The sequence below is a fragment of the Amphibalanus amphitrite genome, unplaced genomic scaffold, assembly GCF_019059575.1.
Source record: "Amphibalanus amphitrite isolate SeventyFive unplaced genomic scaffold, NRLGWU_Aamphi_draft 000330F_arrow, whole genome shotgun sequence".
NCBI classification, from domain to species: Eukaryota; Metazoa; Arthropoda; class Thecostraca; order Balanomorpha; family Balanidae; genus Amphibalanus; species Amphibalanus amphitrite.
This window is the reverse complement of record NW_024881825.1, coordinates 1-120,648: the sequence shown is the minus strand read 5'-3', so window position 1 is coordinate 120,648 and position 120,648 is coordinate 1. Positions and strand designations below refer to the sequence as shown.

Here is a 120,648-nt window from a genome sequence, read left to right as displayed (position 1 = left end):
CGGTACTTGCTTCCTTTGTTCTGTCATTTTAGTGCACGGTCATCAATGTCCGTCATATCAATGCAGTTTGTAAATGTGACGGCTTCAATCAGCGCTGTCAGTGCCCCGTGATGAAGGTGACAGCTGTCTGTCGCCTGCTATGTCCTGATTAAGGACGTTTTCACGTAACCCGGGCACACTGCTCGACCCGTGAGTCCGTGACCCGCCCTGTCCGGTCACACTGCCCGCCCCGTGACCCGCCCTGTCCGGTCACACTGCCCGCCCCGCGGGACCGCCCTGCCCGGTAGCGGCCCGCTAATGGGACCACACAGCCGCCGCCCGCTCGGTGGTGAGTTAGGAGCCTGTGGTAGACCATTACCGGCCGGCGCCGCTGCCATCCCCCGGGTGGACGGGGAGGATCGCTTCATTAGCCGCTGCCCTCCGCCGCCCGGTGTGATTAGTACGGCGGCGCCGACCCACTCCCCGGCGTGACCCGTCTCCAGTGCCAGCACCTCCAGTACCTCTCCGTCACTGGAGAGGCGGCACACAGAGCCGCGGCCCGCCCAGCCGCCTCGTTACGGAGACGACACGCGCTGTGAGCCGGTCACGGGACCTCGTCGTTAGGCGTCGGGGCGTCCTCTGCGCCGGCGATGACTGATGTGGCCATTACTGGGGCGCCGGCGGCGGGGCAATCCATTCACGCCCGATCGACCCGCGCGGCTGCAGCGACACCTCCGGTCAGCGGGTCAGCGGGGCGGGTGCGGGGGCAGGGGTGGGCCGCTCATCACCGCCGCCGGCCGTGGGCGTGTTTTTCCCGTGGCTCGGGTTGGTGCGGTGGTGGATGGCCGCCGTCACTGCGCGTGTTCCTGCACCTGTGACGGTCCGGCTCCGGTGGGGACGCTGCGGGCACTGCTGAGACGGTCTCGGGGCTGTGTGACACGCCCTGGACCACGGTCGGAGCGCTGGTGGATGCCGGTCGGTGGCTACGTCAGTAGTTACCTGCCTGAAGTAATCGGTGGAAGGTCGGAGTCGTATGCGGCCCACAGCGCGGGGTGCCACGAGACGCGACTGTATGGTATGGATTAGCCGCCCGTTCGTGGTGGGTAGGAATCGTCATATGCGAGAGCGGCTGGGAGCCACTCGCTTATCAGGCCCGCCACGGTTTCGTTCATTTGTCGATGTTGGGTGCCGATGCTCCCTTGTAGTCATGGCCTTGGCTAGCTATGCTTTCTTGCCACTTAGTCACTATCCATTCAGCCTCCGAGCCTGGCGCTGCCCCGAGTCATCCCGAGCGGGACGCCTGCAGCCCGTCTCTGCTAGCCGGGAGTGCCAGTGACGCCTGTCTGTGTCAGCGGGGGTGCCAGTGACGCGTTGCCACGCACTCTGAAGCGGCGCCGGCCGGCCGGTCCGCCGTCGGCCCTAAAAACGATGACGGGCCGCGACACGGGGCCGCCGATGGCGCTGAAGAAGCGGCCCATCGCGCCGGCTGATGTGCCGAAACCCCGTTGCGCCATTACGGTGCCGGGTTTTTGCCGCCGCGCAGTTAGCGCAGGGCAAATGGCCACGTGAATACTCTCTGCCGGCTGATTGATCGTGTTATTGGACGGGGTGGATGCGGTCACGAGGCGTCACCGAGTCAGTATCGGCGGCGGGCGTGTCTGGCGATGGTTTATAGCGCACATTTGTCCGGCTGTCCGCTGGCGTAATGAACATCACACAGGGAGAATCAGGTACTCACGCTGTGGCAATTAGGCAACTGGGTCCTCTATTCATTACGCCGGGTGTGACCCGGCACCCATTCTCAGTTTAGTTACACGGTTTGGTTACATAGGCATTAGCTGTGACAGGTGAGTCAAATTGCCCGATTATCATATCTGCTGCATAGTGTAGGCTCCGCCTATTGTCAAACGATGAGCTCATCGTGAGCATGCAGTAATGGGGTCTGTAACCAATGTCGCTAACACGTCTGCAAATGCTACATACAATGCACTGTCATGGGCCATGGGCCAACCGTTATACGGGCATCTGACGAGTCCCCAGCCCCATCTGATTTGTCGCTACTCGTCGCACCCTGGCTAACAGCGCCTTGTGTCACCCGCTGCTCCAAAGGGCCCGCGCGGGCCGTCTCCCGTCCGCAGGACCAGCTCTGCAGAGTTTTCTGAGGGGAACATCCCGGCGCCTCCGTGAGAGACTGCCTGCTATACCCCCGGAAACTAGTGAACACGGCAGTTGGCCTGTTAACACGTTAGCTCCGGCTGGGAACCCGCGCGGAGATCGTTTCTGGGGTGGCGGACGGCGAGTGGGCGGGCGGCCGGCTGTCTCTCTGAATGACGAACTAACTGACTGGCAGAGGGGAAGGCTGTGTCGGCTCTGACCCATGGTCACGGTGGGATCCCTCCCGGGCCGCGGACCAGTGAGAGTCGCCAGCCACTGGGCTGGGCTGGGCTGTGTCTGAGCTGGATGGCGTGAGAGGCTGACGATCTGACGGCGCCTGACTGTCTGCGGTGTCGGACTGCCGTGCTGTGGCTGATACCCTGTGGTGTCAGCTGCCGTGCTGTGGCTGTGGTATCAGCTGCCGTCCTTTCGCTGACACTAACGGTGTCTGACGGGCGCGCCGCTGGCCGCTGATGAAGCTGACGGATCGGGTGTGACAGCCGATGGCAGCTGCTGATTGCCGCCGACAAAAACTGACGGCCGCCGCTTCAGGCGCCGATCAGCGCATACGTCCCCACTGGCAGCAGAGGCTTGCGCGCCCTGGGGCGGGCGTACAGGAGCGGCAGTGGCCGAGCGCCCTCGGAGCCGGCGCGCCGCCACGGTCGTTTGCGCGCATCATTTGTATCAGGGGCGGAACAATCGGCGCCGTTCCGAGCATCAGTTCCGGCGGTCCGGCCGGGCTGTCGTCGCGCGGCTCCCGGGCGGGCGGCTTTAGGCTGCTGGCGGCGGAGGGACTGAGGGCGGCTCGTTCCCGGCGCGTTGGAGGGGTACGCCGCCCGCGCGGACCGCCCCCTTGTTACCGACTGCCGACGGAGACGGAGCGGCCCGCCGCGACCCCGGGTCGGTGGCAGTGGCACACGGACGGAGACGGAGCGGCGGATCGCGCAGCGAGAGACGCGTGGCTCGCGGCGCCGCGCAGGTTGCCGTGTGACCCGGCGGCCTGCGCTGCGCCGCCCGGTGTGGGAAGGTCGCCATCCTCCGCCGCCCGGTGTCGGGAGGTCGCCGCGGCCGCCGCGCGTGGGTCGCCACGGTAATGTGTTTGGCGTGGCGTGCAGCGTTGGCTGCGGCGCCGGTGCCGCCCCTTTGTTGACGCGCCGACGTGAGAAAGTGTGAGAGGCGCGGCTGGCGGCGGAGGATGGGGCCGGGGGCTGGGGATGGGGCCGGGGGCGGAGGATGGGCCCGGGGCGGAGGATGGGGCCGGGGGCGGAGGATGGGGCCGGGGGCGGAGGATGCGGCCGCAGCCGCGCTGGGTAACGCACCGGTCGGTTGGGTAAGTCCGACTCGCCCCACTGATGACACGGGTGCTGGCGATTGCCGAGTCAGTAATGGGCTTTTACCCGTTACAGGTGCACCTGCTCCGATATGCACTATACCGAGGTCTATCTGCACTCAGATCTGCATGTGACCGGGCGATCCATCGATAGGCGAGGCATGGGATGCAGAGTTTCGCAGCTTGTTGCGACAATGCAAATGATATATATATACATGAAGCAGTTCATCCGCTGTTTTACAAAGCCTGCTTTCGATTTCAGTCTAGGTGAAATGGAGCGTGGTGGATGTGCATTCGTAATGTGCCGGTGATGCTCCCAACTTGGTGGTCTTGCAACAGCGCGGATCCTGATTAAGATTCTCGGCAGCACCGGAGCACCAGTATGCTCAGCTCGTCCATTTTTAGCCGTTTCGTTGGACGTTACTGCTAATTTTGCGGTGTTTGTAGGCATACAGACCACGACTTTATGCCTCTTTGTCATGACACCTCGACCCCGGAAATAGTGCGAATCCGGAACCTTGAAACACTCCCCCCGTCTTTGTATTCTTTGTGGCCGCTCATCCGTGTTGTAAATTCCTCTGAATAGATGTTCTCCGGCGGATTCAAGAGTCATGTTTATGCACCCTTAAATAGCCCTTCAAACGAGAATGAAGTTCATCTTGTAATCGGAAGACGTTTAGGATTATGTTAATGTCATGCTAAGTGTCCATGTCCTTCCGCTAATTTTACCTTGAATGCAGTCATCGGTGCGTATTTTCCGAGTCTCGGCTTTGCGCCTCTAACAATAAGTCACGGCGAGGTCGCCGGGCCGGGGTCCGCCGCAGTCCATGACTGTGACCTCAGCTGGACCACGCGCCATGACTAATCAGGGGGAGAGAGGTGTAGGCGGGACGCGCACCGCCTCCCCCAGCTCGGCGATGGCGGACCGCCGGCCGGCTGATTGTGGCGGCGCGCTTCCGCCATCGGAGGCTGGCGGCTGTCGCGGTTCCGGACGACAGGACCGGCGGCTGCTCAGTGCTCCCGCCCCTATACACTCACACACGGTCTGGTGGTCCGCCGTCCGAAACGCTAGTGGTGATGACACCCAGGGCCAACCGGCGAGCCAATGAGCCGTGTCTGAGCACCCCGTCCGGTAAGGAGTGTGACACTCCGCCACGCTGTCTGCTAACGCCCTGCGCGACACCTCCAGCACACTGCGGCCTGCGCTCCTGGAGCCGCCTTATTTCTCATCGCTGCTCGGTTTCCGTTGACTGTCGATTGAATTAGTCACTGCCACGGAGCGCGTCGTTTTCCCCTGCATCGCAAGCGGCGCTGGTGGTGGTCATCGTTAAAATCGGATGGCTAAACTAGCGCGATTCAAAGCGAGATCGTGAACGGGGATGGCCGGTTTACGGTCGTAGGCGGCGTTTACAAAGCGGGCCGCCTTCTGGGTGATCCTCCCAGTCGGAGGAGGTCGGGGCCGCCATTGAAGTTGGTCGGGCCATTGCAGGTGGTCGGGGTGGCAGGTAAAGGTAGGTGGTCGGGGTGGCCAGTGGAGGTGGTCGGGTCGACCATTGCAGGTGGTCGGGTCGGCCATTGCAGGTGGTCGGGGTGGCAGGTGAATGTGGTCGGGGTGGCAGGCGGAGGTGGTCGGGGCGGCAGGTGGAGGTGGTCGAGCCGGCGCCGACTGAGCTGTCAGCGCCAGCCGTGGTCTGCCGTGGTCTGCTAAGTGCTAAGGTGCTGGTTCAGACCGGGGTCCGGCCGGTCTGAACCCCGGTCTGCTGTTCTGCCGTCATCAAACCGGCGGTCCAACCCGCGCTCCGTCCGCGGCCGGCGGCGGCGCGCCTGTTGTGTACGCACGCCGCGCGCGTGGGAGATGCACAAACAGAGCTCTCTACGCCGGCCGCCGCTCCCCGCCTGAGACAATGCAGCGAACAATGGGCGGCCGCGCCGGCCGACGCATATGGCTGTTTGTTTTCTGCCGGCGTGCACGGCCCGGCGCCGGGACATCCGTCCGGGGGCGGCCGTTTCGCCAGCGGCCGGCTGGGGAGGTGGGCGGCGGGCCGTACCGACCTTCCGACCCCGACCCCGACCCCGACCCGGGACTGACTGTCCGGGCAGACCGGACCGGACCGGACGGCCGTATCCGGGTGGGAGCCGCCGCCTCCTCCCCGCCCCCGCTCCCCGGCCTCAGATAGCCGACCCTTGTCGATGGAATCCGCAGCCGGATCCCTAATCGAACTATAAACAGAATCCCAGTCGGGCCCTTATTTGGCGGTTTCATCAGGAATCGATGGAGCTCAGCCAGATCCTTACTCAGTAACGGCTCTAGTTCTACGGAGTTATCCGTGGAACTATCAGTCAGAGTCCAGTTTCTCAGTGGAATCCTCAGGGAAGCCCTCAGCGGGGCTGTCGGCCGGCGTCGCGGCGGTGGGTGACGGATGAAATACGTCCCGTACGTCATCATTACGGGCCCGTCCGGCTGTCGGTACTGCGGTGACGCCGGGCCGGGCAGCCCGGCTCACTGTCAGCGCCAATAAGCGGCTGATTTGTGGACCGGCTGAGCCTCAGTGGACCGGCCGGCCGGCCATGGCGGATTAATCGGCCCCTCCGAGTGGCCTGTCGGCTTAGTTGGGGGTCGGCACCGGTCACGGTCACGGGGATAATCCAATACCGACAGCTCTTTGTCCAATGGCAGACATTGCACACCGCGCGGTCCTGGTCTTTGGACTGAGAGAGGCATCGCCGAGATACGCCGCGGTACCGTTAGTCGTCGTTCCAAGAGACGAATGTTATGCTTATCTCCTAGGGCATGCATCCGAAGGGCACGACTTGCCATTCGCTCACCTTTCAATACACCCCGATTTTTCAGATTGAAATCCCGTCGGTTGTCGTGCCGCTAATATTTTGTATGTGTGGATAGACGGATAGGCTAGTGCCACGGCGTGTTGGCGCGGTGCCACACCGTGTTCCAAGGTCTGTCTGTTTGCTGCTGGGACGTGCGCCGTCCACAGTGCCCTCGCCGTTCCGCGGTACACCTGTAATCCTACTGGGAACGGACGGCGGATAATGCCACAGGTCCCAGCAGTATCCATCCGTCACAGCCAGTGACCGCTGTCCTCTCCGCCCTCCGGCAGGCTCTGTGGTCTGCTGTGATTTATAATACCTCTTCGAGCGCTCCTTGATCCTACTCCTCTATAAGTCAGCATTTCTAAGAAGCGAGCTGTATAATCATACTTGAACGAAAATGCTGAAGTGACTGGAATAGGGTTGAACGAATTTTCTACCTAGCAGGCTGGACAAATCTCAGATTGCAGTCGCAGGAAATGAAGCAACACGTTTTCCTAGAGTTCACTTAAATGAGTCCTTTGTGCTGCATGTCTTCCAGTTCTCTTATCTTCTCACGTGGCTGGCAGCTGGCCATCACATTGTGAGGTAAAACACGTGTACCGGGTGATGTATGATCCCGCGGCGGAGTGTGCCGCTGTTGCGTCATCGAGGAATGGGGACACCGAACGGGACCCGCGTCTTTCGCCTGTCATCAGTCAAACTAGCAGCCAAATGTGTCAAACTATGCAGCAACCGCACGAGAACCGCCTGAGTTTACTGTCGATCCAAATAATGGGCTTTCTCACGGACTTATCAACTTCTGTATGCCCTGCCTAACGTTCGTTACTTTGGATCTCTGCCGACGTTCTGGGCCGTCTCGCGGCTGTTCGTGATGGCACCCATGCCTGGAGATGCATCTTCGTTTCAACCGGTCAGCCGGATACCATCGGTCGCAGGCAGACCCCGCTGACGTGAAGGGTGAGGCGGGGTCAGGTCATGTCAGACACGGATCGGCCGGGCCTGGTGCCTCCGTGCCGCTGCCCCAACTCGTGACCCGTGACCTGTGACCCGTGACCCGTGACCTGTGACCTGTGACCGTGACCCTGGAAAAACTGTGGAGTGGGTGCGCCAGGGGTCTCCGCCTGGGGTCTCCGCTGTGGCGCGCAATGGTGTAACATTCCGCGCACACGGGCTGTTTTTATCACGGAATCTACACTTTAAGGCTGGAACAGACTCTTTCTGCGTTCAGGAAATCGCATGCGAGAGCCTATTCAAATACATTGTAATTCTTCTCGCATCAATCGCTTGCGGGAGGTGCGTGCGATTGATGCGAGCGTGCTTCCATGTATTTGAATGTGATTTGAATAGGCTCTCGCATGCGATTTCCTGACTGCGGAAAGAGTCTGTTTCAGGCTTTACTCTGATGCTGCAGTAGTTTTAACCCGGCAGGCGGTGGGCCTACCAGCCACCTTCCGCGCGGTGGGGGGGGGGGGCACTTTTTTGCCCCCCCCGTATCTCCGAAACTACTGGACGGATCCGGAAAATTCAAACGGCGTTCGATAGCCCTGTCAAATTTGTCGAGGGAAACCAAATTTCATTGACCTTGGGGTCACCGATGACGTCACAGGTCAGGTCAAAGATAAAATGTTTCACCGTTCACGGGGCTTCTAGGGAAAGCGCTATAACACCGAGTAAAACGCATTTTGTCGAAAATCAGCGATACGGCGTCAGTTGTCTAGTACATATGTTGCTATTAGAGGTCACTGGTCATACCAGGTCAGGTCACAGGTCAGGTCACCAAAGGTCACCAAGGGTCACCACATGAGCCCAACTTTACTAAGGTTATGCGATGCATGTTTTATGGCCAGTTTTTCATTTCCAACTCAATGGTGTTGGTTATAAGACCATCAGGTACGGTTTGGGTCACTTTCTGGTGGAGGTCAGGTCAAGGTCAGGTCAAAAAAGGTCAAATTTCAAAGTTGATATTTATGCATAAAATGGGTATCGATTCGATGCAGCTCGTCACGGGGAGTCTAATGGTGGTCTTTGTTTTGCGCTACGAGGTCTAGAATTGCTAAAAATTGAGTTTGAAAATTTGACGTCATCAATTTTGAACAGTTTTTTCGCTATAACTTCGCCAAAAAAGAGGTATCGATCTCAAATTTGGTATGTAGATAGAATGCGGTAAGGGCTATCACATATATTCCGGTTTTTTCGAAATTCAAAAAACTTTTTGGATTTTTTGGCTATTATATTCAAAAAATCTATTTTTTGATTTTTGGGGGTCAAAATCCAAAAAATTCGAAAAACCGAAATAGCAGTTTTGTAGCCCTTTTAATTTTACACCTTTTATGTCTGAAACATTTTTCTGTATCTCTAAAGCTGTAGGCCTGACAGCTCTTCCCGCGAAACCTTTTTTGGGTCGAAAATGGCAAAAATGACGTCACTCTGACGTCATTAGCGGCCAACCTATCATAGCCTTTGGAAAAATTTTTGGTCGCCATGTGCGCTAGCTGCTCCCGGGAGGGTACTGAAAGTTTGGTGACGATCGGCGCAGCGGTTCTCGAGATATATCGAAAAAACTAAAGGGGGGGGGCAAAAAATTGCCCCCCCCCCACCGCCTGGAAGGTTAAGTAGCTTTGTGTTCTGCGTATAACATTAGGCGGGCCCGGCTCGCCTAATCCCATTCACTAGGTACTTCCCGAGTCATTTTTCTAAGTTACTTCCCTGACCAATATTTGCGACACCTTGCAAGGAATCGGTAATATCGGTAATATTTTTGCCGTTGTTCTTATACGTATTTTATATTATTTCTTCATGATGGTCTCACATTTCAGGGCTAAGGTGAATGTGCCCTGTTCAGCACCGTAGTCTTTCCTGCACCCCAATCTATTGGTCTGAGAAACTCCCATGGTAGTGGCATTCTGTCCAGCCAGCTCAGGGTCAGCCCCGCTCTCTCGCCGAGATGGGCCGATAGGCACGGACATGGGGGAGTGATCGACTCACACGGCGATTAGGTACTGATCGGTAGGCAGACAGACATGAGAATATTCCTGGGGGAAGACGCCGCGCTATGAGAGCATCCGCAGTCCGCCTGCTCATTAGCGGTGCTTCTGCATTTGACATTTATATGTCGGATTTAGATATCTGAGATACTCTACTCGGACTAACGGTAACACTGGGCGCCGGGAGGGGGATGTCGACGGCGTATTTTTTTCTATATGATGGTTAATATGAGTTATCATGCGTCATTACGTGGAAGGCTGCGAGTTTTTAGTCACTTGTGATGCAATACAGAAGTCTGAAGGTATCTGAGAGCTGGGATGGTAATGGCTTTGATAGCGATAAATGGCCGCTTTTTCTGCGCGTGTGATTGGGCGGGTCGTCTGCCGGGGGCGGCGGCCGCCCTCTGAGGACCACCCATCTGCCGCTCGGTGGCCGCTGGGGCTGCCTCCCGGTCACCGGGGCCCGGTCCCGGTCATTACGGGTCAGTTAATCACCCCCGGGCGGCCCGCCGAGCCCCGACCGAACGGTGGCATCCCGGGACGGCCCGCCGTGGAAAGCACGGCGCACTAGGGGACGGACAGGTGCTGCTGCCACCTGCTGACGGGATGAGGGAACTTAGATCTGCGCTACGGACGGCAGGGGACGCACTTGTACAGTGGGCGGCGCTTGCTGATCATTGTCCGTTGCTCAATGAGCACTGCATTAGTTAGCCTGCTGAGACTGCTTGTTCTGTCAGTGTTATTGAATAACTGGGGATGGTCTACCATTCAACCAGCATGACTTGTCTGCCCATTGCCTTACTCTGTTTTCTAACGTTTCCTTCTCTGGTTTGTTTCAGGTACGTGCCGTGCGCGGCTGGTCAGGTCCATTTGTTTGGCGCCTGTAAGGTAAGCTGACTGATAACAGTTCGCTCAGGGGATTCGTGCTGTCGATCGGGAGTAGATCCACATGTTGACATCACACAAGTGTCGGCCTAGTGTGCCGGCGCTAGGCCCTAGCGCTACTGCCGCACCACCTGGTGGACATTTGTCGAACCTGTGGTGTGGCGCGGGATCGCCAGTCCTCCGAGGTCCGTCAGCTCCCCCTGAGTTATCCGGGTGGCTTTCCACGCAGGTGTGCGGTGTTAGCTGTAGCACGCTACATCTTGAACATTTAACGTAGTATCTTTTCGGCACGGCTCGGTACGGCAGTTCCCCCCCCCCCTCGCAGTCCGGTCACAGGCCTAGCCCTCCATTCACACACCCGTCGCTGCTACCGGGTGACGCACAGCTGAGCGGAGCGCTGCTGCTGCGCTCTCCTCCCCTCTCATTATTCACTACCCCCCCCCCCCGTCACCAGGCCCGCCATCCCCATTCAGCACTTTTCCCCAACTCCCTCAACGAGCACTGTCCGTGAGAATAGCCCGCAGTAGACACATCTGCGAGAAGACGATGCCGGTCACATCAGTACGAACCGCCGAGGCACAGCTGAGTCAACAAGCTACGTCAGAACTGCGGCCGGCGGCGGCGGCGAGCGAGCACGTTAAGGTACTCTGTCACTTGTCACGTACTCTGTCAGGTACCACAACAGCTGCGCCGCGCTGAGTCCCACGGAGGGAATGGCAAAACCAGAAAGATCCTACGGCAAGCAAAAACGCTGTAGTTCCAGAGGTCTTCGCAATGGGCAGCCGTTAAACTCTCATTACGACGCTCGCCTATGGAGACAGCTACCGCAGGATGAGCGATCCGAGCCTCCTCAAATAACGCTGGATCAGTAAGATATGTCAACAGATCATGGAGCAGTGTCAAGGATGGATGCCGGCTGGAGCACACAGCCTCCTTTGTCGGGCACAGCAACCCAGGGTGAGTGAACCTGGCAAAATAGCCGGGTGACCGACCTCACAATGGCCTCATGAGGTAGTTCCAGAGATCTCCGCAGAGGAAGAAGGCGCTGACTTACGGCCACGCCCCGGTACGGTGGGCGGAGCAAGAGTGACGTCACAGGGGCGTTGGCGGCAGACGAAACGGAAGGAAACAAAAGTTTGAATAAAATGAAATTGAAGAATCAAAATTAAAACTCGAAAATCACAAACCTTTCGTGGATTGTTTTATGTCAGCGATTACTAAAATGATAAAGCACTCAACACGAAGACGATTCGACGGCCAAAAATTGCAGGCACAGAGGAGCAAGGTGACTAAACAGGACAGAGGGCGCCATCTTACGGCCCCACCCACCAGAAGAAGGCAGAGGAAGATGACGTCGCAAGGGCGTGGCAGTCACCCCTCCCCCCCCCCAACTATAAAAGGGTGCGCCACCCAACCCGAGGGGGAATCACAGTCGAGCAGCCGAGAGTCACAGTCCACAGCTGGAGCCGGAGACGCCATCTGGGAGCCGCCGTCAGTCCGGGGTCACCCGCGAGAAGCCTCTTCAGTTCGAGTGATCAGAACCGAGGACAGCAGCCGACGCTTGTGACCACACTGAGAAGCGGAAGCGCAGAGAAACTCCAGAATGTGAGTGTTGTTGAAAAGTCTGCTCAATCCCAATCCTTGACCCCCCCCCCCCTCTGCCCGGTTGCCGTGTCGTGACGACTGCCAAACATTTTCGGTTGCCATAAAATGCACTCTCAATTGGAATTGGAAAACTTAAATTACTTTGAACTTATTGGTCCAGACACCCTAGTAGCATATTAGGATCTGAATTTCGAGGTCATATCAGAGTCGCCAGCAAACCGTTATTGTCGGTTGGAGTTCACGATTAGGCCGAGAGCGAGATCCGAAAATTTACATAAGCAGCTCAGTGTCACGAACGCTGAAATTGATGACAGGATGCGTGACAGCGTTGAAATGTCTTTGTCTTCAGTCAAGCTGGCTCGTTCGATTTATTATGGGCGATGGCCAGGTGCGTTTTGAGGTTGAAACGTTTGTGAAATTAAGGGTTTATATTCGTGCTGTACTCACTAAAAGTTGCATTGCGAAATCATTGGTAATATTGCTGTAGGAATTGATTGCGAAGTCGAAATCAATTATAGAACAGGTAAATACGTTTGAAAGGAATGTAATGTTTTAGGGTGGCGACTGATTCATGCGATCGATCTATGAATATGGCTATGAATTATGATTTGCGACAGATACGAATGCTTGAGCGTACGGCGGAATTTTTCCTGTTACTTAGGTGCATAGTTGCGAGCAGTGGTTTGAGGTTGACGGTTTGACACTTTGCGACTTTAGATGGTCACTTTGCGTCATTGAAATTGCGAAATGTCGAGTAATAAGTAGATGTAGAATTGTTTGTGGTTAGAACTAATATGCGACTAACATAGGTACCGATCGTTGTGCTTTTGTAGAATAAATACTAGAAAGGACCATCTTTGTTGGGGAACGATTAAATGGGACAGGAATTAAATTTAAAAAAAAAAAACTTACGTGAAATGGAGCTGATGAGATGTCGAACGGGGAGATATTGCAGCAATATTTTACCAGATTTACACTCACTGACACATCCGGTAAAGCTACCCGGCCAGAAGAGACAACACGCACGAGCACTGTACCGCGAGTGGTGACGCGCCCATAGCGGCGTGACTGACTGACGGTGTCGACGCGGCGCCGGCCGGTGGCCGTGGTAATCGTCGTTCCCGACGCGGGCGTTGAGCCGCCAGAGGGCGTGAGAAGCGGCCACAACAGGGGCAGTGGGTTAGCCGTAATTGGGGCGCGGGCGGTAGGTGAAGGTCACGTATAGGAGCCTGGTTAGTTGTGGAAAGTTGCAACGGGATAAGAACGTAGACAGTTAAATATGACATGCTATATGATATCTAGGACTGCACTTCGTTTGATGCGCATTGTTTACTGCTAATAGGATGATTTAAGTTAGATTCCCTATGAAAGGCTAGGGACCCTATGACAATATTCTAGCACTCTATATAGATAATTTGTTTAGGTAACTAGTAGCCCATCAGAAGCTATCGAACGAGTTTCAAGGAGGCATTTCCGTTTGAGCATTCAGTAACTCACTATGATACGGTGGATCACAACCAGACGGCAGATCGATGCGTGTTAATTGGTTCTAGATCATATGTCTGATTAAATCAAGAGCGGTTCAAGGTCTGCTAGGATTGTATACGAGAACTGATGATAAGGTTCACGCGTGCAGCAGCAATTAGGACTTGAGATTACGATTAGGTTCGGATAAATTATGCGTTTCTGTTATTCGCGTTCTTGCGAGTTAGCGCCAATAATTACTCCAACAATATTGGCACAGGGCATTTTGAGGCACAGACGGCTTGTTTGCCCGTCTCCTATGGCGTAACGTTTACCAGCATGACCGTATGAGACACAGATGCACTTCTCGAAACCCACGTCCAGACCGAAATGATAAGAGGGACACACCGTCACGTACGCAGGGCATGTGCACGTTTTCCGCCAGTGGTACCGGCCACTGTTAATTTTCCCGCTTAGGTAACACTGGGTGAGAAGGCAGTGAGAGGTTTCTACGGCAGGGGGGAAGGGGAAGATTGGCACAGGGTGCAGTGGAGAGTAAGTTACGCCAAAGGCAAGAAGCCGAGGGTCAGGGGTGAATCACCCAAAAGTGCGGATAAGGCGAGCCGTAGTGTCCCGGATAAGTCCTCATACTTATTTCGTAAAGGTACTCTAATCGGTACTGGACAGCCTCAGGGGAGGGAAGAATGTACTCCAGGACACGTAAGGCCTTGAAGAGTAAATCCCATGGTTTAAGGAGAGTTTCTGTGGAGAGTTCCAGGATATGAACGGTGGTCCCTGGGTCGTGAACGGGTGTTACACGCGGACCGGAAGAGGGCATAGGTAATCTCTCCCGGATAGAGAGATAAGTCGGATATAAATCGTGTATGTGTGTACCATAAGTCTATCGGACGTGTAGTGAATCCCATAAATTAGTAGGGTGGATATTTGTGCAATTATTCTGGACGGCCCTGCGATAAGTATCTTTGTCGCCGGTTAGCGGAGCATGCACTGGGTTTCGGAAAGAGACATTTATCTCGCCGGGGAGACCCTGGTTTGTAAGACGCCTAACACTATCGGAGGGAATTTCGGGGGCTACCAATTAAATTTGGGTGAATACATGAAATGTGAACGTATTGCGAGCAAGGATGTGAGAATGATGACGCATGAATCTTAGAGTAAGGCCGATAGGAATTTGGTAGAATTCGGTTACGGCAGTCGAACAAATGATTCTCGAGGGCAACTGGAAACTAGCAACGCTAATACGAATTAAGTGGGCAATTTTCTTAATGGGGAGGCCAGTGATATAGGAATAGGTGACTGGACGAATGATCACATTCAATTTATCAACGTAATTACCACCCATATGTTTGGCAGTGGTCATCGGGACTTCGAATGCCCTGTCCTTCACCTACCCAACTGTGCCGCAAACCCAGCTGATCGGACCCCTCTATCCCTAATCCGAGCAGTGAAGGAGCATCTCGTGCATCATGGTCTATACAATGAACAGAATCATCAAGCCTCTAAATTAAAAAGCATCTTCCATCAGATGTATTTGTACGCAAGGTGGATCTAGACTTACATCTTCTTCAGGTGGAGATCTACATCTCTCCCAGGTGGACGTTATCTCAAGATCCCTATCAGGTGGATCTCATCTAGATCAGGATCTCATCACTATCTGGATCCCTCCCTATAGCTATCTCAGGATCTCTTCAACGACTCTCAGGTTCCCCTGTATCACAAGCTCTACTAACGAGTTCCTTCCAGCAGCAAATAGCTCTGTTCTTCTACAACCAGTTGAGCGACAGTGGATCGCGGTGTTTGATGAACCGCCAGATGGAGTAATTTTTCTTTATTTTCTTCTTTTTTTTCCTTCATTCCCTTGCTACAAATGGCGCCCAAAACGTGGGGATTTGATAATTCTCAAATTGTGAAGCTGGTAGACTGGCACAAGCCGCCGAACCCGAAGTTGATGAATTGAAAGTCAACCGTATGGAGAAGAGGAAGAAGTCGAAGAATAGAGCAGGTGTTCGAAATACTGGCAGCAGTGGAAATGAGCGTGCTGCAGGGGTCGATATGAAGAAAGAGGATGAGCTAAAGAAAGCTGTGTGAAGATGATGAAGCTTATGATGGTGGCTGATGACAGGAAAGTTGAAGAATTGAGCAGGTGTTCGAAATACTGACAGCAGTGGAAATGAACGTGCTGCAGGGGTCGACGTGAAGGAACTGATGAGAGGAAGCGGTCTTACGAATACTGAAAAGGACATAGAAGAAGCTGTTGAAGATAAGATAAGGAAATGAAGCTGTCTCATGAACAAAGGATCAGACTAATACAGAAGACAGGCCGAAAATGAAACTTGACAATTGTTTGCATCAGCATATCAATTCTTCTACGTTCTGCTGTACAACAAGTCCAAGTCACGGTCAGCTGCTGTATTGCAAAGGAGAGCTCGAACTTTCTAGAGTATTGAGGATAAAAGGACAGCAATATCAAAAGCAGAAGAGGAAGAACAGGCGGAATGCTCGTGTTGTACTGAATCAAAATCAAACACGGTCGTCTTCACAACACAGCCAAGGCGATTATCATGTTGGTGAACGAGGAGAGGGTGCCAGGATGCTGCAAGACCAACTGCCAAACGATCCATTCAGATGGGCTGCTGCAGAGATCACCCACCTGGGCTGCTGCGACGGCTGTCACCTGGTCCGCCGAAAGGTCGCTACCTGAGCTGCCACGGAGGTCACCTGTGCTGCCACGAAGGATGCATTGCCCTCGCGGGCTGCCTCGGAGGTCACTCACCTGAGCGGCCGCGGAAGTCGCCTACCTGAGCTGCCACGGAGGAAGCATTGGTCCCGCGTGCTGCCTCGGGGGGTCACTCACCTGATCGGCCGTGGAAGTCGCCTACCTGAGCTGCCACGGAGGAAGCATTGGTCCCGCGTGCTGCCTCGGGGGGTCACTCAACTGAGCTGCCGCGGAAGTCGCCTACCTGAGCTGCCACGGGGGATGCATTGCCATCGCGTGCTGCCTCGGGGGTCACTCACCTGAGCTGCCGCGGAAGTCGCCTACCTGAGCTACCACGGAGGCTGTCACCGGGTCTGCCACGAGGGTCACCTACCTGGGCTGCCACGGAAGTCGCCTACCTGAGCTACAACGGAGGCTGTCACGGGTCTGCCACGATGGTCACCCAACCGGGCTGCCACGGGGATGCATTGCCCTCGCGTGCTGCCTCGGGGGTCACCCACCTGAGCTGCCATGGAGGTCGCTCACCTGAGCTGCCACGGAGCCTGCCACCCGGGCGGCCACGGAGGTCGCGGCAGGGCCGGCCATGGAGGTCGCCTACCCGGACTGCCACGGAGGTGTCGTCCACCTGGGCTGCCACGTAGGCTGCCCACGCGGGCCGCCGTGCAAGCTGCCCACCCGGGCTGCCATGGAGGCCGCCACCCGGGCCGCCATGAAGGCTGCCCACCCGGGCTGCCATGGAGGCTGCCACCCGAACTGCTGTGGAGGCCGCCCACCTGGGCTGCCGCAGAGGTCTTCACCCTCCTAAGAAGCCGCTTACCGGACGACAACCGACGACATCGGGCTAACCAAAGTGGTTGGTGCCCGTGACCCGGATCTGGTGAACGACAAACTGAGGTGGGGACGAGGAACAACAGGTGCGTGTGTGTACTGTACTAGGTATACGATGTCATGCTGTGGGCGTTGCGGAAGTTCACATGATTGTGTAAATTTAGATGAGTAAGGGGTGTGACTTTTTTGTATGAGTTGCGAGGACGCAACTAGGGTTGTTTGGACTGAAGATGTAGCACGCTACATCTTGAACATTTAACGTAGTATCTTTTCGGCACGGCTCGGTACGGCAGTTCCCCCCCCCCCCCCTCGCAGTCCGGTCACAGGCCTAGCCCTCCATTCACACACCCGTCGCTGCTACCGGGTGACGCACAGCTGAGCGGAGCGCTGCTGCTGCGCTCTCCTCCCCTCTCATTATTCACTACCCCCCCCCCCCCCGTCACCAGGCCCGCCATCCCCATTCAGCACTTTTCCCCAACTCCCTCAACGAGCACTGTCCGTGAGAATAGCCCGCAGTAGACACATCTGCGAGAAGACGATGCCGGTCACATCAGTACGAACCGCCGAGGCACAGCTGAGTCAACAAGCTACGTCAGAACTGCGGCCGGCGGCGGCGGCGAGCGAGCACGTTAAGGTACTCTGTCACTTGTCACGTACTCTGTCAGGTACCACAACAGCTGCGCCGCGCTGAGTCCCACGGAGGGAATGGCAAAACCAGAAAGATCCTACGGCAAGCAAAAACGCTGTAGTTCCAGAGGTCTTCGCAATGGGCAGCCGTTAAACTCTCATTACGACGCTCGCCTATGGAGACAGCTACCGCAGGATGAGCGATCCGAGCCTCCTCAAATAACGCTGGATCAGTAAGATATGTCAACAGATCATGGAGCAGTGTCAAGGATGGATGCCGGCTGGAGCACACAGCCTCCTTTGTCGGGCACAGCAACCCAGGGTGAGTGAACCTGGCAAAATAGCCGGGTGACCGACCTCACAATGGCCTCATGAGGTAGTTCCAGAGATCTCCGCAGAGGAAGAAGGCGCTGACTTACGGCCACGCCCCGGTACGGTGGGCGGAGCAAGAGTGACGTCACAGGGGCGTTGGCGGCAGACGAAACGGAAGGAAACAAAAGTTTGAATAAAATGAAATTGAAGAATCAAAATTAAAACTCGAAAATCACAAACCTTTCGTGGATTGTTTTATGTCAGCGATTACTAAAATGATAAAGCACTCAACACGAAGACGATTCGACGGCCAAAAATTGCAGGCACAGAGGAGCAAGGTGACTAAACAGGACAGAGGGCGCCATCTTACGGCCCCACCCACCAGAAGAAGGCAGAGGAAGATGACGTCGCAAGGGCGTGGCAGTCACCCCTCCCCCCCCCCAACTATAAAAGGGTGCGCCACCCAACCAGAGGGGGAATCACAGTCGAGCAGCCGAGAGTCACAGTCCACAGCTGGAGCCGGAGACGCCATCTGGGAGCCGCCGTCAGTCCGGGGTCACCCGCGAGAAGCCTCTTCAGTTCGAGTGATCAGAACCGAGGACAGCAGCCGACGCTTGTGACCACACTGAGAAGCGGAAGCGCAGAGAAACTCCAGAATGTGAGTGTTGTTGAAAAGTCTGCTCAATCCCAATCCTTGACCCCCCCCCCCCCCCTCTGCCCGGTTGCCGTGTCGTGACGACTGCCAAACATTTTCGGTTGCCATAAAATGCACTCTCAATTGGAATTGGAAAACTTAAATTACTTTGAACTTATTGGTCCAGACACCCTAGTAGCATATTAGGATCTGAATTTCGAGGTCATATCAGAGTCGCCAGCAAACCGTTATTGTCGGTTGGAGTTCACGATTAGGCCGAGAGCGAGATCCGAAAATTTACATAAGCAGCTCAGTGTCACGAACGCTGAAATTGATGACAGGATGCGTGACAGCGTTGAAATGTCTTTGTCTTCAGTCAAGCTGGCTCGTTCGATTTATTATGGGCGATGGCCAGGTGCGTTTTGAGGTTGAAACGTTTGTGAAATTAAGGGTTTATATTCGTGCTGTACTCACTAAAAGTTGCATTGCGAAATCATTGGTAATATTGCTGTAGGAATTGATTGCGAAGTCGAAATCAATTATAGAACAGGTAAATACGTTTGAAAGGAATGTAATGTTTTAGGGTGGCGACTGATTCATGCGATCGATCTATGAATATGGCTATGAATTATGATTTGCGACAGATACGAATGCTTGAGCGTACGGCGGAATTTTTCCTGTTACTTAGGTGCATAGTTGCGAGCAGTGGTTTGAGGTTGACGGTTTGACACTTTGCGACTTTAGATGGTCACTTTGCGTCATTGAAATTGCGAAATGTCGAGTAATAAGTAGATGTAGAATTGTTTGTGGTTAGAACTAATATGCGACTAACATAGGTACCGATCGTTGTGCTTTTGTAGAATAAATACTAGAAAGGACCATCTTTGTTGGGGAACGATTAAATGGGACAGGAATTAAATTTAAAAAAAAACTTACGTGAAATGGAGCTGATGAGATGTCGAACGGGGAGATATTGCAGCAATATTTTACCAGATTTACACTCACTGACACATCCGGTAAAGCTACCCGGCCAGAAGAGACAACACGCACGAGCACTGTACCGCGAGTGGTGACGCGCCCATAGCGGCGTGACTGACTGACGGTGTCGACGCGGCGCCGGCCGGTGGCCGTGGTAATCGTCGTTCCCGACGCGGGCGTTGAGCCGCCAGAGGGCGTGAGAAGCGGCCACAACAGGGGCAGTGGGTTAGCCGTAATTGGGGCGCGGGCGGTAGGTGAAGGTCACGTATAGGAGCCTGGTTAGTTGTGGAAAGTTGCAACGGGATAAGAACGTAGACAGTTAAATATGACATGCTATATGATATCTAGGACTGCACTTCGTTTGATGCGCATTGTTTACTGCTAATAGGATGATTTAAGTTAGATTCCCTATGAAAGGCTAGGGACCCTATGACAATATTCTAGCACTCTATATAGATAATTTGTTTAGGTAACTAGTAGCCCATCAGAAGCTATCGAACGAGTTTCAAGGAGGCATTTCCGTTTGAGCATTCAGTAACTCACTATGATACGGTGGATCACAACCAGACGGCAGATCGATGCGTGTTAATTGGTTCTAGATCATATGTCTGATTAAATCAAGAGCGGTTCAAGGTCTGCTAGGATTGTATACGAGAACTGATGATAAGGTTCACGCGTGCAGCAGCAATTAGGACTTGAGATTACGATTAGGTTCGGATAAATTATGCGTTTCTGTTATTCGCGTTCTTGCGAGTTAGCGCCAATAATTACTCCAACAATATTGGCACAGGGCATTTTGAGGCACAGACGGCTTGTTTGCCCGTCTCCTATGGCGTAACGTTTACCAGCATGACCGTATGAGACACAGATGCACTTCTCGAAACCCACGTCCAGACCGAAATGATAAGAGGGACACACCGTCACGTACGCAGGGCATGTGCACGTTTTCCGCCAGTGGTACCGGCCACTGTTAATTTTCCCGCTTAGGTAACACTGGGTGAGAAGGCAGTGAGAGGTTTCTACGGCAGGGGGGAAGGGGAAGATTGGCACAGGGTGCAGTGGAGAGTAAGTTACGCCAAAGGCAAGAAGCCGAGGGTCAGGGGTGAATCACCCAAAAGTGCGGATAAGGCGAGCCGTAGTGTCCCGGATAAGTCCTCATACTTATTTCGTAAAGGTACTCTAATCGGTACTGGACAGCCTCAGGGGAGGGAAGAATGTACTCCAGGACACGTAAGGCCTTGAAGAGTAAATCCCATGGTTTAAGGAGAGTTTCTGTGGAGAGTTCCAGGATATGAACGGTGGTCCCTGGGTCGTGAACGGGTGTTACACGCGGACCGGAAGAGGGCATAGGTAATCTCTCCCGGATAGAGAGATAAGTCGGATATAAATCGTGTATGTGTGTACCATAAGTCTATCGGACGTGTAGTGAATCCCATAAATTAGTAGGGTGGATATTTGTGCAATTATTCTGGACGGCCCTGCGATAAGTATCTTTGTCGCCGGTTAGCGGAGCATGCACTGGGTTTCGGAAAGAGACATTTATCTCGCCGGGGAGACCCTGGTTTGTAAGACGCCTAACACTATCGGAGGGAATTTCGGGGGCTACCAATTAAATTTGGGTGAATACATGAAATGTGAACGTATTGCGAGCAAGGATGTGAGAATGATGACGCATGAATCTTAGAGTAAGGCCGATAGGAATTTGGTAGAATTCGGTTACGGCAGTCGAACAAATGATTCTCGAGGGCAACTGGAAACTAGCAACGCTAATACGAATTAAGTGGGCAATTTTCTTAATGGGGAGGCCAGTGATATAGGAATAGGTGACTGGACGAATGATCACATTCAATTTATCAACGTAATTACCACCCATATGTTTGGCAGTGGTCATCGGGACTTCGAATGCCCTGTCCTTCACCTACCCAACTGTGCCGCAAACCCAGCTGATCGGACCCCTCTATCCCTAATCCGAGCAGTGAAGGAGCATCTCGTGCATCATGGTCTATACAATGAACAGAATCATCAAGCCTCTAAATTAAAAAGCATCTTCCATCAGATGTATTTGTACGCAAGGTGGATCTAGACTTACATCTTCTTCAGGTGGAGATCTACATCTCTCCCAGGTGGACGTTATCTCAAGATCCCTATCAGGTGGATCTCATCTAGATCAGGATCTCATCACTATCTGGATCCCTCCCTATAGCTATCTCAGGATCTCTTCAACGACTCTCAGGTTCCCCTGTATCACAAGCTCTACTAACGAGTTCCTTCCAGCAGCGAATTATTCTCCGTCTTCTTGTACAACCAGCTGAACGACAGAGGACCGCGGTGCAACGACAACCGCAAAGATGCATAAGCAGTTTCTTCCCTTCTAATTCCCCTCGCTACATTAGCCAGAGATAAAACATGAAAATCACAGCTCAACCCCAGGCCCGGCACCGCAGCAGCTCTGGGGAAACACCGCACCTAGCCCTGGCTGTGTCTATCGAGGTCGGATCAGCTCGGCAGGCTGCCCTCAGTTGTAGGCAAGCTTGTCCTCGACGGTACTTTGCCTTGTAAACAGTGTCTCTGTTGTAAGCTCATGGCTGTATTTTATCCGTCATCCGGCCAGCGACGGGCGCTCGGATCGTGATCAGTGCCTTGGACTGCTGGAATTCATTGCGGGCGGTTCGGCGGCCGGCCATCTACGAACGTGTCACACTGTCACACATCATGTCACTTCCCTGACTGGCGGTCACTCCAACAGACCATTGATGAAGACAGCTACAATAGCTCCAGTAGTTAGCGTATGGACACCTTATTGCATTGGGGTGACTGAGCGCCTGGATGGCTTGTCTCCATCCTTAATGCAATGTGACTTCGCAAGCAGCCAGAGGTAGCATCAGCCTACTAAAGCCTCGCATCCCACTATCCTGAAATGATCCAAATAAACTGACAGGGCATAACCCACAAAACAAACAACACAAAACAAGTATTTTGCCAAACACTTAAATGTTACCAGTGATTACGCTCATGAACGTGATCCTGATAAATAATATCTATATCATCCATGTATATGACATCCATGCTGCACGGTGTAGCTAGTATGTTGTGTCGGCTCATGTTCTCACTCTTATATCATAGCCGTTGCATTATAAGTTCCTATATTATACAACATTTGGTGACATTTTACATATCGAACGTTTTTGCCGATTTGTTTCTCTACGTCAACTGCCAAATTTGCTATTTGATACGTTGGCGGATGCGGGGACGGCTATGAAGGAGCAGTGACGTTTTCCGATGACTCAGTCACCGCGACTCCTCTCCCGGCCTGGAGGGATGGACGGATTCTGGTGATTTCTGCTGGCATTGGTACGTCAGCTGATGTGATGCGGCGCTAATGCCTCGGCCGCAGGTGGGACCGCAGAGGATCGCCGGGTCCGCCGCGGGCGGGGGGGGGGGGGGGGGGGGGCTCGGTGGAGCGCGGTCACCACGGGGTGGGCCGGGTGGGGTTCTCTCCCCAATATCGGTGTCCAAAGGACATTAGTCTTCTCAGTATCCACCTCCGACCTTAAGTTTCCCGCTATCTCCGAGCCGAACTCCCTCCCAGTTTCCCTTAGTTTTTTTTTCAGAGCTATCCCACCCCCTCTCTGAACCCGTCTCCCTCCCAGGCTCCGAGCCCGTGCAGTGCCTAACTGTAGTCTCCCTAAGCTTCCTAAGCTAGTCGCCGGCCTTCGGCGCCCGGTGCCGGGATGTAAATCCGCGGCAGCTTTGTCGGCTTTTATGGCCATGTTGCGGGAAATCTCATCCCCCGGTGGGCGGAGAGGCTGGGGGGGGGGAGGAGGGGGAGGGGATGACGTCAGGTAGCTGGACTTCGACGGGTCCTTGAGGGCCCGGCGCTCCTGTCCAGTGTTTTCTTTTGATTTTGTGTGTCGTGTAAACACGGCCGTGGTCAGGTCAGCAAAGGCCAACATCGCTGGCCGTAACGGTTTGTGCGGGACGGGTATTTAGTCCCATCGAGACATTACCACAAAACAAACATTGGCACATTAAAAAGGTTTGTGAGTCGCTCCGTACAATCCACCATCATATCTGCGCCGGGTAACCTTTCGAGCACATCTTTAAGAAATAAGACATATACCTGTCCGTGGTAGCCGGATAGCCACATAGCGTCACAAATGACATCATTTTGGTGGATGTAACATTTGTTACTTTGATACTATTTATGTCAAAGTTATCCAAATCCAGTCGTTTCGGCTCTTTGGAACGTAGTCAGTCTACTTATTGACCAATCTTTGCAGCTCATTGAAGTCGCAGCTACATTACACCTTGTTACACCGGTTGGTCTGATGCAGCGCCTACTCGTAAGTCACGGTCCGTCAGTTCGTCCCGCGCCGTGCAAACAAAGCCTGTTGTCGGCCATGACCGCGGCGGCCCGTGTCACCTGTGTCCCCACTGATAGCTGAGCCGTGCCACGGCGGCCCGTGTCACCTGCGTCCCCTCTGGTGGCTGAGCCGTGTCGCCTGCGTCCCGTGTCACCTGCGTCCCCTCTGGTGGCTGAGCCGTACTGTGTCACCTGCGTCCCCTCTGGTGGCTGAGCCGTGCCGTGTCACCTGCGTCCCCTCTCGTGGCCGTACCGTGTCACCTGTGTCCCCTCTGGTGGCTGAGCCGTGCCGTGTCACCTGCGTCCCCTCTGGTGGCTGAGCCGTACCGCGGCGGCCCGTGTCACCTTTGTCCCCTCTGGTGGCTCAGCCGTACTGTCACCTGCGTGCCCTCTGGTGGCTGACCCGTACCGCATCGGCTTGTGCCCATCTGTGGGTCGTTCCGTGCCACGGTGGCGGGATGATGGTGTCCCAGCCCGTCGGTAGGGCATGGACACGTGATCAGAGGACTCCAGTCCTCCGGGAGGGGTGCCGGGAGCCCGCCGCCGCTACCGTTGGCTGGAGTGGTCATCCCTCCGTCCGGCGACGGGCTGGTCAGTCTGTCAGTGCAGTCCGGCCGTGAGTGTCTTGGCACTCGCCGCGCAGTGACGCGGGTCAAGGCTTCGGCTGCTGGGGCTCGGACAGGTGTTCTACGTAAGAAGCCTGTAGCCAGGTGTTGTACAAATGAAGTGCATGATAATATCTACTCGTATGTGTTTAGCTACAGATATTTGAGTTCTCAGATCAGCATTGTGAGCGGTCTTGCCATAATGCGGGCTGGTCAGTCTGTCAGTCCGCAGTTCTGATTACACCCGATGTCATTTATTGCGTACCGCGTTGCACCTCCTACTCTCACTTAGGCCCCCGTTGCCCGCGCCACTATCACCAAGCGTTCGCCTCAGTTGGCTGTCAGCGGCCGAAACCACTCGCGTCGGCTCGTTTGTAGGGTAGGACGGCCCCTAAAAAACGCACCGACGGAGTGATAACGACGAGGTATATGGTCGGGATTAAGGATATGCAGGTTTGACGAATCTCGAAGTCGCATCTATTAAATAGGTGAGGGTGGGTGGGAAACTTCTCGCCCACTCTCTGCTCCACTCGCCGTCCGTCGCAGTCGACGACTGCCGTTCGCGCCTCTCGGCTCTGCTGCCAGCGGCGCGCCCGTTCCTACACTCCCCTTCGCACCACCCCTAGTCAGGGTCTGCCCCGCGTCTGTCGGCGGGGTGATTTATCTGTCTCCGACCCCCGTCTCCCTTTGCTCCGGTCACGTTCAGTGGCGCCCGGGCAGGGTCCTAACCTTCCATAGCCGCGTCGCCGCTATGAGTTGAATACATTCATGAGCTCGTCACCGTAATGGAGACGGCGCGTTCCCGGTCGGCCCTCGCCGGGACAGGCCGCGGCACCCTGGTGCTCAGACACCGCTCATAAAGTCACTGATGTCACACAAAATCGGTATACAAACAGCTCAAATACTCCATACTTCATAGACAAATTGAAGGCACATTAGGAAGGCGCAGGTGACAGTGTTTGCTGTCCCCGTTGTGACAAAAAATATGGTCTACAGGTTTAACTTCTCTGAGACTTGACCATGGCATCCTGTGCTGTGCTTGCCTTTTTCTGTAATCTTTTGTTAGCCAGGTGGATCGTTAAGGACTAGTCACTGCTTAGGGCACCTACACGACCGCACTCACAATTCACGACTCCTGTACACGTGAGCAAACACTGGTGCAAAATAAAATACCGCTCCCGACTGTCCGCAGCTGTGGTATGAGCTGTCTCAGGAGGCGCTCAGTCGTTCTTAGAACCCCGCGCCCTTCCGACCGCGTGCTGAACTCTTAACGACGGTAGAATCGGAGTCGGATCCCGAGTCGACTCGCGTCTTCCGTCCTCACTGTTCGGGGCTGCGTACCGTGCCATGCGCAGTGTGCGCGTCTGGCGACGCTTTGACCCGGTCGCTGCTGAAACGATCACGGTGACGGGGCGCCGCTCAGAGGACCACGGTGAAGGGCCGGCCGTCACCGAGCTGCGGCTCGTCGTCCGTGTGCACGGCCTCCTCCAGGTCGGAGAGCACCTCGTCGGGCACTTCGGCCACGATCTGTGTCTGCGGGCTCACGCGGCCCTCTGTCACCACCCCCAGCTCGGCGGCCACCTGAGCGCCCAGCTGCTCGAAAAACCGCCGGCTGCCGTCGGCGCCGGCCGCCCGCAGCGGCGTCAGCGTGCGCGCGCCGGTCCGCTCCGGCAACGCGCCGGCAGCGGCCGCCGCCGCCCCGGCGTCCGCGCCCGGCAGCTCGAGGCCGAGCGCGGCGCGCTGGGCGCCCAGCCGCTGGCCGGCGCCGGGCAGGTACGACCCGCCACCGCCGCCCGCCTTCTTGTCGGTCGGCAGGTATGAGCCGCTGCCCTTCTTATCGGTGGGCAGGTAGGCGCCGCGGGCCTTCTCCGTCTCGGCCGGGCTGTCGACCCTCTGCGGCAGGTAGGTCTGCTGCCGGCGGGCGCTCAGACTGCTGCCGCGCGTGGGCAGGTAACTGGGCCGCGCCGGGCGCCGCTCAGCCGTCCGGATGGACGCCACCGGACGCAGGCTGCGGCTGCCGTCCGACGGCGCCGAGATGTAGCTGGCGCCACTGTCGCCGCTAGAGGGCTCCGGCTCCGGTTCCGCGCTGGGTTCTGGCTCTGCAGAGGGCTCCGGCTCGGCGCTGGGCTCCGGCTCCGGCTCCGGCTCGGCGCTGGGTTCCGGCTCCGGTTCCGCGCTGGGTTCAGGCTCGGCACTGGGTTCTGGCTCAGGCTCGGCGCTGGGCTCAGGTTCCGGCTCTGCGCTAGGCTCAGGCTCCGGTTCCGCGCTGGGCTCCGGCTCTGCAGAGGGCTCTGGCTCGACGAGGAGCGCCCTGTTCTGAGCGGCGAGCGGGCCGGGCGCCGGACCCCAGGGCAGGAAGCCGTCGGGCGGCGGCAGCACCTGGATGGGCGGGGAGCCGCAGTTGGACAGCTCCGGGTCACCCGGACTGTCCACGAAGTCGGTCGGCCCGTGCGCCTCCAGCGGGTCCGAGACCTCGTCGAGCTGGTTGCGCTGCGGCCGGTCGAAGGCGTAGGTGACGATGGACGACTGGTGACTGAGCGGGTCCGGCTCGGCCACCCGCTGCAGGCTGCGAGAGGCGCTCGCCGGCACCGGCCGCCAGTACATGAAGAAGTCGCTGTCGGGCCTGTCCGAGACAAAGTACGAGTCGGAGCCGCGCGCCGGCCGCGACGAGCGCCGCGACGCGCGCGCGCTGAGGTCGTCGACGGCGTTGGCGGCGTCCTCGGGCGGCCAGCCGGAGACGACGAAGCCCTCGGCGTCGACGAGCAGCAGCTCTCCGTCGAGCACGACGAGCTGGTGTCGGGCGGGCACGGGCGGCACGGCGGGCCGGCGCGGCGCCGCGACCACCGTCCGCTGGCGGGCCGTGCGGCTGCGCGCCGACAGTGGTCCGTCCAGGTGGTTGAGCACGCTGCCGTCGAGCCGCAGCAGGGCGGCCAGGATCGAGGTGCCGTGGTCGTCGGCCGAGACGGCGGCCAGCGCCGCCACCGCCACTGAAACAGACGGACAGACGAACGGACGGTCAGCGCGGGCCACACGGGTCGTCAGCCGGGAGCAGGCGCAGTTCCGGTAGCTGTAGATCGTCGTGGTGTCATTGTTGTCAGGGACCGGGTCTGGTTAAAAAAAGAAAATGGCATGGCGCCCAAGGCTGCGCCGGTGCAACCAAAAACTCCTTAACCGAGTACATATAAACAGGTCTTAAACCTCACATATGGAAGATTTATTGGTGCTAGAATACAGAAAACAACAAAGGGTCTTTTGCATGCGAAAATAAGGACATATGTTGATTGCGGCCAAGGGGGCCGCAAAGGGTAATGCTAATTGCAGTTATGTGTACGTGATACGTGACGCCCGCTCAACAAAAGGTAACAACATTGAAATTAGAAGACTTGTTGCTAGATAATGGCTCATCTGGTCGTCTTTTTTACAAAGCGGAGGTCAGCACCTAAGATTCTCAGCCGTGCCTTAAACGTCGTACCAAAGAAAGAGACCCATTCGCTAAGCGGGTCAATGCCGGAGCACACTTAAACGTGCAATTTGGAGACGGCAGCGCGGCCGTGCGTCGCCCCTCGCGCGGACAACGCGTCAGCCGAGCGGCGTTTCTTTCAGCGCCGTCCGGCGCCGGCGGCGCGGCGGCACTGCGAGAGCTGTTTGTGCGGCCCTAATTTGATGAGCGCGGCGACTTTTTCGGTAATGAACGGTGTCGCCTGCACGGGGGTCATGCAGCCACTCACGGCGGCCGCTGTTGCGCAAGCTGACCGGGGACGGGTCGGACGGTCTGCAGAGGCCGTCACCGCGCGCGGCCCGGTCAGCGAAGAGTGTCTGAGTGTCTCAGACCGTGGTGGCGCGGCCATTTCAACACCTGACCGGGCGCCACATGACCCTGAGACTGTCGGTACGGCGCCGTGTGGTATTTGCCTATAACTTACTGGGGAGGTGAACTGGACGGTACTGGACGTTACTAGGGAGGTGAGCTGGACGGTACTGGACGGTACTGGGGAGGTGAATTGGACGACTGAGGGATGAACTTTAGTTTCTAATTTAACTGACAGGATGGGCTGTACTGACTGGATAAATTGTATTTTCACGATGCAGCTGCCTGGTTGAACTTCACGTCGTTTTCTCGTCTAGACTGATAGGGCAGAGCGAATTAAGCCGACTGGTAAAATGGATAGGCTACCGGGTCGGATGAGCGCACTGGTTTGACCGGCGCGGCGGGGGCGGCCGCGCAGATCGCCGATCGGTCGGCTTCCCTGAACAGAAGCCGAAAACCTCCCGGTATTCCCTCTAGAGGTCATCAGGACAGACCGGCCCGTGTAAACACGCTTGTGTGGGTGGATGGCCGGCATGCACTCACGTTATGCCCAGTTTGGAGAAAACAGGCGCGCTGAATTCGGATTAGTACACTGGCTGAATGGTTGTCGGTTTATCGACTGGGCTATTTGTTACACTCCCAGCCGACCTGTCCACCGCCAAATGGTCTGGTCAGTGGCGAAATTAGCTTTCGCTCGTATGCATGTGGGGGTGCCTAGATCTCGGGCTCGCGAAGAATGGCGCTTCTTGGGACCATGTCAGTAGCAGCCGTATCACTATTCGTATCTCGTTACCATATGATCGGTCGTATTTATGCTGCTGCTCGCAGAATGATGCGCTCACGAAGCCGGCGGCTAGTCCGGTGTGTTTTTGGACATCGAGTGTTCCGAGCGACCCGATCGCTGCACTGACATTCTCTTCCCGCTGGGAGCCGCCGAGTGGTGTGTGCTTTCACCGGTCAGCGCGGCGGCCCGCGGCGAGTAGTTGTGCCGGTCATCGGTCACCGATCACTGGTCATCGGTCATGGGCCGCGCTGGTCATCGGTCATCGGTCACGGACCGCGCTGGTGACGGGACGCCCGGCGGGCCGAGAGGGGCGGTGTTTTTACCACTCGACGCGCGGTGACAGTCACAGGTGGTAAGGATCGATAGGGACAACTGCGGACGACGGGGACGTGACTGAGGGGGCTGTGGGAACAGTCCGGCGGGTCACCGGCTGGCGGGCGCGGGAAATGACCGAGTGGATGCCTCTCTCTCTCTCTCTCTCTCTCTCTCTCTCTCTCTCTCTCTCTCTCTCTCTCTCTCTCTCTCTCTCTCTCTCTCTCTCTCTCTCTCTCTCTCTCTCTCTCTCTCTCTCTCTCTCTCTCTCTCTCTCTCTCTCTCTCTCTCCTCTCTCTCTCTCTCTCTCTCTCTCTCTCTCTCTCTCTCTCTCTCTCTCTCTCTCTCTCTCTCTCTCTCTCTCTCTCTCTCTCTCTCTCTCTCTCTCTCTCTCTCTCTCTCTCTCTCTCTCTCTCTCTCTCTCTCTCTCTCTCTCTCTCTCTCTCTCTCTCTCTCTCTCTCTCTCTCTCTCTCTCTCTCTCTCTCTCTCTCTCTCTCTCTCTCTCTCTCTCTCTCTCTCTCTCTCTCTCTCTCTCTCTCTCTCTCTCTCTCCTCTCTCTCTCTCTCTCTCTCTCTCTCTCTCTCTCTCTCTCTCTCTCTCTCTCTCTCTCTCTCTCTCTCTCTCTCTCTCTCTCTCTCTCTCTCTCTCTCTCTCTCTCTCTCTCTCTCTCTCTCTCTCTCTCTCTCTCTCTCTCTCTCTCTCTCTCTCTCTCCTCTCTCTCTCTCTCTCTCTCTCTCTCTCTCTCTCTCTCTCTCTCTCTCTCTCTCTCTCTCTCTCTCTCTCTCTCTCTCTCTCTCTCTCTCTCTCTCTCTCTCTCTCTCTCTCTCTCTCTCTCTCTCTCTCTCTCTCTCTCTCTCTCTCTCTCTCTCTCTCTCTCTCTCTCTCTCTCTCTCTCTCTCTCTCTCTCTCTCTCTCTCTCTCTCTCTCTCTCTCTCTCTCTCTCTCTCTCTCTCTCTCTCTCTCTCTCTCTCTCTCTCTCTCTCTCTCTCTCTCTCTCTCTCTCTCTCTCTCTCTCTCTCTCTCTCTCTCTCTCTCTCTCTCTCTCTCTCTCTCTCTCTCTCTCTCTCTCTCTCTCTCTCTCTCTCTCTCTCTCTCTCTCTCTCTCTCTCTCTCTCTCTCTCCTGCAGGCTCTGCTGGATGTGGGTCGGGTCAGACCGGTCGTCACGAGCGGCCTGTCCCCCGTGGCTGGCCGGTCGCCGGTCAGGCGGCGGCACGGGATGGTCCGCCGCCCGCGGCAAACTCAGGAGGTGGCTGGCTGGCTCTCAGGTGCCCCGGGCGCCGCTCCCCGCCCGCCGCGCCGTAACCTTGACCCGGAGCCGGCCGTCACACTGACCCGGGGAGCCGGCCGTCACCCTGTCCGTCCGTACACACGGAGCTGACGGGACAGCCGTACGGGGACGGAGCCGGCCGTCACACGGTCTGTCCGTACACACGGAGCTGACGGGACAGCCGCACGGAGACCCGGAGCCTCGCTGTTTTTCTTGTCTATCAGCTCCGCAGTCCGGCGCTGGCCGGGGATCGGCGGAAGGACAGCTGCCAGACACAGTCCGTGAGCGATTGGAGGCTTCTTCGCGGCTCCACATTGACCGATGACGCGCCGGCGGCGCTTCTGGACTCGGTACAGCACGCCAACGGGCTGTTACGCAACACGCCGTTTTTACGCGCACATCTGGATCTCTGCCCTCCGGCGGTGGCCGACCCCTCCGGCTGGTGTTGGACGTTGATCTCCCTCTGGCCGGTTTCGGCCGTGGATCTCCTCCCTCGGGCCGGCGTCGGTCGAGCATTTCTCCTGCCAGTGTGAGCTGTGGATCACCCATCCGGTATGTGTGGGATAAGGATCACTGCACTGGTCACTGATCTGAGCTGACCGGCCGACCAGTCCCGGTAGCGGGCTGAGCGGGCAGACGGCGGACTGTGGCCGTACTCGTGGGAGGTGTGCGTGTCTTGGTGCACGCGCGCCCGAAGCTCATCACCGCCGTGCACGCGTGCACACACGAGCCCGGGGCTTATCACCGCCCACCGCCGCTCACACGCGCTCCGTGCGCATACGGCACCGTCGGGCGGCTCACCCGGTCAGATTAGATGAGGTCCGCCGCACCACCGATTGTATCTGCGAGGCTGCTCATCTAGGAGACCGGTGCCCCATCCTTCACCAATTGGCAGTTTGCACGGCGGTTGAAATGACTAGGCGTTATTCGTCATATCGTCGGACATTATGTCCTTGTAGGGGCTGAGCTACGTGACATACATTCCAGACTCAGGCGTATTTGACGTATCGCTTCCGGTTCAGTAAGCGCCAATGAGGCGATTTTATGCAGAAGGAATTATTATATGTTCGGTAATGTTCTGCGATTATCTCCGCTTGGATTTCTGTGCGGGACGTGCCACCGATGTCACCTCTGTGCTGTTGGTGGTGTCACCCGTCAGCGGTGGGATCACCGGTTTCACCTCTGTGCTATTGGCAGCGGCGGGGTCACCTCTGCCCGTGAAGGGCCTCCTCTACCTCCGCACACAGACCAGCCCCGGGGAGCTCTGTGGCCGACGTTCCCAGGGGCCCCGTGAAACCCACGGTACGGCCACGGCTCCCACGCGCCGCACTCCCGTGACGCAGACACGAGCTTCATTTAGTTATTTTGAATCCGGCAGCGGATGGGAACATGGACGGAAGTTGTTGGTTTTAATGAGTGTTCTGTATGCATTTGCGAACTGCGGATGACGATGCGTTTCTCTACCATGGGTACCTGGTAGGATTCCCTCGCCAGTGGTTACACTTTCCAGGCTGTCTTTTATTTGTTTCCCAGTGTGTCGCGGTGTTAAATTGTTTTTCCCAGCCATGCTGTTAGTAGTGTTATTCACTGTGCACTCCCCCCCCCCTTACCGGTCAGTATGGTGGCCCCTGTATGTCTGGTCTGGTGCCATCCGCACGGGCCAGGTAGTGTTACTTAGGTGCGCCGGTCGGTATGGTGGCCTGATAGGCGTGGTGCCATCCGCACGGGCCAGTCAATCCTGACGGTCGACGCCATAGCACGGCTAATGAAGATAAATAAAGTACCTACTGCAGAAAGATGTGGTTTCAGAGCTTGGCACAACGCTTCAACTTTCGATTATTACATTTTTATAACTCGCACGCTTTTGCGTAATTTTTACATTTTGCTAAAGATGCGTAACAAAAGTTAGCGTGTTTATCGGTCAAAAAGTCGAACATTGTTTCTTCTGCCGCATGGGAAAATCAGCAGATCACTGTCCATTTCAGATAAGCACAATGTTTTGGCCGTTTAGGCGGATCGCAGTTTGTTATGTCACGCAGGCAGCCGGTCGCCCGCTCCCCGGCTGCCGTTGCGGTGATCTGTCGGGTTCCGATGGCCCTGACATTCCCGGGCCGCAGCGCGATTAACATGGACCGACGGGCGGGATGAGCTGACAATTCATTGTACCGTCTGCCGCCGCCATACCGCTGCGTTGTATCCGGCATTGGGCTGTGCGCGACGCCTGATAAGTCACGTTAATATTCAGAGGCAGTGAATGTGACCATGACAGCATCATTAGGGCCTACTTGTCAGATTTAAACATTTTTTCAGCGGTTACAAGGTAATGCTACTCGGCACTCACCCTTACAAAGATTAAGAGATTTATATGATTGAAACGTGTTCTTTTGTACTCAAGATCACAAATTTAGCATGTTTTATTTGCAATTTGATGTTAGTGAGTGTCTGTTAATCAGTTTTCTCCTGTGGGTCGTCTTTTTAGGTATGCTTTTATATAAAGTTTTTTTTTTTAATAATCGGCACGCCGAATAACGTAAAAAACATTCTGTATTACAGCTAGTAGGTAGTAATTCTGCCAGCGCACAAGGTCAGCTTCAAATCAGCTTCGGTTTCAAAACAGGCTAATGCTGAAAAATATTGCCGAGGTCTCGGGCCATGACTCCTTTTCTCCATCGGACCTTGACGGAGACACTAATGCTTGCCTGTTTGCAGACTCGGGCAGGCTACCCAGAGCTGTGTGTTTCGCAATGCCACACGTGGCGAAACCCTGACATGTGGCAGTCTCTGCTACCCTTGGGGACGCCGGGAAACGAGCGGTGGGGGGGGGGGAGGAGAGGCACCTACGGCCCAGGACGGAATCCATTTGCACACATCAGTCTCAGACTTGTTCCAAGAGCCGTGACCTACAGACTTTGAACTTACACGAAACGTAAACGGTGTCAGGCTGGTTTGCGATGTATGATTCATCATCGTATGCTAATGAGGGCCGTCTCGTGGTCTTCCCTAGTCCGTATGATAAGCGTCCGCTGCTGGTGTCCGATTCCACTGGAAGATCCAGGGAGGGGGCATATGGGGCAAATGCCCTCTCCCGCGGGGCCCGAATTCAAAATTTAGTGGTTTTTCGAGGATAAAAAGAAAACAAAACAAAAAGCTTTTATAAGGAAAGGTTTGTTTTCAACGGCACATCAGTGCGTAAGGAATCGAAATCCTGGGAGGTTTTGGAAAGTGGAGAAACTTGTTTGGGGGTTTGCCCGGCAGCATCTACGACCGTCTTTCTGGATCCGCCACTGTCTGATTCAGACATCAATTCAGCATGGACAAACGTGACCTGCGATATTGTCGAGTGACAAGCTTTTTAATGATAAAATATGGGTTTTTACAATGCTGGGATAGTCAGCTTGATTTCACATTTCGAAAATTGCTATATAATTTTAAATTAAATCTAATGAAAAATTATCTGATAATTGGCGAAGACGCTGTCTCTGGGAACGTAGTCAGGAAGCCTGGAACTTCCGATTGATAGCTGTGTGATAATGATTAATTTTGTATCTGCATGTCTTCGGTTTTGCATGGTCAGACAAACGTCACTCTGGTATGAAGAGGCCAGGATGAGGACATACAGCACCTTCCCTCCACCGTGTGGTCGTCATGCAGAGGGCGGTGAGGGCTGGCTGGTCGAACCCGCACCCGCTCTCGGAGGGTCGGCGGGACCCTCGCCCTCCGTCGGGCAATTGGGACCAGACCCAGACCCGCCCTTCTGCTGGGTCTGGGTCTGTCAGACCCAGACCCACCTCCTGTTGGGTCTGGTTCGTCAGATCCCAGACCCGTACCCTCCGTGAGGTCAGTCATAGCCAAACCAGACCCTGGTCCCGCCCCGTCACTCACCGGCGGCGGTGATGAGGGAGCGCATCGCGCCGGAACAGCCGAGTCTGTCTGTGTCCTGCTGTCTCTCCACTGGGTGTAGCGCGCGGCCTGTGTCGGACGCTGCCGATCTGACGCTGCGGTCGGCTCGCTGGGACGCTGCCGGCTGGCTCGGCGGTCCGGGCGCCACTGACCGGCGCAGCTCCTCCTCCTCCGCGGCTCTGAGAGCGGCCCGCTCCCGCCGGCTGACCGCCCGCGCCGGGGCGCATCGGCAGCCGCAGCCGACAGCCGCTGCAGAAAGTAAAAGTGTGCCATCTCGGCGGGCGCCGGCCGCGGCGGCACGGAGTGGCTGCAGTGGACTGGGCGTGCTGCGCGGGTCAGGGGGTGATGAGGTCAGAGGCGGGGGAATCGACGGACAGAAATACAGTATCATCATCTCCGCTTTATCACTGACCCCAATATATTTCCTACGTCACACCCCGTCACCCATTCTGTACATCACTGACCTTTGCTGACCGGTGAGTGCCCGCCCCTCACACACCGTTCATCAATAACTCTGACCCATCACACACTCCGTCCATCGCTGGCCAGGGGTGCCCCATGTTGCTGTCCATGCTCGCTGTTATTGTTTTCAACCTCAATTAAACTGCAGGTGGCCGCTGTTGACAGCGTTTAGGCTCCTGCTGCGGTGCTTCTGATAGTCACATCATTTTGCTGCTGCTCTGCTCATCGCCACTTTCCTCGCCAGTAGCCAGTAATTACTGTTGTGCATGGCTGCTGCCGGAGCCGCTGACCCGTCCCATTGGACGTCTGTGAAAGTGTCCGTCTCTGCCTCCGGCTCGGTCAGAGAGGCTGACTGCTCTGCTGTTCTCGCCCGCACCTCTGTCCCCCACCCAGTGCTGCACCCTGGGGCTGCGGCGCGGGGCCGCGGTGTCCAGGGCCGCTGTGCCAGGTCACGTTACGCCACCGCCAACATCTGGTGGTATGTCCGGAGCGACCGCCGAGCTGACCGCTCAGAGTGGCCCCGGCTGGTGTGCGCTGTGTGAGCCGGTGCAGCTCTGAGGGCCCTGCTCCGCCCCTGTCTTTGTGATAACCCAGTCCGGTGACGCGGCCCGGCCAGGTGGTTCGATGGACGGCACAGGTGGCTGACCGGGACAGGTGGCCGGCCCGCGGCGCTCCCGGCCGGCCCGCGGGGCTCCCGGCCGGCCCGCGGGTGCTCCCGGCGGCCACCCGCGGGACAGCTCTCTGGGTGCCTGAGTGGGCACCGCGCGCCCGTCCGCACCGTAGCGTCTTTCACTGGACTGACCTCCGCACATGCTACTGTTAGCTGGTGTTTAATGGGCATTGGCTATTACATATGTCCACCTACAGCCTTTTCCATGTAACTGCCACTGGAGAATTATTAACCCGCGCCCAGATGGGGTCTGCCGAGCAACGCGGTCTGATGGGGGGGGGGCCATTTTGGCCCCCCCCCTCAGATCTCGAGAACCACGCAACATAGCGACAAGCGGTAAACGGTGTTGGATAGCCCCAACAGGGAACTACCTTGTGACCCAATTTCATTGACCCCGGTCAAACCGATGACGTCACAGGTCAGGTCAAAGGTCGAATTTTCACCGTTTACAGGCATTTCAAGAAATGCGTTGTAAAATCGTGTAAAATGCATTTCATTGAAAATCATCGATGGGGAAATGTTCTTCAAACACATATTTTGCTATTTGAGGTCACTGATACCAGGTCAGGTCACAGAGGTCAGGTCACTGGGGGGTCACAATATGAAAGTGTCGTGTGATACATGTTTTATGGTCCATTTTACATGACAAATGCGATTATGTGGGTCAGACAGACTTTAGGGCCAGCTTAGGTCACGTTTTGGTCAAGGTCAGGTCAAGGTCAGGTTAAGGTCAGGTCAAATTAGGTCAAATTTCAAAGTTGATATTGTTGCATAAAATGGGTATCGATTCGATGCAGCTCGTCACGGGGAGTTCAATGGTGGTCTCCGTTTTGCGCTACGAGGTCTAGAATTGCTAAAAATTGAGTTCAAAAATTTGACGTCATCAATTTTTAACAGTTTTTTCGCTATAACTTGGCCAAAAAAAGAGGTATCGATCTAAAATTTGGTATGTATATCGAAGAGTGCAGGGACTATCACATATATTCCGGTTTTTTTCGAAATTCGAAAAATTTTTGGAATTTTTTTGAGTTTTTCTAAAAAAATCAATTTTTTTAATTTTTGGGGGTCAAAATCCAAAAATTTCAAAAATCCGAGATAGCAGTTTTGTAGCGCCGTCTTTTCTCTACACAACCACATAAAGAACTTTAAAATTGCTTGTGAACTGTAGAATTGGTGAGCGTTTCAAGATGTCATGTTTTTTGCTCATTTTTACTCGAACATGACCTCAGTTTGACCTCAATAACTCCTGACCTGAGGTGACCTGTGACTTGAAATTTTGTGTGAGGGTGTCAAATTGATGTCCGGTAAGGTACCCAAAATTTGGCGGCGCTGCGCGCCGCCGTTTTCTCGCTATTTAAGAAAAACCACAGGGGGGGGCCAAAATGGCCCCCCCCCATCAGGGCGCGGGTTAAGCGTGTCGCGAGCACCTCGGTCTGTGCAGCCTCTTTGTGGCCGTGCGACGGGATGGTGGTGAGCTGGCAGGTCAACCCGAGGGGCAGCACCGTGTCAGAATCGTTCCAGCAGCCTGCTAGGTCAGTGGTCTGCAGAGGTAGATACTGGTCAGCGGCGCCCGCAGGCGCCCCGCGCGGGCTGGGTCGGGGCCGGCCGGTCACAGGGGCGCCCGGGGCACTGGCCGGCTCCCCGCCGCACGAAACCGGCACGGAGGCACCCGGGGTCAGGGTGTGGCCCGAGGGTGTTTGGATGGCGCCCTCCGCATGGGACGGAGATAGGGGCCGGCGCCGACCTGACCGCGACCGGCTCCGACCCCGGCACGTCGATGTGTCTGCTCGGGCCGCGACGGGAGAGCCGTGCGATCAGTGACGCTGAAATGTAGGTCGATAGGACACTGCGGGAGATGTTTCAGATATATGATCGGTGCTGATCTCGTGTTGACGCCTCTCCATCCCAGCACGATCCGAGGTTCGAGCTATGGAGCCTGTGCGTCTGACGGTCCAGTGCCCCAGCCGTGGGGCGCGGGTCCAGCCGACCAGCCGTGACCTTACCGCCAGACCGGTCCCGCCATGTCTGTAAGGACCCCGGCTGTTCAATGTTCATACGATTACGTACAGTAATATCCATATTCGGCGGTGGACAGGCTGCCGGTCTTACATCGCTGGTCGTGCACGCTGATCTCGTGATGATCGAATCTCGTTATCTATCTGGTTGCGGTGAGTGACGTCCGTCGCTCATATTCACTCCCTTTTCCTCGTACAAACTGTAGTGCGGTGCCCTGACAGCGCTGATTTCCCGAGCTGTCGCTGGTGTGGGCCTCTGGAAGATCTCACTCTCAACCCCTTCATCCACCCGTCCCCGTCCCCGTCGATCTTCGCACGTGCCGGCCCCGACTCTGGCTGCTCCCCGTCACATAACTTCCGGCGGTGTGCATTGTTGTCGGTGAGGCCGGTCGTGGCGCACTGCCTATCAGAGGGGCTCGGCAGGCGCCGGTCAGGGTCACCGGGACATAGCCAGACCCGTACAACAGCCGTACGGACGGAGCGCGTACCGGCGCGGCGGCAGCCTCCCGGCGCCGAGTGACAGAACATGAAGTGGCCTTGTCGGCGGCCGAGTCGGCTGTCTCGGTGCGCCGATCGAGTCGTCTCCCTGTCGGATATCCGTGATAGGCCTGTCCGCTGTCAGTGTTCTGTCAGCGGGAGCGTGTGACTGGAGGCAGCGGACGGGACTGTGGCTGATAGGACCGTTTAGTGATGACAGAACTGCAGAGATGCGGCGCGATACCCGATATTGGTCCATTGGCACTTCTGCGCTAATAGCACGGCAGCCGTAACTTCTTAGAACTACAACCCTGATATTTGATACAAATCCGACGCTTACAGAAAAAGCTCGTATCAGAGCCTGCTTTAGTTCATTCCATGCCTCAGATATAAACTGCCAAAGTCGTTTTAGCTTGGAACTTTGATGGCAGTAGCTGCACCTTCCCAGCGAATATTGGCCTTATCTACCCGACCATCAATAGATCACCAAGAGACGTTTACGGGATCGATTGCTGCAACATTCTGGGGGCAAATTGCATACTTGATCAGAACTGTCGACGGCCAATGTGAGGCATCCCATTATTGCCGTCCCGTTAATGCGTATCTCTGTCTTAACGGGCCTTTCCCAGGCGGGGACCTTGGCCTTGGTCGTAGCTGTGGTGATAAAGGGTCGACAATGAGCTGGTAAGCCGCGGATTTGGGCGTGCATGTTCCGCCGGGTCTTCCCAACAATGTGGTTTGTGGATAAGAGACGAGTTAGAAAGGCGTGGGCGGGTACCCCGAAATTCGAACCAGCTCAGGAATGAAGAGTCTAAGATCTTATGCAATCTCGGTGCTGTGTCCGTGATTCCCACTTAACTTAATTTGGATGCCAGACACGTGTTCGGCTGTGCCCTTGAATGTCGTATATCAGTATATCTTGTGTTGACAGTGATAGTAGTTTTATGGTGCTCGTAACAATGAACATGCCAAGTCTCCATCCATATTTTTTAACTCGTCGCACTTTTCCAAACTAGATACTACTTACCTGCCTTGCATCAATTCTGAAATTATTATCCGCGTATGTGGGTCGTGGGACTGGGTCCATGGCTCCGTTTCTCCGCTCCGGTGTCCCGGGTGTTCCGGAACGGAGTCACTATCCGCGTTGTGAGTCTGGCTCCATGGATGGCGCTACTCCGGTATCTCGCAGAAATGGCGCACGTTGCGCAATGCGCACACCTGTTACAACACTTACCGGCTCCCAGAGTGAGTCAGCGTCGTGCGTGTCCGGCCGGTGCGGAGCCGACAGGACCCGTGTGGCTCTCCGCCGCTGTGGAGCCAGTGCGACCCGAGCGGCTCTGCATGACCTCAGGTAGCCCCCGGTCTGTGCGTTGTATGTATTGTTCGCAGACGAAGAACCTGGGATCGGACTTCCGCCAGTTCACACAGACGTCCTGTGTGAACTGGACTGTGCGAACTGGTGTCCTGTTGTGTCCGCTACTCTACACATTGAGCTGCCTCACCGGACCACATGTGATCCGGCGTCACTGACTCCAATTCTAGCCCCTCGATGTTGTCGTTCTCACCATTGGCACCGGTCTGTGTGGAAGTTGCGCTACTCGGAGCTCGTTCTGTCTGAATTTCGGCGGCTGCTGTAACTTCCTTCGCTGTCTGTCTGGTGCTGGTGGTAACTGGTGGTGTCTGGTGTCTTGAGCGGTGCGTGCTTCCATCTCTGAATAGCGCTGAGCCGTGGGACTCTTGCGGGGGCGTCGGCCCCACGACGCTCCCCTCAGCGGATGAATTCTCTGTCCCCGGACTGCAGAGGACATTTGCTCTGGACTGTGGGTCCCGTCTGCCCCGTACTGCAGGAGTCAACTGCCTGGACTGCGGAAGGACATCTGTTATGGACTGCATGACTCATCAGCTCCGGACTGCGGGACTCATCTGCCCCTGATGGCAGGACTCATCAGCCGCGCTGCAGAGGACACCTGCCGGCCCGGTCGGCAGAGGGCTAAGCCAGGGGCGGCCGACGTCCGGCGGCGATCAGTATGCGCGCGACGTCCGTCTGTCGGCGGGACGGGTTGTTTATGTCGCGGTCCAGCGGCGGTCAGGGTCAGTGTGTGAGCCGCCGGCGCTGACCCGTCCTCAGGGGGCAGCGGGTGGACGGTGCGGCTGCCGCACACACCGGGCGGCTGCTCCACACCCCGGGCGGCTGTCCCACACCCCGGGCGGCTGTCACACACCCCGGGCGGTGTCAGGGCGGTGCCGCCTGTCCGGTCAGAGGACGGCCGCCGAGCGCCTCGCCAGCTCTGTCCTCCCTGGAGTCAGCTCTGTCATTTCTGGAGTCTTCTGTGAGCGCCGTGACAGCTCCCTCCTCTTTGGAGTGTTCTTTGAGCGCCGCGGCAGCTCCGTCCTCTGGAGTGTTCGGTGAGCCCCGCTGGCCGTCGGCCAGTCCGCACGCCGTCCTTCGTCTGTGAGTGGCGGCCGTCACACAACATCCGCAGCCTCCTGTCCATCCGCAGCCTTCCGTCCGTCGCGCGCATGTCTGCGGCGCGGCGGCTGTCGGCTTTGAGCGCTCACAATAGACCGGCACAGAGCTGTGCCGCCCGCGGCGCCCCATTGTCTTAGTCGACAGGGTTATTCAATGGCGGTGGGTGGAGCTGCATTAGGGGAGAGTGGGGTAATTTGGCCGCTTTTTTTAGAAAACGATACAACTTAAAAACGACGACACATTTCTGCATTTTCTCAACGCTGGCAGGTGTCGCATTCATTTTACTTTACTGGACAGTGAACTTGAAATGATAGAGTAATTACTTATATTGAAATTGTGACGTATTACAAAGGTCTGCAAGGCGGCCAAATTGCCCCACTAGCAGGGTTATTTGGCCGGGGGTGTGGGGCAATTTGGCCGGTGTTAGTTTGCGGTCGGGATTTTCTGTTATATTGCGAGTCAGCTTCAGATTCAGCAATGACGTGTGTCCTATGACGCATTTGCCGCATTTTGGAGGTTGGCTCAGGGGTCACAGGGGGTCAAAATAGCCAAATTAGCGGCTCTAGATGCGATCACAGTTTTTTACGAATAACTTTTGAAGTAATCAAGCTAGGCCAAAACTTCGGGTACCATCGTAATTCTCTCGTCAGTCCGCATCGAAAGATATATGTGTTGACCTTGAGAAGTCAAGGTGTCACCGACGAAATGAACTGCCCTGTTGTTCTTCTCTTTCGTTTTACATTTGACAGCCACGCGTGATCTATCGCAGTACTGGTCATGCCCCGTGAGCCTGGACCAGCTCTTGTGTTAGTTTCTCGTCTCAAGTTCTAATTGCCTACAATTTGTCACTCGCGCTATCGCTTCACACTTGACGGCTGTTCGTGCTCGCCGCCGCCGTATCGTATAACCGAACGTGCCGCGCGAGCCTGCTCTGGCTCTTCTCACAGGTTTCTCGTTTCATATTCTAATTGCTTTTAGATGTACGACTGATTGTTCTTTGTGCCCGCGGCGGCTCCTCGAGTCGCTGCGGGCAGTCTCCACTTGAACGCCACCGGGTACAGTCCTCGGTGGCGGTGCGCGGCTCCGCCGGCGCCCCGATGTGCGCCGGTGTAGTGAACCCGTGACGGAATCGTGCGCGATTCCGACGGCACCCCCAGCGGGTTGCCAACGTGAACAGTGACGGAGTCGTGCCACCGAGCACGATTCCGAGGGCACCCCCGTTCGTGTGCCCAGTGAACGCCACTGAGCCCAGCTCAGTGGCAGTGCGCGAATTCGCCGGCGCCCCGACGAGCGCCGGCGTATTGCAGTGCAGTGAACGGCTCTGACGGCGCCCCGTCCGCGGCGGCGCCGATGTGTCATCTGAACTCTGAACAGTGAACTTCATCGACAGTGCTCACTGTGTTTTTCTCTGGTCCACCTGTCTACTCTGCGCTCCTCATTTCACCCTCGTCTACCGTTCGTCATCATCTATCGTCCGGATTTCTTCAATACATTCTTCAAAATTCATCGAAGTTTTTCCTCCGCTACAATAAATGTCCCGGCCCCCATCAGAGGCTCGTCAGGGTCGGCGACATTTAATGGTCCTCCGGGCCGGATCAGGCCAGAAGAAATCAGAAGCGGAGGAAACTTCATCGAAAATGGAAAAACAAGAAGGGAGACCGCAAAGTGAAGGCGCTGTCGGCGGAGTTCCTGTGACGATAGAAACTGAAGAAACCATGGAGGTTTCGACGCTGCAGCAGCCGCGCCCTGAGGTGAGTTCCAGTTCGTCAGCATCCCGCGCATCCGCTGAGGCTCAGCTCACGGCGCGAAAAAGGGCTCTGCATGTGAAACAGTTGGAAAAACGACTGGAGATGGAGCGACAGGAAGCGGAGCGAAAGCAGCAACAAGAAGAGAAGTTGAGGCGGCAGCAAGAGGAGTTGAAGCGTCATGAAGATGAAGTGAGAAGACGACGTGAGCTGCAAATCGCAAAAGATGAAATGGAACAAGCTGCACTAGAGGCACAATGGCGACAGCAGATGAATGATCGACGAAACGCCGGCAGAAGGGACGACTTCATGAAAGCTGAACGGGAAGGACAGCGAACGGTTACTACGAGACTCCCGCAGTCCGAAATATCATTCCACTGTCCTCTCCCTCTCCCTGCTAGCCCCGTCCCAGCTAGCCCTCAGATCAGCAGACCATCGTGGATCGACGAGTTACCCAAAGATAGGATACCGGCGTCAGAAAGTGTCCAGAAGTTGAAAGTTACGGACAGCCAGAAAGTGACAACCAGATGGATCTCCATCGCTACTGCCCAGGTACTTGGCATCTCATTCGACAACCAGCTACCCGCTGGGCCAGACCTGCTGAGCTCGGAAAAAGAACTCGCTAGCAACAAGAACCTGAAAGAGGTGACTCAAGAATCCTGCTCGAAAGAAGGACGCCTCCGAAAAGTGAACCCAGGTGAAACAGCTGAGGCAGCAAAATCCCTGCAGCATCCCTCAGCCAGAAAACCGAGCGAAGACCCGGAAATCCAGGTGATCTCCGACTCCGACGCTGCTGCCCAGGTGCTTGGCGCCTCGTGCAACAATCGACCACTCGCTGAGTCAGACATGCGGAAAAGTCAAACTGACGTCCCGCAACGATTCCAGGAAAGGGCTGTGGCCTGCGTAGCGGATATCCAGGAGACGGCTGATCAGAAACAGTTCATCCGACAAGAAAGAACGGCTCAAAACCGCCTCTCGCCTGACCTGAACGACGGACAAAAATCAGACCAGAACGAGAAGGAAGAAAACGTCTTCAAAACCGAATCGTGGCTGGCGTCCGCTGACCTTGTGCCGCAGAAAACAGTCACCGATCATGATGCAGATGCACAAGTCAAACTGAAGACAGAGACCACGAAAGCGCGACACGGCAGTGTCTGTATGGACGACGCCCATCAACCAGAACGAACCGTGTCAGAGGCCGCCAGAGCAGTAAGAAGAGATGGTCCCGATCTGCTCACAAAGGAAAACTTACGGCTCGAAAACCAGATGAACAACACGAGTGAAGTGCAAAGCAGCACACTATATGTGAGACAAGCACACCCCGATGCGGACTACGATGACACCTATCTCCCTGCGGAAGGAGCTCTGGGTGCTGTCTGGGACGAAGAGCGAGACTCGCCGAGTGCCCAGTTCCGAGACAGTAAGAAGCAGACGACCAGACGAGGAGCGCTCAGGAGAACTGCGGTTATCTTCGACCCCGTGAGGATCGCCGCTCCGTATCGGATCACGGTGCAGATCCTCAAGGAGAAACTCTGGATGCTACGACACATCCGGAGCCGATGGAAGAAAGAAAAAAATCCCAAAACCTGGCACATCGAAAGGACTCTGGTCCCTGGTTCGAGAACAGAGCTCCTGCCAGGACCGGACAGACGAGTGCGCGCTGTACGACTCGTCACTGCGAATGGAGCGACCCACACACGGCCGGTCACGTGGTCGCTGTCCTAGAAGAAGCAGCTCAGCTGTAGTGAACGGGTTTGTCGCCACATCATTCCCACATCCTGACAGCTGTACTTCGACCGTACTCCCACTGACCCACTGAGCCTGGCCTATAGACCATTTCTGAAACTTCATCTCGCCCTCCGTCCCGTGGAGCAGACACCAAACTCGCCGAGATTTATGTCTTTTCCCGTGTCCCCCTCTAGCCCGGCTCGCCACATGGACCGCTTTCCCCTCCCCCGTCCGCGCAGCCGGCCATTAGGCACGAGTGACATCTGGAGGTGGGGGAGCTCAGCTGAGTGGCGCGTGCCGCGCTGCCGGTTGACACTGACCTTGAGTACCGAGGGAAACTGAGGCGACGAAGGACCCTGCTGACCTACTGAGAGCAGCGACCGATCAGCTGACTGCTGGAAGGACAGCACATCAGCTATTCTGGAGAACGACAACCGAAACCGGCAACAGCCGTGTGAACACTCGCGTTGCGTTTCTGGTGTAGCCGAACACTGCGCACCGGAGACTGGCGTCAGAAGTGACAAAGTGACGCGACCAGTGGACTAATGTGCAGATGACCAGGGACGAGGTCTAGCGCAATGAACGATTGTGAAGGTGCCGAAAGTGTTTGCATTCGTTATGATTTAGTACTAAGTGATATAGGTAGTGTACCATAAATCTGTATAGGTGCTTGTGTAGTTTAGGAAGAACTCGCGAGAACCTGCGTAGCGAAGTCGTGAATCTCGTGGATGTACAGAATGTTCCGTCGGTGTTCAGTGGTTGTGTGATCTCCCGTCTTAAGTCGATCACAGGGGAGGAGTGTGTCACCGACGAAATGAACTGCCCTGTTGTTCTTCTCTTTCGTTTTACATTTGACAGCCACGCGTGATCTATCGCAGTACTGGTCATGCCCCGTGAGCCTGGACCAGCTCTTGTGTTAGTTTCTCGTCTCAAGTTCTAATTGCCTACAATTTGTCACTCGCGCTATCGCTTCACACTTGACGGCTGTTCGTGCTCGCCGCCGCCGTATCGTATAACCGAACGTGCCGCGCGAGCCTGCTCTGGCTCTTCTCACAGGTTTCTCGTTTCATATTCTAATTGCTTTTAGATGTACGACTGATTGTTCTTTGTGCCCGCGGCGGCTCCTCGAGTCGCTGCGGGCAGTCTCCACTTGAACGCCACCGGGTACAGTCCTCGGTGGCGGTGCGCGGCTCCGCCGGCGCCCCGATGTGCGCCGGTGTAGTGAACCCGTGACGGAATCGTGCGCGATTCCGACGGCACCCCCAGCGGGTTGCCAACGTGAACAGTGACGGAGTCGTGCCACCGAGCACGATTCCGAGGGCACCCCCGTTCGTGTGCCCAGTGAACGCCACTGAGCCCAGCTCAGTGGCAGTGCGCGAATTCGCCGGCGCCCCGACGAGCGCCGGCGTATTGCAGTGCAGTGAACGGCTCTGACGGCGCCCCGTCCGCGGCGGCGCCGATGTGTCATCTGAACTCTGAACAGTGAACTTCATCGACAGTGCTCACTGTGTTTTTCTCTGGTCCACCTGTCTACTCTGCGCTCCTCATTTCACCCTCGTCTACCGTTCGTCATCATCTATCGTCCGGATTTCTTCAATACATTCTTCAAAATTCATCGAAGTTTTTCCTCCGCTACAATAAATGTCCCGGCCCCCATCAGAGGCTCGTCAGGGTCGGCGACACAAGGTCAAAGGTTGACCTCAGGTCACGTTGTATCAGGTCGCTTGACCTCAAGGTCACGTGATTTCAAGGTCATCATGCATATCATTCGATGCGCCTTGGCGAGCTGAACAGGATGAGACCATTTGTGCGGCTGTACCATTTTTATGTAAGGATTTATTAGCAAAAAACCTTTGGTAACCTTTGATGACGTCACATGCTCTTACAGTTGACCAATCGGAAGTAAGGCATCAAAGTAGTCAAAGTTGGTCATGAATCATGTCATTTCTGGTACAATTGACCATGAAAACTCGGCCGTCCCAGCATAGTGACCATGAGCGCACCGGCCAAGTTGCCCCGCTAGTCCCGGCCAAATTACCCCATATTGCCATTCTGAAAATTTTTGTCTATAAAGTCATCGCGGCTTTACGGAATTGATAAAATTGCTCTTGGAACCGCTGAACACCCCCAAGAATGGCGCTATAATGTCTGAATTCGTTTTTAGCCCAAATACTACATGTTATACAACTTTATAAACAGAAGTAAAAGTTACCATTTTCTAATGAAATTAACGTTTTATTAATTTTGAATAAAACTACGAGGGGCAAAGTTTTGACATTTGTCCTCCAGTTATTTCTACCCATGACAAATGAATAGAGACTAGAGTTATTTCACTCACTTTTATTAGACATCGTGCAGGTGGGGGCGGCCAATTTACACCACCGGCCAAATTACCCCACTCTCCCCTACTTGGGATACTGAAAAACTGAAGGCCAGCGCCTGCCGCATGTTTTGAAGGGTCAAGCGAGGCATTGATTCTTTATGCAAGAAAGAAAACACTTTAAGCCAGCTGCTGTTTGTTATAGTGTTTCAACGCTTATTTATCGGGTATGGCCGAGTCCACCGGCGGACCAAAGAGGGCCCCAGCCCTATCAGAGCGTCTGGCCTGGGACGGCTGGGCTGAGCGGGGCCCGCGGCGTCTCGACAGGGACGGCTGGACCGCGGGCCCGGGCCGATCACTGGTTCCTCCCGGGCGACCACTGGCTCCCAGCGTCCGACCCAGCTGCGGCCGTATCCGGCGCGTGGGGTGAAGTAGTGAGGAGTCCCATCAGAGCGCGAGGTCACTCCGGTGGATCGGGCCGGTGCGACGCTGCAGCGGCGTTGGGCAACATGACCTGGGCGTGATGCGGCCATCCGCCGGGGCGCTGCCTTCTAGGGGCTGACGCGCTAAAGACGGCATTCACGGCTCGAATGTGACACGCCGGGGTGTCGTTTGCTTGTGTGGCAGATGTGGACCGGCGGGCGGTGCCGTTTGTTTGGGTGTCAGCGGCGCCGTTGTAGTGTGGTGTGAGTGATGACGCCGGGTGTACCGTGTTGCAGCGGTCCGGTATTGTGATGCGGCCGGTCCGTGGACGGTGTGGGCGGTGTGACCCGGCCGAGGCCAGACACCTGTCACGGCTCTGTGAGCCGCTCTGTGCCGTGTCGGGTCACCCCACCACCCGGTCTGGTGTGTAATGTCGCTCATTGCCGCGTCATTCGGCCAGTAACGCTGCACCACGGGGGCCCGGTCCACCGTGATGACGCTGTGGCATTGATAAACTGATGGAAATCCAGGTCACTCGGAGATGCTATTGTTTGATAAGTTTCTGGAGTGCGATAGTCTTTATTTTGCTATTAGAGCTTTATGAGAACAGCAGCGCCTCTGGTAAGCTTTTGATGCTCGACGTTGAAGTTTTGCTCTTTCTGAGTGATGCCGATCGCTCCATCAGTCCTCAGTTGTGACTTGTCGTGGTCTGAACAGCTGGGGCTGCCCGACCGGACGTGGTTCCAAACTTATTTCCGGCCCTTCAGCTGTTGCATCTCCACCTCTCCCGTACCGCTCCCACTTCCATCAGACAGTGCCAGTCGACCCACGTCCTCCGGGTGGTCCCATTGCAGGCGCTGCTTCGAAATATTGTCTGGCAATCATTTCCACGGAGCAGTTGTGTCGGGATCCGACTGACAAGTGCGTGGACCGCCACTCCTCGGGTTGTCTCCCCATCACGGGTTGATGGTCCTGCAGGGCTGGGATAGAGGTTGAGGCGCCACAAAACCATCCCCGGAAGGCCGGTGGACGCGGGAGGGTGTCCTCCGGGAGTGGGGCGGAGGCGGTGCTTGAGAGGAGCCAGCGCCGCTCCGACCGGCCGGGTCACGTCACCATTCCCGGAAGGCCGGCGGACACGGGAGGGGCGCCGGTGACGACACGGGGCAGTGGCCGTAGGAGGCGTCGTCGGATCACTTTCGCGTCCCCCGCCAGCACACCGGCTGATCAGAGCGGGGGCAGGGAGAGTGGCGGGGGCGGAGAGAGAGCGGCTATCGGAACTGGAGAGTTACTCTTTACCTCAATGTGTGTGTTAAGTGTTCTGGTTTTATGCGAGTCCATCGGACAACTTTATTGTGGGTCAGGACATTTTCATAATTCGGAAAGCGGGTAGCAATCAAAGTACATAAAATCTGAACGTGGCATCCAAACGATCAGGCGTACGTTTTTCGTTAGGCTCGTTTCTTTGGCTGCGAGTCCTGAGATTATGGGTCATTGCTGGGCTCTGATCTCTCTACTTAAAATTTAATCTGTATTGAACAAGTTTTTTATACTCCGGGAGCGGGCGAACCTTTTGTGCGTATAGGTAACGGGCTTCCACCGCCTCCGGACGACCCCCTCCCAGTTACCGCGGCGCACCGTCGCTTTGGCAGGTGATCACGAGCGTCCGCCGCCGTCAGACGCAGCCCGCTGGTCGTGACCGTGGTATTGCCGACCGGGGGCTGCCGGCGGCGGCGCGTCGTGACCCGCGCCTCTGTCCCTGTCGATGGCCGGGCCGATAGCCGGTCCGTCCCCGTCGGGCGGGTACCGCCGCCGGTCCGTTACACGTCCGAGTCAGTGGTGCACCTGTCTGCCGGGGTATTGAAACAGTTACAGCCGGCGAATAAAGTCACTAACGACCCACCGTGCGTCAGATTGGCGACCAAGGTCTATAAAACTGGTTTGGATGGAAAAGGATTAATATATGTATTGAGCAGGGATGCGGAGCCGTGGAAATTTCAGACGGCTCCGGCTCCGGCTCCGGCTCCGGAGAAAAAAATCGGCTCCGGCTCCGGCTCCGGCTCCGGGTGAAATGTTATGGCGGCTCCGGCTCCGGCTCCGGCTCCGAGTAAAATGGTCCGGCTCCGGCGACTCCGGCTCCGGCGGCTCCGGCTCCGACTCAGTACATCCCCTATGCAATCAATTAAATACGGGTGGAAGCAATGGAAGAAAAATTGGATTGGTTATACGCGTTACTCTTTGCCATGACCGGCTCATGACCGCGTCCCCGCGCAAACGCACCTCGGAGAGAACTGGCAGAACAAAGGACTAGGAAGCGATGGCATTGGAAACGCAGTCGCCGCGAATCGGAGTTCACTGAACCATCGTAAGCTGACACCCGTCTCGGCAGAGACGGTGCTGGGAGTCGCAGTCCACTGCACTGGCTTGAAAACAATGGCCGTCACCTGATGACCGGTCCTCATGTTCTGGGGATGCAGTAGACGTGGGGGGGGGGAGGAGCAGACAGGAAGTTGATTGCGTACTGTGGGATACTGGGGATATTCGGCTTTTTTCATTCACTTGATGGCCCATGACGTAAGTACATACCATATGTTTCACTGCCTTGTACTGTCAAACCGAACTAGGTCAATTATTTTTTTCCTCTTCAAAAAATAAAAAGGAGCCGGAGTCGCCCCCTTTTTTGGCGGCTCCGGCTCCGGCTCCGGCTCCGGTCTATATTGTTTCACGGCTCCGGCTCCGGCTCCGGCTCCGGGCAAAATATGCCGGCTCCGGCGGCTCCGGCTCCGACTCCGGCTCCGGCTCCGCATCCCTGGTATTGAGTCGTCTTAATTTTTGGGGAGTGGGAGGGGGGACAACTGCCGTGTGGGAGGATAACTCATGGCTCCTCTGAAGGCGCCTGTAAGTACCCACTGCGGGCGATGGCTGATTGTCGTGGTAAGCTGAATGATGTGTGGGTTCGAACGGAAGGCTTGACGCAACAAATGTGCGTATTCGCTCTGTTTCGCTATAGCGTGCTGTAAACGTTCTTATAACCGCTTGGTGAGTGTCGTGGCTGAAAGCAATTCAACCATTCTCGACGAATTTTGTTCGCGTTGTGAAACGAAAACACGAGTTCATGGGAGTTTGCTGTGTACTGAATTCCGTTGAATGATGCAAATGAAGCCCCACGTAGCCAATTATTCTTGCGCTGCTGCTGTGGCTGTGACACGACCGTTGTCGCCCCGCTGTGGCCGGTGGCTGGCCGTGTGGGCTGCCGTTGCACCACGGCGCACCGCTGAGTCGTCTGGCGGCGGGCCAGAGCGGGCACTTTCCACGGTCGACCCCCGGCAGCTCGGCTCGTTTCACCACCGAGTGGCGCGCGCCGCCCTCCACGGGATCCCGTCTGGACCCCATCTCCCCATGTCACGGCGCCGTGTGTCCAGTCATCCCGCCGATACTCCGGCGGGGGTCCGGGCCCACACTCGGCGAGGGATCGTGCCTACGCTGGACGAGGGTCCATAGCTACACTCAGCGTGGGTTCGCAACTACACTTAGCGAGGGCACGCGTCCACACTCGGCGAGGGCACTCGCTTACCGGATCGGGCCAGCCAGCCCGCCTGTCCGGAACCGATTGGGGTGCCCCCATGGCCCCTGCCCTGCGGTGTCTTCTGTCCCGCGGACCGGGACCATGCGGTGGTCCCTCATGATGACCGGTGGCTAATGCCGCTCTTGGGTTACCGTTTGCCGTTGATGATGCCCTCTCCAAATTGGAGGCTGTTGTTCTGGGTGGCGTGATGAAGGCTATACAGCCATCTCGAGCATCAAAGCTGCCGTTATCTATTTGCATATGTAAATTAACTTACGTAACAAGTTGCATGCATTTTCATCTGGTCTGAATGACATGCTTCATCCCCACATCGACTGAGGTGTATTGCGCTGCGCCTTGGCGGCTGCTGACTCACGGGGCTATAACTGTGGATCGTGCCGGCTGCTTTGGCGTCTGATGGACTTAGCGAGTGCCGCTGCTCCGCGGACAAGGCCAAAGTTCTGAGCCGGCCGTGGAAGTCGGCGCGCCGAGCTATCGACTGGTGGATCCATGGCGGCCCTGATGGCAGAGTGGTGATCCTGTCTGTGCACTCTGGCCGCGGTCTGATCGATGCGCTGTCGGACGAGTTTTATTCGGCTGTAATGACGCTATTCCCATGCAGTCCACCACAGCCAGTAACGGTGCTCTGACGTTCACGGACCACCCCCATGAGCGGCATTGTGGGCCGATGGACCGAGCGTGTTGCACAAGTGGCACTTCGCGGTCAGCGTGTGTTAGTACAGCGGAGATAATGACGGGGATGCAGAGACGGCCGGTCGTGCCAATACGTGCTGTGTGGTAATCGTTCGGCGTGTAGGATAACAGCTGAAGCCATGTGGCTGGCGCATATGGTGCTCTCTGCACATGTAGCTGGACGAAGGAATCGGTACACAGTCTGTGAAACACTGAACGTGGTCGCCGCGCGGACGATGTCCGTGATGTCCAGGAGTCGGTCTCAGCAGCTCAAATATCAATTGGGAGAGCGTCCGTGTCTTGAGTCGACCCGTGCGGAGGTAGCGAGAGCCTGGTCTCCGAATTTACCGGGGATTTATCGATCGGTCGGTAGAGGTGTTTTTTCCGCTATATTTTACACAATGTCACAGGCACTTACAAGGCAGCTCGTGGGCACAATACACGCGTTAAGGTCGGTAGAGGTTAGGTCCTGCGAAACAGGTAACCAGGTTTACTTAACTTAGCTTTTAATATCTGAAATTGTTCATTGTGAACATTCGTGCCAAGTAAAAAGCTGACATATTATATGGCACATAAACCGCTGTCAGTCTGCAGTCGCACGGTAGCCACGGACGTCGGACCATTTGGGTGCAGCGCCACATTAGATTTCATGGCTCACGCGCTGCGGTAAGTGGCCGGTGCTCGGCTGATAAATAGCCGTATCGAGACTCCCACCGTCATCACTGGCATTGCGTTATGGCCCGGTGTGCAACCTGCGGCGACGGTCGCGTGGCACAGTGACTCGACCGCTTCTCTCCTCCTGTCCTCTGCCCATCTGCTGTCTCCTCTCTCTCTCTCCCTCCCTCTCTCTCTCTCTCTCTCTCTCTCTCTCTCTCTCTCTCTCTCTCTCTCTCTCTCCCCCTCCCTCCCTCCCTCCCTCCCTCACTCACTCTCTCAGCGCAAATATACAATAATGGGTCGGTTATAACCGGAGAGGGTGCTGTAAGTACATAAGCACCTACTGGAGCAGTTGCAGTCACAAGCACAAATTGTTTCGCAATCTGCAATGGCCGTTATGAATTACGATGTTTGCAAGTATCATAATAGGTTGATACCGTCTGGCAAGTAGGTAATCATTACTGTTGCAGAGACGACTACTATTGTGTGTCTGCCGTTATCGTGAAGTCGAAGGATAGCTTGTGAAACTGAGTGATTAGGGACATTTCTCAAAATTGCACAGAGTTGTGATACGATTGGATTGAAGCCACTACGTGGGTCTTGGAAACGTGACATATGGGATTGGGCGCCGATGACTTTTGAACTCCGAGCGCACTAAAATCACTGAAATCACACATGACATAGCACAAACGTGACGCAGCTGGAAAAGCTTCGAATTCCTTCGTTAGTTTCGGTAGCTTCCATTTAAAAATAGGAATAAATGGTTCAGTGCATGTTGGAAACAGGTGCCCAGCAAACTGGTCTTTTATGTAAAACACACGATTGGCAGGCACTTAAAAGCGACATTAACCGGCCGTCCCCCTGCAGACCCTGCATTAACCGACCCGACTCTGGGCACGATGCGTTCCCCGCCACGCTCTGGGCGCGATGCGTTCCCCGCCGCGTCTCCCGCCCAGGTAACGTCGGTGGGAAGTGCGCGCCGCCGCCGCACGTGCCGTGTGGTAACCGCGCCATACCGGAAACCGGCAATATCCGGTCTGACCCGGCCCGGTCGGCTGGAGCGCAGTGTGACTCATCCCCGCCAGCGGCGGTGTGGGTGGACTGCGCACCGCGGCCGGCCGGAGAGGCGACGAGTGGAGGGGCAGGGCACGCAGGTGGTGAATGCGGGGGGGGGGGGGACCGGAGACGAGCGGCGTAGCTAGTTTAGCTGAGCTGATTTGTTGGACTCCCTGCTAGTTTATTCTTCAGCCTCGAACTCTGTATATTCCTCAGCCTCGCGGTCGGTCAGTTGATCTCTCGGCCTCGCGGTCCGCCGCGACTGTTTGCCGATTATGCTGTGGTGGCGTCCACAGAGGCTCGCTGTCGGCCTGAGTCACATGATACCCGCTTGTCCCCGATAGTGGGCCGCCGTGTGCCCGTTCCGCTCAATCCGCTCTCCGCCGGAGACGCTGAGCCGCCGGTAATGAGGCCGGCCGTACCGTCCACTGCGGCATTGTGCTATTGTTGATACGCTGCGGTGTCGGCTTATCCCGTGCGGCGCGATAGGGCAGCCTGAGTGGCCATGGAGAGCTGCCTCCCCCCCCCCCTCAGTGACCGGCTCAGTAGCCATGGTGAACCCCCTCCCCTCCCTGCCGGCCTGGCTCAGTGGCCATGGTGAGCTGCCCCCCCCCCCCCTCATCCCGCTTGCCATGGCTCACTGAGTGATGACCCCCCTCCCCCCGTGGCTGGCTCAGTTGCTCAATGGTGACCCGCTCCACCTGTATGCTGTGGCTGGCGGGTCTGCGGTACACTGTCCCGTCGTGCCGGTGCTGTGATTAGTCTGTACCACTCGGTGGCAGTGTGTATCGTCCCGCGGCTCACTGTCTGCGGTGTATACCGGCCCCCGGCCCGCTGTCGGATGTACCGGCCCCGACCCACTCGGCGGCAGCTTTAGCGGGAAATCAGCTATCAGTTGCGTAATGACTACACTACATCCTACTGATCTTCACCGGCGACCGCGCGTAAGTTCATGTAAGGTTTTATAAAACTCCAGCGGAGGTCACAACATTCACAGAATCACTGTTCATTAATGTTAAATTACACCAATTTTATCCACACTAAAGCTTCCCATAAGCCTTCGATTGCTGCTCAGATGATCGTTGTTCATATATGTATCCAACTTCCTACATCTCCGAAACCCGCACATTCAGATTTGCCTGTCTGGGTCCGTCTGTGTGCTTCTGACCGATACACACATCACTCGATCTGTAGTAGGTATTTCGTTCTGGCGGTGCACCGCAGTGTTTTCACACGCCGGTGCCGGTACTGCTGGCGCAGTTTTACCGCGGCCGCCGTACGATACCGTCTGGGAGTGGGGTAGCTCCCAGCGCCCCCGCCGCCGCCGCCTCTGTTCAAATCCCCTGGGAGCGCGTGCACCACTCCCTGCCGATCAGCGCCGATTGAGCTGCGGGGGGGGGGAGGCAGTCACAGTGCTCCCGACTCCGGTCCGCCTCGTCTCTCTCCCCCCCCCCCCCTCCAGGGCAACTGCGCCGGGTTCCGACTGTTTTCCTCTGCCACAAGGCGGCGTCGATTGGGCTGCGGGAGCGCCACTGCGCCGGGCCCCGGACAGCTGTACGAGTATGTCCGCCGGGCTGGGGACTGAGACAGGTCGATTTGCCGTCGCCCGGCTGGTGATAAGGACCGATTGAGACAGTTAGGTGGAGAGCCGACGGACATGACTCGAGACGATGACTGTGCATAAATGGAACTTGCTGAGGTCATCCACATCTAATGTGGTAACGAATTAGTGTTTACCTTATGTGATGCCGTCATTAAATCTGGCTCAGTTGGAAAGTTCGCGCAGATGTTTTTTCGCTGAAGTCGTTAGGAATTGCGCCGTCATGTGAAACTCAACATCTGAAGAACAGGATGGCAGTGAATTAAAGGCAATGAAAATTTTTAGGCACTGGGTGAGAAATTAAGTAAAGCAAATGCATGCCGGAGGACAAATTGAAGGCGAAGCTCAAAACTGAATTTATTAGACCTTAATAAGATTTGGCACCTAGTCAGAGTAACCGTTACGAGCCTTATAATACATCAAGTGCTGCTTCAACGTCTCAGGAGATATGAAATGCTCTTCACGGACAGCTGGCGCTCGCCGAATTCCTCAGCTCTTTATTTCCTTTGCTATAATTCTTCTCTACATTTTTTAACGGTCGTCCGACAGGAGTATTTTCGCTCATTACGCGTCTGCGGCTCAGCCCTGACCTCTGTCTGCCGATACCGGCTGACGGTCGGAGGGCTGTCCGCGGCGGTGGGTCGCTCTCTGCACTGCTCCGGGCCGGCGCTCGTCGCTGCCCTGCTGTCACTGTCCCGGTGTCTGCCTGCTCTCGTCACTGCTCCGGTGTCAGTGTGCGCGGTGTCGCCGCCCCGGTGTCTTGCCGGCTGCGGCGTCGCCGGATGACGGACGGCCGACACGGTCCGGGTGACGGCACCCGGCGCTGTCCGCTGTCGTTTCAGCTAAGGCGATTAACGGGCCGTCGTTTCACCGCGAACACACCGTGTTCGGCTGGCCACAGACTCGCTACGTTGATCCAACAATAATCACCCGTCCAATTAAATGGTGAACGACGGCCGGGTGCAGTCGTCGAAATCCGTTGATATTGCCTTTAATGGACAGTTTATCACGAGCTGTCTGTTTTAGATCGGCTATATTTTGGTTGAAAAGTGCACAAATGGGCATCGTTTGTGTTTTTTTTTACGACTAGAACGAGACGCGTGATACGCTGGCCGCTTCCCGTTCCGGTCCGTTGTCCTGAGAACTTTGTGTCGTTTTCTGAAATTGCCTCAACGAAGGAACTTACGACCCAATGAGCGTGATTTGATTTGATCTTATCATTTGGTGCACCGTCAGGAAGGAGTTTGCAGGGACTGTACAAAAGTAGCTATAAGATCATTAAAGCTGATTTTATTTTCGTGAGCGACAGCTTGCCGAGTTTGTCATATGTCATATGGTATTTTCCAGTTGTATTGATGTGTCGCTTCGAGTGTAAGATGGTGGACTTTTTGTGAAAACCGTGTTTAGATCTTCTTGAACATACTCGTGATATATTTGTCGCAACATTGCAGGTTTTGTAGTATTTCGAAATTGCAATCGCAATCGGCTGGTTTGACGGGATCCCTGTTTGCGTTTTTCAAACACCGACTTCGGATTTTCACATACCTTTTTTAACTCGATTCTTTCTATAGGCGTCCTATGTTTGTTGACTACCTGTGATGCATGTTTATTGGAATGTCGCCCCTTCTCCTTTAACCACCTTGTGCAGTGACCACGCATGAATAAGCAATAATTAAGGCGTGTCTGCACACGAGTCTCGGCTTGAGCCCCGCGATCCGGGAGGCGGACTACACCAGCTCTAGTCCCGCTGCCGGGGGGGGGGGATGTTCCGCACCCCCCCCCCCCCCCCCCGCCGCCACCCCCGCTCCGCGTCACGGCTGGTTCGTCCGTCTGCTGCTGGTCTCTGCCGCCCCTGGCTGCCCCGCCCGCTGCTCTACACCGTCTCAGGGGACCGGAGGGAGCCGGCCAGTGCCGACCGATCGGCGGCGGCACGCGTCACTGGTCACCACTACACGATGCCATCACGAAGAGAGATGGGCCGTGTAATCCGCTGCGGGGGTCCGGACGGAAAGGCCGACATAGCAGTCGGGATCAGCCGCGGACGGTGGTATTTCGAGTGCCCGTTCCTATACCTAGGAAACCTGGCTGCCGACATCAGCAGCACGGCATTCGGAGCGTGTGGGCGACTGCAGCAACTCACAAAACACTATCACCCACTATCGGCTCGGGAGCCCCGGAGACTTCTTTACGTCATAGCACACTACCACTGAACAGCCCTGTGTGCTGGGTGGGTGTCAAATCGGCCGTTTGGCTGGGAACGAGATGCGCAGGAAGGAGACACCCTTCTGCTGACTGTCTCTCTCTCTCTCTCTCTCTCTCTCTCTCTCTCTCTCTCTCTCTCTCTCTCTCTCTCTCTCTCTCTCTCTCTCTCTCTCTCTCTCTCTCTCTCTCTCTCTCTCTCTCTCTCTCTCTCTCTCTCTCTCTCTCTCTCTCGCTCTCGCTCTCGCTCTCGCTCTCGCTCTCGCTCTCCTTGAACCTGGTCTGGTCGTTCTGTAGTCCCGGCCCGTCAGGAGTGAGTTGATCAAATGATCAGGTGATCAGCTATCGGTTTTCGCTCTGGTGTGGACCCGGGCCGTCAGAAGATCTGGTGGCTGGCTGTCAGCGGACACCTCGGCCGTGGGCGGCGCTGAGTTGGCGCTCCGTCAGCTCAGCTGCCGAGCTGTGTTATATGGTACAGAGCCGGTAACAGCTCCCCCCGCAGATCAATCATCTAATGGTGCTCGTGAGCCGAGGCTCAGCTGGTGTCACCGGAATTCCCTCCGTGGCGTGTGTCATCTTTCCTGACGTCATTTTTGGAAAGCTCATCGATAATGATTAATTCTCATGATATCATACAGGATATATTATCGATTTGTTATCCCAAGCCTCCCACTAGCCCGTTGGCAGGATTCAGATGGTCCCTGTTCTGACAGAAATTGTCCCCCCCCCCCCCACCTTTGCCTGACAGTCTGCGGACGACCTCAGAGGGCGCTCGAACGGGCACACTCCCCACACCACATATTCTGTTGGCTGACAGTTGACGTTGACCCCTTCCCTCCGTCTGCACAGTGTGGATGCTGAGACTGACCCCCTCCTTCCCTCCCTCCCTCTGCAGAGTCTTAACTGAGACTGACCTTTCCCTCGCTCCACAGAGTCTGGTGACTGAGACTGACCTTTCCCTCGCTCACAGAGTCTGTTGACTGAGGCTGACCCCTTCCCTCCCCCTGCAGAGTCTGCGGACGGCCTCGCCGTCTCAGGTGCTGGACCCGAGCGAGGTGCAGGAGGCGATCCGGCTGCACTTCAGCCAGCTGCACGGGCAGCTGCAGCTGCGGCAGCTGGCGCTCACCGAGCAGCTGCTGCAGGCCGCCCAGTCGCAGCGCACTGCCATCCGCGACACGGTCAGTGGACGGGACACGGGGGGGGGGGGGCGGTGGCCGCCCAGGGAGCGGGCGGTGGCCGCCCGGTGTAGGTGAACCTGGCGAACATGGGACGAACCAGAGCTGTCGGCAGTCCGGGAACAGAAGGATAATTCCACCCTGCACAGTGGCAGTGCTAAGGCGGTTTGTTCAAAGCCCCTGCATGGTGGGCCATTCGAGTCCTCGCTGCAATGGTAGGTCGTCATCGGTTATGCATGTACATTACCCGGGAAATATCCTTGAGGGAACCGAACGACTTGTGTACTGACCGCGTTGTCATGTGTTTTGTTTTCGTTAGGACTACCTGTGTTATGCGGTAATTCATCGCTAGCCGTTTGTATTTTATCTGCTTATTGGTGGCTATTCTGAAGGGCATAATGCTTGTCTAAGAGGAAAGGTATCCAAAGTTTTTGAGGCACATATCTGTGTTGAATCAGCTTCGACTTTCGGAACTCTACTCTGGTCAGTTCTCACTGGTGGGGCCCTGGTCACAATTGACCGGCGTTTGGCAGTGCTGCTACTGCAACAATTAACGTCGTTTGCCTCCTTACTGTCTTTAAGCCTGCCTTGAAGGGACCTTCACTCAGGCATGCATACACTGCTGCACTGTAGCTGGAGCGGTCTTTTGGTATATGTGAAGAGGTCATAGCGAATACCCAGAGATGGTAATTTCTCTTGCGACTCCTTTGATTGGACTCTCTGATTGACTTTTTATACTCTGACAAACGGTTTGTAAATATGAGCGTGAGAGTCGTCTCGCTGCGCTCCCGTCGGTTCTGAGGAGCAAGAACATCAACACGCCAATCTGCAAGTCCGTCGTATCCTAGCACGTGTTTCACCGACTGCAAGGGTAGATTCAGATCCATCAATTTGTGGTGACCTTCAAAGGGAAAGCACTTAATTAAAATGCCGACAAGCTTCTTGACTATTTAAAGTACCTAGAGAATTAAAAGACCCTTGAATGTATGTGTGTATTTTTTAATGACTTAAGATCAAGGTACACGGAGGCTGGTGCGTCCTCAAATATCTTGTCACTGTACGCTGTCTCACTAATTCTGGTTAAAACGCGGAATATTTCGTCTTCCAGGACTTAGCTGCCACTGGCTCTGTCCATAAATCCACCTCGGCGACACGGATGGCAGCCCGGCCCGGCGGCCCATCTGCTCCCGTTGGGGGGGGGGGGGGGTGCTGAATTTAACGGCAGTTGGCCTCGCGGTCGGGTGACGGGTGCTGGGGTGACACGCGGCGGCAGATCAGTGGCCGGGCCGCCCCGCTGGCAGGCTGGGGGAGTGGAGTTAGATTAGTGGCAGGCTGGGGGAAGGTTAGTGGCCGCCCTCCTAGGAGTATGAGTTAGTTAGCTCGCATCGGCTGGCCGGCCGGGAGAATAGAGTTTGCTCTCAGTGGCCGGCTGGGAGTGGAGTTAGCTTGGAGTGAGCAGCTGGGGAGGAAAGTTAGCTCAGTGCAGTGGCCGGCCGGCTGGGGAGGGGAGTCAGCTGTGTGGATCGACAACGCACATGGAGTTGGCTGGGTCTGCTGTCAGCGGTGGTCAGTGCTGTAGCAGCGTTTCGTTTTTCTTCTTTCGTTGATTAATTTCTGCTTCGTTGGTAGACAGTACCCATATTGACAACAATTGCTTCAAAGCTGTTATAATAGTGCCAGCATTTTGCATTTCTTTCCATCGCATACCTCTTCAAGGCTACGCAAGTTTTCACAATGCGCCACTCAACGGTCTGACCAAGGGTCTGACTATCCAATCGTATCGATTTCAGTGTTTTGTGAGGCTTCAGTGCATGGTTGATTGCTTTTGGCGTATGCTAGATATGAAAGTGAAAACAGCAATGTGGGATTGCGATAAGCAAACACCAGTATCAAACTCGTGGTGAGGGGTGTTGGCACGGAATGACACTTCAAATTTGGATCTGACATGTTTGTCTTGCCGGAGACACGCTTGCGCCCACCTTTCCTCGCATTCCGGCGCCTCAGCGGGGATTGAGTTGTCACGGGTGAGAGGAGTTGTCACTGGTGAGTGGAGTAGTCACTGGTGAGTGAGCGGTGCGTCGCCGCGGAGGTGTTTTCCTCGAGCGGCGCGCGCTGCCGTGTGTGGGTGCCGGTGTCGGTGGGACCGTGTTTTGAGGTGTCGTGTCAGTCAGGGCCGGCTGACTGACCGCTGGTATTTACTGCCATCTGCGTACCGGGTAGTGCAGAAGGACTGAACTCTGGTAGTCCGCTGGGACTGACAGGCTGATCTGCGTTCTGGGTAGTCAGGAGGGACAGGACCAGGACCCGGGTTTTCGGGAGTGACAGAATGCGTGTCTGGGGTGACAAGCCGGCCTGGTCAAGACCGGGACGGTGGCTACATGAAATATCGCCATCGCTCCTATACATATGTATTATATAACCACACCACGCGCTTGTCTGATTTACATATCGTCATCAAACAGCCGGCCGGACCGTCCTCCGAGCGGGCGGCGGCCCTCCGGTTCGACGTTGGCACGTTATTCAGCAATGAATAGTGAAGGGCAACGGGACAAATTATCGAAGTTTCCAATTTCGAATGTGTTTGATTTAGTTACTGCCTTTGTGAAATGAAGCATCTCTTCACGTTGGGTGAAGCAGATGCCGATTGCCATTAGTAATGCTTTTTCACATGTTTGGCGTTGACTCGACACATGCGTTAGCGGTTTGACGTTGCCACCTGTGGGAGGCTGTGGGAGACACTTAGGTCGCTACGCTCGCCGTCCGTACTGCTCATGACGTCCCCACTCCACGGCAGAGCTCAGCCCGGCCGGACCGCGCCAACTGGAAACTTGGCGTGGAGGCGCCCTTTGACAGCGCTGCTGATTGATCAGCCATAAAATATACTGAAGAATCACTTTTTTCGACAGTCAATAAGGATGTCTATTTTTACATCAAGATTTGTTGCAGCTTACCGTGGTTGAAACTCCTAAAATCGGTGGTCTTATTGCTTAAGCACTACTCAGAACTATCACGCAACGGGCGCACCAACAGGTGCGTTACTATTTGCTCCGCTATAAATTCGATATTTTTAGAGGTATAAGTGATGTTTTCTTCTTTTGTCACGTAATTCTAAGGAGTAAGCTTTTATATCACTGCCGAAAACTAAAAGCATATTTAGTTTATATTTTATTCAGTCAAACCTTTTGATACGAGTCTTATTTGTTTTTTCTGTGTTTTTGTTTTCTTTTGTTATTTCTTTTTCTTTGTTTCTTTTTGGCGTTTCGTATGCGTACACATTACCTTCACATACCTATTTTGCAGTAGATTGCTGCCGCGCTTAAAGTTTAAAATTAAACGTTTTTACCTTTGCGGCCACTTCTATTTGAACCACCGTTCATTGCTTGATAACCACACAGTAACTGGTTCAAAGTACGCCCTTGACTCGGATAATTAATTGACAAAAAGTGCATACTTGTTTTACGGAAACTAAGATGGCGTCACTGAAGGCATTTAGCAAAATGTTCCGTGCCTTGCGCTTTTGTCGGTCAGTCAGCGCCGGCCGTTCGACAGAGCTACTCGCGGTGCGGGCACAGGTGATGAGTCACCATCTAGTAGCTAGCAGCTCCCCGTCTTCTGGTGATGTGAGGAGATGCTGGACTCGGCCGGCTTATAGGCCCCTATCTGCCGGACGCCGGATTTACAGATGATTTACCGCCCGTGACTACCGTTGGGCATCCCATCAGAGGGGACTCCGCTGATCGAGAGGGGAGATACCGCTGATCCAGAGGTGACGCCGCTGATCTAGAGGTGGCGCCGCTGGTCCAGAGGTGACGCCGCTGATCCAGAGGTGGCGCCGCTGATCCAGAAGTGATACCGCTGATCCAGAGGGGACGCCGCTGATCCAGAGGTGACGCCGCTGATCCATCAGAGGTGACGCCGCTGATCCAGAGGTGACGCCGCTGGTCCAGAGGTGACGCCGCTGATGCAGAGGTGACGCCGCTGATCCAGAGGTGACGCCGCTGATCTATCAGAGCCCAGAGGTGACGCCGCTGATCCAGAGGGGACGCTGCTGATCCAGCAGACAGAGGTGGATGGCGAACGTGTTAGTGCTTATGGGCAAGAGTGGGACTGTTTGCTTATTCGAATATCGTTCTCTAGTAAGCACGTCAGACGTACACTCCCCTACTAAGTGATGTTCGCCCCCCGACGGCCCAGCGTTTGACTGGAGCGGTAGACTGCGCCGTCTCACACCCAGGCTCAGCGGCACAGCACATCCCTCTGGCCTCAACGGTAGACTGTGCCGCCTCACACCCACGCTCAGCGGCACAGTATATCTCTCTGGCCTCACACTCGCTACAGACGCGTTTGACCGGGTCAGGGACGCGCCGCGCTGGTTGCCTTATCGCTCACAGTCACATATCTGTGGCTAGGGGGCCTGCTGCGAATCGCTGGTCTTTCTGTGTCGACTCGAATATGATGCTTGTAAGTGGTCACGATCGCATTTAGCTCAGTAAGATTAGTTATAGCAATTTATATCGTTTATTTTCTCCCGGGTGGGGTGGGGGGGGGGGTGTTTGCCCACACTTGCCAATGTTTGTGTGTGTCTGTAACGGAAACTGCGGCGCACAGCGACGCAAAACTTGGCACAAGTTATGAATTTCGTATCGTGTCTGGAATTGTTGACACCTGGTCACATCATAAAGTCAGGTCAAAATGTTCCTCTTTTTAGCGATGGCACCCGGATACAGGTGAATAATGGCACACCGAATCACAAAATTCCACTCTTGACCCATTTTATGCCCCTGAAGTCATCTCACATCATGATACGTCTCCGTAACCCTCGCCGGCACGGGGGGAACTGAATGCACCCGCCACCCCCCCCCCCCCCCCACCCAAGGCTTCAAGCGAATAACTCGCGTAAAAAGCAGCCGATTGCGACAAAGCTTTCAGTACCCTCGCATTGATCAATTTCACATCTACCCTGAAAATTTCATGACCCTGACCAAAATGACCGTTGACATGTGACTACTTTCCGAGGCCATGTTTGGCCGGAAGCGCGATTCGGCGTATGTCGGCTCGCATTAGCCGCGCGTTTGCAAGCTTTTCGTGGTTTCAAACGTTCATACATGTGATTTGGTGCTGCTCCCATGCAATAGGGTGGATGGCAATGTCACCTGAAGGTCAGGCCAGGTCAGGTCATTGATCTTTGGTGACCTCGGTTCACTTTTTCGAGTTTTACATGTTTCTATGCTGGTTTTTGGAGATGAATTCGAATTTAGAAAGCATTTGAACATTTACTAAGTAGTTTTGGTGCCTTCGTAACATGTTACGAAGTTGTCAGAGGCGGTTGACAGGTACTACGAATATCCGTCACGACCCCTACTGGTTGACCTGACCTGACCTGACCTGACCTGGTCTAAATGCTTACAGACATCATCTGTGATCAAAAGTATAACACGATATTCGTGATCAGCATCCCCCCCCCAAAAAAAAACCATAGCAGCGACACTCAACCAATGACCTAGAGCCTTAAAATTGGGCATCATCGGCTTTCTCTCGTCACGGGCAACACGCTCGTTTTTTAAGCGACGCTCTAGCTCGATCAGGGGCCAAACGGCAAGGGGGGTCCAACCGACCCCCCCCCCCTACACTTTAGAAGCTGGCAAACGCCGGACACATGCGAGGGTTAAAATAGGATATAATCGGTTTCCTCTCGTGAGGGGCAACACGTTTGTTTTTTCCATAAAGCTCTAGCTTGATCAGGGGCGAAACGCGAGTGGGGTTGTACCCCCCCCCCCCCTCCCCTTGTGCCGTCGAAGGACGCAAAATGGCCTGTGCCGGCGATGGTTAACAGTTTTTGACAATGTCTTTAGATAACACATGATAGAACGCTGAAAAACACCGATGCGTTCAGCTCAATGATAGGAATCGAATGATAGGCACAACATGACCTTTTCTATGAGCTTGACCTGAGATCATTTTTGTAAATTAAATTTCAATGTATGGTTCATTTGACGCGTCTTCACGAAAGAAACGCGATCCCGGTTAAATCAACGTAATAAAAGCATGACGCCATAGGTTATTACAGAAAAACTATCCGCAAAACGTCAAATTTTGAAAGTTTTTGCCCTCTGGAGTATAAACCATTTACTCTAGGTCCAATCTGAGAAAATACACACAAAAAAACTCAAAGAGCTATTCAATGCGCTCTTCTACGGCGCTGTGCTCTAACAGCTCCAGACTTGACTTATGCGCCGCTTGTGAGAAGTTGTCAAAATGGGGAACCAGAATTCGTGATAATTTTAATGCTGGTGACCTGCAGTGACCTTAGCGATAATCTGATGGAATAATAACCCATGAAAAATCCAACAGTGGGCTATAGATTGCTTTTTACTGCGTCTTTTTCTTTTTTGCTTTCTTACCTTCCGAGATAACCATGCGTGGTCAAATACTTGTGTTGCCCCCTCCCTCACCCCCCACCATGGTAACGTTGGCTGAGAGGCCCACCTGTCAATTGCTCGGGATTCACCGACCACCGGCGCCACGCAACCACTCGACCGTTTTCTCCGAAGCGCCAGTGAACAACCTCGCGACCCACGTTCTCCCCTGCCTCGCAGACAAGCTGTGGCTGAGCCCTCACCTCGAACTGGTCACATGACTGACCTCGCCCGAGGCTCGCCAAGTGACCAAAGCGCAGACTGGGCGCCGCGGTGCCATGGGGTCGCCACCTATCAGAACAACAGTTTCACTGCGATAACACTCGAAAACCACCACAGGTCCGTGACGCTGTGGTTAGAAGGTGGGCTTGTAATTGAGAGGCGGTGCGTTCGGATCCTGCGGACGTCGTAACTTTTCTGCAGAAAGGAGATCCGTGCCATTGAACTCATAGCTGGCTGTATGAACTCATAGTTTCCTGTATGTCGTTGCATGACTTACCTGTTAACGCGTAGCATTACTTGAAATTATCTACTAGTGTGTATAGAAAGGAAGCATATTGCAGCGACTTCATTAGATAAAGCCCAGTTACTTATGTCTGCAGAGAGATGTCATCAAGGATGCTGAGTGGTGTCAAGGCATGCCGCCAACACCTCCGCACGTTCCACCATTTACACAGGCTTTGGCCTGCAATTGCAAACTGTAATTGATACCTACGCTGTCATCCCACAGCCGTTAGTTATAGGTCGTGGGCCCCGGACCTGGCTCCGCCTTGTGTTTACAGTGTCAAGTCATTTACCACCGGTCGGCCGGTCACGTGACTGACCTAGCCCGAGGCTTGGCCGGGTGACAGAAATGCGGGCCGCGTGCTGACTGGTCGTTTCGCTGAGTTCGATGCACCTCCACGGGCGTAAAACGCTGGGCTGCGCGGGCCTACGAGGGTGTGCCGCAGCGGCAGAGATCGTACCGATAGTGGGATGGGAACGTCCCGATAGGACAGCCCGTCCTGCCGCTCAAACGGTCACCCCGGAAATGATGTAATCGAATGAGGAGTTTCCGTCACCTGCACCGGTCGTGTGGTGGGGTGACCGCCGTCTGGAAAGGGAAACATGAGGAGCATGATGACTTCGTCCCGAGGAGGACAAGAATTAATTTAATGCCGCGCTAGGAAAAACAAGTTCCCAACAAAAGCAATCACCCCAGCGTGGCCCGAACACACAACCCTCCAATCTATAGTCCAGCACCCTGCTGCTACGCCACGGAATACGCACAGACCAAGGCACAGACTCCCAATTTGAAAGTAGATAAGTTTGTCGGAAGCCGCGGAGGTGTATCAATTGTGGGCGAAACGATCAGTCGGCACGCGGCCCGCACTCTGGTCAGACAGCCGGGGCTCGGGCTAGGTCAGTCACGTGACCGACCGACTGGTGGTGAAGGACTCCACACTGTAAACACAGGCGGAGCCAGATCCGGGAGCCAAGGATGTAACTAACGGCCGTGGGGTCAGGGGTGCCAGATTATGTGTGACAGGTAGGGCCTTGGCCTACAGTTTACAAATGCAGGCTTAAGTGAAAATGGTCCTTGTTATTGCATTGGTGCAACGAGCAGAGATGTTGGCGGCACCTTTGACACCATTTACGTAACATTTAGGAAATGACATGTCTATGCAGTTGTAAATATCTGGGATCTAAGTAGGTATGCAAGTCGCTGCAATAGGTATGATTTTCTATTCTTGATAATTAAAATAAATGCAACGCATAAACACTAAACAGCACGCAACGATAAACACGAAGCTATTAACCAACCAGCTGTCAAGTTACAATAGCACAGATCTCCTTTCTGTAGAAAAGCAAAGACTCCCGCGCGATCCGAACACACGACAATTCAAAGGCCAGCCCGACGCCATACCACAGCGCCACGGATCCGCGGGCTGACCCGGCCCGGCCGGCTGCAGTGTCGATAGGTCGCGACCCTATGGCACCGCACCGCCCAGCCTGCGCTTGGGTCACTTGACCAAGCCTCGGGCGAGGTAAGTCATGTGACCGGTTCGAAGTGAGGGAACCCACACAGAATCCAGTAGTGAGTGAGATACGGAGCCCCGGGGCATAACCACGTGCCTGTAGTTAGGGACTTGAACCACCACCAGGGTCCCGAGGGCCGAAGTTTATACGCGGACAATATAACTAAAGTTTTTTATAGTCTATATTACCTATAAAGTTTATATAGTTATCCTACAAAGCTGCACTTATTTGTGGGCGAGTGGCTGCTGGCGGTGGTGGGTCTCGTGATGATTTATGATTGATGCGTTTTATAAGCAATTAAATAAATAATCAGGATACAAGAGACGGGCCAACACAGAAGTGAGAGCAGACTTTGGGTTTGTTGCTTTTCTCACTCTTTTTTTTTAGCGGGATAGCCGGGTTGTTTTCCATTGCCGCGCAGTTCCTTTCAAGCGCTGACGGATTTGTTCAGCCGCAGCTTGGCTACGGGCAGGGGAGAACGAAGGTCGCGAGGTCGTTCACTGGCGCTTCGGAGAAAACAGCTGAGTGCAGTGGTTGCGTGGCGCCGGTGGTCAGCGAATCCCAGCATCTGACAGAACCAAGGAGCTGTTCGTGACCGTTTCTCTCACTCTCTCTCTAGACCAATGTCAACGGCCAGATATTTCGACCATTGTGTCAAGGCCACAGGTAGGGTTCGCTAACGAACCACCACGGAGGGTTTTTGAGAATATAGAGATAATATTCTGATAATATTGATGTGAAATATTGCCATGAATGGGCTGCAAAGTGCCGACATGGACCACAGCCCAATCTAGCCGTCAAGGTATTCCATATTCTTCATAAAATAGTTACAATAAACACAGTTATAGCACAGTTATAATGAGCCTTGTATTAGGCATACTATAAGAAAAGGAGAAGGAAAATTAGGAAGGATATTTCGAATAAGTATGAGAGTGGTTCAGATGTTCAGAGATTCTGAGGGCAAGGCAGAAGGATGCCGTGTTTTGAAGCTGCACCGGCAGTTTTGTAGCCTATCCGGATGAGATGAACGGCATGGCATCGCTCTGGCACGGTTCGTCGGAAAGTCAAATCATTCACAAAAGAAACGACATATACCATTCGATAGCTGACGGTGGGACGATGCCATAAATGTGTTTTTATCGAAATCGTTTGATGGCCTTTTTCAAAAATTGTGTTTTTGTAAAAACGTAATAATTCTTTATTCAACCAGCTGTCCAGGACATTCTTAAAAACATATGCATGTTTGTTTCGTTTTCCAGTGAAAGCTGAATGCCAAAGAAACAATATGTAGCAATAAAATATCCTCAAATATTAATATGCGCTTCTCACAGCCGGCAACAGGGCGCAATCACACAACTGAACGTCACGATGGATCAAAGTCATCCACACAGACGGCGTGAAATGACCCTTATCGACTCGCCGACCCACCGCTACACAATGATGCAAATGGGGTTCACGACTCACGAGTGGCCATAAATGCCGAAAAGGCCCAAATTTCAAGTTCACCTTATCGAATAAATCGCAAAATGGCCAGTCGGGCAAATGTTTGGAGTGTCTGAAAAACATGATTTTCATGTTTTTGTCAAAACCGACCTCGTGTATGATTGTCAGAAGTCGTGAAATTTTCTATGTCGTAAAATGACTGTCAGATACTCGCAACTTCAAACGCCGCTAGCGTGCGTTCATTTCATACAAATGGCAAAAAAAAAATATATATATGGCAATGATCCACAAAGTCTTCTGCTTTTAATGCAGGGTCACAAAAAGCCGTATTTCTTTTGGTTTGGCGTTTATCTAACTATTTGTCATCATATTGCAATCGCAGTTTTTTATTTATAAATATTTGCTTTCGTTTCACCTACAGCAGTTCACACAGTGTGAGCCCGTTAGTGCACCATACCATAGCATTCCCTAATCATTTCTAAGCCGTACTGTGAAAGAATGAAGGCGCTAGCACAGGGCTGACCGGCGCTACTAAAGTTTTCGTCCGTTGCGGTCGGGTGCCGCGGCGCGGTGGTCGGCCCGGGCGGCCGCGCCGCGCGGGCGGGCGGCCACAGCGGGGTTTCGTCGGTGCATCCCTCTGCTGTTCCTAAACGAAGTGTCCTAGGGCCTCGCGACAAAATCCAACGGATTGCTCTTGACAAGATCTCGCGAGTGAGCATATTCCTTTTGAGTTAAGGTCAATATTTGACCCACTTATAGCAGGTCAAAGTTAAACGTCTGTCGAAATTGCAATCCGCGGTGAAAGCAATCCGCCCCGACTGCGACACCCGACCGCAACGGACAAAAACTTCAATAGCGTCGGTCTGCCCTGTGCTAGCGCCTTAATTCTTTCACGGTGTGACTTAGAAATGGTTAGGGAATGCTATGGTATGGTGCACTAACGGGCACACACTGTGTAGACTGCTGTAGGTGAAACGAAAGCAAATATTTTTTAGTAAAACCTGCGATTGCAACATGATGACAAATGATTCGATGACCGCCAAACCAAAACAGATGCGGCTTTTTGTGACCCCGCGTGAGAAGCAGCAGGCCTTAGGAATCATTGTAATGCATAATTGTTTGCAGTTTGTATTAAATGAACGCACGCTAGCGGCGTTTGAACTTGAAAGTATCTGACAGTCATTTTACGACATAGAAAATGTCACGACTTCTGACAATCATACACGAGGCCGGTTTTGACAAAAACATGAAAACTATGTGATTCAGATGCGATATTTACTTGGTTAGCCATATAGTGATTTACTCGGTTTGGTAAACTTGACTTTTTTGGTATTTATAGCCACTCGTCAACCCCATTTGCATCACTGTGCGCTAGGTCCGCCTGACCGGCCACGGAATACGTTCGAGTCTCGTCCTACTAAACAAGTGTCATATTTGTTTGTTAAACGATCCATATCACTATCAAAGTTTTTCAGGATACCGGTGAAGAAAGTTCATTCTTCTGCTAGATTGACTTACAACATGCTTTAACTTACATTTTCTTATACAGGCTTTGCTCCGTCCCGCTGCGCTCAATGCCCGCGCGGGGAAAGTTAGCGGGGTTTCACTGTCAGAGGTTGTACCAGTGACAACTGTTTGGCCCTGTGACCGGTCGAAGGTTACCCCGCCCCGCCGGGCGCTACCCCCACTTCTGACCAGTTGAAGCCGATACAGCCTCTGACAGCTCAGCGCGGCCAACTCTTCTTGTATGGGCATAGCTGAGTTGAGCAAAGTAGACAAAAACAAATGCAAATTCATACATGATGTGAAAATGACAGAGCAATGAAGCTTCCTCTCAGGTATCCTGAACAGCTTAAGTACCGACTTGAATTGTTAAACTAGCAAAAATGACGTCTGTTTAGTAGGGCGACAGCCGAACGTCTCTTCTGTGGCCCGTCAGACAGCTGAGAGCGCCGGGTCTGCGCGTCGATAAGGGTCATTTGACGCCTTTGTGTGGCTTACTTTGATCCGTCGTGACACTGAGTTGTGTGATTGCGCCTTGTTGCCGGCTGTGAGAGACACATCTTAATATTTCAGAATACTTTTTCGCTACATATTGTTCTTTTGGCATTCAGCTTTCACTGGTAATCGAAAAAAACATGACTATGATTTAAAGATTGTCCTGGACAGCTCGTTGAATAAAATAAAAAAATTTTACGATTTTACAAAAACGCAATTTCTTAAAAAGGCCATCGAACGATTTCTATATAAAATACTGTTTTGGAATCAGCTCACCGTCAGCTTTCGAACGGTATATTTCGTTTCTTTGGTGGATGAAATGACTTTCCGACGAGCCGTGCTGGTTCAACCGCTAACGCATTCCACCTATAAAAATAAAACCAGCATAACGCCTTTTGGGGCGACTAACGGAGCGAGCGAGAGGGTGGGCCTTGCACGTGCGAAATCGCGAAGGGTATCTCCAACTGACTTGTGCACAGCACCCTACTAACCGGTCTCTAGCGATGTGCCAAATTTGAGCACAATCGGCCCAGCCGTTCTCGAGATCTGGAAGCGGCACCCTGCACGTGCGGACATGCAAAATGGGCCCCAACTGACTTTTGCACGGCACCCTGCTAACCGGTCCCTAACCGCGTACCAAATTTGAGCGCAATCGGTCCAGCCGTTCTCGAGATCTGGAATCGACCCCTGCACGTGCGCACGTGCAGCAGCACCCCAACTGTGGCACATGCAAAGGCATTGCCTTGTGGGTGCCTACCTACATGCCAAGTTTCAGCGCAATCGGCCCAGTAGTTACCGAGATATTGCAATTGTTACAAAACTGACACCTCTTCGTTTTGCACGTGCCACGTGCATAAGGGGTCACCCACATGCATCGGAAATAGTCCAATACTTGGTAGAAGGAATGAAACTACCCTACAAAAATTACCGCATGTAAATCGGTCAAGTGGTTGCTGAGATATAAGCATCGCAAAAGCGTGACCACGGCCGGCCGGCCGCTCATACTCAGAAATGTCCGTTATTCTACGTAAGACTTCGCTCGCTCCGTAATGAGTGGTAAGGCGGCCAGCGCAGCGCGGCGCGTCCCTGACCCAGCCCAACGCGTCTGTGCCGAGCGTGAGGCCAGAGGGGTATACTGTACCGCTGAACCTGGGTGTGAGGCGGCGCAGTCTACCGCTCCAGTCAAACGCTGGGCCGTCGGGGGGCGAACATCACTTAGTAGGTGAGTGTACGCAGTCGGTCATTGTTCAATGTCCATTGTTTAGCGACAAAGGTACCCGACAATAGCCCCTGTCCTGCCTCAGGTACCTGTAAAAGGAGGGAACGGTGCATGCTCACGCTTCCCTGTCGATATTTCCGATCATAAACCATTCGATTAAGGCCTCCAGAGTTAAATATACCTTTTGGTCACCAGTGGGCGCTGTTCGGGACCATGATTAGTCGGTATCCGTGATTGGAAGCAACATTTACGGCTGGTATGCTGCCCTATGTGCTGCAGCGCTGGGCGTCATTGATCCTCCACCCTCAGCAGACCCCAGCTGACCGCTCAGACGCCACAGGTGCAGAGGAGCTCCCTGTGCCGCCCCCGCCCCCGCCCCCGCCCCCGCCGACAGCGCGTCCCGCCGGACCGCCCGCCGGCTCCCAATGCCCCTTTGTTGGCCGGTGGGTGCGTGCCGCCGCCCCGGGCGTCCGCCGGCTGCTGCTGCTGCGCCCGCGGCCTCGACCCCGCCCCCGCCCCCGCAGCGCCCCGAAATGGGGTCAGCAGGTCTCCGGCGCACTCCTCTCTCGCTGGAAATAATGGAAGGCGCCGATCATAACATGGACACAGCTTCTGCGACACGCAGTCCGCACATGCCTTCGGGATTTGTGAGGGATGTAGTGCTATTACCATGCGATTGTTTCAGTTTCCCAAACATTGTCCTCTTGAGGCGCGTTCAGCTAAGTCCATTGTCCGATTCAATGATGCTGTGACACGAAGTCGGCGTGGGCACGTCTAATGGACCCCTCCCTTCCCCCCATCAGGCTGATAGCGATCCGCTTCTGCCTCTGACCGTGGGTAGATGTCGGGGACGCGTATCAGGGCGGCAAACTGGTCTGATGTCTCTTACAGGCTGTATTATTTTTCCGATTCGCACGCTCAGATTGTCTGTCAGCTCCCAGCAGTAGTATCGAGCTGTTGAAGGGCGAGTAATTGCGTGAGTCTGTTCTCATGAGTGCCGTTCACCGGATTGACACGACTCCCATGGGAGATCAACCAGATTGGACTCAGTTTTGGTATGCACTTATAACTATCGGCATCCTATCTCAACTTTTTGGTTGACGTTCATCTGTGCTCACGGTCTTTTATTCCTCCGTACTTGATTCAAATGCCCTTGGGATCAGCATTATTAATTGATATCCATTGTCATCTTAGCACATAAATCGATGTCAAAGCCGGTGTCAAAATATTTAGGTAACGTTTTCCCACTTCATTTAAGCCTTTTCGTAAATATTAAGACAGTAAGATTATTTTCTTAACGTGACACGATGATGTCAGTCTCGGGCATTGTCTTCAGAATAGGTATTAGTGTCACTACGTCACAAGACAGCTCTTTCGTGTCTTGGACCTATCGTGCCTTGTCACCATTCTTCTATTGCTGACCCGTCTTTCCATTTTGAGGTGGTTTTGCGCTGTCACGGCGGTACTGTAGGAATTGTGTTTGATATGATGTGCCGAGGTAGGGTGTTGTCTGTGTACTCTGGGGAAGGGGCTCGCTCTCCGCCCCTGCGGCTACCGGCGGGTCGGTCAAGTGCCGCCGGCAGCGCGGAAGGTGCCGTTAACTGACATTGCCGGTGCGTAGACGGAAACCGGCTGGCTTCTTATCCCCAATGTTTGTGTAACTGCCGCGGACCCGTACTCTCGTGGGTGAGAGAAGTGCACTTGGGTCTCATCAGTTCCATTTCTGTTCCAGGATGAGGAAGTTTGCATGTTTTTTTTTCGGGCAGGATCTACTCAGCACGGCCATTCCTGGTTACTGAATTTCTGGGTCTGAGATATGGGTTGTGCCATGCTTCCTTCGAGTTCCAGAAATGGTCACGGAGCCGGCCGTGCAATGCCGCTGTGTCGAACCGGACCAAACAAAGGCAGTGCCGCCCCCGGTCGGCCCAGTATTATCGGCAACCGGTGGAGGTTGGGCTGAAGTCTGCTGGATACGGCGCCGATCCGTAGTGGGGCAGTCATTTTTTAGGCGTCTAGCGCTTTCCATCTGGCTGGTTGATTCATGTAACGTACACGCTGGGGTGGGAGGATCTCACAGCTCGTCAGAGCTACAGACGCTCCCCCGCGATATTACCTGGATTGTTTGCAGTATTCGGCCCCCGTCGGCCGCTGACTGATTGACGGAGCTTACGTCGTGTAGTGGTTTGTCGCTGAGGACACTCCACCGGTGCAGTTTTAATTCGTGGTCGGTCTGTCAAGCATTAGAAGGCTCGTCAGCTGTTCACCGGTTTCTGAGCCGGAGGACGGCATCTCCCGGAAATTGGCTGCTGGTGTTGTGGTCTGTCGATGAAGGTCCGATGACTGGCGTGAGGTGCACACCGGCCGGGCGGCTGCAACTCAGGAAATGATGACTGGGTGAGCACTGAGCGGGCATTCGATGTCGGTGTTGCTGATCCAACCTGCTGGTTATCATGGAGTGGCGCCAAAGCGCAGTATCAACACCTGCGACCTCCTGGTTTCCGACCAGACTGTGATTCACACTGGAGTCACGGCCGCCGGAACTGACGCCCCGGGGTCGCGCCGCCGCGCCGTCTGCCCGCTCCCCTTCCCGTGCGGTCCCCTCCGTGACCCGGCCGCCGCCGATGGCTCACGAGCGGCCCGTGAGAGCCGTCACCGTGAGTCACGGATAGCTCGGTCCTACCGACCGGACCCGCTGCGCGCCGGGTGTGTGTGTGTGCTCGGACTCAGGCAGGAGGAGTGCGGTGGATGGCTTTCGGATTTTATGCGGTGTGTTTCAGCACAAGATTCGTGAAAATGCACACTAATGGACTGGTACAGATGTGTTGCCTTGCTTTCACTACTGGTTAGGGTGGTCCTCATCCAATATCACTCAGTATATGTTCAGTGTTTACTGGCAATGCGATGTCCGTTTAGAGACAACAGAAATGCTGCAAACTCGAGGCCTACCCGGACCAGTAGGCTCGCCCTGCACGGGAACGGGGTCCTGATAAGCGGTCAGCGTGGTCTGGTGACGTGATCGCTCCTTGGTCAGTGACCAAGAGAAGGTCGCTGGCCGCCGGCTGACTACCGCGCAGCGCTTTCGCCGGCGACGAACGTGCTCGATGCTGCTAACCGTTCACTGTGTCTCCATCCGCTCTCCCCGGTTCACAGTCTCCCGTTCGCCGGTGAAGGTGCTCGGATCGGCGTCCGGCGGGTACCGACCCGTCCGATCTGCTCTCCGTCCCGGCCCGGCCTGTTTCGTCACCGGCAGTAGGGCACCGAGAAAGTGTGAGGATGCGCCGGACCGGTCGCACCTCAGATCTGATCCCGGGGATGATATGTCGGCGGATTCTCGGTCGTTAGGAGACTGATGGATTGATAGCTCTGCGGACAGGTCGGACGTGACGACGCTAGCACGGTTCGTCGGAAGGTCATCTCAGGCTCAAAAGAAACGGTATATACCATTCGAAAGCTGACGGTGAGCTGAATCCAAATAGGGGAGACCCGGGAGGTATGGGCCGGTTTTGTGAAAAGGCAATTTTCTTCCAGTGGGTAGTGGTTACACCCGGTTTTTCACTCTGTGCACGTGAAATTGCCTTTCGCCTGCAAAGTGTGCCTGATATTAGGCATCAGGGATCAACTATTTTGTCCCGAGATAACTTTTAATAAATCATGCGCTTTTTCGATCCATCAAAATACACCGGGAGGTATGGGCCATGGTCCGGGAGGTATGGGCCGGTGCCATGTTTCATATCATTTTCCCGAAAATGAGAATAATACTTTTAGCTGGTATCTACCTTGATCCCTCGTAGAGCCCAGGAACCGCATAAGCGGCCAACAGCTTACTTCATGGAGGTCACTTGGGCCTATATGTATTTTGGTAAACTCAATCATGCACCATGAAATGAAATATATAATATTTTTCTGTTCGAATGAAATTTGAAGTTAAATTTTCAACATTGCGCGATAAAAATGAAATTTATTGAAAATGACACTCAATGAAAGCATCTTTTTATTGATTTAGGATCAACGGGGGTGGGTGGCCCGAACCTCCCGGTTAGGACGCCAGAATTTGCGTAGCATCTCAGCTCATAATCTTGCAAGAAAGCTTCAAATTGTCTATCCAGCCTTAATTTGCATGCTTTAAACTTTATGTTAGCATTGGTCTGACATCATAAAACGAGCCTGGTTCAAATTTATCACGAATTTTCTGTATGTACAATATTTTACTCGAAGAGGGCTAAAACGCTTTATCACCGCTCATTGCCAAAGAAGACTGAGGAAGATTTTGAAAATCACGTGGGATGTATAACAGAATGGCTGCTACCAGTTAACACGGTCAGATGTGTAAAAACACGCAACACTTCTTCAAAACTGCGATGGCCCATACCTCCAGGGGGCCCATACCTCCCGGGTCTCCCCTATGTATTTTTTATCAAAATCGATCGATGACCTTTTTTTGAAAATTGCGTTTTTGTAAAAACTTAATAATATTTTATTCAACGGGCTGTCCCGGACATTCTTGAAAACATAAACATGTAATTTTTGAGTTCCAGTGAAAGCTGAACGCCAAAAGAACAATATTTAGCGAAGCAATATTTCCAAACATTAATATGCGTCTCCCACAGCCGACAATAAGGCGCAATCACACAGCTCAGTGTCACGATGGACCAAAGTCAGCCACAAAGAAGCGTGAAATGACCCTTATCGACTCGCAGACCCGGCGCTCTCGGCCCGCCTGACCGGCCACGGAAGAAACGTTCGAGTCTCGTCCTGCTAAACAAGTGTTGAATTTGTCAGTTTAACTGTCCACATCGCTATTAAAGTTATTCAGGATACCTGTGAAGAAAATTCATTGTTCTGCTTCATTTACAACGTTCTTTAATTAACATTTTTCTTATACATGTTTTGTTCCATTCAGCTGCGATCAGTGCCCGCGCAGGGGAAGTGAGCGGGGTTTCACTGTCAGAGGCTGTACTGGTGACAGCTGCTCGGCCGTGCGACCGGTCAAAGGTTACCCTGCCCCGCCGGGCGCTACCCCCACTCCACCCGAGCTGAGGCCGGTGCAACCTCTGACATTTCAGCGCGGCCAATTTTCCTTATATGGGCATGATACCAAGCTCAATTGAGCAAAGCAGACATGAACAAATGCACATTAATGCATGATGTGAAGATGACAGAACAATGAATTTTCTTCACAGGTATCCTGAATAACTTTTATAGCGATGTGGACAGTTAAACTGACAAATATGACATTTGTTTAGTAGAACGAGAGCCGAACGTTCTTTCCGTGGCCGGTCAGGCGGGCCGAGAGCGCCGGGTCTGTGAGTCGATAAGGGTCATTTCGCGCTTCTTTGTGGCTGACTTTGGTCCATCGTGACACTGAACTGTGTGATTGCGCCTTATTGTCGGCTGTGGGAGACGCATATTAATGTTTGGAAATATTCTTTCGCTAAATATTGTTCTTTTGGCGTTCAGCTTTCACTGGAACTCAAAAATATATGTTTATGTCTTCAAGAATGTCCGGGACAGCCCGTTGAATAAAAGATTATTAAGTTTTTACAAAAACGCAATTTTCAAAAAAGGCCATCGATCGATTTTGATAAAAATTACATTTTTGGATTCAGCTCACCGTCAGCTTTCGAATGGTATATATCGTTTCTTTTGAGCCTGAGATGACCTTCCGACGAACCGTGCTAGGACGGCGGGCGCCACCGCTAACACTGTGCTAAGAGGGCCACATAACCAGCTTAGCCGCGCTCCTCCACACTCCACCGTCTCCCTCTCCTACCCATTACGAGATGACCTTGGCTTTGCTAGCACGGGCCCGGGGCGACTGCTCATCCGCAGCTTAGGACCGTGATTGGATTCTGGAATCAGTTGGTATGCGGCTGTGGGAGGGGTGTTCGTTATCCTCTCCTGACGAGGGCCGGGCTTCTGCAGTGGGACGGGCGGCGTCACTGGACTGCTGCCCGTGCCCCGCGGGTCACCGCACGACCCGGCCCCACCCGCGCCAGGTCCCCCGTGATCGGCTGTGTATCCCGTCCGCTCCTCCCCTCCCCCTCGGCCTTCTCCGGTGGGCAGGGTGCTGCTCCGAGCGGCGGACGTGCCGATTGCCGGGCTATACCTACAACGGCTTGGCCGTGAGCGTGATTAATGGTTAGTCTGCAGGAGAGCCCTGAAATTTGTCAGAACGTTCTATCCGATGAGAGATAAAAAATCAGGCGAGTTATCAATGCTGAGCTGTAGTGCTTCGCCGCGCCAGGGCAGCTCATGTGTTGGGTGGAGAGTCGATATGGCGTTTTCAGTTTTGCATATCTCTATTTGCTGTAGACTGATAGCGTCGACACGAAAAAGGTGATTGGAGGTGCCCGGTGAGCACGGTTCCCGTGTCGGCCGTGTGCGGGTCACGTTTGGTGCCGTGACCCGGCGAGGTCAGGTCAGCGCCGTGTCGGGGGCGGTGTGCGGTCACGATCCGGCTCCGGGTCGGGTCACTAAGCATTGATCAGCGCTGACAGGGGGGCCTTGAGCCGGCCCGCGCGCCGTGACCTCAGGACGTCGGACCGCGCGGCGTGTCCTCAGGACGGCGGGCAGGCTGCACTCACACGGCATGGACTTATAGCACAGGGGTCCGCCGGGTGCAGAGTGATGAATGGTTGACTGACGGACAGACCGCTGCTAATCTGAGGGTGACACGCCGCATGGAGAGTACAATTCTGCCAACATTTTGCTGCTTTTTAAGTCAGACCTAACTGCAAAAGCCAAATAGGGTGATGACGTGATTAATTACATCATTACTGATTTATGAGGAAATTACCAATGAGTACTTACCCAAGAGCGGGATCTGTTACATATAAGGACCAGATTTGGTCGCACGTATGAAAATCGAAACAATTGACCACAGCTATTGAAATTCTGTGACGGACGGCTCGAGTCCTCAGGCTCCCTTCTAATCAGGTCATTCACGTTCGTTCTGACGCTGGAAGCCGTAGCGCCACGTTTACTTCATCGCGCGTCTTATTTGAGATTCTATGACTGCTCTGGAATGTACCGCGTCCAGACCTCATGTCCAGCCGCACCATTCGGCTGATTGTCCCTCGCTGGGTCTCGCATTCCTCCGTAACGTGGAGGAGTGTGCCATCCGGACAGCCTCGTGCCGCTTACTGGGTCACGTGCCGGGGGTGGGCCAGACGCGAGTAACTACATACCGCCGGGGAGGCTCCCTGGAGGGGGTGATCTGAAGCGAGCACCTACATGCCGCCGCCGGGGAGGCTCCCCGGAGGGGGTGACCACTGACCACCACAGGGGCCGGTCAGGCTCTCCGGCTCCGACCGTACGGAACCGCTTACAGCCGCGCCCGCCGCGCCTCGGCTGACCTCTGCCGCCGCCTCTGGCAGCCGTGCGGTGTCAGGTGCGCGCGTGTAAAGTGCCGGGGACCGGTGGCGGTTACCGGGCGTGTGAGCCGACCTCGAGCTGGATACGAGCGCATCCATCATTTCACCAGACCTGTCCGCTGAACTATGGGATCCTTCTGAGAGCCGCGGCTGAAATGGGAGGGAAGCTGTGCAGTGAGCACTGCCCTGACTGGACGGATCAGTCACCTCCTGTCGCAGTCAGGGTGCGCTGAGATGAGATGACGGTGGCAGCAGATACTCGTGGAGGTGCGGCTGACGGGTACCCATCTGTTCCCCTTCTGCTTGTAGCGGCACGGTCGATTTGTGACCATCAACGACGATAATGTGCCAGTGATCTGTCGATATCTATGCTCCACTAGGTCACGAGAGTAGAGGTTTCACGCATGGTCCTGTAATGCTGGCTCAACCCCCTACTCGTATTTCCAATGCGCTCCACCATTAATATTTGCGGGACCGATGACGTGAGCTCGTGAATGACTGCATCTGCAATTCAATGAAGAGCTCGCAGTTGCTAGGAGCTGTTTGTTTGAATGTCAAGTGCCTGATCGGCTTAGTACGCCTGGTGCGCATGGTAGGACCTTGTAGCATACATGCTTCTCTCGGTTGGCTGACAGTGTCATGTAGCGTCTCTTTCCGCGTTAAGATTAGTTTTGGCCGGGACACGATTCAGGGTCCCAAAAACACAGTAAGAGGATGATCTTATGATCCAGCCATGACGAAAATGCTGCTGTAGCGGAAGCTTTGAGCCCCTGCTTGCCGAAATGAGCTGATATTTTCACTTTTGTCTAGATAACGTCGCCATCTAAGGTGTGGCCGTCCAATGTCCACGTGTGGTCGGCGTGTCTGGCATTGGAGGTCAGGGTCAGCCGCAGGTGGCGGGTCGCCGTCACTGGGCGAGGGGAGAGGGACATTAGGTGTCGGCCGTCCGCGTCTGTCGGGGTGCCGAGCTGTGCTGAGCTGAGGTGGCTGTTCTCTGATCCATCCGTGTTTCGCCGCCTCTCTGCCTTCCTGCCTGACCGTGGGGAGCTCGGGAGATGTCCCCTCCCCCGGCCCTGAGGGGCATACATCCGGGGGAGCCCGAGAGCCGGACGGGTGTCCGTGAGAGCAGTTCATCCGGGCCGCTGCCGCCTCCCGTGTCCATGAGACGACTTAGAAAGGCATCAGCGACACGAGGGCCGGCCACAGCAACAGCTCAGCTGAATTATGACGCCTGGGCGGAGCGTGCTCCGCTGTCGGCGCAGCTCGAGCGACAGCAAGCCGCGGCCCCCTGGTGTGCCGCGAGCTGACACCCTCGGTGCTTAGTCCCCATGGTGTGCACTGTGCCGCGAGCTGGCACCCCGGCACTTAGACGTGGGTCTCGGGCCTGTGGTGCTTAACATTCTTAACATTTGTTCTCTCTCTCTCTCTCTCTCTCTCTCTCTCTCTCTCTCTCTCTCTCTCTCTCTCTCTCTCTCTCTCTCTCTCTCTCTCTCTCTCTCTCTCTCTCTCTCTCTCTCTCTCTCTCTCTCTCTCTCTCTCTCTCTCTTCTCTCTTTCCCCTCTCTCTGTCTCTATCTATCTCTTCTCTCCTTTTCTCTCTTCACCTCGCAGTCGACCGGCCCATGAATTAGTCGATGGAGGTCGCCCGGGTGCCCATCTCTCGCCCTGGGCAGGGGGTGGGCCACATCACGGACACGGAGCGTACCGTCACACCGTGGCCGTGAGAGGGGCGCCGGAGTCCGGGGCGGTCTGGGAACAGGATGTGGGCCCGCCGTCCCCCGGCAGCGGGTTCACGGCAGAGCTGCTAACAGCACCGCCCACGGCCCGCCGCGACTGACGACAGGGTGGCAGTGACGTCAGGAGGTGACGAGTGACGTCATTGTGGTCTCACCTTTCAAACCAGTCACCTGACCGGGGCTAAATGCTCCTCTGAGGCCGCACCTAGCTCGGAACCCGCCAGACCGCAACTGTAACCTCAGATTTAAGCGATGGAGCCGAGACGGTGTGCTTGGCGCGCACCGTGTCACCCCTCCCACCCTGTGCGGTAGGTGCGCTCCGCGCAGAGCCGGCCGAGGGGAGACGACGCCGTGCGCAGGTCCGAGCGCCGGCCCGGAGTGTCGGTCCGTCCGGTCCCTCTGAGCCGAGGGAGGGCAGGGACAGGTCCTGAACGCGGTTCCCAGAGTGTCGGCAAGCGCCGTGTTCACACCGCTATCAGATCGGCGGCTAACCGCAGCCATATTTCCCAGAGGCGCGGACCGGCGCCTGATGCCACAACCGCCTTCCTGGCGGCCCGCTGGCTGGCGTTTTTAAACTGCAGCTAACATTTAGTGGGATTGTATCCGAGCATCTACCTTCGGACTGATGGGAGTTTGTTTCTATCCGAGTTTCTGCGTCTGAGGCTGAGCCGTGGGAGTTTGTTTCGGAAGGAGCTCTGAAATATTTGTGGCGTGACGGTGCTGTTAACCGGCGGCGAGCTGCGGTCGAGCTAACACGCGGCGCCAGTTTTGACCAGGAAGACGTGCCAAATGGTATATCCTGTTAGTGAGTCGGTCTTTAGAGTCTACCCGGACGGTTACTGTGTTTGTAGCCGCCGCGAACTCGACATTCGCATGGCGTTTCTTTTCTGCCCGCATAGGTATATTCAATGATGAGTGACGTTCCGGTGAATTGACAATCCTTTCGCGATACGCATTACGCAAGTCACTCTGTATAACGATCCATCATTTATCCATGGATCACATTTCGTTGTTAAAACATCCATCATATTCGTTCACGGTAATTCGTAATGCCGATTTGATTCATCAGATATGCGCAAACATTAGGGCTCAGTCGCTGTTACGTAACGGGCTCAGCGGATCACGCGAGGGCGACCGCCCACTCCCCACTACTTACTCCCCGGAAAACTGGCGTCATCACAGTCCCATCCCCTGCCAATCCAGTGTCCAAGCCGGTCCCCGTCCAGTCCTCCATCGGACCCATTGAAACACTCGGCCGGCGCAGAGCTGAGGATTATGGTATGAGTCGCGCGGCCTCTGGTGCCGTGCAGAATGGGAAGTGGCTCGCCTCAGCGCTGCCCATACTCAGCGGAGACCGCGGCTAGATGTGCCGGGGATAAGTTGACACGAAAAGGAAATATTCCAGAGATACCCGGGGCGGCGGTGATTTGAGTATTTCTGTGTGCTGTGTTCGTCACTGCTTACGTCTGTCTTTGTGTCTATGTCTGGTGATGTCGGTCTCTCCGCGCAGAAGGCGGCGGTAGAATTGAATGTATGTCTGTTGTCTGTATGTTTTTATCTGTATAGTATAGTTGTGTTATAGTTGAATGGAGCGTGTCTGTTGTGTCTTGGTCTCTGTCTGATGTTTGTCTCTCTGTCCACTCAGGGGGAGGGGGAGGCAGGTTTGAGTGAGTGTCTCAACTCTTTGGGACTGTCTCTGTGCCTCCTTGTGTCTATCTGATTGTCTCTCTCGCTCTGTCTCTGTCTCCGTGTCTCTGTCTGATGATGCCCCTCTCTGTCCACCCAGGAGGCTGCTGCCGAGGAGGGTGTCACGCGGCTCCAGCAGCTGCTCTCTGTGTCTGTGTATTGTCTCTGTCTGATGATGTCTCTCTCGCTCTATCTGTCCGTTCAGGAGGCGGCGGCCGAGGAGGGCGTCACGCGGCTCCAGCAGCTGCTCTATGTGTCTGTGTATTGTCTCTGTCTGATGATGCCCCTATTTGTCCGTTCAGGAGGAGGCGGTCGAGGAGGGCGTCACGCGGCTCCAGCAGCTGCTCTCTGTGTCTGTGTATTGTCTCTGTCTGATGTTTGTCTCACTGTCCCCTCAGGAGGCTGCGGCGGAGGAGGGCGTCACGCGGCTCCAGCAGCTGCTCTATGTGTCTGTGTATTGTCTCTGTCTGATGTCTCTCTGTCCGTTCAGGAGGCGGCGGCCGAGGAGGGCGTCACGCGGCTCCAGCAGCTGCTCTCTGTGTCGGTGTATTGTCTCTGTCTGATGATGTCCCTCTCTGTCCGTTCAGGAGGCGGCGGCCGAGGAGGGCGTCACGCGGCTCCAGCAGCTGCTCTCTGTGTCGGTGTATTGTCTCTGTCTGATGATGTCCCTCTCTGTCCGTTCAGGAGGCGGCGGCCGAGGAGGGCGTCACGCGGCTCCAGCAGCTGCTCTATGTGTCTGTGTATTGTCTCTGTCTGATGATGTCCCTATTTGTCCGTTCAGGAGGCTGCGGCCGAGGAGGGCGTCACGCGGCTCCAGCAGCTGCTCTCTGGTCTGTGTATTGTCTCTGTCTGATGTCTCTCTCTGTCCGTTCAGGAGGCGGCGGCCGAGGAGGGCGTCACGCGGCTGCAGCAGCTACTCTATGTGTCTGTCTCCGTGTCTCTGTCTGATGATGCCCCTATCTGTCCGTTCAGGAGGCGGCTGCCGAGGAGGGCGTCACGCGGCTCCAGCAGCTGCTCTCTGGTCTGTGTATTGTCTCTGTCTGATGATGTCTGTCTCTGTCCGTTCAGGAGGCGGCGGCCGAGGAGGGTGTCACGCGGCTCCAGCAGCTGCTCTCGCAGGCGGAGCCGGTGCTGGCCGGCGCCGATGGTGTGGCCGTCACCGCCGACCTGGAGCCGCTGCTGCAGCAGCTGTCGGCCGCCTCCGACCGGCCCTGCCACCTGCTCTGGGCCGACGGCGACGCAGACGGCGGCCGCGTCAGGTAACAGCTCCCATAGACAGCGGCCGGGTCAGGTAACAGCTCCCCATAGACAGACAGCGGCCGGGTCAGGTAACAGCTCCCCATAGACAGACAGCGGCCGGGTCAGGTAACAGCTCCCCATAGACAGACAGCGGTCGGGTCAGGTAACAGCTCCCCATAGACAGCGGCCGGGTCAGGTAACAGCCCCCCATAGACAGACAGCGGCCGGGTCAGGTAACAGCCCCCCACAGACAGCGGCCGGGTCAGGTAACAGCTCCCCATTGACAGACAGCGGCCGCGTCAGGTAACAGCCCCCATAGACAGCGGCCGGGTCAGGTAGCAGCCCCCATAGACAGACAGCGGTCGGGTCAGGTAACAGCTCCCCATAGACAGCGGCCGGGTCAGGTAACAGCCCCCATAGACAGTGGCCGGGTCAGGTAACAGCCCCCATAGACAGCGGCCGCGTCAGGTAACAGCTCCCTATAGACAGCGGCCGCGTCAGGTAACAGCTCCCCATAGACAGCGGCCGGGTCAGGTAACAGCCCCCCATAGACAGACAGCGGTCGGGTCAGGTAACAGCTCCCCATAGACAGCGGCCGGGTCAGGTAACAGCCCCCATAGACAGCGGCCGCGTCAGGTAACAGCTTTCCCCATAGACAGTGGCCGGGTCAGGTAACAGCTCCCCATAGACAGACAGCGGTCGGGTCAGGTAACAGCTCCCCATAGACAGCGGCCGGGTCAGGTAACAGCTTTCCCCATAGACAGTGGCCGGGTCAGGTAACAGCTCCCCATAGACAGCGGCCGGGTCAGGTAACAGCTTTCCCCATAGACAGCGGTCGGGTCAGGTAACAGCCCCCATAGACAGCGGCCGCGTCAGGTAACAGCTTTCCCCATAGACAGTGGCCGGGTCAGGTAACAGCTCCCCATAGACAGAGAGCGGCCGGGTCAGGTAACAGCCCCCCACAGACAGCGGCCGGGTCAGGTAACAGCTCCCCATTGACAGACAGCGGCCGCGTCAGGTAACAGCCCCCATAGACAGCGGCCGGGTCAGGTAGCAGCTCCCCATAGACAGACAGCGGTCGGGTCAGGTAACAGCTCCCCATAGACAGCGGCCGGGTCAGGTAACAGCCCCCATAGACAGCGGCCGGGTCAGGTGGGATAAACAGACAGACTCAGTCGGCCCTGCCACCTGCTCTGGGCCGACGGCGACGCAGACAGCGGCCGCGTCAGGTAGGATGCTCACAAGACTACTACTTGTTCATTTATATAGACGTCTACCACCGCCACCATGGTGTCACCACCAGTCCTGTGTGGTGTCCTCTCCCACCGGGCTGACCCCCCGTGCCGAGGATCTCCCGTGACGGTAGCGGGTTCCGGTGCCGTCACATCCACCGGTCCCGGGGAGCCGCGGGCTGTGAGTGACGGTCCGGCTGGGGACGCGGCTCCGAGACATGTGCCGCTTCCGGGGGCCAGTTTTTCAAACGCCCGTCAGTGGAGCTATCAGTGGAGAGTCACACAGTGGAGATACCGGCCCATACTGACGATATCATCTCATCTCATGTGCCATGTCCTATTGTTCTTTTTTATGATCAACGTGAGTGTTGCACTGTCCTGTTTTTCTTTTTCTTTTTACACTGTCAATAAAATGTTGGCAATATGATAAATGCATTACGATATTTGTCCATGACTTGTGGATGACTGCTTAGCTCAGTGACATCCTGTTCGTCAGTATCGTAGTAATACATTGGCGTATGTAAATTGAATATTGGAATGAATAACTTCCCCCCCCCCCCCTCGAAAAAATGAGGGGCCATTTGGCAGTTTCGGTTGGTTTTTAATTTAGAAACTGGATAGGCCTTCAAACTGACTAGAAAATGTGTGCATATCAGACTTGTGTTCTGGTTCTATGACCTTTTCAGTGGTGGCTAGTTAGGTTTTGGTCGAGTAGTTGAATAGCGTGAACGATTCGCTCAACCATGCTCAACTTAGCACCCGCTCTTAGTAGTTGGTCGGACTATCAAATTCAATAATGTTCAACAAGCTGTTTTGTTGATTGTCTGGCTGTCTGATGGCTGTTTGTCTGGACCCGCTGCCTTGTAAACTCCGCTTTGCCCGCTGTGGTCGCCAGCTTCCTGGCCGACAAGACGCTGCTGACCTCTATCGGCGACCACGGGAAGCTGGAGGTGGACATTGCGCCACCAGTGCGTCTGCTGTCGGACGCTGAGCTCCCTGCAGACCATGTCGTCACCGAGATCACGCCCGATATGCTCGCTGAAGGTCAGACCGACCGACCGGGCTGCACTGTGTTTATCTGAGAAATTTCTAACCAGGCTGTTACCAAAAAGGGCAGATCGATAAGATCGTTCCTAGGTTGACATTCGTTCATTCTCTAAAAGGGCATATTTTGTGTTTACACGTTGTTTTGTTTACTGTGGTCCCGTCAATGGACCAATTGATATTTCCAACATGTTTGTATTCCGCGGTAAAATGACGGTTCATGTCTACGCGAATCCGCCCTTGGTCTGTGGTCCTGTGCTCAGACTTTCCCTACGCCCAGAGCTGCTCTCAGACTGCCCCCTCCCCCCCCCCCCGTACACTTGGGTTCGCTGCGCGTGTGCTCCTCTGACGCTCTGTGTTTCCCGCTGCTCTGTCGGCGCTGGCGGGCGCCCTCTGACCATGCTCTCCCCTCCCCTCCGCAGAGGAGGAGCCGGTGCGTGACACCACGCCGGCCGTGTGCTCCGAGCCGGCCATCCCTCCGGCGGCGGCGGCCGGCACTGTGGAGCTGCTGGCGGTCACAGCGTCCCGGCCGCTGCCGCCGACGCCGGCGCGCCCCGGCAGCTCGCCGCGCCCCCCGTCCGACCGCCGACTGGCGGCGGTGTTCCCGGCCCCGGCCCCGGCCCCGGTCCCGGCTGCCGCCCCCGCCGCCAGGGACAGCGGACGCACGGAGGCCGCGGACGGCTCCCTGGCGCCCTGTGAGTACAGCCCACTGTCGGCCTCTGGGGGCGCTGGGCCGACTGCTCCGCACCGGCCGCCGTGCAGGCCACTGCTTCACCTCTAATTTGCGGTTTTCACTTGCGATGTGTCTTGCCATGCATGCTGTCGTATTTATTTTCTTTTGGAATGGGCTCTTTTTTCTCATTCATCTTTTATGTTTTTTAACTTAGCTGGTTGATGGACTGCTCTTGCTGTGCTGGGTTAGACTGCGGCTGTCGGGCTGGGTGCTGGGCTGCGGCTGCTGTGCTGGGTTAGACTGCGGTTGTTCAGCTGTGTGCTGGGCTGCGGCTGCTGGGCTGGGTGATGGGCTGCGGCTGCTAGCAGGGCCGGCTGAGGCTGCCCCTCTGGTGACGATGTCCCGCGCCCAGCTGACCGCCTCCTCTGCCAGCCGGCGCGCCCGCGCGGAGGGTATACGCGTCGCGACTGCAGCGGTCGCGGCGGCGACGCGAGCAGCGGCGCCGGCAGCAAGCCAGGGCCGCCGCCGTCGCCGTCCGGCCTCTGAGTTTCACCGGTACGGACGGGCGGCGCCGTGTCCTGCCGCCCTCCACCTGACCTGACCCGAGCCGCCCCTCCCCGCCGCGCCGGCTCGCCGCCGCAGCAGCTGACACCGCCGCTTGTACTACACTTTTAGTTTTGACAACGATCGTTTTTCTTCGTTTTATTTATTTACCAAAACATGCCTGCCTTTGGAAGCAGGTGCATAGCTTGCTTGGCTACCAGAAGAGTTTCCCCATTGTCAATGATGCTTACACGCATAGATTCATGATATTGATGTGTGTTGCTGAAATGCCCTCGTGATGGCGGCTGCATCTGACTAAGGCAGAGCTGACTGTCCCGCCCCTGTCCCCGAACTGAGGGGGACTGTACCGCCCCTGTCCCCGAACTGAGGAGGAGGACTGTCCCGCCCCTGTCCCCGAACTGAGGGGGAGGACTGTCCCGCCCCTGTCCTCGCGTTGAGGGAGCGCTGATTGTCCCACCCTTGGCCTCCAACTGATCAAATACTGACTCTCCCCCCCCCCCCCTCCGTCTGCCGGCAGTCGGCCAGGAGCGGGTGCTGGTGACCCACATCAACAGTCCGTCTCAGTTTTACGTGCAGCGCTGCTGCCAGAACCGTCAGCTGCAGGAGCTGATGCGGCGCGTGGCGCAGTGGAGCCGCAACCCCGACAGCAAGCGCAACAAACACCTGCTCACACTGGCCAAAAGTGAGTGGCCCGGCCGGCGGCATTGGGCGCGCACTGTGTTCAGTGGTAGACCGGTGCGCACTGTGTGCGTCGTCCAGACTCTACGGGCATTCAGTTAGTGATTTGTGTACCTATATTTCACGTGCTATTTTTGATTGTTTGAAATGTACGGAATGCGATTTTGATTACGTAGATTTGCAGCACTCTCTAGCACGAATGACTAGGAGAGTCGTGAATGTGCTTCTTGTTTCCCACATCCGGCCATGATTGAATAGTTGCTTTGAGAGTATAGTCTCCCGCTGCCCCTGCACAGTGTGCAGATATAACTGACGTTTCCTGTATAGTTTTCACTCGACGGTGCGCTGTCTGACTCTGTCTCTCTCCTGCAGACGAGCTCTGTCTGCGCAGTACCGCGGCTGTGTGTGACCCAGTTCTGCGTGTCGCAGTACCGCGGCTGTGTGTGACCCAGTTCTGTCTGTCGCAGTACCGCGGCTGTGTGTGACCCAGTTCTGTCTGTCGCAGTACCGCGGCTGTGTGTGACTCAGTCATGCCTGTCGCAGTACCGCGGCTGTGTGTGACTCTTCTCTGTGTCCTTCAGACGAGCTGTGTCTGTCGCAGTACCGCGGCTGTGTCTGTCGCAGTACGGCAGTTATCTGACCATGTTTCTCTCTGTCCTTCAGACGAGCTGTGTATGTTACAGTACCGCGGCTGTGTCTGTCAGTTATCTCACCATGTTTCTCTGTGTCCGACATACGAGCTGTGTATGTTCCAGTACCGCGGCTGTGTATGTCGCAGTACGGTAGTTATCTGACGGGGTTTCTCTGTGTCCGACATACGAGCTGTGTATGTTCCAGTACCGCGGCTGTGTCTGTCGCAGTACGGCAGTTATCTGACCATGTTTCTCTGTGTCCGACATACGAGCTGTGTATGTTCCAGTACCGCGGCTGTGTCTATCGCAGTACGGCAGTTATCTGACGGGGTTTCTCTCTTGCAGACGAGCTGTGTATGTTCCAGTACCGCGGCTGTGTCTGTCGCAGTACGGCAGTTATCTGACGGGGTTTCTCTCTTGCAGACGAGCGTGTATGTTCCAGTACCGCATATGTGTCTGTCGCAGTACGGCAGTTATCTGACGGGGTTTCTCTCTCACAGACGAGCTGTGTCTGTCGCAGTACCGCAGCGATGGCCGCTGGTACCGCGCCCGCATCATCGACGTGTACCCGCCGGGCGAGGAGGGAGCGCCCTTCGAGTACGAGGTGTTCTATATCGACTACGGTACGTATTAGAGGCCGAGCTGGCCGGACAAGCTGGATTTGTTTTTTAGCACATGTTTTTTTTTTCACATTTGATTTTCTACTGTGACCGTGCCATTTTATGCAGCTGCCGTAGCTTCCCCTGGCCTTCCACCTCCGTACCGGCCGGTGCTGTCGAGCCTTCCCCTCCTCTTCACAAGGTAGCCAGGCCCCCTCCCGGCCCAGTCTTCCAGCCCGTGTCACTGACGCCCCCTCCCCTACACAGGTAACCAGGAGCGTGTGCTGGAGTCCCGCCTGCTGCCCATGTCCGGCCCGCTGGCCCGCGACCACGACATGGCTCTGCTCTGCACCCTCTGGGACCTGGTGCCGGCCGGCGGCGCGGCCGCCTGGAGTCCGCGCGCCACACACGCCTTCGCCGAGCTGGTCCGAGGGTGAGGCGGGGGCGCAGGACAGGGGGAGGGTGATTTGGGTAGAGTGAGTCCCTCGTGAGCTCTGAAGTCGGGCATTCGAAGGTGGCGTAGACCGCGGCTGTGAAGTGGCGTGATATTCTAGTCGGCATGGCAGCTACTGATTTCTGTACCTAAAACGATGCTGCATCTGGCTTTCATGTTTCCGCTAGCCTTGCCGCATGTGGTGCAACCTTCTGCTCCTTACCTTCCTCTAGCTAGCTCTAACTCTCTCGTCCTCATCTCCACTCCAGTGTCCGCCCTACCCCGATCTGCCCATTGTCCGCCTTATTCGCGGCCCTTCCCCTGACTGCCCCGCTCCCCGCCCCACTCCCTGCCCCTCCCCGCCTCCCATTTCTGACCCCCCCCCCCCCGCTCTGCCGTTCCACAGCGAGTCAGTGGCGATGACCACCATCAGCGCGAAGCCGGGCCGGCCGCGCGAGGTCGAGATGCTCAAGATGCCCAACCGGAACATCGAGGCCGACTCGCCGCAGTCGGTGCGCGACCACCTGGTGTTCCTCGGCGTGGCCAGCTACGTGGGAGGCGCCGCCGCAAAACGGTAACGGCCAGGGACGGGGACGGGAGACCCTACCGGCAAACGGTACACCTGGGACTGAGGGAGTGGCCCAAACGGTTCCGGAGGGATGGGGACGGGGACGGGAGGCCCTGCTGGTAAACGGTAACAGCCAGGGACTGAGGGAGCGGCCCAAACGGTTCCAGAGGGACGGGAGACGGAGGCAAACGGTAACAGCCAGGGACTGAGGGACGGGAGCGGCCCAAACGGTTCCAGAGGGACGGGGGACGGGGACGGGAGGCCCTACCGGCAAACGGTACACCTGGGACTGAGGGAGGGGCCCAAACAGTTCCAGAGAGGCGGGGTACAGGGTGGCGCCACCGCCAGACGGTAACAGCCAGGGACGGGGTGTCCAAACGGCACTGGACGCGTTCCCAACGACACAATGGGATGGGTGTGTGACCCAGGGATGGGGAGGGGGTCCAAATAGAACGGGAAGGAGGGGTGACCATATACCCTTGACTTACCACCAAAAGGTGCGGGGAGGTCAGGGGAGGGGGCGAAGGAGATTGCTCATGAACAAAGTCGACATGACCATATGCGCTATCAAAGCTATCCACAATGACTTACTGGCTGTAAGGATTTCTCGTCATCGATAAAGACGCCACCCCTGATCCTCATGCCTCGTGTGCACTTGGCGGCAGGTGTTACCTCCATCTCTGGCCCGTGCCCGTGTCTGACAGGTCGCTGACGGGCCCTCCATGTGCGCTAGGTCTCGGGCGGCGCCCGGCTCGGGAGTGGCCGCCAGCGCCGGCCGCCGGCCGCCGCCCGCCACCCCGGCCGTCACCGTAGCGCGGATGGAGAGCGCCACCGCCGACCGACGCCAGTTCTACGCGCCCGAGCACCTGGCGCGCGGGTCTCAGACGGACGTACTCGTCAGCCACGTGGACTCGCCGGAGACGTTCTACATCCAGCAGCTGGGCGTCCATGCCGAGGTGGGGGCCGCTCAGACTTCAGTAGTGGGGCACATCGAGGTGGGGGCCGCTCAGTGGTGTGGGATGGCGCGGGGGGATGTTAAGCTTTGGCACGGTACAGGGAACCGCTCCTGTCGAACGGTGCTGCTAACTGTCGACTGTGTGCTGCCTGCTCTGACGGGCAGTTTTCCCGTCCCTTCCCCGTCTAACCGAGTCGTTCGTTGTGTTGGCAGTACCTCTCCAATATGATGGACGAGATCCAGCGAGTGTACGCCAAGAGCTCCAAACACGCGCTGCTCAACCCGCAGAAAGGTATGGCCAGCCAGCCAAGTGGACACCGTTGTCCCAATCAGCGGGTTCGCCTGTAATTTGGGACAACATCCCAGTCCATTTTGAATGTGTCGTTTGTCCAATTATGCCTCCCTCCGCCCAGCCAGTCGCGCTGTTGTCGTGTGTGCTGACCGCTCGTCGTCCTGTGTGTTTCCTCTGTGGAGCAGGCCAGGTGTGCGTGGCCCAGTTCTCGGTCGACGGCAAGTTCTACCGAGCCGAGATCGAGATCCTGCTCTCTCACGGCATGGTGGACGTCTACTACGTCGACTACGGCAACCGCGAGCGTATCTCACTGCAGGCGGTGCGCAAAATCGAGGACAAGTTCATGGTCATCCCCAAACAGGTGGGTCGCAGCCCAAAACTCTGAGCGGGTCCGGTCAGTCAGGGGAGGCTAGGATGGTCGTCGTTGTGCCCAGTCGGGTACTGCAGCTCTGAAACAAATAGAGGGACATGATAGTGACTGGTGAGGGTCGGCGACCCTCCCTGTAACTCCTCATGACCGTGCTCTTGACTTAATTTCAATTGCTTACTGGAACACTGGGCTGTGCATTGTGTAGAATACGTTGACAGCTGGTCCGCGCAGGTGTGGAATGACCGTTACCGTTAACACCTGGTCCGGTGTGGTATGACCATGTACCGTTACCATTAGCACCTGGTCCGGTGTGGTATGACCGTGTACCGTTACCGTTAACACCTGGTCCGGTGTGGTATGACCGTGTACCGTTACCATTAACATCTGGTCCGGTGTGGCATGACCGTGTACCGTTACCATTAACATCTGGTCCGGTGTGGCATTACCGTTACCGTTAACACCCTGGTCCGGTGTGGTATGACCGTTACCATTAACACCTGGTCCGGTGTGGTATGACCGTGTACCGTTACTGCTCACACCTGTCCGGTGTGGTATGACCGTGTACCGTTACCGTGGCGTTAACACCTGGTCCGGTGTGGTAAGACCGTTTCCCGCTACCGTTAACACCTGGTCTGGTGTGGTATGACCGTGTACCGTTACTGCTCACACCTGTCCGGTGTGGTATGACCGTGTACCGTTACCGTTAGCACCTGGTCCGGTGCGGTATGACCGTGTACCGTTACCGTTAACACCTGGTCCGGTGCGGTATGACCGTGTACCGTTACCGTTAACACCTGGTCCGGTGTGGTATGACCGTGTACCGTTACCGTTAACACCTGGTCCGGTGTGGTATGACAGTGTACCCCTGTACCGCTAACGCCTGGTCCGCTGCTTGCAGGCGTTAAAGTGTCGTCTGGCTGACATCCAGCCGATGAACCCCCAGTCCGGCTGGGAGGACGCGGTGCGACAACAGCTCATCGAGGCCACCGACAACTGCGTGCTCAAGGTTGGGAGGGGAGGGGGTCCACCGACAGCTGCAGCTGCGTGCTCAAGGTGGGGAGGGGAGGGGGGCATTGACAACTGCGTGCTCAAGGTGGGGTCCAGCGACAACTGCGTGCTCAAGTATGGGAGGGGCATTGACAACTGCGTGCTCAAGTTGGGGGGGGGGTGGAGGGAGAAGGGACGTGATTGAGGGGGTACAGACCGGGTTAGGGCCTCGCGATGTTGAGGGGGGAGTCCCGTGCAAGAATGGAGTTTCGCTGCTCCAGCCATGTACGTGAGATCGTGACGTGTCTTTCTGTCAGAGGTAAGTCAGGTGAGGTGTCTGTTTGTCAGATGTAAGTGGTGAGGTGTCTTGTCTGTTTGTCAGGATATGACCTGTTTGTTTGTTTGTCAGATGTACGTGGACAGCGTGGACTCGATCTCTCACGTGGTGACTCTGTACAAGTGCCGTTCGGATGCCGACATCTGCATCAACGCCCTGCTGGCTCAGCTCAGCTGCGTGAGAGGCACCGCACCCAGGTCAGTTATAGTCCAGGACTCCAGCCTGTGGGTCACCTAATACCCCACAGCTCAGCTGCGTGAGAGGCACCGCGCCCAGGTCAGTTATAGTCCAGGCTGTGGGTCAACTAATAACCTCACAGCTTAGCTGCGTGAGAGGCACCGCGCCCAGGTCAGTTATAGTCCAGCCTGTGGGTCAACTAATACCGCCCACAGCTCAGCTGCGTGAGAGGCACCGCGCTCAGGTCAGTACTGTGGGTCAACCAGTACCGCTCACAGACTTCAGCTCAGCTCCGTGAGAGGCACCGCGCCCAGGTCAGTACTGTGGGTCAACTAATACCGCCCACAGCTGAGCTGCGTGAGAGGCACCGCGCCCAGGTCAATTATAGTCCAGCCTGTGGGTCACCTAATAACCCTACACCTGAGCTGCGTGCGAGGCATCGCGCCCAGGTCAGGTATAGTTTCAATACCGCCCGCAGACCTCAGCTGAGCTGCGTGCGACGGACTGCGCCCAGGTCAGTACTAATATGGCACCCCAGGTCAGTTGGTACCGCACCCCACCACCACCACCACAGCTGAGCTGAGCCCAGGCCAGTACTAGTCCGGCCCAGGGTTCAATTGATTCCCCAAATAGCTGAGCTGCGTGCGAGGCACCGCCCCAGGTCAGTTGGTACAGCTCCAGACAGGCCAGTTTGTATCGCCCACAGCTGAGCTGCGTGCCAGAAACATCCCCAGGTCAGTAATACCACACCTGTATGTCAGTCCCTTACCGCCCGCGAGACATTGGTCCCGCTCCCAGGTCATTTATTTCAACCTGAAGGTCAGTTAAGCAGCTCAAGTCTGTTCAGGCAGCCATGAGGTCAGCTATAATAGCTGATAGGCGGCTACATTTGTCGCCTGTTCACACTGTTTTCATGCCAGGTGCGGGCCGCCCGGTCACTCGAGTCATGCAGTTTCCAGTATGTGGCGTCAGTTACTGATTTAAATGTAACGAATATGCTGCTGAGAGATGCATGGCTGTTCTGTATATTTTGGGTGTCGCTCAGCTTGTGCCGCCTGTAAGGAGGAATGTCCTGACACCAGTATTCTCCACGTCTGTCCGTACCCCTAGCACGCGTACGGTCGAGTACGGGTGGAGTCGGGAGGCGCCCCTGCTGACCTCCCCGTCTACCCGTACCGCCAGCGCCCGCACGGTCGAGTACGGTTGGAGTCGGGACCGGTACCCTCTAACACCGGTACCCCTCTGTTTGTACCGCCAGCACCCGTACCGTCGAGTACGGGTGGAGTCGGGACCGGTACCCTCTAACACCGGTACCCCTCTGCCCGTACCGCCAGCACCCGTACCGTCGAGTACGGTTGGAGTCGGGACCGGTACCCTCTAACACCGGTACCCCTCTGTTTGTACCGCCAGCACCCGTACGGTTGGAGTCGGGACCGGTACCCTCTAACACCGGTACCCCTCTGTTTGTACCGCCAGCACCCGTACGGCTGGAGTCGGGACCGGTACCCTCTAACACCGGTACCCTCTGTTTGTACCGCCAGCACCCGTACGGTCGAGTACGGTAGGAGTCGGGACCGGTACACTCTAACACCGGTACCCCTCTGTTTGTACCGCCAGCACCCGGACGGTCTGGTACGGTTGGAGTCGGGACCGGTACCCTCTAACACCGGTACCCCTCTGTTTGTACCGCCAGCGCCCGTACGGGTGGAGTCGGGACCGGTACCCTCTAACACCGGTACCCTCTAACACCGGTACCCTCTAACACCGGTACCCCTCTGTTTGTACCGCCAGCACGCGTACGGTCGAGTACGGGTGGAGTCGGGACCGGTACCCTCTAACACCGGTACCCCTCTGTTTGTACCGCCAGCACCCGGACGGTTGGAGTCGGGACCGGTACCCCCTAACACCGGTACCCCTCTGTTTGTACCGCCAGCACGCGGACGGTCGAGTACGGGTGGAGTCGGGACCGGTACCCTCTAACACCGGTACCGCTCTGTTTGTACCGCCAGCACCCGGACGGTTGGAGTCGGGACCGGTACCCTCTAACACCGGTACCCCTCTGTCCGTACCACCAGCACGCGTACGGTCGAGTATGGTTGGAGTCGGCACCGGTACCCTCTAACACCGGTACCCCTCTGTTTGTACCGCCAGCACCCGTACGGTTGGAGTCGGGACCGGTACCCTCTAACACCGGTACCCCTCTGTTTGTACCGCCAGCACGCGTACGGTCGAGTACGGTTGGAGTCGGCACCGGTACCCTCTAACACCGGTACCGCTCTGTTTGTACCGCCAGCACCCGGACGGTCGAGTACGGTTGGAGTCGGGACCGGTACCCTCTAACACCGGTACCCCTCTGTTTGTACCGCCAGCACCCGTACGGTCGAGTACGGTTGGAGTCGGGACCGGTTACCCTCTAACACCGGTACCCCTCTGTTTGTACCGCCAGCACGCGTACCGTCGAGTACACCAAAGTGGGCTGGGAGCCGACGCGCGAGGTACCGGCCGCGTCCGGCTCGTCGGTGGCCTCCTGGCCGCCGTCGGCCGCCCGCCAGTCGTCGGAGCGGACAGGCACCGCCTCACAGGTACGGTACGGGTCACAGCCCACAGGCACCGCCTCACAGGTACGTGTATTGCGCGTACTGTTACCGCCTCACAGGTACGAAATGGGTCACCGGCACCGCCTCACAGGTACGTATTGCGCGTACTGGTACCGCCCCACAGGTACGGTACGGGCTGGGTCACATGCACCGCCTCTCAGGTACGGGCTTGGTCACATGTACGAAGTGCGCTTATGGGTACCGCGTCCTAGATGGTTGCGAGCTACGTCCGTCACAGGTACATACAAACACACCGTCGCCGCGTCCCAGACATGAACTGAGTCCGTCATAGTGGCGAACGCACCGGTACCGCGTCACAGTGATATACTGAGTAACAAGTACGAATGGAGTCCGTCACAGGTACGACAGGACTGCACGCACCGGTGCCCCGCATCACGGAACGTATGCACTGCGTTCGTCACAGGTATAAAGTAGACGCACTGGTACCGCGCCCCAGGTATGTATAGTCGACTACAGAATGATGTTCCACTCCTCAGAAGCTATCAGTTGACCGGAACGCTAAGTTGTGCCGTTTATCGCGCAATTAAAGGGACCCTCCCACCTTCAAAAAAGTTTATGAATTGGCATGAAAGTGATGTCGCCCGGTTCAGAAAGAGCGAAAACGAATATCTACCAAATTTCACCGAAAAATATTCACCGGTTTTCAAGATATTAGACTTTTACTTTTGTTTACTTTTTGGGATCTCCGCTGTTCCTAGCGACTTTATTTGGAAGCAATAGTTTGGGAGCTGAAAGTGCGGCACTTGTTGCGCGCAAAGCAGCATATACCACCGCGTACTACAAAACGCTTTAGTCAAACATTTAAAAATCCTTAGATATATTATCTGCGCTGACGTCACACATTCAGAGGGGTATTCCTATGCATTAGCCCCTCTGAATCAAAATGATGCAATTTTGAAATTCAATATTTCCGATTTAAGGCATTTCTCGATGTTGTGAGTGCCGAAACCGGTAATTGTGAGCCAGGGACCCCATTTTGGCTATCTCAACTAAAATCTAATGTTAAGGTGGGAGGGTCCCTTTAAGCGTGTCGATTGTGAGCATTGGGACAAAGCTATAATTTGTGAACTCAGCCCGTGTGATGCGGCACAGCCTACCACTCCAGGCAAATATTGCCTGTGAAAAGTGGAACATCATTCTGTAGTCGACTATACACGTCCAGATACGCCAAATTTGGGGCCCGGCTGACCTCTGCCCGGCCGCTGAGCCCTGGCGCGGTCGAACCTCTGTCTCTGACCTGTGACCGTCCCGCAGTCGTCGGCCGGCGAGGCTGCGCCGGTGGCTACCAGCACCGGCTCGCTGGACGTGGCCGTCTGCCACTGCGAGTCGCCGGCCAAATTCAGCGTCCAGATTCGCGGCGAGATCACCACCCTGGAGCGGTGAGTCGGTCAGAGGCGGAGGGAAGGGGTGGGTGGGGCGGGGGAGGCGGCAAAGGGACAGGGGCCGCGCTCACTGCCGTGAGATGTGGGCGCGAGCGCTGTGATGTGCCGGGCATGTCGGGAATGAGGTACTGATTTCTCAAAAATAAAATGTTTGCTTCCGGTATTTTGGTATTGTATTCTGATGCGAATTAGGCTATCTGCAGGCTCACTTCTTCGCATGAAATCAACAAATTATTTGTATTGGCTCTGAAAATATGTTTTGGGCTGTGCTACTGAGGAAGACGTGCCACTCCGCCTGACGATGTGGGTCCCTGGCCCCTGCTGTCTCCCCACCTCTCCGTTAACCCGTCTCTGGTCTCTTACGATGGCCGTCCCCGTCTCCCCGCCAACCCGTCTCTCGCCTCCCGCCGGTAGGATGATGCGCGAGCTGCAGGAGCTGTACGGCGGCCCGCGGGCGCCCTCCCGGCACGGCTACTCGTGGCGCGCCGGTGACGTGGCGGTGGCGCGGTGCCGCGGCATCGACCAGCGCTTCTACCGCGTCCGGGTACTCTCCGTGCCGGAGGAGGCTGCCGACCAGGCCAAGGTGGGCGCGGCGCGGCGCTGACCCCCGGCAGTGCAGCACACTGCCGGGTCCAGTCTCACCGGACCGCACGGCACCGGGCAGTGCTCGCCCAGGGTGCTGGCGGCGGGGTGCAGTGAAAATGTACATGCCTATCTACAGACTATGTACATGTCCCCGGTCTCTATATTAGCGGTATGCTCCTCTCAGCTGAGGCACTGGAGCCTCGCGTTATCCCCGTGCAGGGGTTTGTACTCTCTCTCTGACCGCGCTCTGGTCCGTCCCCAGGTTTTACTGATAGACAATGGACAGACGGCCTCTGTACAGATGTGTGTCCCCTCTCTGACCGCGCTGGTCCGTCTCCCCGCAGGTCCTACTGATCGACTATGGACAGACGGCCACCGTACAGCAGAGCGATATCTCCGTGATGGCGGCTCAGTTCGAGGAGCACCGCGCCTTCGCCCTCGAGTGTCACCTGCACGGCATACGGCCGGCCGGTCAGTGTCAGACACAGTGTCACAGGTGTCAGACGCAGTGTCACCGGTGTCAGGCGCAGTGTCAGACATAGTGTCAGGGGTGTCAGTATCACCTACACGGCATCCGGCCGGCCGGTCAGTGCCAGACACGGTGTCAGGGGAGGCAGTGTCAGAGGCGGTGTCACCGGTGTCAGTGTCAGGTGCACCATCAGACGCAGTATCGAAGGCCGTGTCAGTGTCAGGCTGTTCCACAGTCCCACACGGGTGACCCGATGGCCGGGGGTCGCGCTGGTTGGGTCCGGTCAGCTGTCCTACGCTGGAGACATTTACACTTACTATGGTTCATGTGATAGCTCTGTTTTGGGATTGGGATGCCAGCCTGTCGGTCTGTGCTCCGGCCGCCCTTACCGACCCTTCCCCGTTCCCCTGCTCAGGCGACCGCGGCGTGTGGACCGGCCGCACCTGACCGCCCCCCCCCCCCACTCCCCCGTTCCCCTGCTCAGGAGACCGCGGCGTGTGGACCGGCGTGGCCAGCGAGTTCTTCAAAGACATGATCGACAAGTCCAAGAAGCTCTTCCTAGTCTCCAAACTGGTGAGTGGAACGTGGACTATTCAGTTGAATATTCATTATTGGTCACTTATTAATCGCGTGATGTCTTATCTTAGTCCATTCGTAGCCCTTTTGCCTAGTATTTAACTTGTGACGAGTATCACGGCTGCTCTGTGACCTGACCTGGTGGTGCCTGTCAGCCGGCCGACGGGAGCGTCCCTCGCAGCCCTATGACCTGACCTGACCTGACCCCCGTCCCTCAGCCGGCCGGCGGACAGCGTCCCTCTCAGCTCTCCTCGCTGCCCCATGACCTGTGACCTGACCTGACCCCCCTCCCTCAGCCTGCCGGCGGACAGCGTCCCTCCCAGCTCTCCTCGCTGCCCCATGACCTGTGACCTGACCTGACCCCCCTCCCTCAGCCTGCCGGCGGACAGCGTCCCTCTCAGCTCTCCTCGCTGCCCCTATGACCTGACCTGTGATCTGACCTGACCTGACCCTCCCGCCGTCAGCCGGCCGGCGGACAGCGTCCCTCTCAGCTCTCCTCGCTGCCCCATGACCTGACCTGACCTGACCTGACCTGACCTGACCTGACCCTCCGTCCCTCAGCCGGCCGGCGGACAGCGTCCCTCTCAGCTCTCCTCGCTGCCATGTGACCTGGAGGCGGAGGAGCACAAGACGGTCAGCGCGCTGGAGCCGACGCGCCGCATCCGCACCAGCCTGGCCGGGAAGCTGGTGGAGCAGGGGCTGGCCTTCAGTAACAGCCGGTGAGTGCCGCGGTCAGGGACTGGGGTGGTGCACAGGGACCGGCCCAGGGGTCAGGGGCTGGCCTTTAGCGACAGCCGGTGGGTGGCGCTAACAGCTGGGGACCAGGGACTAACCCAGGGACCGTCCCAGGGTCGGAGGCAGGCCTTTAGCAACAGCCGGTGAGTGTCGCGCCGCGCTCGGCGACGGACGGGCACGGTAATCGCGGTCGGACGGACGCCGCGGTCGGGGTCTGTGAACGAACTGAATCTAGGCGCTCTTACAGGGCGGCACTAAGATTATGGCTGCGTGCCATACGAGTTATACACACCAGCCCGTTTGCTTTGATCTGTGACCTCTGACTTGTAACCTCTCTGAGTTGTGTCCGCTGATCTGTGATCTCTGACATGGGGCCGTGTCCTGTGCCCTCCCTCCCACCGGTCAGGTCCGCCAACCTGTGCGAGACGCTCGGCGCCGCGGAGGAGGAGGCCGGCGGTCTGGCGGCCTCGCTGCAGTCGGCCGTGCGCGGCACCCGTCCGCCGGGCGCCGACGGCTCCGGCGCCGACGGCGAGCTGTCCAACGACCTGGACGGAGCGGCGGCGGGAACGGGAGGCGGCTCGCGCGCCTCGGACGGCACGCTGGGAGCCGAGGAGCCGGCCACGCCCTGTGAGGAGGACCAGGTGAGGATGGAGTGGCTGAGAGAGGAGGGTGGTGACCAGAGAGGACGGGCGGCCCGGAGAGGAGGATGGGGGATCAGAGGGGACGGAGTGCAGGATGGGTGGAAGAGGGGAGGGCAGGGGACCAAAGAGGACGGAGGGGACTGCTGGGTTGGCACCGTCCCATGTCGTCGCCGCTGGGCTGACACCGCTCCCTGTCGTCGCCGCTGGACTGACATCGTCCCTTGTGTCACAGGAGATCCCGCTGGGCTGACACCGTCCCCTGCCTCCACAGGAGATTCCGCTGGGCGCCGACTGGGCCACGCTGCGCGCCGCGGCCGCCGCCGCCGCCGCTGCGGCCTCGTCGGCGGCGGGCTCGTCGGTGGCGGCGGCGGAGGCGTCGGCGGCCCCGGCGCCGGCCGAGGGGTGCGTGACGCCGCCGGGCGAGCCGGGCCGACTGGAGATGAGCATGCTGGCGGCCGAGGAGGCGGCCGAGCTGGTGCAGCAGCGCTCGGCAGAGGAGGACTGGCTGCCGGCCGTGGTGCCCAGCGAGACGCGACTGCGCGCCATCCCCACACACGTCACCATGGCCGGCTCCATCTACCTGCACACATACCCGCGAGGTGGGTGTATTACTGTACTTCACACAATATAATATACCCGTGAGGTGGGTGTGACTAGTTCCTCACTTACCGCGCGATGGGTGGAACTGTACTTCACACAGTACATACGTACCAGCGAGGTGGGTGTAGCTCTACACCGTATACACTTACCCGCGTGGTGGACTGTGCGCCGTCCTTACACTCCTACACCCGCGGTGGGTGTGACTGTGCGCCGTCCGTACACTCCTACACCCGCGGTGGGTGTAGGAGGTGGGCTGGGCTGAGTTTTTGGACACGCGGGCTAAGCGATTCTGATGGCGTTTGGCGTATTTTGACTGATGATCTGTTGCGTTGTCGCTGAAGTTAGAATGTCAATAAGTGATAATCGAATAGTCGGGATTGTGTTTTCCAATGTGTAATTATCTCCGGGTGGTGTTATCTTACACTCCGCCACCGGGTATCCTCAGGCAAGGAGACGTTGGACGTGATAAAGCAGGCGCTGAAGACTCAGTTCGAGGGCTCCCAGCCGAGGCCCTGCGACAGCTACTGGTTTGACGGGCAGCCGTGCATCGCCAAATACTACCTGGACGAGGGCTGGTACCGCGCCCGGGTACTGCAGGTACGGCCCCAGAGGTGCAGTGCAAGGGCACAACACCTGGGCGAGGGCTGGACACTGGCTGAGGTACAGCCTGGACAGCACCGTGTGTCGTCTGTACCGTACCTGTACCGTGAACTGTCTGTACTATCTGTACCTTGTAGCGTCTGTACCTTGTACGGTCTGTACTGTGTACCTTTTGTATTGTACCTGTAACCTGAACTGTCTACCTGTACCGTCATGTACCGTACCTATACCGTGAACCGCCCGTACTGCCAGGTGCACAAGGAGAAGGTGACGGTGCAGTTTGTACCTGTATCTGTACAATGTACCGCCTGTCCCGCCAGGTGCACAAGGAGAAGGTGACGGTTCAGTTTGTACCGTACCTGTACCGTCTGTACAATGTACCGTGTACCGTCTGTACCTGTACCGTGTACCGTCTGTACCTTGTACCTTGTACCGTGTGTCCCGCCAGGTGCACAAGGAGAAGGTGACGGTGCAGTTTGTACCGTACGTGTACCTGTATCATGTACCACCGTGTACCGTTTTGTACCGCCAGGTGCACAAGGAGAAGGTGACGGTACAGTTTGTCGACTACGGTAACACTGACCGCGTCAGTCCGACTGAGCTGCGCAAAAACATCATCATGGAGTACGTGCCGATCCAGGCGCTGCTCTGCGAGCTGCACAACATCGTACCGGTGAGTGCGCCGGCATTTGCGACCGGCTGTACTGTCCCTCACTGTCCCTCCACATCTTGCCTTGCCCTGTCCTGTGCCCCCAGCCCTTCTCTACCGTCCCCGTGGTCTCCGCCCTGCACTCCATTTCCCCCTACGTCCGCGCTCCCCTGACGTGCCTGTCCTGCGCTGTCCAGTCTTCCCCTGCAATCCTGTCCTCCTTGCGCTGTCGACCTGCTGTCCCTCGCTCTGCTCTGCCACACCAGGACCTAGTGTGACCTCTGACTGACCAGATATATGACGGACAAGTGACCACCCACCGCAGCTGTTGTGTTCTTGTTGATCACAGATCACAGCCGCCGCTGTTATTGTTTGTGTTGTTGACCAGTGACTCCCGCTGCAGCTGTTGCTGCTGTTACTGCTACTGTTGTTGACCAGACCCCCCCCCCCGCGGCAGCTGTTGTGTTGTTGACCGGTCCTCCCCCCCCCCCCCGTCGCAGCTGGCCGAGGACGGCAACTACTCAGTGAAGGCGCTCAACTTCATCCACTCCCAGATCGTGGAGCGCGAGTGTCACGTGGAGATCCACCACTTCAACGCCGACTCACGACGCTTCTTGGTTAGTATCCGGGCCGCGTGGGAGCGGAGGGGGGAATACGGACGACAGCACTGACAGCACCCGGCACCCGCCGCCTCCTTGTGGGTGGCCGCCGCCCCGGGGTGAGGGGAGGGGGCAATACCACCACAGCGCCGACTCGCGACGCTTCCTGGTGAGTTTAAACGTTCCTGTCTCTTCGTCACGATTTCAGTCCCGCCGCATATGCTCGGCAGTAAAGTTGTAACTCAGGGTGTTGATGTATTGTGTCGTGGCCGTTTCCTAGGCAACCGTCTGACCCTTCCGCTCCGCCATCTGACCCCTCCTGTCCTGCGCCTGACGACCCACCTCTCCGCTCTGGCAGGTGTCGATCCGTTTAGCGCAGAGCGGCCTGGACATCAGCGAGCTGCTGGTCAAGATGGGTGACGCGCGCTACATGACAGACGCCGAGCTGTCGGCGGCGGCGGCCGGCGCCTCGGGCCCGCTGTTGGACGTGCTGCTGCACCGCTCGCCCTACCCGCGGCTGGCGCTGCCGGCCGGCGTGCTGGTGCCCGTCACCGTGGCGGCGCTGCTCAGCCCGGCGCGCCTGCTCGTGCAGCCGCAGCGCGTGGCCGGAGAGCCGAGCCCCCAGCTGCGACTGCTGGCCCAGCACCTGACAGAGATCGACCAGCTGGCCGACCGGATGGCGGACGAGGCCGGCGCGCAGCCGCCGCTCGGCGACCCCTGCGTCGGTGAGGGGCGGGGACACTGAGGGAGACGGGTGCCAGTCGCAGCCGCCGCTGGGCGACCCCTGCGTCGGTGAGGGACAGGAACACGGGGAGACGGGAGAAGGGGAGCCGGGTACCAGTCCCACCCGGCCCTGGGCGACCCTTGCGTCGGTGAGAGACGGGGGATAGGGGAAGACTGGTTGGTGCCAGTCGCAGCCGGTCCTTGGCCATGACTTGCGTTGGTGAGGGAGTGGCCGTCTGTACCTGGCGGAGATATTCGTCTGGCTGTCCCAGCCGTCGGTCTCTTTAAATGCGCGGCACCGTCCCTTAACCCCATTCAATATGTCAGGCTCTCCGTGTCTGTCGCTGTACTCTGCCGATAACGCCTGGTACCGGGCTGTCATTACCATATGTCTGTCTGTGTGTCAGGCTCTCCGTGTCTGTCGCTGTACTCTGCCGATAACGCCTGGTACTGTCTGTCTGTCTGTCTGTCAGGCTCTCCGTGTTTGTCGCTGTACTCTGCCGATAACGCCTGGTACCGGGCCGTCATTACCATATGTCTGTCTGTGTGTCAGGCTCTCCGTGTCTGTCGCTGTACTCGGCCGATAACGCCTGGTACCGGGCTGTCATCACCGCGCTGGAGAAGGACCGGGCCACAGTACAGTACGTCGACTGGGGCAACAACGAGACCGTCAGCGTGTCCAGGTCAGTGGAGACGCGTCGCACGCACATACCCCGTGGCCTGTATGTCGGAAAATTTCAGTTACACTTATCGAGCGCCAATAAAGAAATTGCTTTCGCCTATTGTCCTACCGCTTTGCAGGCCACGGAGCGCGCGCCGCCCGACTCTGTATTGTTGCTGGAATTCGCCGCGGCATGTGTCGTAGATTGTCACCGAATGCTGCCGACTGTGGGCGGTGTAACGCTGGTTGACTGCAGGGCGCTGGTCTTAAGTCATTATCTGTGTCTGCCTGTCTTTATTTGACCGTGCCGCGTCGCCCGTATCTGACGGTATCTTACCGTCTGTACGGCTCGTATCTGACCGTCCCTCCGTGCAGTCTGCGGGAGATACCGGCGGCGCTGCGCACCCTGCCGGCCTGGACGCTGCTGGTGGAGCTGTGCCGCCTGGCGCCCGCCGACGCTTCCGGGTGGTCGCCGGAGGCCTTCAGTGCCATGCAGGAGTGCCTCTTCAACCCAGACGTACAGCTCTGGGTGCGCGTCAAGGTAATGCGGTGACGAGAGCGCGCCGGGAGAGGAGAAATAAATACGTTCTTATTCAATATAGGCTGCACATAGGATTATGTATGTCGAGATGCAGCCACTTCAACCTAGGCTGATGAATTTTGTTCCGTTTTGGGCCGATGAATATTGCTCAGTTTTGACAAGTGTTGTTGGTTGCCGTGACCGTAAGTTTGATTATCACTGAATTCTCTTTGGATTGATCTGGAGGGGGCACCGGTCCCTGCAGTGCCCCCGCTCGCTGGACCGCCTTCTTCGCCTGGCCCTTTTACGTGACGGTTTTTACTCGCGACAGACCTTCACTGAGGTGTGCGGCCCATGTCCAATGTCCATGTGTCCTTGTGTCCTTGACTCTTCGTCCTTGTGTTACACCCCGTGACCGTGTATCCCGTCAAGTGACCGTCTGACCCTTCCTCTGGGACCGTGTACCCCTCCCCCTGTGACCGTGTGCCCGCCCGCAGCAGAGTCTGCGGGAGCCTCCGTCTGACCCTCCCTCTGTGACCCGCCCTGTGACCGTGTGCCCGCCCTGTGACCGTGTGACCCGCCCTTTGACCGTGTGCCCCTCCCTGTGACCGTGTGCTCCTCCCTGTGACCGTGTGCCCGCCCTGTGACCGTGTGCCCGCTCGCCCGCCCGCAGCAGAGTCTGCGGGTGCCGCCGTCTGACCCTCCCTGTGACTGTGTGCCCCTCCCTGTGACTGTGTGCCCCTCCCTGTGACCGTGTGCTCCTCCCTGTGACCGTGTGCCCGCTCGCCCGCCCGCCCGCAGCAGAGTCTGCGGGAGCCGCCGCTTGTCGAGTTGGTTGTGTTCGACGACCCGGCGGCCGCCGAGGTGAAGACCCGCCTCGCCTACCAGTCGGTGGTGGACCGCGGCCTGGTGAAACTGGCCACCCCCACCCACCGCTAGGAGCGCGCTGCCGGGGGAGGGGGGCAGCACCGCGCTGCGGCCTGGTGAAACTGACCACCCCCACCCACCGCTAGCCGCTGCCGGAGGGGACGGCAGTGTTCCGAGGCTGCCCGTCAGTGGAGGGAGCCCACAGGCCGTCAGTGAGGGTATCTCGCTGACGACCCTGGCCGTCAGTGAGGAGTATCTCGCAGACCCTGGCCGTCAGTGAGGGGTATCTCGCTGACCCTGGCCGTCAGTGAGGAGGTGGTGAGCGAGTGAACAGACCCTCGGCTGCCACTGAGAGACACAGTCCACAGCGGTGGCCGGGGCCGGGACCAACAGGATCAAACTGAACGCCGCGGACGTGTTGTCGCTTAATCCGGAGTGTCGTTCCGTCGTCGTTACGCCCGGCCGGTGGGCAATGGTACAACGGCCTGTCGTAGTGCCTTTGCGCCAGCTGTGCGCGGTCGGCCCGCCTTTGCGCTAGCTGTGCGCGGTCGGCCCGCCTCTGCGCCAGCTGCGCGCGGCTCTACGCTACTCTGCGCCAGCTGTGCGTGGTTGGCCCGCCTCTGCGCCAGCGGTGCGCGGTCGGCCCGCCTCTGCGCCAGCTGTGCGCGGTTGGCCCGCCTCTGCGCCAGTTATGCACGTTTGGTCCGTTATGGCTGTGTTTAGAGTGTTTTCCCAGTGACAGTTTGACCTAATGTTTCAGCGACAAACTGCGGATCTTGTTCAGTTGAGAAGAGAAATACATTTCTATTATTATTTCATTTTTTTTCCGGTGCATGTAATCTCACGATTGTACAATGTTTGTATGGGAGAGTGGGGCAGAGCGGCCACCTAACGCTTCTTACGATGCCGACGCTTGTTTTTTTGAACTTGGAAAAAAAAACTTGGAAGGATTCTTTCTATACCAATGTGTTCCCTATTAAGTTGCCTTTTAATTGCGTTTCATTTCAAAGGCGTTCACATAAGGGAGATATTGTCAACACTTCAAACCTATGCATTTTGGCCACTGCCCCATGGCCTGGGGTAAGGCGAACACCGCCGACTTCTGAAGTCCCGATATGAAAACAGAATAGTTACCTCATGTACATTCGTGTAGGGTATTTGATGGTGACAAGATTTAACCCGCGCCTTGCTGGTGGCCTGAGTGGCGTCGTCCCCGACTGCGTCACCAGGTGTGGGGTAGGTTCCCACTTCAGCCGTAGCCTGGTGGGGGGTGAATAGAACGGCGGGAGGAGCAGGCGCTCTCTCCTATAACCCTCACCCCTTTGGGGAGCAATTTGCCCCCCCCCCCTGTGGTTTTTCCTAAATAGCAAGAAAATGGCGGCGCACAGCGCCGCCAAACTTTCAGTACCTTCCCGGGCATCAATTTGACACCTTCACACAAAATTTCAAGTCTTAGGTCACCTTAGATCGGGAGTTATTGAGGTCAAACTGAAGTCATGTTCGAGCAAAAAATGAGCAAAAAACATGAAATCTTGAAACGCTCACGAACACTACAGCTACCAAGCAGTTTCAAAGTTCTTTATTTGGTTATGTAGAGAAAACACGATGCTACAAAACTGCGATCAAGTTTTTTTCGAATTTTGAAAGAACCGGAATATATGTGATAGTCCCTGTGCTCTTATATCTACATATTAAATTTTAGATCGACACATTTTTTGGTCAACTTATAGCGAAAAAACTTCAAAATTGATGACGTCAAATTTTTTAATTCAATTTTTTAGCAATTCTAGACCACGTAGCGCAAAAAAGACCACCATTGAACATCCCGTGACGAGCTGCATCGAATCGACACCCATTTTATGCAAAAATCTCAACTTTGAAATTTGACCTAATTTGACCTTGACCTGACTTTCGCCAAAACAAACTAAACTGGCCCCAAAGGCTGCGTGACCCACATAATTGCATTTGACATATAAAATGGGCCATAAAACATGCATCACATGATATTTTCATATTGTGACCCTCAGTGACCTGACCTCCATGTGACCTCACCCGGTACCTATCCTGGTACCTATATAGAATAAAGATTAATATTTTGCTATTTTACCACTCTGGGTACTTCTACTAACTACTTACAAGAGTACAGATTATAAGTGTACCAAACATGAATGGATAGCAGCCACTGCTGGGTGGTCCGTCTTACCCCGCGTTTTTTCTTGTCGGAGATTTTGACATGTTCCCCTATGTGAGAAGCAGTATAGCTACCACATAGATATCTTTACTTTGAAATTTATTATTTGCACATATCAAAAGAGGAAGGATTGGGCATTCAGAAATACTATAAAAAAAAATATGAGTTACGAGAGCAGTGTAGCAAGATGTGCGGCCTCAAGCCTTAGCTGGTCCGTATTACCCCACCTTCCCTTATGTAATTGAGAGGTCGCAAAATTGACCTAACCTTAGGTCAGCGATATCGAAATTCCGAGATAAACATTTTGTATATACTGTTACTCTCATCAATCGCTGTAAGTTTCAAGACGATCGTTCATTCGGTGTAGCAATGACGAGGATTCTAAACTGTCTGAGGTGAGGTCACTTGACCTGACCTGGTGACCTGACCTTAAGCGACCTGGGTCTGAAATTTCTACAACATTTGCGGAAAAGATAAATGAACAGGTGTGACAAAAACCGCAATGGTGTGTTGCTATATATTGTTCATATAAACACAGGACAAAGACTTAAACTAATGATAATGCAGTTGCACACTTTCGACCACGCGAGAGCGTCCGTCGCTGACCGGCGCTCGTCCAGCTCTCCCCCGGCCGGGCCACGGCCAGTCGGCGTCACCTTGCCCACGTGACCGCCGCGGTGCAGGTCGGCCGCCGGCCTCTCCAGCGTCAGTTCATACGACACTACATCCCTCGGGCCTGCGCTGGTTAAAAGATAAAAACTCATCCGATCCGTCATGACGAGAGAAGCACAGTTCCGGTAAAACTTTGCTGGAAATGCTCTGTTTTAGAAGTTATTATTAAAGTAGTTTTCAGCAAAACTTATTCAGGCTTGGGAGGCTTAACCGTTTGACTTAAGTCAAAACGAAGGTGCCATGGCAAAACAGCTTTAAAAGGCGATTGAATGCATCATTCTGCGCCGCTGCAGGGTGAACAGTTCCGGAGTTATATCCCAATCTATTCAAAAACGCTGGGGGAGGGAGTATCGCGGGGCATAGGCGTAGGAACAGGGGGGGGGGGCAGGTAGGCAAGTGCCCACCCACTTTTCGAGGTGGGGGGGCCAACCATGTGTTTTGGCCCACCCACTTTTTACTCGAGGCCCCTCGTCTCGATTTGAGAGGACGTCGTCACCTTCCAGAATAAACAAACTCGGTAAAAATGAGTTCCACGAATCCCCACGCACGAACTCCAAGGGGCCGTCATGGATCCAAGGAGGCGCTCTGTTCATACTTGTCAGTCGAAGCCCCTGAGACTGATGGCCTTAGAGGCCCTAGTGGATCTGAGGACGCCCCAATATCCACATTGGTCTGGGAAGGCCCCTGACACTGGCGGTCTGGGAGGCCCCTCTATCCACACTAGTCAGAGGTTTGAGACTGGTGGTCTGGGAGGCCCCTCCATCCACACTAGTCAGAATAGGCCCCTGACACTGGCGGTCTAGCCGAGGCCCCTACCCTCACTAGTCAGAGGAGGCCCCTCTATCCTCAATAGTCAGAAGAGGCCCCTGAGACTGATGGTCTGGGAGGCCTATCCATCTACACTGTAGTCAGAGGAGGCCCCTAAGACTGATGACCCGAGAGGCCCTTATAATCACACCAGGCAGAAGAGGCCCATGATACTGATGGGCTGAGAGGCCCTTCTATTCATACTGGCCACAGGAGACCGCCCCAAAACTTTCGGTCTGGGAGGTCCCTCAATCCCGCACCAGTCAGAGACTCAGAAGAGTCCCCTGAGACTGATGGCCTGGGAAGCCCTTATATTCACACTAGGCAGAGGAGGCCCCTGAGACTGATGGTCTGAGAGGCCCTCATATTCACACCAGTCAGAAGAGGCCCCCGAGGCTGATGGCTGTGAGGCCCTTCTGTTCATATAACTGGCCACTGGAGGCCCCTGAAACCGGTGGTCTGGGAGGGCCCTCTATCCACACTAGTCAGAAGAGGCCCCTGAGACCGATGGTCTGAGAGGCTCTTATATTCATACTGGCCACAAGAGGCCCCTGAGACTGATAGTCAGAGAGGTCCACTCATAATGAATCTGAGGGGGCCCTCTATCCACATTTACACTTTTCTAGGGAGGCCCCCGAGACTGATGGTCTGAGAGGCCCTTTTATTTATACTGTCCACAGGAGCCCCCTGAGATTAATGGTCTGAGAGGCTGATGAAATGGATGGCTGTGATGAGCACCGTTATAAATACTTTGTAATACGAGAAGTAGTAGCCTTTGCTCATATTAATGTTCAAATAATGCACAAAATTGGATATATTAAAATGATACTGATATTTCGCCTTGCGGCATCGAAGCCCCTGAGACTGATGGCCTGAGAGGCCCTAGTGGATCTGAGGAGATCCCAATATCCACATTAGTCTGGGGAGGCCCCTGACACTGGCGGTCTGGGAGGCCCCTCTATCCACACTAGAGGGAGTATGGCCCCTCTATCCACACTAGAGTACTCTGATGATGCCGCAAGGCGAAATATCAGTATCATTTCAATATATCCAATTTTGTGCATTATTTGAACATTAATATGAGCAAAGGCTACTACTTCTCGTATTACAAAGTCTGAGAGGCTCTTCTATTTATACTAACCAGAGGAGGCCCCTAGGATTGATGGTCTAACAGACCCTTCTATTTATACTAGCCAGAGGAGGCCCATGAGACTGATGGTCTGAGAGGCCCTTCTATTCAAACTAGGCACATGACTCATGAGGCCCCTGAGAATGATAGTCCGAAGAGCTATGCGGCGGCAACTGGCCGTGGCCATATTTCGGCTCGGTAGGGCCCCACAGAGCTCATGAGAGCACCTCAAGGGCTCCTAAGTAGACACGCTTATCCCCATAAGGGTGCCACGCCGGCTTCTGAAGGCTCCTTGTAGGCATCTAAGGGCCCTTTCCGGCCTCTAACGGCTCCACCCGCCTGTGATGGCTCCACACCAGTGTTTATGAGCGCCACACAGCGGCGCCTTTGAGGGTCATACTAGTGTCTCTTAGGGCCCTATATCGGTGGCTCTGGGGGCCCCACACCGGTGCCTCTGTGGGCCACCACACCTGTGCATCTCAAGGCTCTATAGGTACATTTGAAGGACCCACACCGACACCTCTGAGGGCCCCACACCAGTATCTCGGAGCTCTGAATGCCCCACACCGGTGACTCTGAGGACTCACCGGCTCCTGAGAGCACCATGTTGATGTCTAACGGCTCCACAAGGCCACTGAAGGCATCACACAAGCTCTCACTGAGCTACCATGTCCATGTACGGGCCTCTGAGGGATTTAAGCCAGCGCATTAATAGCTCCACACCAGCAATTGTAAGGGCTTCACACTGAAGTATCTGAGGGTTCCACATCGGTGTCTCTAAGGCCACATACCGGCATCTCTGAGGGCCCCATACCGGTGTCTCCAAGGGTCCACATCTGGCGGGCACCCATCAGCGACTGAAGGTCCCACACTGTCGACTCCGAGAGCCCCATCTGCGTCTGGGAGCACCATGCCGTCTCTAAGAACCACAGCGACTCCTCCGTACGAAAGATGGGCGTCTGCATGCCAAAGGGGAGCGGTTCTGAGACAGCAGGGCACCTACGCACAATAGAGGGACGCCTATGAAGCCCATAGGGGCGCCTCAATGCGAAAGAGGGGCGCCTCTGAGGCCTACATACATGGGCGTCCACATGCCATAGAGGTCTGCAAATTGCAATTGATCAATGCCATGGGGTGCATTCATAAGAAACAGGGGCGCCGGCATGGCAAAGAGAGGCGCTTTCAAGTGTCCATAAAAGAGAGACGCCTATGATAAGCGCACATTGTATGCAACAACGGGGCGACTGTGAGACATATAGGGATGTCTCTGATGACTATACATACATAGGGTGCTTATATGCCAAAGAGGGCGCCTATGAAGCTAATGGGGGCACCTGGGAAACGAGTAAGACATTTGTGTAAGGGTTTTCAGGGGTCGTGCGCCGTTTGCGGCAAATAGATTCTAAAAAAAAAAATCGGAGGGGGAATAAGTTTTTAAAATGGTGCGGACTTTCCGCACTGTTCGCTTAAGCGGTTACGTCCCTGGGTACATCTGCCCGATCTCAGAAGCTAGCTTTGGAGGTCATACTTGAAAGCAGCCAGCAGGACAGGGGCGGATCCAGGAAAACTCCAAGGGGAGGGTCATGAATCGAAGTGGTGCCCCTACCTATACCCAAAATTAAAAACTCAACGGATTTCGTCCACTTCATTTTGGTGGTGCCCCCATTTTCAGTTTTTTCTTCTTTTTATTTTTTATTTTTAGTCAGTATCTTAACTCTTAGCCACAACCACAAATACCAATTGTAAGCAAGTATATATGAATGTGCTATGTGTATATATGTTGTGGACGCTGAGTAGTGAGTACTTACCAGGAACGTTATCAGGTAAGCAAATCGTTGTCAGTCCGACGAACTTGACCCTGGCGTCTAAAGGGTCTGTCCTTGACACTTCAGGCTTGTCAGGGGCACCAAAGTCCTTCCAGGGACACCACAAACCTGTCAGGGGCACCTACGGCCTTGTAGGGGCGCCACAGGCCCGCCAGGGGCACCACAGGCCTGCCAGGAAGCAGGGGCACCACAGGTCTAGCAAGTATACACGACAGGCCTGTCAGGGGCACAACGGGCCTGTTGGGCCCATGAGCACCCCTAGGGGCAGGGGCACCACAGCCCTTCCAGGGGCACCGCAGGCCTGTGAGGGGCACCAGCGGCCTAGCAGGGGCACCAGTCAACACAGGCCTGCCAGGGGCACCACAGACCTGCCAGGGGCACCAGAGGCCTGCCAGGAGCACCACCGACCTCGCAGGGGTAACTTTGGCCTGTCAGGGCCCAGGGGCACCACGGGCCTGTCGAGAGGCACTTCAGGCTTTTCAGGGGCACCATAGTCCTCTCCGGGCGCAGGGGTAGCAGGGGCACCAGAGGCCTGCCAGGGGCACTACAGGCCTAGCAAGGGCACCACTGGTCTATCAGGGGCACCACGAGCCTGTCATAGCCAGGCATCTCAGGCTTGTCAAGGCCCAGGGGCGCCACAGACCTGCCAGGGGCACCACAGACCTGCCAGGGGCACCAGAGGTCTGCCAGGGGCACCACCGGCCTCGCAGGGGCACCTTGGGCCTGTCAGGGGCACCACGGGCCTGCCGAGGGGCACTTCAGACTTTTCAGGGGCACCAGTCCTCTCCGGGCGCAGGGGTACCAGCGGCCTAGCAAGGGCACCAGAGGCCTGCCAGGGGCACCAGCGGCCTAGCAAGGGCACCAGAGGCCTGCCAGGGGCACCACAGGCCTAACAAGGGCACCACGGGTCTGTCAGGGGCACCTCAGGCTTGTCAGGGCCCAGGGACACCACAGTCCTTCCAAGGGCACCGCAAGCCTGTCAGGGGCACCAGAGGCCTGCCAGGGGCACCACAGGCCTAGCAAGGGCACCACAGGCCTGCCATGGACACCACAGGCCTGCCAGGGGCACCACCGGCCTTGCAGGGGCGCCTCAGGCCTGTCAGGGGCACCACGTGCCTGCCGGGGACACTTCAGGCTTGTCAGGGGCGTTACAGTCCTGTCAGGGCCCAGGGGCACCAGGCCCGTGGTGTCCCTGCTAGGCCTGTGGTGCCCCTGGCGGTCCTGTGGTGCCCCTGTCAGGGCTGTGATACCCCTGATAGGCCGGTTGTGCCCCTGGCAGGTCTTTGGGCCCCCAGGCCTCAAGGGGGGGGGGGCCATGACCCATGTGACCCCCCCCCCCCCCTTGGATCCGCCACTGCAGCAGGACGAGGCAAAAGTTGGAGGCCCCTGAAAATAGGAGGCCCCCTGGAAAAGGAGGCCCCTTGACAGGGTGGCCCACCCACTTTTCATGACGTTCCTACGCCCGTGTCGCGGGGAGCGCCAGTATCGTGGTAGGGGGGAGGAGGGACGGAATGTGACCTTCGGGCTTCGGTGACGTGATATTTCACCTGACCTAAAAAAAAAAGCTGGAATGCTTTCTGCAAAATTTTGGATGTTGTCTATCGCCCCTCGCTGCTGCGTAACCCAGGAGCCGAGTAAGACGGGATACAATAAACCTGGACTTTTTGTGCTATTTGTTACCCCATCAAATATTTTCACAGCGTGAATAACATCGGCCCGCCGTGCTGTGCCGTAGTGTGCGGTTATACTGGCCCGCCGTGCTGTGCCGTGGTGTGCAGTCTGACCCGCTGTCCTGTGCCGTGGTGTGTGCGGTTATACTGGCCCGCTATCCTGTGCCGTGCTGTGCAGTCTGGCCCGCTGTCCTGTGCCGTGGTGTGTGCGGTCATTCTGTTCGGCTGACGCCGCTGGAAGGCACCAGGCACCTCCGTTCCTGTCGGCCATCACCACACCGCCACACCACCGCTTATCCCCCCCCCCTCCCCCCGACAGGGGCGGGGTGACACGCCCGGCCTCCATCAGCGCTGCTGCCGACAAGAGGCGCGCGATATCTCCTCCGCGGCGCTGTTTCTCCGAAATATATCCCCCATTTGTCTGGTGCCGTCGTTTGGCCGCCGGCCCAGACCCCCCCCCCCCCGCTCAGTGTAGGGGTCAGATGGGCGTCCCGGCGCGGAGGCCGTGTCCTGTCCCCCCCGCCCCCCTCCCCACCGGAACTGAGGGACGCGGCAGTCCGGACCGCAGTACCGCAGTAGAGGTGCCGCTCCCCGGCCCATGAGACCAGCCCGCAGTGGTGCCCGGCGACAGGACCGGGCCGGCTGACTGTGACACGTCCGGAACACAAATCCCCGCACCGCCGCGCCGTCACAGCGGTGCTGAAACCGCTCCATGACGAATTCATCGCGGCCAGACGTGCAGCGCGGCTCGGCGCTGATCCGCGGCGTCCGCCACCGCCGACCGGTCGGCCCGTCTGCGGCCCGTGGGGGCGGCGCCCGGCTGAAATATGCACCTCGCCGTGACTGCGGCACGCCGCAGCGGCCCGTGTGCCAGCCCCCCGGCCGGCCGAGACGGCGGCGCACTCGGGCCCGGAGCTCAGAACGGCCGGAAATAATTAATGGAGCGGCCGGCGCGAGATGACCTGGTCAGAGGCGGCAGCGGCGCCCGGCCGGCGCGACCGACTCGTCATCGCACCGGATGACGTCATCACGCCCAGACAGGGTGTCTCAGTCTGTCAGCGGCACACTGACAGTGCACAGGCACTGTGATCTGATGGACAAATGGGGATGGTAGAGGTGATTGGAAAATGGAATGCCAGTGAACAGTTCAGTTGATCTGCTAATGACCTATTCACTGGTCCTATGGATGACAGCGTAATATCTCATTATCGTCGTTAGGCTCTTAGGTCGTTAGGTTCTTTTCAATGATGTGGTAGATTTAGGTATGGTTTGTTGGGGTTTCGCTCGCTTGTAATTGTACTCTCCTTTTCAATAGACCCTCTATGAGAACTGAAAGTGATCTGACCTTACGAAACCAGCTTTTGCTGGTTGGCATTGCGAATGAAAAAAAAAAACTGCGGTCGCTGAGCTGCACAGTGCACACTAATATGGCCTGTGCTCAGCTCTTCTGACATCGAGACGGGCGGCAGAAGGCCTTCGCCGGACGCCGAACGGCGCAGGACGTGTCCTGAAAGTTAGACTGGCCCGCAACACACTCGCGCTCGGCGGGTCAGTCTAGCTTACAGTGAACGAGCGTCGGACTACGCCTGAACCGAGACTGAACAAAGCTACGAACTACATCAAATACAGCAACGAATGCATCAAAAATTCAGCTGGCATAAAAAATGACGCACAGAAGTCAGAACGCGGTCTCTACACACAAATAGACCTATGCTTCAGCCAATGGCCTGGCCGGTTTACTTGGCATGTCGTGTGAACGGTGTATGTTTGAAGGTAGTGAATGGCCTGCTTTTTTACCTTGTTTATCAATGGGTATTGCATGTTGGTGATGCTGTTGAATGAACATAGGTTTCCCTACTGGTGCTACTGCTGCTGCTGCTGCTGTTGTCTGGCCCATGTACTTCGCTATGCAGGGTTTTCTCGTCAATGCTCTTTACCCCGGGGTGTTAGGTAATAGGTACAGCCCGGGATTAGTCGGTAGCCACACTGCACTCTACGGCAGTGGGCCAGTGAGTGGCCGCCGGCCGACGCTTGTACTACTCGCTGAGACGGATAATCAGCCTCACTTCGTTAGGATCTGTAGCCCCTTAATTACAGCCTCCCAGATAGTGCGTTAGGGAGACAGCTCCGAAATTTACAGCAGCGGCAAGACTTCGCCGGCCGCCGAGCGGCGCAGCATGTGTCCTGAATGTTAGACTGACCCGCAGCACACTGGAGCTCGGCGGGTCAGTCTAACTTACAGTGAGCAGACGCCGAACCGGAATGCGTTGATTGGGCGGGCTACCGAGATTGTTCCAGCGTAAACCGATTACTGTTACACAATTGCTGGCTTTTACATCGCTGATCGCCCCCTCAGAAAAGGTGGTGTTTGCTGCTGAGGTTTGAGTGGACAGTGCCAAAATCCCCAGACGCGGGCCGCCGTATCGCAGCTCCGTATCTGGTGTGCCTGTATAGTGTATACCTACTATTGTAGGTGCCGATCGTGATTTGGGTCTTTTTTTGTTATTAGACAAGTCATCTATGGTGATAAGAAACAATTTTGAACCACTAGAAGAGCATTTAAAACAAAATTACAACGCTTAACTCTAGTTTCTGAAACTAGCATCACTATTTTCCATTTCCAGCTTTCGGACCATTTTCGAACAAATCCATGTGCTTCGGACAGATTTCGGAGAAAAGGAGCCATGATTTTGGAAATTGGACGGACATAAGACAAGCCTTTTCTGAAACTGGCGCCTCTGGGGACTAACACCGCTACCCCCGTCACTTTACACCATGCCGCCTCGTCGGGTGGAGATACTGCGCCTGGAGCAGAGTTCAGCCGCTTACACGGCCAGTAGCGGCGGAACACCTTCAAATAAGGGGGGGGGGGCACTGCCGACTTTTGATCCCATTCTTTCCATGCAGCGCCCATAGGGCTAATGTTAAAAAGCCAAAATCAAAGGGGGGCACGGTGCCCCGGTGCCCTCCCCGTACCGCCACCTATGTACACGGTACACGGAGCAGCTACCGGGATAACTAAGCAACCAGTCTTTCCGTAGATAAAACGACACTTTGAAATTCGATGAAAGCAACGTCATCCAAAGCTTCAGCAATAATCAAAACAATAGGTATACAATTTGTAAGTACCATAACGACGTCATGGATCCAATTAAGGTGCAAAAGAGAAAACTAAAAATGCTAACGGCCCCTTTTTACATTTTCAAGAAAGGTGGTGGCTGATCATCTAATGGCAGTTCATGTCATGTGACAACTAGGCCTCTCGACACTGTTATACCCAAAGCGCGGCAGTTTTATAGGTAGTGGTGCAGCACCACTTTTATCCCACCGTCGACAGTGGTGCAGTGACAGTTTTATGCCACCGACGACAGTGGTGCAGTGACAGTTTTATGCCACCGTCGACAGTGGTGCAGTGACAGTTTTATGCCACCGTCGACAGTGGTGCAGTGACAGTTTTATGCCACCGTCGACAGTGGTGCAGTGACAGTTTTATGCCACCGACGACAGTGGTGCAGTGACAGTTTTATGCCACCGACGACAGCGGTGCTGCTGAGGGACGTGACTTCTGACCGACCTGACCCGCCGACGGCGCCGCTCAGCTCGGCCCGCCTCGCCGCGGACAGCGCCGCTCAACTCGACCCGCCCCGCCGCGGACAGCGCCGCTCAGCTCGACCCGATCCGCCCCGCGGACAGCGCCGCTCAGCTCGCCCCGCCCCGCCCCGGACAGCGCCGATCAGCTCGACCCGCCCCGCCGCGGACAGCGCCGCTCAGCTGCGCCAGGGCCGGGACTCGGCACTACCGCCCCGCGCCGAGAATGGATGGCCGCGCAGAGAGCTGCTCCAGCGGGGCCGGCTGTGTCTGATTTCAGAACGGATTTAGACATAGGCTGAGGCAGATTGAACCGTGTCTTATCTGGTAAGCAAACATCACCCACAATCCAGTTAGTTAATAGCTAATTCATCATTTATTTAAACGTAATATCTTAAAACATATACACATTAATATGTCGGCCACAATCTTGCTTAGAAAGGAACAAAGTTGCTTCATTCTATTTATTCTGGTGCAGACCTGTGACCGAAATATCAATAATTTATCAGATTTATGCGGTGTGAGTGCCGTTGTCTGTCGATCTGTCAGTCGATGTCAGTAGGTCAGTCGCTCTGTTTTTGGCTTGTCTGCCAGTCGACTCGTCTGTCAGTCTGTCTGTTGGTCCGTTATCTCTTAGTGTCAATCGATCTGTCAGTATAGGTCGGTCGGTCTGTCGGTTCCTTAGTCAGTCACTAAGTCAGTCGCTCTATCAGTCTCTCAGTCAGTCACACAGTCAGTCACTCAGTCAGTCACTCAGTCAGTCTCTCCCGGACCGGACCGGTGGCGGCCGCGCACAGTCGGCCGGTCACACTGCCGCCGGTCGTTAGTGGTTACGGTATATCGGTCAGAGCTGGTCGATCGGTGACGGGTGCCGCCGCCGCCGGAGGATCCATCAGTCGCGCCCCGCCGCACACCGACAGCCGAGCGACTCTCACGGCGCTCGGTAGGTGTGTGTGGGGGGGGGGGTCTGCGCGAGCTCCACCGCGGACCAGGGTGGCACACCGACGCACAAGCTTGCGTGCTTTATTATTGGCAGGAATGATACCTTACGTCGTGATCAAACAGAAAAGTATATCAGTCTGGTGTTATTTCATGCCCTAGCCCAGTCACACAAAATTGATGCAGATCCAGAACCGACACAAGGCAATTTTCCTTCTATTCCCTCGAAGTGGCCGTAGTCCGAGCCATATACCTTCCAACAGCCGACGGTGCTTTGTCCCGGACTCTCGTCTCGTTAATTACGTCCGGGCCATCTCCACAGCACGGTCCGTTTAGCTCCGAACCCCTCGGCGTCTCGGCCGGCCTTTTATCGGGCCACACGGCGCATTTCTGCCGGCTCGCGCCGACACGGCGGCACTTGTCCTCGTGTTCTGCCACCATCCCCACCGCTGACAACCACTGATTGGTGTCTGACTCGCAACTGAGCTGAACAACCGAATGGCCTGAGAAAAACACTTGAAAACTGGTCTGCAATCCGGCGAGAGCCCTATTCCTTGCACAATGCACACTAGGCATTGTAATTCTTAAAAGGCACCGTAAAACTTTACGTCCAATGTCTTGGCCTCGCATGAGCAATATTTCTTGCACAATGTGCCAATTGTAATAATGCATTGCACATCCAGAATCGTTTCGATATCTATCGTCGCACTCAGTCTATTCCATCAAATTGTTTATTCTACTTAATCGTCAGTTTAAAATTCGCTCACCTTGACAACAACAAGTAAAAGTTTATCGTTTTCATCGAATTAGCACTTTTACCATTTAATGCCAGCACGGTGGAGATGACGGGTGGGTCAATATGAGATTTGGAATATTGGAGTATCGCACCTCCTTATGTTACGATCTCCGAGTGAAGTGAGTGATGACATCGATAGCATACTACATAGCCTCCGTGCTACTCTGGGCTTTGTCGAAATAATAACACCGTCACACGGTGAGACGATGGGTGTACTCCTACGTGCGAGCACTCACCACACAATAAATGTACATTTTCTCTCAGCGTTTATGTATGGTACGATTGCGGCGAATCGATGCTATTATGCAGCAGACCCAGCCAGCCTTCCCAAATGGGGCCCATATGGGCCGAAAGTGGGGCATCTGGGCTTAAGTGGGCATGGGCTACATGTGGGCTATTATCTGGGCTAAATCTGGGTCCCATATGGGCTGAGCCCCAGCAAACATGCCCACATGGGTCCCATATGGGGTGAACATGGGCTAGATGGGCCCACGTGGGACATGGGCTACAGATGGGCTACCCACATGGGCCCCATATGGGATAAAAATGGGCCAGGTGGGCAAAACGCATGTGGGCTGGAGATGGGCATCCCATGTGGGTCCCATATGGGGTGAACATGGGCCAGATGGGCCCACGTGGGACATGGGCTACAGGTGGGCTACCCATATGGGCCCCATAGGGGATAAAATGGGCCAGGTGGGCCAAACGCATGTGGGCTGGAGATGGGCATCCCATGTGGGTCCCATATGGGGTGAACATGGGCCAGATGGGCTCACGTGGGACATGGGCTACAGATGGGCAACCCATATGGGCCCCATATGGGATAAAAATGGGCCAGGTGGGCCAAACGCATGTGGGCTGGAGATGGGCATCCCATGTGGGTCCCATATGGGGTAAACATGGGCAAGATGGGCCCAGTGGGACATGGGCTACAGATGGGCTACCCATATGGGCCCCATATGAGATAAAAATGGGCCAGGTGGGCCAAACGCATGTGGGCTGGAGATGGGCATCCCATGTGGGTCCCAGATGGGCCCACGTGGGACATGGGCTACAGATGGGCTACCCATATGGGCCCCATAAGGGATAAAAATGAGCCAGGTGGGCCAAACGCATGTGGGCTGGAGATGGGCATCCCATGTGGGTCCCATATGCGGTGAACATGGGCCAGATGGGCCCACGTGGGAGTTGGGACATGGGCTACAGATGGGCTATCCATATGGCCCCATATGGGATAAAACTGGGCCAGGTGGGCCAAACGCATGTGGGCTGGAGATGGGCATCCCATGTGAGTCCCATATGGGGTGAACATGGGCCAGATGGGCTCACGTGGGACATGGGCTACAGATGGGCATATGGGCCCATATGGGATAAAAATGGGCCAGGTGGGCCAAACGCATGTGGGCTGGAGATGGGCATCCTATGTGGGTCCCATATGGGGTAAACATGGGCCAGATGGGCCCAGTGGGACATGGGCTACAGATGGGCTACCCATATGGGCCCCATACGGGATAAAAATGGGCCAGGTGGGCCAATCGCATGTGGGCTGGAGATGGATATCCCATGTGGGTCCCATATGGGGTAAACATGGGCCAAATGGGCTCACGTGGGACATGGGCTACAGATGCGGGATATATATGGGCCCCATATATATCCCGCGCCCTGGTGGGGTCTGTTTATAACGCGACCTGGTGGGGGGGGGGGGCTATTTTTTGCCCCCCCTCGTATCTCCGAAACTACTGGACGGATCCGCAAAATTCAAAAGGCGTTCGAAAGGCCTGTCAAATTTGTCGAGGGAAACCAAATTTCATTGACCTCGGGGTCACCGATGACGTCACAGGTCAGGTCAAAGATGAAATGTTTCACCGTTCACGGGTCATCTAGGGAATGCGCTATAACACCGAAGAAAACGCATTTTGTCGAGAATCAGCGATAGGGCGTCAGTTGCCTAGTACATATATTACTATAAGAGGTCACTGACATTACCAGGTCAGGTCACAGGTCAGGTCACCAAGGGTCACAGGTCAGGTCACATGAATCTAACTTACTAAGGTTGTGCGATGCATGTTTTATGGCCAATTTTTCATTTCCAACTCAATGGTGTTGGTTATAAGACTATCAGGTACGGCTTAGGTCACTTTCTGGTGGAGGTCAGTACAAGGTCAGGTCAAAAAAGGTCAAATTTCAAAGTTGATATTTTTGCATAAAATGGGTATTGATTCGAGTCTAATGGTGGTCTTTGTTTTGCGTTACGAGGTCTAGAATTGCTAAAAATTGAGTTTGAAAATTTGACGTCATCAATTTTGAACAGTTTTTTCGCTGTAACTTGGCCAAAAAAAGAGGTATCGATCTCAAATTTGGTATGTAGATAGAAGGCGGTAAGGACTATCACATATATTCCGGTTTTTTTCGAAATTCAAAAAACGTTTTGGATTTTTCGGCTATTATAATCAAAAAATCTATTTTTTGATTTTTGGGGGTCAAAATCCAAAAATTT

General features: G+C 55.8%; 3 protein-coding genes across 4 annotated transcripts; 2 read left to right on the top strand and 1 right to left on the bottom strand.

The window, feature by feature from the left end:
• Positions 1-25,338: 25,338 nt before the first annotated feature.
• LOC122388665 (cell surface glycoprotein 1-like) lies at positions 25,339-34,611 on the bottom strand. The gene is made up of 2 exons (XM_043379935.1): positions 34,370-34,611; positions 25,339-27,301 (listed from the first exon to the last, which is right to left on the bottom strand). The coding sequence occupies exons 1-2, from the start codon at positions 34,392-34,394 to the stop codon at positions 25,734-25,736; spliced, it is 1,593 nt and encodes a 530-aa protein (XP_043235870.1). The 5' UTR covers positions 34,395-34,611; the 3' UTR covers positions 25,339-25,733.
• A 7,585-nt stretch (positions 34,612-42,196) lies between these two features.
• On the top strand, positions 42,197-96,912 carry LOC122388662 (tudor domain-containing protein 1-like). The gene is made up of 17 exons (XM_043379932.1): positions 42,197-42,232; positions 57,475-57,642; positions 82,597-82,787; positions 84,895-85,043; positions 85,466-85,738; positions 86,798-86,962; positions 88,091-88,213; positions 88,457-88,622; positions 89,029-89,196; positions 89,924-90,146; positions 90,359-90,437; positions 90,623-90,798; positions 91,706-91,813; positions 92,204-92,328; positions 94,755-94,890; positions 96,181-96,305; positions 96,723-96,912. Exons 1-17 carry the CDS (start codon positions 42,197-42,199, stop codon positions 96,910-96,912), a joined length of 2,601 nt encoding a protein of 866 aa, XP_043235867.1.
• Positions 96,913-97,274: 362 nt separating this feature from the next.
• On the top strand, positions 97,275-105,346 carry LOC122388674 (tudor domain-containing protein 1-like). 2 transcript variants are annotated; one of them, XM_043379967.1, is made up of 13 exons: positions 97,275-97,364; positions 97,847-97,935; positions 98,500-98,657; positions 99,080-99,314; positions 99,586-99,913; positions 100,360-100,511; positions 100,835-100,861; positions 101,074-101,187; positions 101,664-101,780; positions 102,121-102,487; positions 103,039-103,168; positions 103,522-103,687; positions 104,468-105,346. In XM_043379967.1, exons 1-13 carry the CDS (start codon positions 97,295-97,297, stop codon positions 104,603-104,605), a joined length of 2,091 nt encoding a protein of 696 aa, XP_043235902.1. In that variant the 5' UTR covers positions 97,275-97,294; the 3' UTR covers positions 104,606-105,346. The 2 variants fall into 2 exon arrangements, with proteins under 2 accessions (XP_043235902.1, XP_043235901.1); XM_043379966.1 differs by lacking the exon at positions 100,835-100,861 and having other exon boundaries at positions 101,047-101,187.
• The last annotated feature ends 15,302 nt before the right edge of the window (positions 105,347-120,648 follow it).

Bases quoted from the DNA above. Each gene is read 5' to 3' on its own strand.
- LOC122388665 (XM_043379935.1), bottom strand. From the start codon at position 34,394: ATGCGCTCCCTCATCACCGCCGCCG. The intron at 27,302-34,369 runs GTGAGTGACGGG...CGTCTGTTTCAG, and splicing joins CTCCCTCATCACCGCCGCCG to TGGCGGTGGCGGCGCTGGCC.
- LOC122388674 (XM_043379966.1), top strand. From the start codon at position 97,295: ATGGCGGCTCAGTTCGAGGAGCACCGCGCCTTCGCCCTCGAGTGTCAC. The intron at 98,658-99,079 runs GTGAGTGCCGCG...CCCACCGGTCAG, and splicing joins CTGGCCTTCAGTAACAGCCG to GTCCGCCAACCTGTGCGAGA. The intron at 103,688-104,467 runs GTAATGCGGTGA...GCCCGCCCGCAG, and splicing joins AGCTCTGGGTGCGCGTCAAG to CAGAGTCTGCGGGAGCCGCC.
- LOC122388662 (XM_043379932.1), top strand. From the start codon at position 42,197: ATGGAGGTTTCGACGCTGCAGCAGCCGCGCCCTGAG. The intron at 91,814-92,203 runs GTTGGGAGGGGA...TTTGTTTGTCAG, and splicing joins CCGACAACTGCGTGCTCAAG to ATGTACGTGGACAGCGTGGA. The intron at 96,306-96,722 runs GTGAGTCGGTCA...TCCCGCCGGTAG, and splicing joins GAGATCACCACCCTGGAGCG to GATGATGCGCGAGCTGCAGG.